Source organism: Seriola dumerili, unplaced genomic scaffold, assembly GCF_002260705.1.
Source record: "Seriola dumerili isolate Sdu_G_001 unplaced genomic scaffold, Sdu_1.0 BDQW01000822.1, whole genome shotgun sequence".
Taxonomy (NCBI): Eukaryota; Metazoa; Chordata; class Actinopteri; order Carangiformes; family Carangidae; genus Seriola; species Seriola dumerili.
Window position 1 is genome coordinate 1426428 of NW_019175077.1, and position 144179 is coordinate 1570606.

Genomic DNA, 144179 nt, shown 5'->3' on the forward strand with positions numbered 1-144179 from the left:
CAAAACAACTTTCTCTTGTTTACCAGAAAAACTATCTGAAAGTGTAACATCATGTTCTGAGCTGATCAAATATCTCAGAGCAGAACTGAGCAACGCATTCAAAGAGGAAGAAACAAGAGTGCAATGGGTTCTCACATCAACCACAACAATGACATAATAGAAATGATTTTTCAAAGGAAGAATAAGGATGTAGGAGGTTTCTAGGACAAATGTATATCACCCACCATGCTGTTAGGTTGCCAGGAGATTTGACCTGGTAGCAACAGTGTAATCTCTTGACAGTTACAGTTTCTGGAGACTAGAGAAAAGAGGAGCTATTTGTGGCATTTGTTGGGAGCAGAGCAATGGCCAATCTGTTTACATAACCTTGACAAAGCAAGTTGAAGAGACACTTTAACAGGTATGAGGCTGGCATAACAGTGATGTGGTAAATGGATAAACAGTGTGTTCACGTAAAAATGCTCATATTCTTTTAATCTCTTACCTACGTATCAATGACATATGTGTATCTGTAAGTTAGGAAGAAAAGTACACAACATGCACCATACAGTAGTGTGGTAACACAAAGTTACATTGTGAACGAGGTGTACACATTTTATCTCACTAAAACCCCATCAAATGGAGTGCAAAATCAATACCTATGCTGATGATCTCATGAAGTCAACAAGGCAAAGGAGAAAAAAGGAGCATCAAGTATTCTCAACATAAGTGGCTATGACTTGCAAAATGTGTTTGAATAACATGAGCTTTAGTTAATGTCATAAATGGCTTTAAATGCTGTAAGGTGCATTAAAAAATATGCCCAGTCATCTCTTTTACCTACACCTTGATGCAAACATTTTGAATTAATCCAGTTTTCACTGGTCAAGCAATTCCATTTTGATATTCAAATTTGGTGTGTATGTGTGTATGCATGCCAGTGCACGATCGTGCAAGACTGATCTAATCAGTCTTAAATCAGTTAATAAGCCAAGGACACAGAGGAGATGACTCAGCTGATGTGAGCATGAGCTAATATTAGCATCTCACTCATTCAAGACCTGCACTGCATAGAGTAGCATCCAGTCTTCCCATTACAAAAGTGCAGGCTTTGGACATTAAGCCCCACAGATTAGCTCAACACAGTGAATTCCATTAGCACATTAGCAAAGGTGTCATGACCTAATGCTAATGTTGGGTGCAGCATTTTATACCTTATTCATTTTTTTGTCAATTTGAGGGTTAGCACTTCAAATTGTTCTAAATAAAAAAAACAAAGAAGATCAATGGCAGGTGATGGTTTACCTTGAGATGAGAAAAACATCTGAGTTGCCGCTTTTTAAGGACTCGTGTCTGAGCTCTAACATACAATGTAACTCTTATCATCATGTCAAATCATTGTAACATTGTGTTTTAACTGAAGCTCACCCACTGTCAGCCAGGCAGACCAATCCAGAGGAGCAGATGAGTACTCTATGTCAAAACTAATTCTCATCTACAAACTCCACATGATAAACTGCATGTCTAAATGTTGCAAACACAGGCACACAGGATCATGCCACAGAGGCAAACAGATACACAAATTAATGAATACTCAATACATACAAATATACACTCAAGCACGCACACAGAAACTTAAACAGGCTGTTAATTAAAAGCCAGAGCATGCAGCAACACCACAACTCTGGAAGACTTCCTGTAAGACATAAATCTGTTGTGTTCTCTCTCTCTCTCTCGCTCTCTCCCTCTCTCTCTCTCTCTCTCTGTTGCAAAGGCTCAACAAAGACAGTCTTGTCTGGATGTCTCCCTCCCTCCTCTCCTCACCATTCATTAGAAGCACAAGCAGCTGTGGTCAGGTTCAAAGACAATCTACATTCTCTCTCTTTCAGTCACTCATTCATTCCCACTGTCTTTTACTTTCTGGTTTGCTCTCACTTTTACTCCCCCACCCTCCCGTGTCCCTCAAAGTCTCTCTCTTTCTCTCTCTTCTCTAAACACTGTCTCTTCCACATGGCCCGGATAATGAGTGGTGAAGCTAAATGAGAGGAAACACGGCTCACTATTAGGAGGGGAACGCTGACTGAAGGCTTTAAATAAACGGAGAGAACTTTAGGCCAAATTGTATTTCCAAGGACATAAACTAATGGAACAGGCAGACATTCTCTGAACAAATACACACTCTGTTTAAACTACTATAATAGTTGTAAAAATATACATGTCCATGTGGATCTAACTGAGACACAGACTAGATGAAGGCAGACAGAAATACGTGTAAATGTATGTATCCTCACATATGCAAGTAACACTGTTTACATGAATTCAATACCCCTTATTCCCTTTGCTGTGGAAAGCCTATTACCTTGCATTCAAAAGTAGAACAAAAAGGACATGAAAAAACATAAATGCTTGTCTATGTCATTGGAAACTAATTAGGCAAATGTGTTTTCTTAAGTGTCTCTGATATGCTCTCAGGCATAAAAATCCACACCCACATATAAACACACAGAGGAAGCCCCCCCCCCCCCCCCCCGCCTCTCTCAATGAGGTTAATTGGGTTATCTAGGCTGATTAGCATAACTAATTAGGATGCTTGTTAACGGATAAGTATTATTTATGCAATTAGCACTCCGTGTGTACATATGAAGCTGTGCATGTGTATAGATCCCCTTCATCATTGGCACAAGTTCAAATGAAAATGTAGCAAAGCTAAGTAGGCATGAAGTGAGACCTGTGGGGGTCTGTGTGTGTGTTCACTTCATCATTTATCTGTTCTACACACACACAGATGTTCACCATCAGGTGCCAGACACCCCACCCCTCATCAACACACACACACACACACACACAGAGATCCACACGCGCACAAATACGCACACACAAGCTTGCTATGCTGTAGCTCTTAAATCCCTCACCATCATCATTAGGCTTCTCATTAGCATAATTAGCATTGTTAACCAGATGAGCTAAGCCGAGCCAGCCTGTGCCAGTCACAACAGCTGACATATGTCATCCTCCCGGCACCTTTCCAAGCTGTTGAAGAGGACACTTGTTCCCATCAGGTGGGTTTATGGCACATTTGCATGTTTTCACTGATTGCTGACTGATAATGTAGTAGCTAATGTTCACAGTGCATTCTGATGCATTATGTGCAAAAATGTCCAAAAGGTGATTTTCTTTTTTTTGAAGGCAGACAGTTTGTAAAGTGACACAGCTCCTACAGTTATATCAGTTAATAGAACAATACTGAGCTCATTTTACCAATTTATTCTTTCATGTTTGCAAATGCAGATCGCTGCCTTTTGTTTGTGATGCTTAACATGCGCTTCAAGCTGACAGTAAACACGAAAAAAGCAAATCAACAAAACTCCTCTGGTCTTCAACTCACAAGTGAAAACTCACAAACACACTCCAACACTCACAAATAACCAGAGAGGGAAAATGAAAGAGAGAGAAAGAGAGAGGGAGCGCTACATTTACTGAAATTAAACATTTTCTCATCAGCCTGAGGGTGCAGCAGGCCCACTAATGTATTATTCATCCCCACTTCACAAAGGAACATTAATCAATTATGAAGATATGAGGATCTTAAAGTATAGAGGAGAGACGAAGAGCGGCCCGTTCGTATTAATATGCGGCCGCAATCGTGTGCCCCCACCCCCCACCCCCTTGCTCCTCAAATCAATATTTTGCAGATTAATTTGGAGCGGTTGTGGTGAGATGACAGGATGGAAGGAAGGGGGAGGAGGGGTGGGGGGTGGGGGGTATCTGAGGTCTGAATTAAGGTGAAGTGTTTTGTTGGGGTTTTTTTTTTACAAGTCTGTGTAAGTGCATGTACATGCATGCATGTAAATATGTCGTACTCTGCACTGCTGGAAGTAAACATACTAAAACTGTTCGAAACTTTATAAATTAAAAAAATATGATTGAAAGTTGAGTTGGGGCCTAAAAAAAAAAGGTATTCAAAGAATAAAGTAGAAAAGAAGAATGATTATTTCATTGGTGTCCCATTTTCACCCATTACTATTATTATGTTTGTATACTTGTATTCTATTCCTTATTTCTGATGTGTGTGAAATAAATGAAATGAATGGATGAATGAATGAACATGTGACCTGTAAGAATAATTAATGAAGGTGTTATTGTGTGTGATATTTGATGATGAGTTCCCATGGTTTTACAAATCTTTTCTGTTTGTTTTTTAATTGGATGAAATTAGCTATGTCTCCTTCAGTTTCTATTGCAGTTACTTATTTTACTTATTTTTACAATTTTCAAAAGAAGCATAATTTCATACAAGATAATTAAAATGAGGGAATATAATGAAGATAATGAATTTTCTTATTAGCAGCCAAGTATACATATAATCACCCATTGTTGAGTCATCTGGTTAGATACAATAGACCTCCTTAGTACATTAATACACTCACCTCAGAATCCATCCACTTTTTAATAGCTTGACCATGGTCCTTTCTCTCCTCCTCAATCCCCCTCTTCCACTCTTCATCCTTCCTCTTCTCCTCTTCCACTTTCTTCACTCACTCCTCCTCTCTCTCCTGTTGCACCTGCCCTCTCCTCTCCTCTGCTTTTTGATGCGCCTTTTCGTATTTCAGTTTCCGTTTCTCTTCTTTGCCCAAATTCTTTCTCTTTTCTCTTCAACTCCTCCTGTACTCCCTCACTCTCACATTGAACTTGGAGGGCTTAAGTCAGACAGAAGAAGGGAGACACGTGAAAGTGGCCACATCTCTGCACTCTATGAAACAAATGACATAACAGTCACCTAATCTAAAAGCTAATGTGAAACAGCAAGAGGCCCAGTGCATCCTGTAAGACAGCTGAGGAGAAAATAGGTTATGGAAAAGATGTTTGAAATGACTGACAGTAAGTGAATGAATTCATGCCTACATTATCAGTTATTTCGCATGTGCCATATCTACTGTATCTATGTGTGAATTCAGTTCTCTGCACACCTGAGCATTTGTGTCTTTCCCCTCTTGTTGCAGCAGCTGAACATCAGCTTGGTGATGCAGATGTCTTTCTCAGCATTACCATGTTTCATATCATATCATGTTGTCTTTGTGGATCTGCTGCAGACAAGTCAGCTCACTCTGCAGGTGCAACAGCCTCTCACTATTTCACAGCGACTGAGTTACAGTCTGGGCCATGGAGGAGATAAAATGTGAAAGATTCTATTAAAGAAAAAAAGTTATTTTCAGTGAATGTGATTAATTATTAATTATATGTTATACAGTATATATGCTGTGTTTCAGAAATGTTGTTGATTACTTCTTCACAAATATGCAATAATCTTAAGCTATTTTAAGCATTTCATATACATTTTTATGTTGATTGTTAATACCTAATTTTAATAAAATTAAACTCTGTAATTATGGAAGACTGCCATCTATCATAAGTATAATTCATTAAAATGTTTATATTTGGTCCCTCTCAAGTAAAACACCAGTTTATGTCTTATATTTGAATGTTTTATAATTGATGTCAAACTGTACAGAGGAGGGTCAAGCAGAAGAATGCGAAGCATAAACCACGACAAATGAATCTGTGATATATGGATTATGTAAATTTAACACTGCAACCATGTTAGTAATTCACATATTATTACAGATGAAACCTTCTACACTAACAAATTCAAAATGAATTAAATGTATACATGAGTATTTCATTGTTAAGGATATACAGTTGTTTTAATGGTCATATTCTGGGAACTTGTTCAGTTTGTACAGAAACTGTCTTATTGCTACCAAACAATCGTAAGGCAATCACCTTTCTACACGTGTATATGAGTTTGTGTCCTCAGATCTATCCCTGCATCTGCGTTGTAGACATACCAGTTCAACAGGAACGCAAGAAGAATGAAAAAATATATCAACATTTGTTCAAAATATGATTAACAGAACAAGCTCTGTTACTCTACTTGTTTCTCTAAGGCTCTGTAATCACACAAACCACTAATTAGTGGCAGTGCAAATGAGTCAACTCACAGGCAGCATAAACAAACAGTAACCAGCCAACACACACATAAACAACCAACAAGCCTGGGTTTACCACAAGCACAAATGTATGTGTGTGTGTGTGTGTGTGTGTGTGTGTGTGTGTGTGTGTGTGTGTGTGTGTGTGTGTGTGTGTGTGTGTGTGTGTGTGTGTGTGTGATTTTCTGCTAGCCTGTGTGTGTTTACGTGTCTCTTAACCATAAGCCACAGAAGACAGTAAAACAGCAGTGGGTATAATTTAGTGACACCCTGTAAGGAGGTGTGGGAAGACCGTAAAAAACTCTCCCTTTTAATCCCGGCCGGCATCGCCATGTTTGTTACCCAGGGCTCTGAGATATGCTGGTAATTCATCACACACGCCTCGGCTTCCTGTTAAACCTGGCTGCACATGGAGAGCTTCTAGCACAGCTGCCAAAGCAATATCGTAAAAAAAAAAAAGATTTCTCCACCTCTCAGACAGGCTTCTAAACAATAACAAGCACGCTGCAAAAAATCACCTTAACAAGACATTTAATTATGTAGGTAGTCTTAGAGCTGTTGTGAAAACATAACATTCAGTTTCTTTTTTCACATTGCAGGTTCATTTATTTTAGGAATTACGTTGACAGCACCTTAAAAATAATACATGTCAATCTAAATATATGTTGATTGTATTCAATATACTGCATTCAATTAAATGTGGGAAACAGAGTTAGATGAAACTATTGCAGATGTGCTCACAAATAAGTTTTGACTGGGTATAATATCTAGACATTTGGCATGACTCTGTATTTTATCCTTTTGTAATACTGTCAAATCAAGACAACATGAATGATCAGATGAACACGTCTTTGGCTTGCAACTGGATTTTCAGGCCTTCTAACTCAGCTGTAATCTGGACCAGGGAACCAGAGCTACAACGGAATGACAGTGAGCAAAGGAAAAGGAGCCAGATGACATGGAGTTTCAAGAAAAACAGTGAAGCGAAAACTGCTGAGAGTAAAACAAGCTTGTTGAATGAAAGTGTACAACAGGTCAGGTTTAATGTTGTATGTCCTGTTGTTTCAGGTGTTGTAATATGATACTACAGAATTTGTTTATATATTCACTTGTATAAATTATGAGTGTTGAATATGTTAAAATGTGATCTGAATCACAGATGATCATCATATGATCTAAACACAGCAAATGTGCATGGACAAATAACATGAAAGCTCTAAACACTGTATATCACTGTTTTTAAGGTAAGTGTTTACACTGGTTACTGTATTAAAAATGATCAGAATCATTAACCTTGATGGTTAATTAAAATGGTTAATTAACTTATATAATACTTTTTAATGTAAAATATGAAATGGATAAATAAGCAATTTGTGAACATTATGCAGTGTGTGTATAAAGTGTAATACGTGATTCATAAAAAGCAGCAAAGAGTTGCTGAGCCTGGTGAAATTTGAGTTAGGTGACAGCAGCTGGAGCTGATATGTGTCTGTGTGTGTGTGTTTGTTTCCCAGCGGTGAAAATACGTTAACTCTGCCCAGACACCTTTCTGAGTCACCAGTGACAGCTGTCACACACCCAAGATGGAAGGAGAGAGAAAAAAAAATTAGATCACACGGTATTGTGCGGTACTGTTCACAAACACATAGGTACGTTCTAACACACACACACACACACACACACACACAATTTCATATTTACCATCCTCATGAGATGAGTTATTCTGATGAAACTTTGCGCAGATTAAAAATGTTAAACTCACATTTGATCAAGCATGTCTACACATTCACACCAAGCAAGGGAGGAAAGGCAAGATTTGACAAAAGTGACATGTGAGTGGATAGAGAATGCTGAGAGTTAAATCTTTCACTTCACAAAAAACAAAAAAAACAACAACTTTTCAGTCAAGTGGAGTAAAAGCCACAGAGGAGTGAGGAAAAACTGACTTTAAATTACAGTCTGTTTCTGTCTCTAGAAGAAAATGGGAAAATGTGTGAGCTGCTGTTCTATTAATTCACTTGATTCTTTTATTCCACCCTAACCACAGTGTTCCTTTGGTGTGAATTATCACTTTGCTGAGCATTTCCCAACTAATATTTGTTTAAAAAAATAATTTACAAAAACTGTGTGTACTCCTAACCATACACTGATGGCTATGTGTATATATGTATGGACAAAGACAAGTCTTTCCCTAAAGATATGCACACATTTCAATCCTCAACTTTTACAAAGGACAAAACCTTCTACAGCTGCATTATAACATGATTTTTCCAGTTATTTTAGGACCTTTTAGATGGAGGGCAAGAGCTTGGTCTAAATATTAGCAATTTCTAAACTTATTTCCCTATCAGTTTGGTGGAAAAATACTTAAATAACCCCAAATTTAGGAGAGACACTTTAGAGACGAATGGCCTGAAATGGGAACAAGTTGAAAATCGAAAGAGGGTTTTGAATGAAAAGTAACTGCAGCCAATTTCATTCCTATTTTCACCTGCACAGTGGGGTGGTGGGCTTAGAGTGCTCTCTGTGTTCACGTGTGTGTGTACATGTATCTGTGTACAATAGAAAACACTCACTAGTTTAGACCAGGAATATCATTTTGTCTATCCAAGGATTCCTTTTAGTTCTAACCAAATGCACACACACACACACACACACACACACACTAAGCTGTGTACTCAACAAAGACCACAAAATAAAATAAGCATAGTTTGTATTAATGGTACATAAGGTTTTATTTTCTGCACTATTAATGGATGAAACCAAATTTAATACAGTAGATATTAGTACTTTTTTTCTTCTTTTTATTACAATAAATATGAAAATATTCAACACGTTCTGATCTGCAACAAGTCGAGCAGATTTATTCATGTCATTCATGGTGTGTGTATGCGTGCATATGTAGGTGTAGGTGTGTTATTATAGGTCATGATTATGCATATATAACAAATGAGGCTATATGATTTACTCTATTGTTATATACAATAAAATAATTGTGCTAAACAAATGATAGAATGTCAAACCAACAGATGAACAAGGAATTCCTATTTAGAGCCCTAAGTGTTGTTATGATTATGTCTGGACAGAGAGAGCAGGGTGAATGAATTTGACTGAAGTGGGTGTGTGTGTGTGTGTGTGTGTGTGTGTGTGTGTGTGTATCACCGTGAACACAGGCTCTCGATTTCTCAAGCTGTCACTCAGGCCTATTAGGCAAGGCTAACAAAATTAGTCATGAATATGCAGTAATAACATGCAAATTGCCACCCCTTCCCCCTGCCCCGTGTGCATGTCCCTGTGTGCATGCATGTGTTTGTGTGTGTGCGTGCGTGTGTGTATGTGTGTGTATGTGTGTGTGTGTGTGTGTGTGTGTGTGTGTGTGTGTGTGTGTGTGTTTGCCCTCAGGACTATAGACATTGGTTCTGTAAACCTAATTCTTTCTACATCATTACAGAAACAAGGCATAACTCATAAGAATAATATAAACATGCATGTAGTGTGGCATACATGCACAAGCACACACACACATGCATGCAAACACAAGACACAGGCCCCCTACACTGCCCTCTTTACATACCAGGGACAATTTTTAGGCATTTTTATGGCTAAAAAAGTTTTCTTGTTTGCACTGCCACATTTTATGCTTAAACACACAAACATACACATTTGTGCATGTGCATACACAAACATGTAGATCGTCTGTTGCCTCCGTGTCCCCAGGGTGATGTTTGACACAGCCTGGGTGCTGCCACAGCAATTAACCTCCCTGTTAATGAGAAGAGCTCTGTCAAGCAGCCAGATGGCACCGCCTGGCATGATGCCATTCACACACACATGCATGTATGCACATATGTAGTACATTCATAGATACACACACTCACACCTAAACACGCACAAATACACATTTATGTACACGCACGCACTCATGCCGTACACCTAACTGTTGCTGGTTGACAGCGCCCCTCACCCCTCCCTTGGACAACTCCCTCCCTTGTCACTTCTGTCCTGTATTGTCCTCTATGGCTCTCTATCCTTTCTCTCTTCCCTCCCTCCCTCCATCTCTGGCAGCTGCTTATCCATGTCGCAGTACTGCAGATGTCACAACTCACCAGCTGGGAAAACAGCAGGGGAGGAGAAGATTGGAGAAGATTGGAGAGGAGAGGTGGAGTTTGTTGCATCTCTGTATTTGACAGCAAAGCAGCCAAGTGGATAAAGATTTATAGATCCATGCATGATTGATTGATTGACTAATTAATTGACAATTGACATATTAGATTAGTTGTTTATGATTTGTGACTGTTTATTACATATTGTAGGAATGTTAGAAATTGTTTCTACAGTCAGTTGCATATATTTTATATATACAGTATACATTAATGAGCATGTGTGACTGGATAGATAGGTGTACTGTATATGTATTGCTCTTTGTGTGTGTGTTTGTGTGTGTGTGTGTGTGTGTGTGTGGCACTTGGCCGTGGCATGGCCCGCTGCGTGTGCCTGTCTGCATGTTCACACAGCAGCCCACCAGACCTGTGTATTGATCAGTTAGCTTGGCCTAATAGGAGAAGAGGAGCCTGACCTGGAAAGTCAATATGGAGAAAAAGAGACATATCCTCCTCCGGTCCTGAGAGAGAGGTGGGAGAGAGAGGGAGGGAGAAAAAGAAAGAGAGAGGGGAGGGATAGAGAGAGAGAGATAGAAAGTAATGTGCATCTACTACTGTCCTTGCACAGACGGAAATGGTAAGGGAAAAGTCAGGAGACTGTCAGGAAAACAGCTGGACAATAGAAAAACAAGCAAAGCCATGAGGAAAATAACAATGTAAGAATAATGAAGCTCCAGTTTCCTAAGCCTAAATGTCTTATCACTTCTGTTAACAAAGAAAAGTTTGGAGTTTTGAATTAGAACACTTACACTGAGGGGTAGTGGCAGAGTGTGAAATAAGTTAAGTTCCTACCTTTCCCAAATGAGAATCAGGATATTCTGTCAAAGCTTTTTTTTACCTAACTAACTTTCAGCATTTGACTGCTTTTGGCAAAGAAAAACAGCACTCAAACTTACTGTAACTCAAGTGTAAAAAACTCTGCAGGAGATTATACCATGGGAAAATAATTAAAAAATTGGAAGGAGATGGAAAATAGAAAAAACTGACACCCTCTCACACATCAATACATCGATAGATCAATGTGTGTGTGTGTTCTGTACACCATTTCAGCAGAAATATATAAATAAATCTGTAGATAAACAAAAAACCAGAGGAAATGGAAAAGTAGATAAAAGACTTAGGTTTCACCATGCACATGCACATGCACACACACACACACACACACACACACACACACACACACACACACACACACACACACCTGGCTGAGTGATGCTACCCTGGAGGGTGGCTTCAATCTGATGTGTTTAATGTTGACGCTGGTGGCAAGAAACACACACACTCACCCGCTGTTTCAACCTGCCTGTCATTTCATTTCATGAGACCTGATTTACTCATTTCATTTATTTCATTTTTTTATTATCATATGTGCAGCCATTTAAAATGCTCAAGGTGTGATGCAAATCCCCGCATCTCTGACAGCCAGCAGATCGCTGTGACTGAGGATCCATCACACCCCTCTGTGTGTTTCGCAGGAATGGCAAAGAAACCCTGTATAGCCACAAACTCAATTGTGCCACAATGTGCCAGACCACCGATTCCTGCTTGGCTGGCTACTTTAATTGGCTGCACTGCAGGCTGTCAAACTACTGACTGTTTACTTCCAACCATATTTGGATGTGTTCTTAGTTTTCATATGACAACTTCTGGAAAAAACAAATATTGACTGAATATTATCCCTGTGTTTGGAAATCAGTTTGTTTAATGAAATCACAGTAAACATTACAATGTCAAGTTCTATAAAGTATTTGACAGATTTGTGTCTCTTGTCAGCACAAGTAGACATTTGAAAAGTGATGTGAAGGAGCAGTATTACACTGCATGGTAGTTTAAATAGGCCAATTTATTTTAAACATTTATTTGCAAGACATTTTTTACTGAAAAAGACACAGGATGTGCCTGATCCTTTGCCTGAGCTACTAAACGCACTGACTATACAGCCAAAGCTAAATATATTGAAAACTGTCACTAGGTGACTTTGGCTTCAGCACGTGATGGATATTACTGAAACTCAACTCACTTTGATGTAAAAATCTCTCCCTGGTCTGATGAGTCCAGGTGTCTTGCTAGCAATAGAAAAATCTGGAATAGGCGCATATGTATGAGCATGAAGATGTTATGTTAAAATGATACTTTCATTAGTTTTTGTCAAAAAGTGTGAAACTTGAAATAAAAAAACCTGTCTTTACAGAACGGGCTTCAGTAGAAACAGAACAAGTCTTTAGGGGCCTTGGAGCACTGCATGGTGGGAAATATCATATAGGGATTTACATATTGCCATGGGGACAATGGTGTTGCAACGACTCCCTAAGGAGTGCAACCTCCCTAAGGAGAGACAGAGTCCCTGAGGCCAATTCTGTTACCTTTCCCTACACTGGAGGACCTGTGAGTGAGTGTGGTCGATTCATTATTACAAAGAAATTATTAGGTATCTCAGTCAAGAGTAAACTTTTCTTGAGATAAAATTGCCTTGTTTATAAAGATGAAAGCTGAGTAACTAATAATCAATATACGTTAGCCATACAGCATGTATGCATACATATACCTGTCTGGCCAACAAGCTCAGACACCAAATGACATCTTGATTATTTTGTCACAATGAGAAGTACAATTTAGCAGTGATTAATAATTTGTTATGGACATTAGGAGATTGTGTAATGTACAGCTAGGAGTGAATGAATATTAATCTACACTGTACATTGCATAATTATATGGTGTTTAAAGGGATAAAAATATTACTATACTTGCTTTTCTTAAACAACAAATAATCATAAATAACTGACTGACATATTCAAAGAGAGTTACATTTTCACGTAATACAACTTTGACTTCTATTTATTAATGAAACACAGCTCAAAAATGGAAAAAGGAAAATTTGATGAAAGTTCTGATGCTGTAAACTGTGATGAAGTTTGACAGAACACAGGAAGAGACATGTGAAGTCTGTCACCTCAGAATTTGCATCTTGATGACCATTGCAGCATGACGATAGTGTCATGGGAAAAAGGGAGAAAAAATTAGATGAATTGTAACTGTATAAGCGATTCAAGAAAAAAAATCTCCTCTTTTCTGATTTGCTCATTTCAAAACAAGGCCAACTACACACAAATCACCAAAATTAAATCACAAAAGCTGACAAAATCAAATATAGAGGGAAGAATTGAAGCTGAAATGTGAAATATGATTACTCTAATACCTTCATAATTTGGCTTTGGGAGTTTAAGAAAAAAAAATGTATTTGACGCAATAGTAGCACAGGAAGTCACTTGCTCTAAAAAGAAGACATTGAGATGAAGAAACAGTACATTCATAGATAAAAGTGTGCACAAAGACACAAACAGACACAGTCCTCTGTTCATTCTTAGATACAGTACAACTCCTTGGACTCAAATAACCCCAACCATTAGGGGGGTCTGTCTGCCTGCCTCTGCCTGTCTCCTTTTCTAACTGAACACTGGTCTGTGTGAGGACGGGTGGGAAATAAGGGTCAGCATTGTTATTGTGAGGTCAATTCACACTGCATGCACAAAAAGAGAACATAAAGAAAAATACAAATGAACTGAGCTCAAAAGCGAAGTAACACTTAACTAACAGTGGCTCAGCTTTTTTCTTACACATAACTATTAAAAAGAGAAAATTAACAGACTGGGACAAAAGAAAAAAGGGATGTAGGAGCTGAAAAGTGAAAGAGATGTATTAAAGAGAGAGAGAGAAAGGACAAGATTTACAGAAAGAGAAGGAGAGAAGGACAGGGGGCTGGCTGGAGACCCAGCAGTACTGGTGAAATATCGGCCACTCTATCGCTGTGGTGACAGGGGTCACTCTGGGAAAAGGAAATCAATGATGACAGCAATGACTCACAGGTCAACACATAGCCCTGTGTGTGACCGTATGTGCATCAGTTTGTGTGCGTGTGCTTTAAGTATAAGCTTGTGTGTGTGTGTGTGTGTGTGTGTGTGTGTTTCAATTATGCATATGCTCATGTATGCATATGTATGCAACTGTGTGTTTGTGCCTATGCAGGATAGGATAGTGAAATACGAACCAAAATATACTCACACGGACACTTGAAAGCATCCAAAAGAGGGAGTGGTGTGGATGGAAAGATGAAATTCAAACCATTAAATGTGAAGTTAATATTTGATGCACAGGCGGAGCAGCTACGTTTATGTCTGCTAAATGAACATGTTGCCTTTTTAAGACACTTTAAAATACAGTCAACAACAAATAACAAACACAGACAGACTTACTACCTAACTTGTGACTGTACAATTAACTTGATGAAAACTAATCTACTTTATATTTAAGCACCTTATAGCTTTAATAATAAGAGAAAAGTGTTTAATCATTTGTTATATCAGTAAATCACAAATTGAGTTATTTACTAACTCAATTAAATAAATTGTGTAAATGTATTGTATACTTTCAGTGGACCATTACTGGTCTATATGAAAAAAATATAAAAAGCCAAAGAGTGGGCATGGACTAGTCGTGTGTCCTCTACATATCACTCTGGTCACCAGGCAAAAGACACACAATGACATACACAAAAGACAAACAAAGCTTTTTCCCCCAATCATAAAGCATTCGTCTAACAATGCAACTGCAATGTGACAATGAGAAGACCTGGCACACGTAGAGGTCAGTAGCTAATATAGGTAGGCTCTGTGTGTTTGAGCATATGAGTGTGTGTGTGTGTGTGTGTGGGTGTGTGTGTGTCTGTGTATGCCTTATATACCCTTGGGTTAGCAGGAGCTACGACCTGCTTACATTATTAAGGTGAGTAGTAGGCCGTGTTATGTATGCCTAAACAGCCAGTCAATTCATTACAGATGCAATCCCCTAAGTACATGAATAAGCACACGGCTTCCTCTCATTCTCTGCCTCTCTGAACTGTAAAGGAGAGAAAATACTGGTGTGCTGCAGAGCGCTTTAGATAAATCAGAAACAGGAGCAAATTAATAATAAGGAATAAAACAACATTAGCTGATTAAGTATGTATGGCAGAGTGGCAGCTGTAATTTACAGGCAGCTAGGTTGGGTGTCCGGAATAAGGTCTCATTACGGACCACAATGTGTGTGTACGTATGTGGATATGTGCATGTGTCCAACCTGTTAGTAATTCGTCACCAGTGGTCTCAGCTTTATGAAAAGACCTGCAATCTATGATAATGAGCCCTGTGAAGGTTATGACCACGGTAAACTCATTTGTTAGAAGGAGGGCTTACGTGTGTATGTGTCTGTCTGTCTGTATGTGTGTTATGTGTAATACAATTATACCATTAAAGTGTGGTGAGGAAATATAGTATTAAGTAAGTAATGGTCAAAATCAGCAGAGTACATGAGTGAGAGGAAAAGAAGCAAGAGAGTGAGAGAAACAGAGAGCACATTACATGGATATTGCATCACATGAGTTTTCTCACACAGTTTTAGGACAAACAGAACAGGCATATGCAGTACACTCTTATAGAATGTGCTCTGTCTATAACAAGCAGTACTGATACTTCCAAAGTGATCACATCTCTATCTCCAGTGGAGATGGCAAGGATGTGGAAAACAGTCAAACAAATCCTGTCACTAGGACTCTGTTCACTATTAGACACTGGAGAGAAGACAGCAGTAATAGGACATATACTGTAGCGGCAGCCATATCAGTAGATGTACTTGTAGACATAGCAGGACTGGTAATATTAAAAGTAGAAATAGTATAAGAACCTCCACTGTAAGAAAGAAAAAAAACTTATTAAAGCAAAAGTCATTCACAGAATTGGTTCACTTTCCCCCCTCCTCTGTCCCTGCTCCTCTCTCTCTCTCTTTGCTTTCCCCTCTATTTCTTTTCCTTTGTTTCCAGCCTCCAACCTCATCACATTCTCTTGTCTCCTTCTGTCTCATTCATTTGCCCCTCACCCACGTCTCCTCTTCCCTGCTCTTTTTTTCTTTCCCACTCACTTTCCCTTTTCTTGTTTCTTTTCTATCTGAAAATAGCCATCCATTTACGCAATCATTACATTTTTCCACTACCCTCCATTCCTTTTGTCTGGAGCTAGGTCAACTGAAAGCAACAGAGGAGAAAAAACAAAAGCAGGAATGTGTGTGCGTGAGTCACCAGATCACAACAGTAAGCGAGGGATGAAAAAAATAGGATAATGCAACTCATGGAGATGGTGACTGGAAGGGACATGACAGTGTCTTGTTCTACTATGTCAAGGCCTACATGTTTAGAGTGAATGTGTACTAAAAAGTGGGCTTTAATTTTGTCCAGAGTGAGCTTGATGTAAGTGTAAAGTGATGCAACTATGATGATAGCCTACAGGAAAAAAACAAACTGCTGCCATACGTTCAGGGCTTTTTTCTGCGCCTCATTGAAAGAATACTATATGGCATCAAATGTTCAGGATTAACCTATGTACAAATATACAGTAGATACTCACACAAGTTCATTTCATTTTTAATTTTGCAATCTAATAGTTTCTTTTGACATCTTCTGAGAATACATTTTTCCTGTCTGAGCAGTCTACAAAACGAGTGTCATATTTACAACAGTAATGCAAGACTTGATTATACAGGGACATAAGTGGTCATTGTGTTTCAAATTCTATTGGCAGCAACTTCTAAAATATAAAATTTACTACTACTCCAATTCATCGTAGAATGATTGTGAGGATGTATATAAAACGTACTTATAACCCAGTGGGGAGATACCATACCCACAGTTGCATATGTTGCTTGGTTTAGAGATTATGCAAAACATTTGCACAATGATCTGTTTTTTAATTAACTTTATATGAGCTCTATGTCTATTGGCAATTGGTGTGTTACATTGTTTTTATATTGCCCCACAGCTACCAGGTTCAGTCCACAAGATAGTGCACAAAATGCTTAAAACACTCGCATGGACTAGCAAATAACTTTATAATTTCCATTGTTGATTATTGAGTGACTGTTTCATTTTACATCAGAAAATAGTGAAAATACTCATCACAATTTCACAGCTCCCAAGGTGATATCTTGTTTTGTCTAATCAACAGTCTACATCCAATATTCATTTTACACTAATATAAAACATAAAAATGCTGAAAATCCTCACGAGAATCTGGAACCGGCACATTTTTTAAAATAAGTGACTTAAAAGAATAATCGGTTAATTGTAGATTAATTTTCAGTCATTTTGCTAAACTATTAATTGCTTAATCGACTTATTGTTTCAACACTACACTGTAGCAAATCATATTCAAACCAAACACAGTTCGTGCATTTGATTTTTCCTGTAAAAGTTCTGTCCACTTCACCTTTGTGTTCTTAAAATAAAACTGAAACAAACTAATTACCATACAGGTTTGTGAGCCTCGGTAATCCCAGCATATCAGATGGACTGGTTACAGTTCCATCCTGTGGCTGATATATTAACAAAGGTTTACAAGGGCAGAGCACTACATATGTAAGTTTGGCCTTATGGCTGACCTTACAATGCACTTAGTATCCTGCACAGGGAGTAATGCTGCAGCCACTCCTACAAGCCATTTATTCCAGCTAACGACCGTCAAGCACTCATAAATCAGCATTAGGAACCTCTTTGGCCCTCTCTCTCTCGTTTAGTTTCTTTGGCTCCCTCCTTTCCTTATATTTTTTCTCTCTTTGTTTCATGCCTTCTTGTCTTTGCCCTTGTCCACCCATTTTTATATTTTACCTCTGACATTTTACAATCTTTAAACCTACAACTCTTCCTATCCCAACTTTCTCCCTCTTTGTCTGTTTGTACGAACGTATCTCACTCTATTTCTGTTGATCCGTCTTTTTTTTTTTAAAGTTTCCTCTTTTTCTGTCTCTCTTTTCTTTCCTTGTTTACTCTTCACTCTTTTTTTCCACCCTTCCTGTTGTTTATGTATCTCTCCTCTAACCCCCTGCCATCCATCCTCTCTTACCCTCTCCTGAAAATTCCCTTCCCTGCAGATAGAGACGTGTCCCTGAAATGTCTAACCTGGTATTGGCACCTCTATTGATTTTAATTAAGCTAATTAGTTCATTATTCCAAGGATCAAACGGGGGCATCCATTACTGCATAGAAGGAGACTGGGGGTTGGTGGGGATATGGGAAGGGTGGGGGCAGTGGAGTTAATATGGTAATGAAGACGATCAATTATCACTCACAGCAAAGTCATTAACAACAGCATTAGCATAGTCAACCATCGCAACCCTCTGACCTCCCTGCTCTCTCTTTCTCACACTCCCGCTCTCCCTCCAAGCAGCTGCTACATAAGCAAATGTGAGTGTGAGCAAGAGAAGGAGAGAGAGAGAGAGAGAGAGAAAGAGAGAATGGGAAAGGTCATAAAGTTCAGAGATGGTTTTTAATGCAGACCTGAAGTGAGTTTACACATTCTCTCGCTGACTCAAACAGAGCAGTCACTACAGAGGGTCAGCGAGGTTTGCAGCAACTATTTTTCTATGTCCAAAACATTAATTGTATACAGTATAGGCTTAATCAGTTATAGCAAACAAAATATATCAATATTGCGTTAAAACTAATTTCACTGAATTACTGCCAAAATTGATACAAATATATTTTAGGGCTGTCAACAAATCAAATTGTACCAAAAAAACAAAAAAAATGACATTTGATTCTGAAAATGAATATTCAATTGTGAAAAAAAAGCATAATAACTGCAGCCTGGCACACTGAACTAAATACACTGCTTGACAGTCAATGTCACTTTCATTGATTGAAAATGAAATGTAGATCAAGGTAGAACAGGCAAATAATTCAACTACATCTGTGTGGTAATAATGACAGAGAGTTCACAACCCAACTCGGCCACAGAGAGAGTGATTTGGACTTGTGAGGGAACAAGTAGTTACATCTCTCGTTGTATTGGTTGACCTCTTATGGACATAATGCGCATAAATAGATATTTGAATTGTTCGAAACCTGTGTTTTTTTTAGAAGGAATTATTTTTGGCTTATTTTGACAGCAATGATTTGTGTCACTATTGTCACACGGAAACAAATCAAATCTGCTCTTAATGCATGTGTAAGTGTGGCTGTGAAACTAATTAGCTGTATGAATAAAAAAAATTGCAGTCATTCTGAAGGGGGATATTTTATCAATTCCAGAAAATTTAGTCTTTTGGAGATGGAAAGGTTTCTATCCAACAGCTACAGCATGACTTACAGACTGCTTCTTTTATGTACTGTTTTGCTACAGTCAGGGAAGCAAAATGGGTCTTAAGAGTGCTACTACAGAGGGTGCTCCACATGACAGAAAGAAATTATGTTCTTATTAGCATGAATTAAGTCATGAGACCAATTTTCTCATTTGGTTCTGAGATTTTAATAGCCCCTGCTCTGTGGTTTATGGGGAATGTCATAAATAGTCACTGGAATCATACACAGAAATGGAGACACTCATCACAGCTGGAGTCCTCCCAGCATTCAGTTAGCAAATTTGTAGTTGACACTTGTTTTAACTTATTTGTTCTTTTCTCAGATATGAATAAGACAAAAATAAATTAGGTCTTATTCATTAACCCAGTCGTTTCTAAACAAGGACAGCTAACAAGCATGGCAAATGGGAAACTTCCACTTAAAGGTGCAGCAGAACAGAATAACACATCTCCAGTGCAGACGAAGAATCTGAAAAATATGTTTACAAATGTGCGGGTGTTTTGACTATGCCTGTTAGGGTAATAATTTGAAAACTGTGTGGGAATGGTGAGATGACAGGTTGAGTGGATCAAAGAGAGGGTCAGTGATCCCAAATGATCCCTACTGATCTGTTCTGATCTACACTGATCCCCCTCAGGCCTTCACAGTCCCCTGTACTGCCCTGCAGGCCAGGGGCTAAACTCTGGGAATTAAACCATGTACCACAAAGACAAACATACACTGCGATTTACACAGTATGCACATAATGTATGAACAAAGTGTACCAAATTGCTCATTTAAGACAGATCAACCGAAGAAAGAAAAAGTTGAGACAGCAGAAAAAATGGAATAAGACTCACTTCAAGGCTGTGCATGTGTCCAGTTTTCTGGATGAATTGTGTAATGGAGCTCATGTCTGATCTCAGATGTTGAAGATGATGTCTAAGCTCTAGGGTTGTCCTCTGTTGATTCAGGTCCTGAAGAAGTCATTGAGAGATAATAAATTAGAACCACAGGACTGACAATGAGGAAACAATGAGAAAAAAAGATAATATCCATGAAACCTTTTGACCCTCCACTCAGCCTTCATAATGCTAAAAGACTTAAGGCTGGTTTATGCTAGAAAAGAACTAATTCATATGACATATTTTCAGAACATGTTTTCCAGCACTGTCAGATGTGTTTCCCAACCATGTCGGATTAAAGAAATCTTGATCTGTGATCTTTTGATCTGATAGACAAAAGATCAGATAGTGACCAAAATAGGAATTTACACCAGGGGGCCAAAATAATGCGCAGCAAATTCTCTAGTTGAGAAATCATGGAGAGACCCTGGACAAATTCTAATTTGTGCAGCTACTGACCAATCTATCTATACCATCTGCAGCCTACTATAAGTGGGGCAAAATATGGTGAGATAAACTAACAATGGTTTGACCCTGGTCATTTAAGTTGTCCTAATTACATATCTAAAATTAAGGGTGAGTCCTATATCCATCCTCCAACTGTCATTGAAACCTAAAATTGGCAACCATCTACCTAATAAAAGCGTTTTTAAGCAAGATACTGAATTCCTGCCAGCTGGAGATGTTGCTCTATAGCTGCCCTTGTGCCTTTGACCTGCCTGGAATAAAGCTAGAGGAAAAAACATTTCTACAGGGATCAATAAAGTGCCAGTTTTATTGCATTATATGATTACTAATCCTTATGCTGCCAAAAGCTGCCAAAACGACTGTCCAACAAGCGTATCACCCAGAAGATTGAAGGAAATGACTAAATAGGAAGTTTCCCCATAAGTTTTCCAAACACTCCTCAGCCCTAATAATAATGCTTTTTATTATAACTGAATGACACAAAGAAAGGTCAGCATTTTCCGTACATTTTTTCCCTCACTGGAAATCTAGCTAACCATAGAAACTCATACTGGCAATAGCATCACAAGGACTGGGAGTCTACATGTAAATACAGATTCTCAATACTGCCAGCCTCCACTGCGACAACTAAATATACATCTATGTACTTCAATATCCATAATAATCTGTGTCAGTGGACACTACACTATTAGAGAGGAAGAAATAGAGCTTGATGCTGCACCTTATTGAAGGTCAATATAAAGACTTTGGTCATGAAGAAGGTACACACAATTATTTGTGTAAGTTTTAACCTGGCTGGAGTGGCTGGAGCATCAATTCAGTAAGGTTGACCAAGTAAGGACAATGATGTCACATGGGTTATTAATAGTGCAGAAGGTAAATGGATTTATAAATTTTTCTCATATATGTGTCTAAACCATCACATGCTAAAGGACTTGTCCTATAACTGACTTATAGGGTACTACAGGTTAAGACAGATGTTCAGTCTTATTCACAGAGTACTGTTTGATGATATGACATCTGGATGACAAATAGACAACAGACTAATTGCAGCAGTCTACAACAGAGAAAACAAGCCTTGGATTTCATGACATTATGACCACAAAACTAACTCTGTTTAGTGTCCATTACAGTTCAACCCTATTGTGCATCAACAAGGCCATACACTACGATTCAATCAGACGTTAGCCAAGCTCCCATTACAGAGCTCACTGCATCGTTTACATGGTGGAACGGTCCATAAGTAGCTCTAAATGCTCTTCATTTGATTGGATTTCACATTATGGACATCAGAGCAGAAACACACTATTGTCCCCTGACTACCCTAATAGACTGTTGAGTGAGGCAGTCCATTTGTTTGTATTTGTTTACCAATCTAGACCTTGAAAACATACAAAGTAACATAAACAGATATTGAGAGCATCATTCAAGAAGGGTGAAAATGGAGATTCAAAAGCTCGGTAGATGGGTCAATAGCACAGCAACAAACTATTATGTTCCCTCAAGTTGTGTCTCTTTGGCTGCCAAGAGAAGCTGTTGCTGTCAGGAACAATCAGTTCAAATTCTTCCTCAACAAATTCTTCTTCACCTATTTCCCTTAAGTTGTCATTTTTTTAGTCTACAAGAAAGAGCAAAATAAATTGATCCAGAGTCTAAAATCCTCTACTTATAATAATACATCTGAAAACTAATACAGGTCTTAGCCATTTTCACCATTCTGTGAACATATATTATGCTATAGTTTGCAAAAAAAACATAATGCACAGCCTAGTCAATAAAGGAATCTGAGAGAGCCCTGTGGAAGACAAGCTACAGAGATGCTGGTATTTTTTTGTTCCTAAGGCAATGCCACAATATGAGATAAGATAATATAATATAATATAAGATAAGATAAGATAAGATAAGATAAGATAAGATAAAATAAGATAAGATAAGATAAGATAAGATAAGATAAGATAAGATAAGATAAGATAAGATAAGATAAGATAAGATAAGATAAGATAAGATATTCCTTTATTAGTCCCACAGTGGAGAAATTTGCAGCATCACAGCAGCAAAGTGTACAGAAAGGAAAAAAAGATTGCCAAATGATAAGAACCAAACACTTGAGAGATGATAAATAACATAATAAAATCTAATATAAAATTGACAATTAAATACTAAATATACAAGATAAAAAATACAAAACGTAGCAGCAGATAACTTGTATTGCGCATGGTGGATTGTCAGTCTTTGGTGTGTGAGGTCACTGAGGGCAGTGTTTGTTGTAAAGTCTGACAGCAGCAGGAAGGAAAGACCTGCAGTAACTCTCCTCTCCACACACCATGGGTGCAGCAGCATGTCACTGAAGGAGCTGCTCAGTGCTGTCAGTGTCTTGCATGGGGTGGGAGATGTTGTCCAACAGGGATGATAGCTAAGCCATCATCCTCCTGTCACCCACTACCTTCACTGGGTAGAGAGGGCATCCCAGAACCGAGCTGGCCTTCTTGATCAGTCTGGTGAGCCTTTTCCTGTCAGCAGGGGAGATGCTGCTGCCCCAGCAGACCACACCATAGAAGATGGCTGATGCCACCACAGAGTCATAGAAGGTCCTCAGGAGTGCCCCCTGCACTCCAACAGACCAGGGTCTCTGTAGCAGATACAGCCTGCTCTGTTCTTTTTTGTACAATGCATAAGTGTTGTCAGTCCAGTCCAGTCCAGTTTATCGTTCAGATGAACACCCAGTTCAGAGTCCACTATCTCAATGTCCATTCCCTGGATGTTCACCAGTGTGGGAGGAGCGTGTTTCTGTCTGCGGAAGTCCACCACCAGCTCTTTGGTCTTCCCAGCGTTGTTCTGGAGGGGGTTCCGCTGGCACAAGTCCACAAAGTCCTGGGTCAGTTCTCTGTACTCCCTGTCATCCCCATCAGGTATGAGGCTGAAAATGGAGGAGTCATCAGAGAACTTTTGCAGGTGGCAGTAAGTGGAGTTGTGAGAGTCTGAAGTCTGAAGTATAGAGGGTGAAGAGGAACGGAGCCAGAACTGTTCACTGTGGGGCTCCTGTACTCCAGATGACTCCGTCAAACACACAGTCCTGAGTCCTCACATTCTGCGGTTGGTTGGTGAAGTAGTCAAGGATCCATGTGGTGAGGTGACGGTCCACTCCCGTGCAAAGTATTGTATTGACCAGTGTAGAGAGCACACAAAACTAGCCCTCTGACCTTCTCCATAATAGCAGATAAGTACTTTGATGTATAATTTGCCATAATTACTTTTCTGTGTTAAAAATCTACTCAGAAGAGAGCATATTGATAGAAGCCTGGCTGGAACTGAAATTGAACAATACCTTAAGGTCACTGCATCAAGTGGTGATGATGTCTTTATTACCCTGCCTTGCACATACAAACTTGGGAAAAAAAAGGAAAAAAAACTTTTTTTGCACACAGCTTTCCACCTCCAGTCCACTATGAATGAATCCTAATTTGTAGTTTCCTCTAGAAAATGGTTGGTGCCACAAACTTAAAAGATAATTATAGAGGACCTTCCCTGCCCTACTTCTTTTCAGTTTACTATCCTGAAGAGTTCACTGTATCTTTAACACCAGATCTCACGAAAGAAACTGTTCTATAAAGTGATATTATTCTGTCTAAACAAAGAATTATTTTTCATTGTATAACTGTTAACCGCATTCAGTGTGATCTCAACTGATTGGATTTTATAAAGTTGACAAGACCTTGGACTCGAGTAGTGTTCACAAATGAAGGTTCCTGGAGACAATGGTACTGCAGAATAGAAAAAAGCCAAGAGCTGTTATTCTCTGTCTTTTTCTCTCTCTCCTGTTCTCACTTTTGAAAAACTGATTACCACTTGTGTTCATGGTTAACTAACCCTAACCCTGGTTATACAGCAAGGTTATATGAAGGTATGTACATTTATTTGTATGTATTCAAAAGGAAATAAGTTGGGTTTGCAGCCAACATTTATGTTGCAAATCTTTGAAAAGCCTCACCTGTATAGTACAGCTTGGTTTTTCTTTTACTTTTTCTTATGTTCTTTATGTTGTGCACACACAAGGGGCCATGGTGTGAGCCCCAAAATATTCTGTAAGTATAAAATCTAAATTTCCAAACTTGTCTTTTATACACCAGTCAGATGTTCTCATGTATTTCAAGTTGATGTGGGTATACTGGGAAATATGTCTCTAAAAATATTCTACATTTCTTTTAGAAATGTATTTATTCTACATGTATTGAAACCCTTTGTCGCATTACTATTTACTGACTATGTCATTACAACAAAATGGTATAAAAGCACTTAGAAAACCTTACATCCAAGATACAATCAGAGGTGTGTAGCTTCATTCCCATCTTATTGGAAGCTTCCATCTGAAGATCCTCAATGGTCTGAACCAGCACCTGGGTCTGGTCTGTGAGGTCATTCACATAAGATCGCAGGAAATCCTCTTTCTTCTGAAAGAATAACAGGACAGCAGGATCAAACTGTGGTTTATTTGCTGTGTAACAAGACGACAGTAGAACCATGCAGTGTTTTTCTATGATACAAATTGTTTTACTTTGTTAAATCAGTCAAATAAATGAAAAACAAAATCCATGTTTAAAGCAAAAGAGCAGTAAACACATAATTTGTGCACCACAAATTATGTTCAATCATATGGGCCACTGACTGACAAAAAACAGTTGTTTTCCTTAATGATTACATTTATATACAACTGTTTTGCATTAGTTTGATATGCTTTGGGGGAAACATAATTGCATTCTCTATTAACGTATCAACAGAATATTAATAGGAAACATATCTGCAAAATGCTCGCTGACAAAGTTTTTCCATTTGTTTTTCATGGCAACTAGATCATGATCATCAATTTATAGTTATGTTTAGGCAACTAAAATATATGGTCATGGTGTAATATTAAATAGTCAAAAAGCTAATGCTGAATTACAGCATGGGTAGGGACACCAACCTACAGTCTACAGTGTTGAAGTCAAGCAATACACCCTCCCATTGCCCCCTAACTGCCCCCTCCTTGCAACTTGTTACAATGCAATAACAATATCACACACTTTCCTGTATCAGGACAAAAGGTTGCTAGGGATAACAGGTCACTATTGCAAATTAACTTAATGTAGTTCTCCTACTGGCAAAATCAGTGAATTAATAAACAGAAAAACAGGGACTTAAATGCTTCCAATGATAGCCTCACAAGAGAAATGTGACAGATCCCCAGATAACCAGGACAACACAATATGATAGTTTATGTTTTATTTAAAAGGAAGCTACACTGGGTGGAGAGTCAATAGTCTCATAGGGCAGGTTGTGATTCTTTTATTTTGGGTCAAAAATACACATCTGAAGCCAACTGACCTGTAACTGTGGTGGTGGTGGTGAAATCCTGAAATCCACTGCTGATCTATAAAGATACCATCTAACAGCCGTCTGTCACTCGCTCTACCACCATTTAGTCAATTACATATTGAATTATAACCATGGGTTTATTCTTGACTTCAATTTCTTGTGTTAATCATTGAGGAGTAATGCAATGGTTTTGATATTGAAAACATTGTTTTACTTCCGAAAACCGCTATACAAGACTAGTCCTGCCAGACAAGGAGATCAGATACTCTTGGCTTTCACGTAGCAATGCACATGGGATTTACAACAAATGACCTCTGAACTGTATTATTAGAAAGGAACACTTCATGAGTAGGCAAGAGGAGGTAGTTTGTCAGGGATTAGGACAGGCTCAGAAATATGCTATTCACTGTTGCTGCTTTGTGACTGAAAGAATGCACATATTTCTAAGTTCAAGTGTATTTACATATATATATATATATATATATATATATATATTACATCTGCGCAATTCTTCAGTACAGCCTCTCAGATCATTCTTTTATCTCAATTAGAAGACTTGCATGTGCCCCTATCCCTTAAAGGGATTGTACAGTTAGCCAGATACCCAACACATACAATGATTGCAGAGCCACTGAAATTCAGAATCATTTTGTCCTGGAGGAGCACCTGTACATCTGTTTGCATAAACAGTTGTCCCCTACAGCCAAAAAAGTCAACAGGCAGTTTATACCATCCCCTGACACAAAATATAACAGGGTTGTATAGCTTCAGGGAGAGTAACTTTACAAAGATGGTAGATGTGACAGTATCTAAGATAACATTTCCAAGTTAACATTTTTTTAACATATTTTAAAATGTGAAACTGAAAATGTTGCCATTATATAAAACTCAATGGCATGTTGGTTTCATGTTTTGCAGCTTTGGAACAAAGAGGAATTCCTATTAATGGTGACTGCACCCAGGCAGAAGAAAAAAAATGTTTATATGAATTCTTTAATTGGGAGGTTGTTCAAGTGTTTTAACATGGAAACATCATAAACGTAGAGTGGGTTCATGGATGAATGGGCATTGTGTTTTCAATGGACAAGCTTTATGATTAACTGCCCACATCAACCTTCGGACTTGGGAGCTCCTGGGTTCTAAACACATAACCTTGTTAAGCAGGCCCTCAACTGGGGCCGGCTAACTGAAACCCATCTCTGAAACCTTGTTACACTTGCTTTGATGCAAAGCTCAGCTCACACAGGCTACATTCTGTACCTAAATGATGTCACATCACAATCCTGATGATTAGAAACCTCTCTTTTTTAAATATGAGTGTGGATCTATGTTCCTGATCTCTGCCGCTTAGATGGAAACATAATGCAATTTGCCACCTGTTACAAGTGCTGCGGCTTTATGAAAGCACCCCTGTGCTTCCTACTGTCATTTGTCTGACAGGACAGAGGTCATCTTCTGATGCCGGAGTCACAGTGGACAGGATGCTCTTTGATTTGTATTGGATGGATGTTAACCTAATGACAATAGATGTCGGCAGAAGACTACACATCCTGTAAAGACTTTGGTTCTAAATGCTGTCCTCAATAACGCTTTTTTTAAAAAACCCGACTGGACCCATGAATACAATCCAGGGTCCAGGGTCCTCCTGAGTAGGCTGATGTTTCCCCAGTAAAATGAGCAACGGTGTGATTTACAAGATACAGTATCTTTATTTGATCATGTCTGATCAGACACTGTCCTTTCAGTGACCTGAATTAGCTGAAGCAGACCCAACAAAAGTGCAATGTTTCTGACAGGATGAGAATTTTCTTGTCCTGGTGGGTAGCGCAGCACATGGCCAATATGGATTCAGAGACCATAGACTGTATGCAAAGATGGGAGTAGCTTCTGTGACATCACCTATAGGTTTCTGAAGAGCAGTTTTGAAGCTTAGATTGAGCTGCTCCCCTGTCACCATCTTAGCAGTGCCTGACTCCGAGACTTCGGTGCATGCTAGTTTAATAACTGTGGCAAGCATATGCTCCCATTAGCATCATTAGCACAGCTGGGCGTTTTGCTCAAAGGCTAACCCAAGGCTAATTAATTTGCTTGCTAATTAGCTACTTAACAAGCTACAGTAACGAGCCAAGCATGGTGAGCGTAGACACCAACACATGCTAATTAGAGCAAACATATAAATCAAATATCACTAGAATTTCACTCACCTCAAAAAACAGGAGCACAGACTTCCTCACGTTAGCTAGTCAATTAACCACACAATAAGCCATATTATTTGTCCGATGTTTGCATGAAAAATCCTCCAAAAGGCTCCAACACCTCATACATAGCCGAGATGTCACGTTAAGTGACTTGAATTAGCTGAGGTAATGGCTAGACACCGAGTAACTAGCCAAATGTGACAGCATCCACTGGTCACCCAAGCAACCACATCCTCAATTATGCTTAACTTTAAGCCTTAACAAAATTTAAACAGGTGACTTGTATAAAAATTCACCCCATGTGCCTTGGTCATGAAGGGGGAAATTAGCTAGAGACCCAAACCGTTCTTTGTTCTAGGCTGTAAACATGCTGTAAAGTTGGACATTTTAGTGTGAGTGTATGGGGATTTACTCACTTTTGGGGCCGCCTCAAGTGGCCATTCGAGGAACTGTTTTTGGCACTTCCATGTTGGCTTAATTTTTCAGCCCTGGAAGTTGCAGGGGGAGGGGAGGGAGTACAACACAGGCTATTTATTCTGTTCTCTGAACGCCTCACGTGGCTGCATGAAGAGAAGCCTCTTGTCCAAAGTCAAACAGGTGTGTGGCCAAAAATTTGTTCCTTTGAAAAGAGTAAAATAAGGCGCTCTAATGTAAAACTTACCTATGGTGAAAGCAAGTGATTTTACCTGCCCTGGCCCAAGCAAAGCATATGTAAGGGAAACACTGATGTGAACATACATCAGGAGAAGCGTCCCGGGATGCTTCATGGTTACAATGAACTAACAAACATGTGACACAGGGTTAAGCTGATGTTTCACCCTGCCTGAGGTAACTTATCACACTTTCAAGTCATAATTAGCTATAATGGCAGCGGTGGGATTCGAACCCACGCCTCCAGAGAGACTGGAGCCTAAATCCAGCGCCTTAGACCGCTCGGCCACGCTACCGTGTTAATGTGTTATGTAAAGAATCTTTCCTCACCTGAAGCAGCTCCTCCCGGGTCACAGTGGGGTCTAGTTCCAGCCATCTCAACCTCTGTTCGTAAAGTCCTATGAATTCGTTTAGAAGCTGTTTCACGTTGGTTGTCTCAGTTTCAGGACTTTGGATGGCAACTTTCAGCTGTACTTCTCCTGAGGGAGATGGTAGGTTCAAAGTATCCCTTCCCTGTCCCGACAGCTTCGAGTTTTTCCCTGGCTCTGGTGTTGTTGTCTTTTGGCTCATTCTTAAGCAAGTTTTCACCATTACCCGTGTTGTTTATGAAACAAACCGCTGAATTTGAGAAAGCTAACAAACGCTAAGTAACACTCATTATCACGGTTCTCCACTGTGGTTAAACTTTTGAACAGCCCTGTAGTTTACATGATTAGACCACTGAAGACCAACCCGCAGAAAGTCAATGCCTGGCATTTTGAGTGCATGTAAGACGTTATCTGTGTTACTTCATGTGAATTACCGTGGCTTCACCGATAACTCGGTCGCTATGTGTTGTTACTACAACGGAGGTTGTGAATACATTACTTCCAGACGCTTACCCCTGCAGTTTGCCGCTGCTTTGGCGCTGGAAGATCCGATTGGCTAATTTTGACCACGGGATTTGTAATCGTGACGTATCTGCACACCATTGGTGAGTTTTCTTTAAGAGGCGGGATGAATTTTTGCAACCCGGAAATACTGTTTGTTTTCGTATCAGGGAAGACTGGGTTGCACTGACTTCACCCCTCACCTGAAAAGAAATGGGTAAATATATATTCGTTATGTTGCTTAAAAAACATTAATGTCTACACTATTTTCTTGAATACCCTCGTGTTTCCACTGGAAGCTCAAATGCGGCATGTCTGCTTCGTTTAAACGGTGTAAAGTCTTTGTGGTCCTTCCTTATCACCTCCGTGTTTCTGAGTACTGTCAGTGTTGTGTTTTTAAAGCGCTATATGCTCCTTTTTTCCTTGTGTTTGCATTTAAAATCAACTCCATTACTGATGTATATCGATGTGTATTGTGCATATGGTTCAAACGACCAACAACTGTGAATTAGTATTCAATGTGAGTTTGTCCAGATATATTTGCCAACTGCAACTTTGGATGGTAACCTTGTGGCTGTGTATTCCTTCAAGAGTATGTATCCACTGCTCTGCACATAATTCCATTATTCCCCTAAATAATCAGTGCCAGAGATCAAAACTTTCCACACTGAGATTCAAGGCAAAGTTGATCTTATTGATTTTCAAGTGAGAACTCACTTCATTTCTCTCATCCCAATCATCACTCCTGTACTCTTATCTGCCTCTTGGTTATATCTCTCTTTTCCAGTGGCTTTGACTTCACTGCTTTCACACACTCTGCCAAAACCTAATCCCCACTATGATTATCTCATAATGCTCTTGCCTTATTATCAAAATGGAGCAGATTTGGGTTTTGTTTTTGTTAAAGACTGATGGGCACAAGCTAAAAAATTAAGAGACAATGCATTATGAAGAGAATGTAGACCATCTGATTGCATGAGAGTGAAGTGTAGTCATGTGTCTCTGGAACGAAACACTTAGTGTAATGAGTGTGTTTTTAAGGGAGTCACTGAAGTTAGATTGGGCTGTGATGTCACTCTGGGGTCATAAGGTCATTTTATACAGTTTCCAGATGAAGACAAGTGATAAAGGCAGTGGGGTTATCTGCAAACTTGGAAAGAATTCCACCCCAGGGTACAATTAAGGGTTCTATTTTTCATACCAACAATGCCAAAGGTATTCAATTTAAAATGATAAGAAACAGAAAAGCAATCTAATCTTCACATTTTAGAAGCTGTAATCAGCAATTATAATGCATTTTAATGGATAATGTGTCATCAAATCGTAATTTTTCTCTTCTTTTTGTCTATTTTGTTGTTTTTTTTGTTGTTGTTTTCTTTTTTCTTTTTTGTTTTTTACTTGCCAGTTTTACATATGGTAATATACTGATAGGAACTGGCAGATATAAAACTGTTATTACGAAGAAGCAATGTATGATATTTTCTTAGCATCCAGTATGCAAAATTAATTTTGATAAAGTCTACATCATATTCAGTTATCTCTTAAGCATCACAGTATTTTTTCCATATTTGCATTGCACTAGCTGTACATTGCCAGAAGGCACATTATTTTCTTATTTTTGCAGGAAATCAATGCATTAAACTTCCAAATTGAGATGAAAGTATAACATGTCAAAATGTCATTAGGGCTATAATTTTGCAGCAGTCCAATTCTCCAAATTGATTCACAGATACATATCAAAGAGGAATTCCTAAAACTAGTATCAGCAGGTTTTATCTGTTCTAGCAGCTGCTTGAATCTCTCATCCTGCATATTCTCATAGATTTTATAGGGGACAAAGAAACAGCTCCCACTCAGTTTAGAATTTTCCACTTCTACACACAATTTAATTGCTACACAGATTAAAAAAGCAGGCAAAATGTTTCCTCTTTTATTAACACTATGTTATTCATGCATAAAGAGAAGCGAAGAAATGTGCTGATCAAATATTCCTCAGGATAACACATTTTATTTGCATGAGGTGAGGCCCCAGTACTTTCTCATTGACTCCTAAGAAAGACACAACTTCAGTTCTCTCATTTATTAGTTCCGCTTTTTCTTCCACGTTCATTGTGCCTCTCTGGCCTCTAAATGTTTCATGACTTTTTAAGTTGTTTTTTGCAAACCCCTGTACTTATTACTCATACAGCCTTAGCATACTCAACCTTCGTACTCACGAAATCAATTAATTCTCTTAAATAATTTACCTTCTGAGCAAACCAGATTAAGCAGAGCAGATTTTTGTGTGTCAGATGTGGTGTTCTAACTGATGTGTATTTTTTTTTTTTTTTGTTCAGGCATTAACTTGGCCCTTACCCCATGGCTCGGAGGAGTCTTGGGTGATTAGAGAGAGAAGAGAGCCTTGATAAAGCATTAGTGTGTGACACACATACACACACACAGCCTGAAGACCCCTCTGTGCATTTGCACACATTCATTTTTCATGAAACAGACTCATAACAATTAGTCTGGTTACCGCCTGGGTAATCTTAGCGTCCCTGTAATGCCTGTGGTCTGCTGTATGACATCACTGTCTTAAAAGTTCTAAATCTGACATTCTCATCCGTTTTCATGGTGAGGACATTAGCAGGCCTTGGCTAATAGGCTCGCGCTCGTTCCAGGCGAAAGAAGGGCAATAAAGTGAGGGGGCGGGAGAGAGAAAAAAATGAGACTGGACTGCTCTGAGAAATAGGTTTTATCCACCGCAGCTTTTACACAAATTAATTTACATGAGCAAGAGAAGAAAATGTAAAGTTGTAATCCAGCATGCTTTGCCAGTACATCGCCTATTTCTCACTACAAGCATCATAGAAACCCAAGTGAACGTTTATGCATTATTTCAGCGAATATATCATGCTAACAACCATAGATAAGTGCTTAGGAATTTGAGCACTACACCATGCCAGGAGCTAAATCGAGACTTTTGGCCACACAGTTTCCAACTGCCAACTTTCAGTAGCTTTGTGAGTGGCTTCAGAGCATTTGTCTGTTGCAGAAAAAGCAAAATGCAATCCCCTAGAGACACTCCACCTTCCTAGAATCCCCCAGTCTTTAGTCCCCTGCCCTAAACACCCTCATACCATCCCTAGATACCAAAGCCAAGGTCAAGAAGAAAGTGCAGCCTTCCTCTGTCTATAGGCTATTCCCTGGATGCCCGCACCTCAGTATAGCTGAGACATGTATGCTTCGGGAATGTTCCCTCCTCCTTTATTGTGACCGTCAGTATGAAGGTCAGCTCCTAGGGAGAGGTTTGTGCTTATCTGTTTTTTCCCTTCCCGCATTTTTTCTCCTCAGCTATCTTTGCCCCCAGTTTCTTTTCTTCACTGTATCAGTAGACAGTAGCTCAGAGCTCCCAGCTGGGGGTTTCATGACGTGTTGTCTGACGTGTTGGTCTTCTTTTTCCGTCTCTTTGTCGATCTGTCTTTCTGTTGAGTAGTTGTCATTACAGTCCGTTTTCTAGTTTTCAGAGGACCCGGTACAGCTGCAAGGCTTCAGTCTGATGCTCTGTAGACTTTTGTTGCCTCGTCTCTCCTTCCTCACACTGGTCATGGCACCCATTTGCCTTGAAGCGATGTAACTGTGTGTTTCCAGTTAGAATGGATGTTGTTGTTGTTGTTGTTGTTGTTGTTGTTGTTGTTGTTGTTGTTGTTGTAGTCTGTAAGCTATGGCAGTCAGCCTTGAGTCAGAGTATTATCTTTGTCTGAACAAGATGCACAGGCTAAAGGAACAAGGGGAGGAAAAAAACTCTCATCTTGCCTGAATCAAAATACCCTTTAATATTCCAAGGAAAATGTTTTTAAACTATTTTATACAGCTCCGATAGAAACGCAAGACCCCAGACTTTTCAGGTGATTTTTCTGTTGATTTTCAGTGAACTCCTCTAACCTGCTTTTAGTTTTCAGTTGCCAATTCGGCAAGAGAGGACATTTTGTCTGTGGGTCAGTTTGTTGTCTGACCCGGGAGAGAATTATCAATATATCAAGTGGGTGTGTGTGTGAGTGTGTGTGTGTGTGTGTGTGTGTGTGTGTGTGTGTGTGTGTGTGTATACATCAGAGAAGGCGTCTGTCAGTTTGTATCTCTGTATCTGTATACGTTTTGTGTGCAAATGCTGTACTGTCTGTCCTCTAACACACACCATGTCAGTACTCTGTAAACACTTGCACTGACTGTGACTTTTGACTATTACATAAGAAACATGGATTTCCAGCTGTCCGCGGTAAAAGCCCTGTAAATTCAAATGCTTAATTTTTATAGGCAGCCCAGCATTGACTGAAGTGTCTGCTTGTTATATATTTGCCAAGTGCTGCAAGTCTGAAGGGAAGCTGTCAATAGCAATCCCAGCTATTGATATGGCAGTGGGCAGGAGATGTTACTTGGCCCCCGACTCCGGCATCCCTCTGATCCCTCTACATCATAATTACATTAATATTGACAGACCCTTGACAATAGTCACATTACTATTGATAGGTGGCTGTCAATACCGTGTTTGCCCAAATAAAACATATTCATTCATAACTTGTAAACTGCTCGATAAAAGGCTTTGAAAAGAATATTGGACCCGGCCGGGTTTACTTTCCCGAGAGGGCTGCTGCTGTGACAGGGATTTCCACCACCTGGCTGTGTGTGTGTGCGATGTTTGTGTGTAACTATGGACTGATAGATTAATTTAGCTCTGTATTAGAGCTCTGCATAGATCAAGGCTACCCTTGACATACATATAGTCACACACACATGCACTCATAAACACATACACACACAGGCACATACACACACAAAGGCACATAATCTGCACATTTTCTCCCATCAAGTAAAAACTTTCAGATTAAGCTAAACAAATGGAGCCTGTTTATTGGTTAGCATACACATTCAGACTACCTCTCTTTTTTTTTATTAATCCAAACTCTACTTCCATCACAGGCGAGGTTCTAGTCACTAAACATGGCAGCATTTCAAATGCAGCTCAATGAATTTGTCACACCTGCTTACTTCAGCGTGAATTCACTCTTTTTTCATTCATTTGCTAATTCTAACTTAGTTGGACGGTGTACCCTGGCTCTATTGAAACATCATGAATACACAGATGGTCCTGTGCACCACAATAAGCCCAAGCACTGCCATCATATATTAGAATGTTTTTTTTACCTCCTCGAGAAACGTCTAAAGTGACCATCATCTTTCTCTCTTTATGTCAAAACTGCCATATTTACCAAGCTGAAATCTCTTTTAAAGCCTTGTGACAAATCCTGTTCAGCGAGACACTCAAGCCACTGTCAAAATAGGGCCTCTCTGTGGCCCTCTTGCTCTGTCTCTCCTTGCGTTAGTTAGTCTTCCACTTCTTAAGCGTTTCATTTGAGGAAAGGGCAGATAAAACTGGGGGAACTGTGAGCAGTTTGGAAACGTATGCAGCACAAAATAGTCCAGGCGTCGCAATGGTGAGATCCCATATGGAGTCAACTCTAGGGGGGAAGAAAATTGTTCCACATTTGGCAGATGTTTACGGTGTACCAGAGACTGTGCCGTTAGCCTAATCCCTAGTGATGTGATTTGTACACACACCCCTATCTCCAGAGGGAGCAGGCACCAAGAGCCCCTGGGCTTTGCCTCCTCTGTGTGTGTGTGTGTGTGTGTGTGTGTGTGTGTGTGTGTGTGTGTGTGTGTGTGTGTGTGCGTGTGCGTGTGTGTGTGTGTGTGTGTGTGTGTGTGTGTGTGTGTGTGTGTGTGTGTGTGTGTTGGGTTGTGTGTGTTTATACACTGGAGAGAGCAGTCTAAGACCCCCTGCTCCTCTGCATTGCGCAGCTCAAAGGTTGCATTAAGGACGGGTTTTACATGTGAAAAGTGATTTCCGTTCCTATGTATAAAGAAAAAATAACCTTCCTAACAGGATGGGCTTCACCTCCGGGGCCTCATTCCTCCAGCAACCGAGCTGTCCTTTTAATATATGATCCTCTGTCCATATTTTGTTCATGTTCATAACTTCTATAGATCAAGTATGGTGTTGCCCATATTTTAATTTAACATTCCTAGTATTCATTTGTCTCTTTTGCGCACGTATACACTTCAGCAGAAAGAGGTTTTTTTTCTTATTTTATCAGCATCTAGAAAAATAAAATAAAAATTCAGCCTGTAACAAACTAATAATCTCAATGTTGTTGAATGTTTTTGTGCATGATATACAAACCGCAAAATTTGAGTCACTTGAAAAGTATGATTAACTCATATATCCCTATATATTTTTCCAGCAGGTTTGGTAAGCGAGGAAAACCAAAAAGGGACAGCCGGACGCTCTGGTCCAGAAACTGGCGATGAGCTGCAGACCCCGGTGTTGCGCATCAGCCAGCTGGATGCCCTCGAGCTAGACTCAGCCCTTGAGCAGCTGGTATGGACCCAGTTCTCCCAGTGTTTCCAGAACTGCCGCCCTGGCCTTCTCACTCCTCTGGAGCCTGAGCTGAGGGCTTTGCTCCAGCTGCTCCTGTGGAGGTTCACACTGTTTTCTAGCAGCGCCACAGTGGGCCAGTCTTTACTGAGCCTGCACTACAACAACACTTTTTCCTCCTCTCCCCGTTACAGACCTCTGTCCCGCAGGCAGAAGTTGGGTCTGGCCCTGCTCACCGCAGGCCCCTGCTGGCTCAAAGAGCGTTCCCATAGCCTGCTGCTGTGCTTGGGTTTGAATACAGGAGGACCCGTGTCTGAAAGAGACAGTGGTTTGCTCCAAAAGGGTCTCCGTAGTTGCCTGAATCTTATTTCTTGTATTGCCCAGCTCGCAAGTCTCATCAACTTCCTTGTGTTCCTAAGGAAAGGTTGCCATCCTGTCCTGGCTGAAAGGATTGTGGGAGCTCAGGCAGTTTTCACCAAGCCAAATGTTGTCCGGGACATAACCTACCAGTACATGAACCGGGAGCTGCTGTGGCATGGCTTTGCTGAGTTCCTCATCTTCCTGTTACCACTGATCAATACAAGGAAACTGAAGGCGACAGTGTATTCGATTGTTTTTGGGGGAGGAAGTGCTGATGGAGAGGGAGGTAGAGACGTGCACGGGGTGTGGAAAGAGTGCGGGCTGTGCGGAGAGTGGCCGACCATGCCTCATACAGTGGGTTGCCAACATGTTTTCTGCTACTACTGCATCAAAAGCCACATCATTGCAGACGCTTGCCTCACCTGTCCCAAATGTGGTGCAGAAGCAGGACAACCTGAGCCAGTCAAGATCGAGGTGGAGATGACTGGCAGGCAATGATATGAAGAAGCAGCTACGACTGTATTTATTTTGAAATTACATGGACTTTTTGAAATTAAAATGTGTTATAATTTTATAGCTGTACAGATTGAATACACATAGAGTGAACAGGCTCATGACTAACCACTCATGTTATTATGCTAATTTATCATAAAGTTTACCATATTTTGATATGAAAACATGAAGAAAAGGGTTTAACAGTCCCTGTGTTGTCAACAGCCCTCCTTTTTGAGGGTAGTCGTGTGTGAGTTTATGACTGGACTTCAGTCTTTATGATGTCTGTCTTTTCTGAACACACATCGACCTGCTATGTTTAATGTATGTGTGCATATATTGACAATCCTCTGCCCCTTCTGTTTCTCCAGCTGGACTTTGGACAGAACTATTTGTCTTTGGTGCACTGGACAGACTACCGAGAACCACACAGAGCATATATTTGATGAGTGAACGTGTTGATTTATGCTCCAAATTGGGTGTGTGTGTGTGTGTGTGTGTGTGTGTGTGTGTGTGTGTGTGTGTGTGTGTGTGTGTGTGTGTGTCTGTCTGTGTGGACCAGCAGCAGCAGTCATTACGTCTCTCAGAGCTGCATCGGAAGTCGCAGCTGTGGCGAGGGATCGTCAGCATCGCGCTGATCGAAGGTCGGAACCTGATCCCCATGGACCCCAACGGCCTGAGTGACCCCTACGCCAAGTTCAGACTGGGACACCAGAAGTACAGGAGCAAGGTTTGTCCGCCCTGACCTCTGACCTCTGACCCCTGACCCCTGACCTCTGACCTCTGACCTCTCTGATGGTGGGCAGTGATATCATTGTTATTATTTCTTCAAATAACATTTAACCTTTGTGTGTGTGTGTGTGTGTGTGTGTGTGTGTGTGTGTGTGTGTGTGTGTGTGTGTGTGTGTGTGTGTTTGTTGAAATGGGAATATTTGTTCTGATGAAAAATGCAGAAAGTCAGCTGAATAAATAATGGGAGGAATTTCTGATGCCTCTCATCATTGCCAAATTAGCATTTGTTGTGTATTTTGTGCCTAAATTGTATTTCAACATCATTAAAATTGATAGAGTGCTACCTCTTGGGTGTTTATTTAGTTAAGTGGAGGAGAGAGAGATGAGGGAAAGTTATAACAATCAGCACACTTCTCTCTAGACAGGCCTGGTCGTTCTAACTCCCATTATCCATTTTCACAGCACCCCAACATGCTCAAGATCAAGGGGGCAGCCGGGGGCTTGGATTGACTCACACACACACGCACAGACTTGACAGCCAGCCTCTCTTTTCCCTTGGCCTTTCTCTCTTTTGCTGCCTTTCCATCTCTCTCCCTCTGTAATCTCTAGGGCCCTCGCCCCTATAAGACTGTAGTAAACTGTACCAAAACCCTGGCAGTCGTCTCCTTCCTCGCAGGCGAATTACTCTCTAATCCCTGTAATGAGTCCAAAGATGCTTATTTATGCTGGAGTTAACCTCCACCAGTGAGCCCAGCCCCAGGCCAAACACACCCCAGCTGAGTGAAGCCTTTCCTGGGCTGACGAGAGGAGTGGGGTAGGGTGGGGGGGGTGGGCTACCTCCCACCTCTCCTTCCCTCCCCCTTCCTCCCCTCTCCCGCTCTCATCACTAGGGTTTAATTGCTGATTGCTGAGACGATCAATCGGAACTGCAGGCGTGATAGAAAGCCTATTGCGGAGAGCTGGTCTCAGATCTACTGGCTCAGAAAGACATACACACGTTTTCACTCAGACGGGGTTAATGTTTCCGTTGAGCAGAGAGGATAAAGCATGAAATATTTGTCCTCATTAGGTGCATGAATGCCCTGAAGAATACTGTGTGGTTGGAGTGGCAGGGCTGACCGTTGCTATCTTTATTTCTTTTACAACTTCCGCAGTTCTGCAGAGTGTATGTGATAGAATATATGTCCTTGGAGGTAATGCAAGTCCAAGATTGATGAATTGTATGGTTTAAAGCACATATAGAAATATTGAAACAACCCCTCTTTGGATTTTAACAAAATGCGCACCTTGAGGTGGAGTTTTCAAGATGATGATTGGTTTGACATTATGTAAAAAACACAGCTCATCACGTGGATACTCGAAGCTCCTCTCTCACATCAAGGACATTTTGACTAATGAATCCTGGAGCAATGCATATAAAGGCTGAGACGGGAAAGACTGGTTGTCAATATTTTATGCACTACATTACATTAATGTACGGTGAGTCTCATAAAGCGAGATTAAGGAGATGTTTGAGATTAAGGATGCATATATGATCAACCCTAATGCCACTGGGACATGTCATTGTCTTAACATTCAGACAGACTTACAATCCAAACCTTTTTGCAGATATTACTCGACAACTCCCGTCCCCAATCCCCAGGAAAGAGAATAGATAAAGAAGAAACAGTGCATTAAAGTCTATTAATTGAGTTAGGCCATGGATTGAATTAGTTGGTAGTTGGAACAGGGCTCTGGACTTAAGGAAGGTAGCTAGGGCTCCGTTAAGCCTATCTGTCTTTGGATCTTTTCTAATTCACTGGCTCCGTGTGGAGAAGAAAAAGAGGAAGAAGCCCAGATTCCCAGCGGCTATGCAAAGCAATCTGCACATTCACACGCAGCCATTTAGGGAGCAAATTGGCCCTGTGCCCCCTCTGACGAAGGTTTTAAGAGAAAGGGAATTAGGGCGTTGAATCCCTAACTAGATCTCCTTCTTTGATGAGCCTCTTTATCCGCCTGTCCCTCATCTCCATTTCTTTGATGTGAGGCATTGATTTTCCTGATTAAATAGTTTTTAAAGTAAAAAGCTCTTCTCTGGGCTCTGTAATACTGGGTACTTTACTGTACCTATTGTAGGTTCGTTTGTGTGCATGCTTGTTGAATAGTCCATCTGTAGTATTCTTTAATTGGAACAGAGCCCTTGGCTTGCAGATACTAATAAGGATAGTACAATAGCTTTGATTCGTATATGCATATTTTTCTCTGAGAAAGAATGTTATCATTTAAGCTTATGCCTGGCTTTTACCTCTTCATTTGAAATGGCTAGAAGGACACAGGAAGCCCTGTGCATCTCTAATGAAATTAAAGAGTAAAAACACCCTTTTTCACTTCAACAAAATTCCATCTCTGGTACTTCTGCTGTTGGTGTCAGCTTTTACCTACTTTTCAACAGGTAAGGGAATTGCCTCCCTCTTGTAATGGGAGATATTTCCAACAACTGACATCACTTTCAAAGAGTGAATGACATTATTTTCATGCCAAGAAAACATGAAACAAAAAATGCACCAGTTATTTGTTGACACCTCAGAGGATTTTTGACACCTGTACATGTTTTTCTTGTGGCATGTCCAATATGTCAATAGGAGTTACAAGTATCTCTCATATTTCATCTATTCAATAAAAGATGTGCCAAACACAAAACACCAAAATTCCTCCAAGGTAGTGAAATCCTAGGTGTGCTCAAGTTCAGGGCTGCAGCCTCTGCAGGTATCTGTGTTATGAGAGTTCTTTCAACACCTGCCGGGCTTTGGATACCACCGGGCCCAATTATCTTAGTCTGCCTCCTCTTTTTAACCACCTCTTCAGTCTAACAGGTCAGGGGGACAATCAATCACACCTAAAATAAGGAAGTAATTTCCTGAGATTTTATCATGGTGTTGAGGTTTTGTCTGGTTGCATTTCACAATTTGAGAAAGATGAAGCGACACTGGTTTGGGAATATTTGGCCTTTTCCTTTTTGTTCTCAAGACCCAGAATAATTTGAGATCTATGTGATCTATATGTGTATCTCAATATGTGTAGTTCGGAAGAGCAAAGACAAAGATCAAGGCAATGCACTAAAAAGTCCTATATCCTATAATTAATGTAGATAAAGGTTATTGTACTGTATAACCTAAAAACATTTCAGTGTAGGCTGTATCCTCCTCAACCACATCAAAAACAAAGATACCCCTGATAAACCCTTGTATAAAACCAGAAATGTGGAGGTTAGATTCACAACACTCAATATTAGATACCTCGTTATACTGCATATCTGTTTATTTATATTTATCCACCTTTAAGCCAGTTTCAAAATTTGCTGGATTTTTTTTTTCATGAAGTGGTGGACATACTGTAGTTAATCCAGTTTTTCAGTATTTCACATACAGATTTTTCTGTAGCATACATATAAATCCATCTGGTCTGAACAGTTTTTTTCCCTTGAAGCCCCATGGAACACAGTTTTTCTAGATTCTAAAATCCCCAAAAAATGTCCCCTGACTGAACAATAAATTGTGTTGTTGTTTTTGATTTTGTGTTTTTTCGGCATATTTTGTATTTCACATTCTCTCACTCTAACACAGGGCTAAAGAGTTGGAAACAAACTTTACCTGACCTGTCCTCTGATTGGATGAGCCAGGACAGGAGTAGCGAGGGCATGATAGGGGATTATAGACAGGTGTGTTTGGTGTGCCTGGGGTAAGATCTACCAAAGCCAAGCCTGTTTGTGTGTGCGCATCTTCCAGTCTGTGCGTGTGTTTAGCAATCTCAGTCCTCTTCGTACCGATGTCTAGAACAGACTAAATGAGCAATAATCTGCACACATCCCTCCAGATGTCCCAGTGAATTTCCTGTGGCTTAAGGCACCAGCTGAGCTCTTTGAAAGTTTTGATAACTTCTGCAAATGTGATTGAACCTCTGCTTGTTCAGGAATGTCGTGCAGGACACAATGCGCTTATTCCTATTTCCCCTCAAAGAGATGAAAAAGGAGGCATGCGCTTTCTCTGGTACTAGTGCACCTATTGGCACAATACAGTCATATGCACTTTTTAAGACGATTGTGAGAGAAATATGTTTGATGTGTGGTTTAAAAGCTGAGAAATTAAAATTTAAATAACATTATTCTGATAGACTTTTTTTTTAAGTTGCACCACCATTTTCTACTTTGGTCATTGTGTATTCAAGGTTACTAAAAGATGAATGTTCCAATGTGGTTTCTATCCAGTTTTATATAACACAAATTAGATGTGTCATTCAAAAAAATTGAAAATCTATCTCTTTTTGGTTAACTCTTTTTTTTTTACCAACAAGTGCATAGATATTTAGTTCTATATTGTTGCAGTTGAGGCCACAGACTCATTTCTGTAAATATGGTTCTGATCATTGTGCAATCAAGCAAAAGTTGTCAGCAACAACAGAGGAAGACAGTGGAATAGAACAGAGCTTTATTCCTCATCATCTGTCAATCAATGCTACTACAAGGCCCTCAATCCACACAAGCAACCAAATACAAGCAGGAGCACATGTAAAGTGTCATGAATATTTGATAACGTCCTGCCAATCTGGCCGCCATTACTTCCATTCATTGACAAAATCTAATATTACAAATCTCAGATCCAAGTTGAGAACAAAAATATGTAAGAATGTAAAACAGAAATGTAATAATGGCCATGGATGGAATTTTCAATAAAGCAGCCTCTCATGGGCATAGACAGAAGCATCAAGCCTGTATGTAAGGATAATATAGTTTCTGTCTGGAAAATGTAACAAGAGGAATTTCTAAATTACATGTGTAGGCAACACACTGAACAATGAGAACAGCAGGCGGAAAAAGCCTAACCCTGTTAAGTATGAGGCTGCCGGGTAATGACAATGTATTTGTGCATTTCAGCATCTTGGAATCTACGGCTTGCCGGGGAAGGAATAAACATATTTTTTGTGGTTGCCATGGATACCTGTCTGTGAAGGTTTTGCTGTGAGTCTCGACTCCTCCAGGAGATCAGTGAACCGCATGTGTCAACCAACATTAACCTGCTCAGTCCAACAGATGCGCTGAGACACACATGCACAAGAAAGAATAATAAACACACACAAACATACACATTAACCTCCTCGTGTCAACATAGAGTACAGTGCAAACTGAACTGCAGCTTCTAAACACACAAATGCATAGTTGTGAATAGAGCTACGCATCGTCAGAGCTGATATACTCTTGAGTAAACGTGGAGCTGTAACCTGAGAAAAAACTTTGATTATGATGTTGTTCTTGTTCATGAGGTTTAGTCCTCCCTCTTATACTATACCGTACAACACTGTATATTTACTCTAAATGTTGTAGTTTGTTTTTTCTGGTGTGGTGGCTCAAGTTCCCTAATTTTCCCTCAGATCTATTTTTTTTGTTCTTACTTACTCTCAGACAATTCATGTGTGGTGCTTTAGCTTAACATGTAAAGCATTCAGCCAGGGTTATAGGATTGTTCCAGCTGGGACCATGTCAACTACATTATGCATTTATATTCCTGCAGCACCCACCAAATTAATATATATGCATACTATAACTGACCCTGTTAGAGCAGGGTCAAGTATAGTGTGGCATAATATAGAAAATACAGCCTGTGCCTGTGACTGTCTCACATTATTATAGACTATAGTTTTTTTTTTCGTTACATAGCTTCAATCAAATCCTAGAAATAAAACCAATTTTTGTAAAGATCAGTTTTCCAAGATTAAAACTTTTGTGGTTTGGCCACAGTGCAACGCCCTCCTCTGGGAAGTAATGGTAGACTCTTTAATAACTGGAGAAATTTAAGAAAAAAGGACATAAATTGGGGCCCCAGATTTTCTGAAATTCCAATTTAGAATCAGCTCTCTGGCATTTTCAGTGTCTTTGTTTCCATCCTCTTCACAAACATGCCAGACTTTTCTCTGTAGGGCCCCTAACTGACACTCTGGGCTCGCTGTCAAGTATTATGTTCTCAAGTGTTTGTGCTTGTCTTCTGCGCCAAGCTGCTGGAGTCCTCTCTGCCCCATCCACAAAGGCTTACACAACATTCAGCAGTCATATCTGTGATTGTCTATCTAGGAGCCCAGCGTGTTTTCTCTCAAAGTCAAATTAAAAAGGTATGCCAGAAAAGAGACTGTATCTGCAATTCAGAACACATTTTTCTATCAGACAGGAGATATATTGCCGACTAAGTATTGTCAGATGTTGGCAAATTCCACATATTTTTCATATCCGGCCCCCTGAAACTTGGGGCCGCTTCAAGACTCAAGGCACATCATCGACAAAGACTCTGTTTGACCTTAGGAGCACAGGCAGAAATGAACCAAATATCCATTCTGTTTTCTACGAAAATATTTTCTCTGATATAAATGCAATATCACTGGCCATAAATCATTTAGTAAATCATTTGGAAATCATTTGAAAAAACACATTTATTTGGTGGGTGTTCATCAATAAATGTGGCTCCTGTGGAAGGTTTTATTTATATATTCATGCATTCAATAGATTCAGTTATTCATGTATTCACTCATTCACAAGGCCTAGTCAGTGGCTATGCGTCAGGCCCCCGTGTGTGTGTGTATATGTGTGTGTGTGTGTGTGTGTGTGACCTGCGGCGTAGCCCTGCTATGCTGCGGGCTAGTGCTGTTCCCCAGGGGGCTCTCATCTTTTACTGAGCCCTGACAGAAGATGGAGGCTGGGAGAGGGGTCCGCTGCATTAAAAAGCCTTTACCTAGCTCTGATTTATCACCCTGCCTCACACATACACACCCACACTCACACACGCAGACACACACAAACCTGCCTGCCAACTCTGCGCCATCTCACCATTCCTCGCCGCAGCTAGACTCTACACTCTATCAAACACACAGACATATAGATGCATGCATGCACACACACACACACACACACACACACAGAATCAAATGGACACACATTCACACACCATCAAACACATACTCGTTCCATCATAAGATGGCTGCCTCAGAGAAAGAGTGAGGGAGCGAGGCGCCACACTCTGCACCACAGTGGTGATTTTGCATTTTAATGGTACCGTTCCTCTCCTTCCCTTTACTCTTCTTTCCCCTCAGTTGGTAATTCTGGTGAGTCGCAGGAAGGTAGCAAGTCACCAGCTACCTCACCACAGAAGACAGAGCAACACAATTGCTGGACACCGTTTCCTGGGTAGGTCAACTGCAAATGGCTGCATTTGAATTTGCCAGCCACTGTGGAGGTGAGGGAGGAGAGTGTGTTCGCACTGTGGAGGAAGTAGATTGTCATTAAGCCACAACAAGCAGCATGGTGTGCTAGAGGACAGCCTCTGCACACACTCCATATGAACCTCTTAATTGCACACGAAGACACCCACACACACACACAAATAGACAAGGAAAAGAAGAATAATGCTCACAAAATTCAAATTCCAAGCAGCATGCATTCAGCCTAAACTGAGACATGGACAAAGGTGAACATTGGTTTTAAAATGCACTACAACAAACACAAAGATACACACATACAAACACACACACGCTCACAGGACTTTGTCCTTGAGAGGGTCCAAGACTTAGTAATCGTATTCATTCATTCATTCATACATATGGGTGGAATACATTTGCTCCATCTCCGCTCGACTTATTGCATGAGCGCTGATAAAAACTGGGAACAAAAAAAAAAGAAAAAGAAAAAAGAAAAAAAGAAACAGAGGGAGGGAATTTAATCTCTGAATAAAAACTCTTTTCCCCCAACACACATTAATACAAGTTGACTGCACAAGTTGTATGTTTAGCATTACAAATATTTGTGATTTTTATTCAACCTTTGTTCAGTCACGTTACACCTGGTGAAATCAAAGATCTCTTTTATGACTCCTGTACAGTAGTAGTGACCAAGAACAAGACAAAACACAACTTTTCCGGTCACACCACAAAGACATTTCTAAACAAACAAAATTAAACTCTGAATACAGAACTGCCTTCACTGAAACACCCAAACTGGTTTATAGCAGTTTTTCTTTACTATTTAAGCTTTGTTGTGTACACTTTATTACCCCTATGTATATCATTATTACAGGCATTTATATGGCATTTGTAAAAAAAAAATCAATGATTTTGTGCTTTTGATGTGTGTATCAGTGCTGAAGGGCATCAATTTTCTTTGGAGAGCAATAACCAGAGCAGTACATAAAACATTTTGGGAATTGCAAAGCAGTCACAGGGTCAGGGAAGAGCATTGGAACATAAAAGAAAATGGTAAAAATGAAATCTTCTCTGTCTTCTAGCAAGTTTTGTCTTGTAGATGCTTGTAAATTAGTCTAGAGCATGTCTTACAGCTTGTGTGCATGTGTATGTGATCCAAGCAAGAAGCTGATGCTCTGTAGTGTGAAATTCAAACCTTTTGTGTGTGCGTGTTAGCCAGTGGTACCTTATATGTTGGAAAGAATAATAAGAAAGCTCCTCCATCATTCACAGAGTGTGTGTGTAGTACTGAATGTGTGTGTTTGTGAAAGAGGAGGAGGAGGAGGAGGAGGAGGAGAGATCGCTGGTAATGGAATAATTTCTCGTTTGTTGTAAAGAAGATTGCTAGTGTTAAAGAAATGGTGATAATAACACTGTTCAGGCTGAAAATGGGAATAAATCCTTTATTTAACTTCTAATTCTATGAATTTTGGAAATAGTGCATTTTCAAAATAGGTGAACACAAACACACAAAATGGGAAGCTAAAATTCTAAATCCTTTTTCTTTTGCCCTAAAGATTACTATTTACACCCATAAAATCCATGATGAAATGATACAAGCGTTTTAACAATTGTTTTGTGTGTGTGTGTGTGTGTGTGTGGTGTGTGTGGTGTGTGTGTGTGAGAGAGAGAGAGAGAGATTTTGTACTTGTCCATGTGTGTATTACAGCAGGACAATTCACAGTTGCAGATCAGCTGCATGTCCTCACCACTTGCTAGTTTACTGTTTGATGTTCATGATCTGTGTGTGTGTGTGTGTGTGTGTATATGTCTGTGCCTGATTTGTCGGGCATAAGTCATTTGTCCTTAAAAGCAGTAACATTTTGCTGCTAATCTATGTGTTTGTGTGTGTGTGTGCTGTGGAAATGGAGGGTGAGAGGAAGGATGCTACAGCTGTTGCCTCCAAATCCATAATTTATTGTTGGGAATGCTACAATCTAGATTACATATCTCGCATCTTAAAAGTGTATTTTCCCATATACAGCAATCTACAGCTCATCAAAATTCATTCCGCTTCAGCATAAACAATCCCCTTGTCCTCTCACCCCTGAATATGTGTATGCATGTGTGTGTGTGTGTGTGTGTGTGTGTGTGTGTGTGTGTGTGTGTGCGTATACATGTATTTGTCCGTATGGCATAAACAATCCCCTACTCCTGTCAGGAACACAGAGTGATCCATCAGTTTCTCCACAGAAAACCAATTTCACTGGAGATGTTCAGTTTTTCACAGACACAAACCACCTATCCTTGCAGAGAGAGTAAAAGGGGGAAAAGAGAGAAAGACACACATATACACAGAACAGAGGGAGATAAAGAAAGAGGGAAAAGAATGGCAAAGAAATAGAACAGGGAAGAGAAGGAGACGTGAAGTAAAATTGAAAGAGAAGGATAGGAAGAATAAGGGAAAATAAAAAAGACCAATCTTGCTATGTTTAATAGGACGCACTGTTATTTGCTATCTCATCAGTTCAATATAGTACGTAAAAACCGTTCATCTGTTGCCCTATACTCATATGCACTGGGAGTTGACACATAGCGCCTGTCAAGTAGGCTTTATGTGACTGCTCCAAAAAAAAGCTACAGTTTCAGTCTCTACACAGTGGTGTTTGTGATAAAAAAAAAAGGAATAAAGATGAAAGACTGAAAGAAAAAAAAGAGAATTTCTTGCTTTTGACCGTTAAAGCTTGAAGTGTGGAATTATGAGCGAGGAGCAAAGCATGCTGTGGCGGCCCAGTTTTGCTGTGTTGAAGCGGGCAGATGACAACATAATTACCGAGTCATCTTATAACACGTGATTAAACAAACAATGCATGTCGTCTCCTCCTAAGGTCCCCATTTCCAGCATCTTTTATTTTCATGCATGTGTTTGCTGAATAGTGGTGTTCTATGTGTACGCTCATAGGAAGGAAAAAGGAGGTGAATCCATGCATATTTGTGAACATATGTGGGAACCCCCAGACATAGCCAGACGGAAATATTGTATGCAGACAAACAGGCAATGGACAGCAGGCTAATGTATCTTTGTTGTAATGGGCTTAAGTTAAAACAAGATGAGAAAGGCCTTCATTTTAGAGGAGCTGCGTTGCTACTAATGACTAGAGGGCCCCCAACTGCCATCTCAGCCTATTATAACTTTGAGATAGCTCTTCTGTGTTTTTAAAGATGAATGCAAATTAAAAAGCATTAGGCTACATTCATTTGCAGTCTTTGGCATATAGGCCACTTTTGGTCTGAGGGCCACTTAAGGCTGCCTTATTTCTTCAAATGACCTTGAAATCAAAGAAAGAGCAAGTTTTAATGATTTAGAGGGCTCTTAAAGACTCGAAAGGAAAAGCAACACAGGGCCTCATTAAAATTTTCATTTAAACATTAAAAAAGCTTTTTGTTACAAATGTTCCTGCCAGGATGCTGAGTTGATATACAAAGAAAACCATAAGAAGGCCCAGCATCTGAGCCAATTTGATGCCAATGCATCTCCTCATGCCTTCATCAGTGATTCTATAAATTACAAGGCATGCTTATTTGGCTACTTTATAATTTTCTTTGTGAGACTTGGGTTTGTGTGTGTGATAAACGACAAGCTGTGGAGCGTTGTGATTTGGTGCAGGGCCTGTGAATGACCTAGGGAATGCATTGTGTCACTTTATATTTAGCTTCTATTTCCTCACTGCCTGCTCTTCTGCTGCACATGGTATGATTTCAGTTTGTGAGTGTATGTGTGTGTGTACGTGAACAAAGAGTGAGACATATCCCATCACCCCCTAAAATTCCTTCATTCCCTCCTCCATTGCTCCTTTATTTCCCCAACGACTCAACTTGCCTTGTAAAAACCTTAGCCTGGCTGCTCAGCGCCCTTTAAAATGTAAAGCAATATTAGTGTCTGACACGTTGATCTCTGTTACTATGGTATTGTTTCAGAGGTCCAATGAATGTAAAGAAAGCTGCGACTGTCCAGACTTAAGTGGGTGGGTGCGAAAATGTTCACTTTACATGCTGTTTTCACACTGGAGTAAAATATGTAAGGATCTAATGAAAGAACTGTAATACTGTGTGTTTGTTACAGGTGGTAAGGTATTAGAAATGCCAAAAAAGAGAAAATGTGCCAAATATTTTTCAGTTTTTGGCATGTGGATCCAGCCTCTCCATAACTTCACCTCTCGTGCGTTTAGTTATTTACAGCCCTGACAACAAAAAAAGCCTTGAACTGTTCCGCAAACTACACAGCACCCTTTGTGTCACAGGCAAAACAGGAAATCAGGCTTTTGTCCGCTCGAGATGGCATCAAAAAACATCGTGTTTCATCTGTCTTAAGCAATCCCATCTTGACGACTTCACACGTCCCCATGTGGGGCTGTGCTGTTCCTCAGAACAGATTGGGAAACAGCACAAACGATCTGCCGGGGAAGTCCCAGCGGGCTGCCATAACATGCTCGTTTGCCGACGTACCTCTGTTGCACAGAGCCCATGTTTGATTCCTCTCAGGTTGCCCCTCCCTTTCTTTCTCACTCTCACTTCACTTCTATCACTTGCTCATTTCGCTGTCTATATCACCTACTTCCTTTCTTTCTCTCTTTCGCTCTGTCCCTGACACTCAGTCTCTGTCAGCCTGTTGGTCTGTCTGTCTCTTTTTCTTTTTCTCTCGGGCCTGCCTCCCTTTCTCCCTCACACCTCCTCCTCTTTCTCTTTTGCTTTAAAATACGTGTTAGTTGGCTGTGTGTCTTGTAGAAATGCCAGCAGTAATTGTATCCTTCATCCACAATGCAATAGTAAGGCAGGTGTACCCCCCCACCCCTCCATTTTCCTCACCTTCTTTCTTTCTTTTTGTACCTCAGACATGAAACGTATTGCAGCAGTAAACACTCAAAGCAGGAAGGCCAAAAGATATACAGAAAAAAAGATTAGATCTCCTTTTTCATATGTTAGTTTGTGTGCGGCCTTTGTTGACACCTGAGTTAATCCAGAGAAAAGGCTGTTAATGTTTATTTTCCATCTGAAAGGATGACTCACTACAAGAATTGTGCTTTTTGTTGCCTATGTGTCCTCATCCCCACCGATGCAGCGCTCCGAACTGTACAAACAATATTTATCTCCTCATTTACTAAAAAAGCACACTGAATTTACTCCTGAGGATAAAAGTTGCAAAGTTTTACAGAATCAGTTGTTGGATGAGTCTAAAAGTTGCATTACACCTGTTAACAGAAAAACAACAGGTTCTGTTTTGGTGCATACCCCCAAATACAGCCAGCAATAAATAATAAGATTTCATGTTGAGTATTTGTTCACGGGGGACAATGGTTTCCTGATTTCTCAGGTGTAATGCTTTGGTGGATGAAACACAGGTGTAGGAGATATCGTGTGGTGGATGGAACCCAGGTGCCGGAGTTATTTCCGGTCTGTGCCGTTAATCACCAAGCTGACGCTGAAATATGGCTTGCAATTTAGCAGTTTTAAAATAGAGTTCCCTTGACTGCATATACTTAGGTTGGGAAATAATAACAAGGGCAAGATAAAGTCAAGAGACTGTGAGAATGTTTCATATGAATGTGTGCTGCAAAATGTGTTGTGTTTTATCAGCGAATGTGGGCACAAAGTCTGAAGGATAATAGAAACTAGAAAGGATCTGATGCTGTCTGCCTGATAACAATAATTTGACAGTTTCAATTCCTATGGAGCAATCACGTCTTTGATGTAAGGAGCTGATTAATAAGTAACTTCACCAATCCCTGTTAAAGGATTTTATGTGCAAATGCAGCCTTCTAAGTAAGAACAAATGAGCAAGAACAAGCAAAGTCCCTGTTTTTTCACAAAACACGTTAACTCTTTTTGTAGGGCCACAAAAAAACAACAACATAGAGGCATGGAAAGTGTGTTTTTGCGCAGGCACTATTGATTTGAATTCCATAGATGAACCCACACATGAATGTATTGTCAATAAACACAAACATGAGACTATGGTTGTGTTTGTTTTAAAACAAGCTCTCTCTTCCTTTTTTCCTGTTCCTGTTTTCATTCAGTTCTCTCCTGGCTTCTGGAAGAGTCAGAATGTGACAAAGGTTTACATCAGAGACAGACTGTCTAAATATCTGATTATAAGCTGTTTATCCTCGTTAAATGATGACAACATAGTAACGCCAATACGCAAGAGGCCTCAGATGTGAAGCTGGTCAATATCTATTGACAGACAAATCATTGTTGTTGTTCTTTCGTTTTGTCATTGTCCAGGCCCAATGCATGCGGGGCTAAACTGGGAGTGAATGTGATTGGATTTTCAGTCTCCGTCATTAAATTCCCATGCGGGGAATACTAATTCCAGTATTTAGTGCGGTGATGCTAGGGCTTGCTTTCATCTTAAACTGATTCCAGTCTAATTAGATTGGGCATGTGGGGGGTGGTGGATGTACGTCTGGACTAATCCCTGCCTCTCTCTCCCAAACATTGTATTATCCAGAGAAAATCCATTGGCTGCAGGCTATTCAAAGCCAGATCTGCCTCCACTGCAGCCTCTGTACTGTATCATCTGGAAAGCTGTGGCTAGAAGGGTGCACGGTGCAGTGAGGGTGGAACCTAATGGTCATGAGTGATGTATGGGTTGCAGAAAACGCCATTTAGAATTTACAGTAAACCTTTTATCGTGTATTCAGGGCAAGACCGCTCACTGCTGTGGCCTCTTTAGCAAAGCTGTGTCTGAACTACTATGAACTACTCTTCTCTTCAGAGGGCCTTTATATTCTAGGACAGTGCAGTTAAGCAGTGGAATTGCGTGGCCACCAAAATACAGTCACATCAAAATGGTTCTTTTTTAAGGTTTTATATTTTGTTAGACCCCTAAACAGTAATTTCAGAAGATATGAGTCAGAATTTGCAAACAATACACTTGCACACGCATTTTCTGTGCACAGATCAGCCTGTCACCCTGCTTGTGAATTACTGATAGACTACAGTAAAAACACAGTGTAAAGAGGTCCTTCTTCTAAGCGCTGAGAAGGCCAGAAAAATGAAAGGCCTTCAGCCATTATTCTCCACAAAGGTCAAACGCAATTCAATCCCATAGTATGGGGGAGGGACTACCTCGGTAACCGCCTACACTTTAAGGGTGAGCAACAGGAAAGGACAATTCAGCAGCACATTCGTCAAGGGCGAGGGGTGAAGTCAGAAGGGGGGAGAAAAAAGCTGTTTTTGAGGCTTTTACATGTCGCGGCTGTTTCACTCCACACTGAAGTGTTTGAACAAAACAATAAAGGTGACAACCGATTCTGACAGAGTGAAAAGATCCTCATCTTTCCCTTCATTTTTGATGTCCTTGTGAAATTTCATTAGGTGGATTTAACGACTTGTGAATGTTGGCTTTCTCCATGACCCTGACACTGGTGGCGGACATGTCTCGCTGGCAGGGTGATGTATTGTGTTGAGTTCTTCCTGAGGTGCAATTTTTAATCTGACAGCATCTGTTGACCTCAGATCTTAAAAGTCACCCTCCTGTCTCACATTGGCATTAAATTTGCCTCTATCTATCTATCTATCTATCTATCTATCTATCTATCTATCTATCTATCTATCTATCTATCTATCATCTATCTATCTATCTATCTAAATGTTATGTGCTTCAGTTGCCAGCAGTATGCACTCTGTTCAACACATCAGCATGGGCCTTACACACCAGTAACGAAAGGATCAACCTTTGCAGTTTTAGAAAATAACAAATGTTCTATGTTCTCTGTTGTGGTTATATATATCCATGGTTGTGATTTATTACTGTTTGTGGGCTTTTCTGTTATAATGGGACAGGTCTAGAGTGGCACCTGATCAGATCCAGATTAGCAGACACTTCCAAACATAATCCCAGCATCAGTTTAGAGTCAGATTACCACAAATAGCATAATGACGGGAAATACCCATTATATGATTTAGAATTTTAGTCTGTCAGTGAAGGGCAGGTCAATTATTAGAAGGATGTTGACACAATACATATCATGTTAACAGTGTGACATAGGTATACCTGAAAATCTTGAAAAATTATGCGTCTTAATTTAAGTGTAATAATGGAAACCATATGAAAAAAATAATTTTTTCAAAATGTGTGGTATAGTCTGCTTCAGTCTAACATGCTACAGTCATCTACAGCTCAGTGACACTAAAAATGTTTTATTTACAGTGTACTGGATTACGCTTTTTAAATTTAAAATTACTGAACAATTGCAAGTCAAACCACAATATACTGTAGCTTTGTAATATAATATGACAATATACATATTACACTATAATATAATGAGATAAAGAGAACATTTATGGATATGACAATTTAAAGTGTGCAAGTAATTGACAGTCAAATGTGTTATATATTTTGTGTATACCTTTACATGAGTTAACTGCAGATTATTATGAATGACATGTGTGAAAGATGAGGTAATGAAACTTCTTCCCATTAATATAATAAGACAGAAGATGAAATAAAGAATATTTGATGCGACCAAACTGGTTTGCAGATACAGTTTTTAATGTATCACAACAATGAGCAACAAACATACTTGATGAACTATTTCCAGAAGTTGTTCAAATACCATCTACAATAAACGTCATTTCAACTATGACAACAGGTCTGTGACAAAATAAAAAAACGGTTTCAAAACCATGTTATTACCGTGATACGGTACAGTTGAGACCTCAAACAGTACAGTAACAAAAACTAATGCGACTACTCTCTATATATAAAACATCAATAACATTTTTGGTTTAGTTTATTTAAAGTTTTAGCCATAGGGGCTTCTTCTTATTAAAACCTCAGGGTGCATTTCCTATGTAACCCAGATGTTGAAGAGTACATATTGTGTAGGATATGATTGCGCCATGAAAATCCCTTTGACATCCAGAAGAACAATTCCAATTTCAACCTTTTGAAGGCTGTCCCCATAAACATGACACAATCCATCCATTTGTTTTTAAAAAGTTCTTTTTTTTTTCTTTTTGGCTGCTGTGCAGTTGCAATATCTATGTACAGTTATATTGTTGGACCATCCTTTTTGTTGGTTTGTTAGCTTTTACCAGTCCTTGGTGTGGAAAGCGTCCTGTCTGATGCTAACATCTTAGCACATGATGCTAGCTGACAGTTCAGTCTTATAATGCTGAGCCACAGAGTGGGGAAAGGCAAAAAGCCAGAGTTGTGAAAGCCTTTGGAATCAGGACAGTCGCTCATGTTTGTACAATGGCAGAATTGCACCTTGGGAGGCCAGGATGTCTCTTATGAAACACAATCGAAAAGTGTCTTCAGGATTAAAGTAAATGTTGAAATACTAAAAATCCAAAAAATGACATTTAAAAAGCTCACGCAGAAAATTAAAAACTGACATTGCTTTAGAACTTTGAGAAAAAAAAAACACCTTTACAATAAGAAAAACATAAAAGGAAATGTTACTTGATTTCATTGTTTGAAACAATAACTAAGCATGATTTGATTTAACCTGTCAAACAGTTGCATTACATGCTACTTGCTCATCTCAGAATAGGAAATACCAAAAGCAATACATTTTTGCATTTCTTCATATTAATAAATTTGTACCATGCACAGCCAACTACGAATATGTACAACAGCTTAGCTTTCTTTGTTCACAAGCCTTTTCTTTCATACAAATAGCCTTCTGTTACTTTGGAATGAATCACATTGGTTTCAATTACCAAACTAGAAAGTGATTCGTAAAAAATTGAACACCCTTTGACAGCTTTCACATTCTTAGTTCCACAGCAAAATAACAAAATAACATAAAATAAAAAGTAGCAAAGCAAAGCAATTAATGGATCAGTATTTTGTCTGGTAGAAAGTTGAGAGAATTTATGGCAAGCAAAATAACATTACACAGTAGCAGCAAACTTTGTAAGGTAATACTTTGCAATGTTGAAATCACTAAATGTGGAAAAATCAAAATGTTTGACTTTAACTGTAGATCATCAGAAGTGCCCAGAGAATTGATGGGAGGACGTCAACCTATGCAATAAATGGCTGCGTATACGTGTAACACTGTTTTAAGTCCTACAAGTACATGAAAATGTTTTAATATACAACACAAATGCTGTTGTCCCCCTTTTAAAGCAGCATATTTGCAAACGTATAGCAAATGATCATACCTTTTTTAACAATGTGACCAACTTGTACCTTAACAGTTTCAAGTATACAGTACTGCTTTCATGGATGCACCAATTCTTAAATAGGTCTCTAGATTGTTAGGCATCAATCCTGTAACAAATATGGACCAATATGCTGCTGCAATAGACACAAATAATAATTAAAATACAAACATACATACATACAAACAGAAAAAATTCTATTAAATTAACAAATGGGCTACTCAAATAATAAAAAGACAACAAAAACAAAATAAGTGCACTATAGTCCAGACACAAGCAGGTACCGTAACAGTACAGCAATTCACAAATGAAAAATGTTATATTCACATAATCCGAGAGAGTCTATCAAAACTAGAGTTATTACCTCTTCAGAAAAGGGTGTGAGCAGAGGTAAAAGTGAGAAGGTAAGAGTTGGCACAGATTAGTATATACTACAAGAAAAAAAGGAAAAAAGGGGGTGGGAAATAGATACAGCTTGTTGTAATACAAACTGGCAAACACAGGGGCATCATACACATTTATTTCACCATTCTAAATTCCCTCAGTGGCAAAACCATACTGTCTTTGTAGGGCAAAACTAAAAGGATATGCACATCGTCCATTGTAACAGTAATATTGTCTCTTGGTACTCTATACACATCAAGGAAATGCGTCCGATAAAGCTTGACATGTTTTGGTTATAAGCCAAGTGTACCCAGGCTTGTTGCTGCTTTAACAAATGAGAAATGTTATGTTCTGACCTGAGAATTTAAAGCTACTGAATTACACCTATCTAAACTAAGAGAGATTCTCTTTGAGGGTTCTGGATCGTCATCCCATACAGTACATGCTAGCATTTGGAAAACAATCCAGCTGAGGTGCAATTTGCTATCGTGAGAGTTTTTGGCTTGAAACAAGCCCCCCCAAGGGAGCCTGTGGGATTTTTTCCTACTCCATGTTTTTGTATACAATATAAGCTCAGTCAAGCATCTGCAACAGTTCTGTCCATAACAAAAATCAATCAATATCTTGCCAGCATATCAATATGGGAAAAACAATCCTGAGTCAATCATTTGGTACTGTAATTTTTTGGGTTAAGAGAGACTTTGGAACTGCAGTTTAAAAAGTCTTATTTTTTTCTTTAAGCAAGGGATCCTTTTGTCACTCCTACACACTGAACATATCCATTCTGATACTACTGAAGCTTGCGTCTAGGCCAGAGGCCGGCTTAGCCTTGACTTCCAACGCGTTTTCTAAATCATCCAGCTTCTGGCTTAGCTCATTGTCAGACTCATCTGAACAACTCTCGGTGGGTAGTGAGGTTGGAACCCCTGAGGTGCTGCAGGAAGTTGAGGTAACCGTTGAAGGTGAGGAGAGGGGGGGGGGAGGAGAGGCAGACGGGGAGGAGGAAGCAGCTTTCCGGGCTGTGGTGGCCTGGAACAGGACATTTGGCCAGGACTTCATGGACAAGCGAGAGAGATGAGGAAAGGTGTTATTAGAAGAAGCTGCAGACTGCGAGGTAGATGTGGTGTTAGGAGTAGGGGAGCAGACAGAGTGAGGTAATAATCTAGTATGCTCTTTGGCATTTCTCATTGCTTGTTTGATTGTTTTCTCTTTGTGCAAGCTCGACTGAAGGTGTTGGCCAAGTGCTTCATTCCCATTAACAACCACATTGCAGACAACACAAGTGTAGTTGCTGACTGCCTTTCGAAGCACTGTCTCTTGCGGGTCAGTAAAAGGATGTCCGAAGTAACAGAAGGACTTCTGATGACGCACCACTGAATCTTCGTCAGCAAAAATCATCTGGCACTTCCTGCATATAAACTCATGCTTGACGGACGGTACAATAAAAGCGTCTGGAAAATCCATGGTACTTTTGGTATCTGTTTTGGGTTCTTCTTTTGTGCTTTCTGTTGAAGAGCCTTTGTTGGTGTCATCCTTAGCATCAATAGCATCTTTTGGTTTAAACGAGTTGGTAGTCGTGCTCTGTATGCTCTGGGGTGTCTTCACAGGGGTTGGTTTCAGTTGCTGCTGTAGTTGTTTCTGCTGTTGCTCAAGTTGTTTCTGCTGCTGTTGTTGTTGCTTCTGCAGTGAATCCTGGAGGGACTGCTGGTACTGCTGGTACTGCTGCAGGAGAGCGGTAGGGGAGAGACCAGTTGCCATGGCAGCTTGTGGGACTGCTGCTGGGCCATATGGAAACAGATTTTCCATCCCGCACAGTGGTGGAAAGTAGCCCCCTGTTTGGACGCCTCTCGGAAGCTGTGGAGAGAAGCAGTTGGGAAATCCAGGAAGGAAGTAGGGCAGGAACTGCCCCCCCAAGAAAGAGGTGGGATCACTTGCTGCAAGAGCATTCTGGAGTGCCTGAAGCTGTGTGGCGTCCAGTGGAGTCTCATTTCCTGGTTTCCCTGGAGCTGGACATGGTTTCTCCCTTTTCTTGGCCATACTGGGGGTTTCAGGGCGTGAACCGCTCTCGTTCTCTCGTTCCTTCACCTTCATCTGAGGTGGCTTGTCTCCTGGTTTCTTGCTGCTGTCTCTCTCTGAGTCTTTGCCTTGCTGCTCTGTATGATTTACTGCTGCCAAAGGTGTGGAGGGAACAGGAGGAGGAGGAGGAGGTGGAGGAGGAGGAGGAGGAGTCTGCAGAAGAGTCTTGGTTGGGGTAGTGTTGAGAGACATGGCAGGAGAGGGGGTGGCTGGTGTAGGGAACCCAAGCATGCCAGCACCGGGAGACGCTAAAGCTGAAATACAGTGGTATATAAATATGGAAATATTCAATATTTATATATTCAATCCCAAATCACTATGGAAATTGTTTGACAAGATAAAGATGCTTAATTTGTCACTGGCTGACTTTTTATCTCTTTCATTAAGATTTTGTTATGGATCAAAACTGTCACATGCGCTTTATGATAATTTCAACCTGCCAATATATTACAATATAAATATACCAAACCTACAATAAGGGGAAAAACAAACACAAACAAAAACCATGAAATAGATACATTTGTTGTAAAAAATCTCTGAATTATCAATTAGCAGGTCAACTCTGATGCTGACATTATGCATGCACTAACTCCCACAATTTTTTATTTTAAAATAGTTTTAAAAAATAAGACTTTTTGACAAACACCACTGTGATACAGAATAACCAGTAGTATAGTAGAATAAAATAGTGCATGATAAAGCTCAGTTCATAAAGCCTCTAGTCTATTTAATTTTTTTTCACTGTTCGTCATACTAACTCACCAGGTGTGTTGGGTGGGAAAACAGGAAGTGATGATGGCCCATTGACCCCAGGAAGTAGCACCGGCGGAAGGCCAGATAACCCTGGGTAGCCTGAGGGTAGGCTGAGACCATGAAGTGCATTATTGTTGTCCACTGCAGTCTGTTGCTGCTGGCCAGGCAGGCTGAGTCCCTCACCAGCTTTCTTCATACGATCCAGCTCTTGCTGGGCCATCAGCTGACGGACAGTGGTCGGTGCTAGGTAGTCCTTTTCTCTATCCACCTGGTTACCCAGGGTTTCTTGCACTTTGGTGATGTGCTGTCTGGAGAAAATGTGGTCTCGGACGGACATCCGGGCAGTGTACTTTACACCACACAAAGTACACTCAGGCCTGGGCCCCTCTGGTGAGCCTTGACTTATCATGAATGGCTTTCCAATGTTAATCTTGAACTTCTTTTCTTTAGCTCGGGCATTCTGGAACCAAACCTGGACAACACGCTTGGGGAGTCCAATCTCATTGCCCAGCATCTCACACTCTTGCATTGTAGGAGTGCGGTAGTCACTAAAACAGGCTTTGAGGACTTTAAGTTGCAGGTTACTCATCTGAGTCCTGAATCGCTTGTGGCCTGGCCTGTCCCCAGAATTGCTACCTTTCCCAGACTTGCTGAAAGGGTTACCTGTCCCAAAGGGACTAGGGGAACTGGGATCAGCTAGGCTTGATGATTCACTCCTGTCATTGTTTTCATCCATTTCATCATCTCTGGAACTAAAATAAGAGTCACAGTCTTTTCCAGAGAAGCTGAGAGAAGGGCTCACCATGCTGAATTGGAACCTTTCATTGCCACCATCAGAATTTGGCACAAGGCCACTCTTGTTGTCACTCATCTTGTCGCCTCCATTGGCGGTGAGGCTCTCAACCTCATTGTTATTACCCTCATCTCCAGTTGTAGCATCACTAATGGCTGTATTAATTGATGATGTCTCATCAAAGTCCATTTTAGTGAGATCATAAGATGAAGCTTCTGCTGAATTAATATTGGGCCCTTCAGTTTCATCACAGTTTTCAGCTTTTAAGGATGAAGGGCTTAAGAAGTTTTTTACTTGTGCCTCAGATGGTTTGAGTGGAGTTGAGGATGCAGCAGGCAGCTCATACTCATTTGGCTCAGTCTTGGTAGGCAGCTGTGGGTAGTCAAAGAAATTATACTTATTTGGGCTTTCTCCTCTTTCATTGTCTTGATTCATCATTGGGCTTGGTGGCAAGCTAAAGCCTGCCTGCTTAGCCTCATGCCAATGTCTGGATCGTATGTGGCTATCTAAAGCAGATTTAGCCTTGAACAGTGCTCTGCAAAAGGGACATTTCTTGTGGGACTGGGAGGGCCCTATAGCCCTAAACTGCCCCTTTCTCTCTCTTGCACGAGTGTTTTGGAACCAAACTTGCACAACTCTCTTTTTCAAGCCAACTTCTCGTGCAATGTGGTCCAACATCTTCCTTGTTGGGTTAGAGTCAAGTAGGTATTTGTCATAGAGAATCTCCAGTTGTTCTGGCGTAATGGTGGTTCTCAAACGTTTATCTCTGTGTTGCTCTTCACTACTGTTTCCACCATCTTTATCGTTAGCACTTTCATCCTTGTCATCAAGTTTCCTTTTCATTGCTCCAGAGCCTGCTGCAGAGGCCAAACCAGAGCTACCCTGAGAGGGGATTTGAGAAAGGCCTCCAGATAACAGCTGGCTAGCCATTAGAGGGTTGTTGGGGTCGAATATCATGTAGGGCATATCAATGGGTCTTTCAAGAAACTGAGAGTGAAGGAACTGGTTTTGGGCAGCCAAGAAATGCATGTGCTGGTGCTCCTGCCATAGCTCCACAGTGGGGAATGCAATCTTACACTGGTCACACTGGTACTGAAGCATCTGGTGGGGAAGGTTGTTTGTGAGTGAGGAAAGGGCCAAAGAGAGTGGACTTGATGGCACTGTGGCTGCCTGTGGCTGGGAATGGGGTCTTGACATTTGTGGCTGGGGAGCTTTCTGAGGAGGTGGCTGAGGTGTGCAAGCCTTAGATGGTCTGGGTTCTGGTAGTGACTTGATCACTGGTGAGGGGGCAGCCTCAGTGTGTTTAACTTCAGTTTCAGGGCCAGTGTCTGGCTTGGGGGAGGTTTTCCCCATGCTGGTACGAGGAGAGGCCATCACAGGGGAGCTTGAGCCAGAACTGGTGGCAGTTCCTGTTTGGGACTGTTTAGGTGGCTCTAAAGGTAGCTGGATAGTCTTAGCCGGACCTTGCTCAACAGAATCTGTGTATTCCTCACAGATGTTGTCCTCATTACCTTCCTCATCTTCATCCTTATAACACAGCTTTTTCTGGTGAGTGATAAGATCAAAGATGCGTGGGAACACAATGTTGCACTTTTTACACTGGTACTGCATGTTGCTGGTTCTGATGTATCGTTCATTGGTTAGTTCTTTTTTCTCATTGTCTTTAGAATCTGCCTGGTTCTCATAGGTCTTGCGAGCTTTCTGGCGGGCATTCTGGAACCACACAACTATGACTCGGGTTGGTAGGTTGAGCACGGTGGAGAGCTGCTCAATCTCATCATCCTTTGGATAGGCATTAGTGTCAAAGAAATCTTGAAGTACCCTCAATTGGTAATCAGTGAATCTGGTCCTGGAGGACCTCTTGTTGATGGCTGACTCAGTTCTGTAGTATTCATGTGCACTGAGCTGGGGCTCCATTCGAATATCTTCCAATGTAGTAATGGGAGGAATATTAAAGTTGTAGGGAGAGTCTTTACTCCGTTGCCTCTCTTTGAAGAGGGTGTTACGGAACCAGTGCTTTATGACTTTTTGGGGCAAACCAGACTTCTCTGACATCTCCTGGATTTGCTCTTCATTGGGGGAGTTGTTGATGTCAAAGTTGGCACGGAGGATCTTAAGCTGGTCATCAGTGATACGAGTGCGAGGTCGCTTAAACTGAGACTGGCGGAGGAAGTTTGGATCAAGACCCAATTGTTGCTGACAGAGCTGTGTAAGGTCTGTGGAAATAGAGTCCATAGTGGGCAGCTGGAGGGCCAGTTGAGGGGGCAAGCCTGGGTGCTGGACAGACTGCATCATTAGTGGTGGGAAAATGGGCAGATCCAAGGGAACAGGGAGCTGCACTTGGGGAGGTGCAGGAGGGGCAGAAGGTGGTGGAGGAGGGGGCGGTGGCTGGGGTGGTGGTGCCTGGTGAGAGGGTTGGTGTGGGGCCTGATGGGGAACAGGAACTGGGGAGGGTACTGGGGTTTGGGGCTTGGTCATTGATGTAGAAGGCGGCTGAGGAGCTGTCACTGGGGCTGGAGCAGGAGGTGGCGGAGGAGGAGGAGGTGGTGGTGGTGGTGGTGGTGGTGGAGTCTCAGGTGAAGCAGGGTTTATTGGATAGAGTTTGTCATAGGCCTCTCTGTATTGCTGGGCAAACTTTTCAAGCTCCACATATGGGAAAAAGTGGCTGTGCACATGCTCCTGGTGGCTCTTGAGAATAAGCATATTGGAGAAAAGCTTTCCACACATCCCACACTCAAGCTTGTCCGTGTTCATTTCCACTTGTTCAACTCCGTCTTTGTTTTTCTTTTGGTTTTTCTGTCTGTTTTCATTGTACTGGATGACTAATTCAAATCCAAAGTTCTCTAGCAGTGCTTTGGCTGCATTGCCCCTTGCTCCTGACACAATACGTGGAGGGGGAATCAATGGCTCTGGGAACTTTGACTTTTTAGAGTCCTTGTTGTCCTTTCCTCCATCACTTAATGCATCACCTCCATTTTCAATCTTTGCTCTGTTTTCTTGTTTTTCTAAGTGGTCCTCTGCCTCTCTTGACATCTGAATTTCTGAAACTGACACAGTGCTGGACTCCATTTTGGATTTGTGATTCTGCAGTTGCTGGTTTTTCTGTTGCTGAATTTGTGACTGTGTCTGAGAGGCTTGCTGCTGCTGCTGTTGTTGCTGAGCCTGTTGCTGTGCCTGAGCCTGCTGCAGCTGGTGCTGCTGTTGCATCTGCTGCTTCAGGTCCTCTAGGAATGATCCAGTAAGGCCAGGCATTCCAAAAGCTGCTGCTGAGTGCAGCGCAAGTTCTGGGCTGAGGCTGAACTCAGCTCCTGGGATATAGAAGGGGAAGAGGAACTGTGGTTGTTGAAACTGCAGCAGTGCTTCTGGGGTCATTGGAAAATGGGGGAAAAAAGCTGGATTAAGGAACTGAGGCTGGAAGAAGGCGGCTTGTTGCTGGAGTTCATGTTGAAGCTGCAGTTGCAATTGGGCTGAGGACTGCGCTGACTGGTGGCTGCTTGCCTGTGCTGAAACATGGTCAGTAGTTGTTTGTTTTGTATTGTTGCCGCTGTTAGCTTCTTTGGGTTCCACAGTGTTTTCTTTGTTAGCAGAGGGTGTTCCACTTCTAGCAGTGTCTGGGTTACTGTTGTTCCCTTGTGTGCTTGGTGCTGGACTTTTTGCAGGTACTGGACCACTCGTGCCAGAGACACTGCTGCTGCTGCTCATTTCAGTTTTGGCTGTTCTTGCTTTGGTCTGGTGGAGTACTGACCTCATGTGAATTTCAAGTGTTGAGCTTTGGCTGTAGGCAACATTGCAAATATTGCATTTGAATGGTTTGTTGTCAGTGCTGTTGCTTGCCTCTTGTGGGACTGGGCTTGATGCTTCTTGAAGGACCTTCTTCAACTTATGCAGGTGGGAAACTGAATTATAGTGGACTAGTAAGATGTTCTTCTGGGTGAAGGACTCCTTACATACTGTGCACTTGTAAGGCCGAGAAGGGTCCAAAAATTTCTCCATTGTAAAGTTGGGCCCTTTTCTAAATGGTAGGGTCCGTTTTGGTTCTGCTCCCATGTCATCGAGCAGAGAGCTGCTGTCACTTCCCGTAGGACTGGGTCTCTCTTCCTGGTCAATTTCATCATCTTTGTCCAAGTCATGTTCGAAGGCCTGAGCTTCCTCCAAGGCCCTGGCCTCACTCTCAGTGATATCTCCATTCATTGGAAGATTTCCTATGAGTTGCTGCACTTCAGCTTCAGTAAGTTCAGGGTGTCCATTTTCCAAATGCTTCCTGAGGGCCAGGAATGTCCTGAAGCTGCGCTGGCAAAGGCTGCACATTGTGGCTGCTCTGATGGCATGGTACTGGGAATGTATCTGAAGCTTCTGCATTGTCTTGAAGGCCAGGCTGCAGTGGTTGCAACGATACTTGTAGACATGACGATCAGATACTGAGAGCTGCTGTTGCTGCTGCTGGAGCCTTTGGAGCTCACTGAGATGGTCCTGTAGGGTGTCAGGGGACTTGCTATCATGTCCTAACCCACTGGCTCTCTTCCAGTCAGGGGCCTCTGAGGCCTCCTTTGGGGGCTTGAGTTCCTCACCCTGTGGATCCAATTCAATCTTTTCTTGACTGGTCAGCTCATCCTTTGAGATGTTTCCTAAAAGTAGAAATACAATTTGAAGTACAATGCACTGCATCATTTATTATTTTCTGATACATGACAAACAATAATTAATGATACATAAATCTAAGAATTATGAATGTATATACTGTATCCATGTATAAATTAAGTAAATTAAGTCCCATATTCTGCTCACCTTGAGATTTTCCAGACCCATCAGAAAGAGAGGTAGTGGAATCCATTAGAGATAGACCTTTGTCTTGTCCAGTTTGGGGATGCATTATATTATTTGGTGTTGCTGTGTCAGGTCCAACAACCTATCAAGACCAAAATAATTTCTTCATTAGTATATCAATTTAAAATAATGATTGTTGAAAATGTTGAGGACGTGTTTAAAGAATATTCTACAGCTTATTCTATTTTCTCCTCTCAATAGACAACAACAGTCAAGTTTATGACAGTATATCAAGGGAGCACAATGAAGTATGTAGCAAGAAATGTGGAAAGCCATTGCCCTAACTACATGGGAGACCAGAGGGAGAACTGGACAGTCCTGACAAATGATTCCCATTTTTATGTTCACATCTCAAAATGATTATTAAAAAAATAAAAACACCTTTTCTAGGTGACTTAAAATGATGACTTGTCACACATTTTAAGTGACAAAACATTGTTTGAATGAATGAAAGATTTGTGTGTATGAATCATGTCAAGTAAAAGTTATCATTCACGCACACAAATCTAATTTATAATCATTACTTCTACATACAGTCAGAATCAGCTTTTCCACGCAGTCAGGAGCCACACTGTGAAGGTGTGTGAGATGCAGCTGCAGGTGAATCTTGTTGCTCAGGACATCCTGGCATAGAGGGCAGCGGATCACTGGCTGCATGGAATGCTGGGACATCACATGGAGCTGCATACGGTTGGCATCTTTACTGCTGTAGTTGCAATATGGACACTGCTGAACCTAAAAAAAAAACAAAAAAACAAAATGGTATAATAACAATCTGGCTGTAAGTGGAGAAATAATGAAATAATATTCAATAAGAGGGGCATCCTTTGCAATGTAAAAATTAATTCAGAAGCAGGAATTCTTTTTTTTTTTCTTCCACAAGATGTACTCCTTAGTGGGTATCATTCTTGTGCTACACAGTCATTAGCATAGCCTGCTGTTCATTGTCTGCCTCACTTAAGATATGGCCAGACTGCACTTTATAAAAACAAACAAGGGTTTGATGAAGATGTGCAACAATCATCTCTCCTGCACCGTTAGGGGTGAAATAACTGCATATCTGCAAAATCAAATTGAATCTTTACAGGGCTTTTCCATTCTTCACTGCCCACTCACCTCATCTTACCACATTCACCTCTCCCCACCTACCCCCATGCCCACCTTAAAACAGAAAATGTAAATCAACCATGTTTCGTGTAATTCACTTAAGTCTCTCAACTCATGCAATTTTATTAGCAGAAAACATGATTGGCCAGAATTTCTAATCAGGAGATTACAGATGACAAAGGTGTGTACTCTCCCAAGCTACGCCTTGCCCTCATTATAGGGAGTACTCTGAACATAGCTGCCTCCCCACCACCTGTCTTAATAGAATCCATTTCTGAAATGACTAAGTCCTCCCTCCTTGCAGGGCCCAGAACCAGACAAGCTAATACTTCATAATCTAATTTAAAAACACATATAATTTAAAGAGATGCAAAAGGGGGAAAAAAAGCAAGGGAGGGAGGCCTAAGGCTAGTGCAGGTATTCCACTTAAGAACACAAAGACTGGCCTACTGTGCTTGATGCTAAAAAGCTCTGTCAGGAAGGGAATGGTGGGCTGCATTTAACCCTTTGATAGAAAGCTGGCGCCAGCGATTGCTTAATGCTTAGCTTAGCATTTCTGCTTCTTACAGTTCATAAGTATCTTCCCATTAGGTCATCCCACAGTGACAGTGAAGGTTAGATTTCATTAATGCTTATGAAGGAGAACATGCCTCATTAGCTATTAGCCTTCTGTACATTCCGTACACAAATTCCAACATGTATTTGGAATATAAATTGCCAGATGTACACTGTAAATACATGCAAACTAAGTTTCAAAACCTTTAAATGGATTTTCTTTGGCAAGGTAAAAACAGTTGGTCACCCTCAGTGACACTTTCAGGGTCAGCTAGAACACTTTGAGTTGCTAGGACCTACACCAGTAACACTTTCAGGATTGTTGCTAACACAGTACAATTGGCGGTTTCCTTATGATATACTACAAACCTTTACCTGATCATTGGCAGAGGTCTTCCCCTCAGCAGACTTTGGCCTTTTGGGTGGGCTTTCTATTTGTCGATCTGGCAGGAGGGAATGTTTAACCATAGCATTCAGTCCGGTAACCTCTTTGGATATGGCATTCACTCCTGGCAGGCAGTGGAGAGAGAGAGAGAAAAAAGAAGACAGAGAATGTAAACCATTGATCATTCATCAATTAATCAGTCATTACTTCTATTTACAGCTTGTGTTTATACAATGTAAGCTTAGATATATTTATAATACATCTCTTTTAAGAACAAAATGCTTCACATTAAGAGTTTAAAAATATAAGAATGCTGCAAAATTACAAAATGACTGATGGCTAAACAATAGATTTATCTTTTTTAATGAAAGCAGAGCACAGAAGCAGAATGACATTTTAAACACAACAGTGAAAAGAGATTAAGAGGGGCCCATGTCATATTGATATATATCAACCCATATATCACACATTCATGCTGTATGAGCAATTGGAATCTTAATATAGAAATATGAAGTATACAGAATCGTCACATTTGAATGAATAAACTGAAATGTATGACATCTGGTGGCTGTGTGATCAAATGACATACTGTATATCATGAGTGATTAACACGTGTAACTAATTAATATTCAGTAGGTCATAGGTAATGATTTAAAAAATGATTATACAACAGGACAACATGAGCATGGATACAAGCGTGGACTGTATTATTCACATTCATATACACTGATGTGTTTCTGCCCTGAGGACATTTGAAATGGAGAAAACTCAGGCAGGCTCATTATCACAGCACGACATACATTAAATGTTATGGTAATATTATACACTTCATTAGTTCATATACATTTCCCCAGCTGCCTCAACAACTCCTCTGTCTGTACAAGATGCTAAATTTTCAGGGCTTGGTCACGGCTGGTGGTACAGTAGCAGCACTACTTGTGTGTGTCTATTTGTATGTATGCGTGTAAGTGTGTGTGACGTTAACAGCAGGGCTCAATGTGGAGAGATCAGCCTCTGGTTGTATAAATGCTGCAGCCGCTGATAAATCTTTCATTAGCTTCATCCTAAGATACAGGCCGTGCAGGCCCTGCTATACTCTGCCACTGCAATTTACCCACAAAACACAAAGACACAGCAACAGCAACTCTCCCTCCCTCCTTCCCTCCTGCGCCCTTGCTCTCTTCCTCCCTCTCTCCCTAAGCCATCACCCCCCGCCCCCCCTTGCCTCCCCTCCCTTGTCTGGTCACTCAAGGCAATATGTGAGCCTCACTCTTGCGAATCAACGCTTCACGCTAGATGCACAAATGGAAAAAAAGGGAAATCAAAGCACTGATACATGGAGAGGGGGTTGAAAAAAACATTTTGTATTTCATATTATTCCGTGGCTCGTGTTTGTATTGGGTGCATATCAATTCCTCCGGCCCGTTCATGCATTTTAATTCTGTTGCATTAAGTAGGCGTTCCACTTATTTTATTTGTAATCCCCTATATCTGGAGCCTGAAATATTGGCCTGTCAAGGAAAGTGACAAGAGAGAGGGAGGGAGGGAAGAAAGGAAGAAAGAGAGTGAGGGAGGGGAGGGGGGGCGACACACGGGCACAATGTGAATTTCCAAGAACATCCGAGAATTGCTCTGCAGCTCAGAATAGCGAGGTAATCTCGTCTTCCACTGCCTGTGATGGCCCCTGCAGGGCTTGTGTGTGTGTCTATGTGCATATATATATGTGTGTGTATCATGTGCTTCATGACAGGTCTCTGACACTCCATTGGTCAGATTGGTCCAGGATGGTAGCACCCGTCATATCACCTGACCTTTCCAAAGCCTACGCCCCGCCTCCCGTATTTATTATGACCATTTCTAATTTCAACTTTCAATTTTTGCCTCCGTCTTCCAGTCAATTTGCAACTAAATTACATCCCTGCAAAAAGAGATGAGGCGATTGTCAGACAAGAGGCTGCAAATACATTTACAATGCGGCGGGGGAAAGAGCCCACACATCACCATTGATTACTGTCATATTGAGTGTAAATGTATGTTTGTGTAGTGTGTGTGTGTGTGTGTGTGTGTGTGTGTGTGTGTGTGTGTGTTTGAGTGTGTGCACATGCAACATGAAGATCTGTCCTTTCGGTGTGGATTCGTATTCGACCTAGTGCTTTCATCAACACTTATGACACATGAAGAAAAACAGTTGGTTAACCTTGAATGTTGAGAGAACAGTTCTCTCTATGGCCACTCAGGAGCTTTAAATGGCAAGTCCTGTGAGTGAATAATAAAGTTGTTTTGAGGCATGGAATTGCATTCAAAATTGTAGAGTGTCCTCCAAGGATATAATCACCTGTAACACAAATAAATACAATGGCCAGCACAATCTAAACACAACCTATAAATTTATGAGAGAAAAATAAAAATATCCTGCTGCCTGTAGTTTCTAATCAAATTCATAATCTTGCCATCAATAGTGCGTGGATAGCTAAAATAATTAAGGAGAAATAATGGGAGAGGGCAGGAGTGAGAACAAGACAGGAACAGGAGACTATCCTCTCATTTTCCTTTGTCTCTGAGTCTGCACCCCACACTTAATGACTGTGTCCTTTTTTCTCCTCCTCCCTGTTCTTTCCCCTCCCTTTCCACCTTCCCCCCATCCCTTCATCCTTATGTGGGCTCCACCAGCTGCAGCCCAGTGAAGCAGAGTGGCAGAATAAACCTGACACCACCAACCGACCACCAATGACAAATGTCTGCATGCAGCAGGACCTTGCTTGATTAGATAAATCAAAAGGTGATTTATGACACTCAACCCCTTTTGCATTGCAGGGGGAGAGAGCAGCGCACTCACCACCCATCTTTATTTGCAACTGTCAATGGTGTTTAGGGAGCCGCATATACACGCACTTATATACATGCAAGTGGGCGCTCAGATGAAGAGAAGTACAGCACAATGTAGGGAGAGGTGGAGAGATGGAGAGAAACAGAGGGAAGAAGAAGAAAAAAATGATAGAGAAGGACAGAGAAGCCCATAACTCTGAACACCTCAGGATATTTCTGTCCCAAATAGTTCCTCAAAAGGCAGGAGGACCGACAGTATCATTGTAGCTAATGCTTTTTGCGTGGATCTATTTTAGAATCTGCCCTTTTGTGTTGGAAAGGGTAAGACATTTTGTGCAAACTGAAGCAAGCAAATGAGATTTTCACACAAACAAGCATACCATTGAATCTCTCCGACTATGACTTTATATGAAATCAACTACATCATCAGGATCAAGTCTTGGAGCGGGCTGTCCAAACAATCAAACTGTAACTACTGCAATCTTTTTCCTCTTTTTTCCTTTCTTTTACAAGCTGCAAAACAATTAAATTCCATTCCTGACATTTCATTTCATGAAAATAAAAAAGCCCACAAACACAGAGCAGAGAGTGGGGGAAAAGGCTGTCAATTAAGAAGGAGCAGGCTGGGTGGCGGCAGCTTGGATTTAGTATTCAATTTAGCTGTCCTGAGCCCTGGCAGACTGGCTAAGGTTACGGAGCAGTAAATCTAGGAGGGAGAGATGGCCAAAACGGGCCAGGGTGGGCCGGCCAGCATGATTTACTGGCCTAGTGCTCTGAGGTTACGCATTAGGCTGACCCCTGGTCACCCGATAACATTACAGCAACACACTCTGAACCCCAAACTCCCACTGAAGCACTCAGCAGGTCCAGATCTAGCCAGAGGGAGGCAAAGAGAGAGAGAGAGAGAGAGTGGAAAGAAATGAGATGGAGAGAGGTAGAGACATAGTCAGATGGAGAGGGAGTGAGAGGAAGAGAAGGCTGTTAAACAACAGCTGTCTTGTAGTTTGTGATTTTTAATGACTAGCCTTCATTTCTCTTCCATCTCCAGCTTGTATTCTAATGAGAGATAAATATGAGCATGGCCTTGTCACATTTGACAAATCGTCTGAGACATTCAACAAGCCGTCATTACACAGAAAACACACATACATGCACAAAGGAATTGCTGCAGGCTTGTAATTAAACATGCTAATATGTTAAATATATTTTAATCTCAATTTAGAGAGACAGAAAAAGAGCAAAGCTCTCATGTCAAATTGTACAAATTTGCAAGATGCCCTACCCCCCACCAAAAAAAAAAAATATATTTTCAAGTAGATATAGAATATTTAACATCTGATCTTGTTTGCATGTGATTCAATTTCACCCCCCCCCCAACCCTTATCTGCACAATTTAAAATTGTTAATTGTAAAAAAAATTGATAAATAACATTTGTCTGTGGGAATAATGAGTCATTTCTTTGCTAATTTGAAGCAGGTAGAGATCTGTAATTTCCTTAGGCTGCCTCACAGGCTCATTTCCATGTCAGATCCTTTGTTTAGTTGGTTATTTATATGAATTGGGCCCCTGAGCCATGGTGGCGACATGCGACATCTACAGTACACACACAGCACAAAGCTATCTGGAAGTAATCCACATAGGGGACATTTGCATGGAGAATGTAACATGGATTATAATTAATCTGAAGTGACATGGGATTAAAAAAGACAATGTAAATGAAGCAAGGGAAAAAGCTTTCTCTGTCTTTCCTTGCCCCCCCCCATCTCTCTCTCTCTCTCCTTCTCTCTGTCTCTCTCTTCCCCTCTCTATCTATCTGCCCCTCTTTGTTTAAAGGATCTTGGTCTTGGAGATGAAGTGCGCAAACACACTGCTCACTGCTCACTTGGTCACACTGTAATCCCTTCCCTGGAGATCTCCATGCAGACACACACACACGCAATCACGCACGCACACACACACACACACACACACACACACACACACACACACACACACAGATCGGAACATTTCAAGCTTGCCAGAGATTTGGGGCTGAGGAAGGAGATGCAAAATCTTACTACATTAAGCTGGAAAAAGAGAAAAACAAGGCCCTGTCTCTGATGATAACCCTAGTATAACAACACACTGACACACCAGGCTCCCTTTTGCATTTTCTGGCATTTGACTTTCTGAAACCTCTTTTAATCCAAATGCAAAATAAAACACCAAAAACCCACAAGCAATATTATATCTGTATTCCTAGCAACTGACCACACAGTGATTCTTAGAAAAATTATTCATTAAAATAAAAAAGGCATACAATTGTGCTTTCTTAAATAGATTTCTGACATCTGATAAATTACACTGGAAAAAAAAGTCTCCAGGTTCCTCCTACTTTAAAATGTGGTATGTATGTAGACACTCAGGCCTACATACGTAAAGTAGGAGGGACCCGGAGACTTTTTTGCATGTGTGCGGTGGTGTTAAATGACGCTGGTGGTAATATGTGGCAGTAAATGCATGGATGGTGGTTCCCCGCCAGTCCGTCAGACAGGCCTGTCAGAGAGATAGAGCTGAAAGATAGATGACTAGCCAAACTAATAGGCCCCAGCCTCACTCAGCTCTCCTTCTGCCTCATTGAGCCTCACATTATGGAGCTAGGTATGGCATGGTAGGAAGAGGAGGTGGGGAGGGAGCTTGAGATGGATAGAGGGTGGGAGTTGGAAGGTGTGTGTGTGAAAGAGAGAGAGGGAGAAAGAATGAGAGTAAGAGAGAGAGAGAGAGAGAGAGAGAGAGAGTACCCCATGCAATGACAGAGAAAAAAAGAGGAGAGAGACCCCATGCAATATTCATCCCCAGCCATGGATTTCCATCTCATACATAAAAAGATCATATGAATTCTTATTTGGGTAAATCAAATCTAACAAAGCCGGGGCTATCCCGACCACAGCCTGGCAGCAGAGGCATTATGTGCTCCTACGTCGCCCAAAATAACAAAAAAAAAAAAAAAAAGAAAAAGAAAAAGCTGTCTTGTACAGATTGTTGCCCCTCCCCACTCACAACACTGCCATTCTTACAAACGAATAAACTGTTTCTTCTTCCCCCTTTCTCTGTTGTGCTCTTTTTCTATTCGAGGTAATGCCTGGTGATAGGGTCACAGATTGGACAACAATTAAGGGATAGACTGAGCTGGAGAAAAATAGGAGAGAAAGAAAAATGAAGGGAGGGTGCAGGGAAAAAAAACTAATTTAAGGGTTGCGGGGATGTGGTGCAATATTAGAAAAACATATACACAGGCCCCCCCATCTAATCCTGCGCTTATGAAAAATTAATATGTCATCGGAGAGGGCACAAGAACGAGAAAAGATTAATGCAAGGCGCTTATAAATTACAAGCACGCAAACTGATTTGATTAAAAAATAATCTGGGGCCTGGACATTGCCTGTAATATCCACAACACTCAACTTATCCCTCTCTCTTCCTCTGTTTTTTTTTCTCTCTCCTTCTTTCCCACTCTCTCTTCCCCTGTCTCTCTCTCATTCTCTTTTTCTCTTTCTGTCAGATGGAAACGATTAAAGCGGGTCACATGGAGGCTAGTCAGCAGCATTCACATGTTACACACACATGTTAGAACCTTATCTGAGGGAGAGAGAGGGAGATGAACGATAACTCAGAGGAGAAGGGAAGCTTACGGTTCATATGTGTTTTGTACGTGTGTGTGGACTTACGGTCACTTCTCCTGCTGTCAGTCAAGTCTCGGTCAGTGAGGTTGAGTCCATGCCTGGAGGAAGAGCGAGGAGGTCGCTCACCATCCTCTGCAGTCTCTTCTGAAAATGCACAGAGAAAACGACTACATTACCCATGATGCTCTCTTAAAAAACAGTATTTGCTGGCTGGGGCACTGAAAAATAAACCTCCCATGGTGCTTGACTTGACAAATAGAGCAGATGTTCAGATATTGCTGTATCATATTAGAGTCTTTTGAAAATATTCCTGTTTGTACATGTTCAGTTAATCCTCATAAACCTCTTTTTTTTTCTCCACAAATGTCAAGTTTACCCTACTGTGTATCTGACCCACAAATAATGCTTCCAGTGACTTGAACACATGTTCTGTTGAAAATAGCCCTGCCATGCCTCTTCTAGAGGGTGAAACATAATACATGCATGGTATGAAAGCAGGGCAGTTGTGTGAAAACAAAATATGCCCTACCGGGAAACTATTTTAGTCAATTTGGTCGCCTCTTCAGAAGGCACTATTCAAACCATTTTTTGAAGACAAGGTATAATAATGTTTGCATGTCCATATATTTTCTTTAAAAAAATGTTAAATATTTTTCCTGTTTCCATTTTAATTATTATATTAGGCTAGTTTCAAATGTTTATGTTACAACATAGAGGAAACAGAAATCATATGGTTTTAATGTAAAAACATAATTACTTGAAAAAGTTATTGATTCTACTTATTCTATTTAGCAATCTAAAATTATATACAGCCTACAACACCGATTCTACTCTATAAATATATAAATAGTATTATATATATAATATAATATATAAGTATAATATGTAAATCTATATAGATGTCATGCCTATGTATTTCGGTATATTTCCGTAAAAAATGTGCGTGCATGCACACACACATGCACAGACACACAAACCAACACACATGTGCAGCTCTGTACTATTAGCAGATTAGCCTGCCCATCTCTGAGAGTTCAGCCCCTTGTTTGATAATTCTGTGTATCTGCAGTGTTCTGCCAGTGGATTAAAGTGTGTGTATGTATGTGTGAGTGTGTGTGCTTTGTGAGCGTGTGAGTGTGTGTGTGTGTGTGTGTGTGTGTACAAGTGTGTGTACAAGTGTGTATATGTGTCGCCAGCACAAGCTAACACTAATCCTAGCCGAGCCCCAGCGATCCCTTTCATCCAGCCATCATTTGTCTCCGGCTGGGCTGATGTCACTTTGTAATGAATTTTGAGCAGTCTGAGAGAGGCCAGATAACCAGGCATGCACACACACAGCACACACATACAAACATATATACACACATATATATACACACATATGCGACCCTCCTCCATCTCACGGCTGGCACACACAAATGCAAAATCAAACAGAAACATTTGCACATAGGTGTCAAATCATACACACACAGTATCATATTCACACACACACACAGACAGAGAGAGAGAGAGCGAGAGAGAGAGAGAGCAAAACCGTTAAAAATTTCATGTCTTCTAAATGGGGGGAGGGGGGGGGTCTCTTTCACCACAAACCCCTCACCCTGCCAGAGAATGAAACCGGTGTATGTGTCTGTGTGCATGTGTGTTTGTGTGAGTGTGTGTAAAAGAGCTGCGCTCATCAATCCTGCACTGCCTTAATAACCATATTTTACAACACACACACACACACACACACACACACACATGCACTCACATAGAGTCATATTCATAGAAATCAGGCAAAGGGTGCATTGAGGTCAGCCTGCATTTGCATACAATCACATTGGCCATTGTATGACGAGCACAAGCAGACTGCAAAACCCCCCTTGGAAACATGATATGATTAACCCTTTCACATACAGTGGGGCACACACACACACATACACACACACACACACACACACATACACACACACGCACACACACACACACACACACACTCACACACACTCACACACACATACAACCAAAGACAAACACACAAAGGCACAGACAGACACATAGACTAAGCACTGGCGCCGTTGCTTTAAGCGCCAACACATTAAGTGGACATTATATACAGCATGAAATTTTCATGGCAGATGCTGGCATGTGATTGAGGTGGAAAACTGCAGTTGTGTGTGTGTGTGTGTGTGTGTGTGTGTGTGTGTGTATGTTCATATTAATGAACACTTTTATATTTTTGAATTAGCACGTGTGTGAGGGCTGTATGCATTTTTCACACATGTATACACAGTCTATGTCAAGGTGTATGTATCCATCCTTGTATGTGTGTCTGTGTGTGTGTGTGTGTGTGTGTGTGTGTGTGTGTGTGTGTGAAATAGGGAGAGACTGGGGCTGCACTCTGCTCCTGATGTTTTATTAATATGTCGGTGACAACGGGGATGAAATATCTCCTGTCAGCCAAGAGAGCCCGGACTGCAGAAATTGCAGTTTTCACTGCTGGTGCTGCGGCGTCCATCTTTGTATTTTAATTCACCCCCACCTTCATATAGAAGGAAAGAGGAAGGATAGATTGTGTGTACATGGGTGTAAATGTGGTGTGTGTAGTGGGTTTGAAAGTCCTTGATGATTTAAATTTTTTGTATATACTTGACTTTTGTTCGATGCCAACAAAAAGCAAATGGCACAATTCGAACAGCGTGTTTCATGGAAGAGTGAGAAAAGAAGGGGAGGGAGAAGGGTCAAAACAGATATACAGAGAAAAAAATAGCATCTGACATGCTGCAAGGTCAGGACAATGTCTCAAAAGAAAGAATAAAAAAATCTTAAAAAACAGGAGGAGAAAAATTTTTTTTTCATCTACTTTGTCATTGTTTGTCTTCATTCCTTCATTGCACCCCGCTGTACATATATGTAAAATCTTATACCAGTGCTTCAATTGAAAACCTGGTTTCCGATAACATGCTACAAATCATTAACAGTAGGCTACATTTTTTTTCTTCATCATCTTCTTCTTCTATTATCATTATTATTATTAATAAATATTATCACAGGAACAATATGCACAAAATCATTTAATTTCCTATTATATACCCTGTGACTTTAAATAAAAATGTAAGCTATGACAAGTTAGTGATCATTATCATGTATACAGCCACTGCAAATCAGTATTTTCGATTTTGAGAATAATCAGTGTAATCTTTTGTACTTAAAAAAAGCTTATATTTTTACTCTCTTTAACCTTAATTTGTTTGGCACTATTTGATATAATGTTTACACAAAATGATTCAACATTTTTATGATAGCCTAATAAATTGGGTAAACTGCAAATTAAACACTCAATTTTTCTCAAGGAGGACAGTACGGAAAGAAGGATATGGGTCTATGAAAGTAGTCATATTTGCAGCCAGTGCTTGATGATAATGTGACTAAACCACCATCTTAACTAACCTCTAGGGGGCACTCTACCTGTAGCTAGATAGGACACATGAAAAATGAGAGACAATGAACAGAGAGAAGGAAAGAGAGGAAGGAATGAGGGTGAAGAGTGGGCGAAGAAAGAGAAAAAGACCGAGAAGAGGAGGGGTGATCATCTGGGCCTCATCAGTGTTTTTTTTTCACTCCTTTCCCCTTCTAGCTGGTTAGATCTGTGGTGAGTGTGTGTGTGCGTGCGTGCATACGGGGAATGTGTTTCCACACTGAGGACATTCCCAGACGAGCTCTCTCAATACATCAGCACAGCGTCTGCCCTCTGACTGACCCTGACAGTTACACACCACATGAGTGTGTATGTGAGTGCGCGTGCGACGATTGTCTGTGCACATGTTTGAGTGTGTTTGTGTGGATGTGTGCCATTGATCAAGTGAGTGAGACAGTGACTCCATGTGTTTGCATGTGAGTTGTCATGTGCAAGTGTGTGTGTGTGTGTGAGAGAGAGAGAGAGAGAGAGAGAGAGAGAGAGAGAGAGAGAGAGAGAGAGAGGGTTCTGTGGCAGGGACTCTTAACCATCAACTTAATCGCTACCAGAGGACGCACAGAGCAAAACTTTCTCAGTCACCTTCCACTGCCTCTGTGCATACACTGCATACACACACATGCACACACACACGCGCGCACACACATGCACACACACACACACACACACACATACACACAGAGGGAGTGGGTCAGGCTGTGGAGGGTGTGTGATTTTGGCAGCCTGGTGGGACTCTCTTTGATGTGGGTTGGTCGGAACATTAAAGCTGGCCGGTGAGCTTGAGCTCACCACAGACCATGGGTCCGATTACCGTGTAACCAACACCAGCCTATATTTAACTGTTAAAAAGAAAGAATAATTAAGTGACTCTTGATCAGGGATAGAGGAAAATCAATCTGGTTTTATATTTAACTATTAATTGGAAGCAAGTATAACCAGTTAGTTTCCTGGATGAATAATCTCTTGTTTATCCAATAAAAAACACCTGAAATCTCCAAACACAATGTATGATCTTGGAGAAAAATAAGATGTTCCGATTTATTTCTGTATAAATTTTAGGAGAAAAAGATTTCACAGTTACTTGCAATAATTACTTTAAATCATCACAATCAAGAATACAGAGAAAGAAAACTCAGATAGATGCAGGAGAACAGAGATAATATAGAAAGAGATGTTTGGAAAGAAAAAGTGGGGGAATAGACATATGGGAGATGGAGGCAATGGAGGATGTATTGAAAGTGTCAGCGCAGTGTGTTTGTGTATGTGCGTGCGTTTGCGCGCGCATGTGTGTGTGTGTGTGTGCCCTCTAGCTGTATAATGACCTGCTCTGAGATCACTCTCTCCCCCTCCCATCTCCCCCTAAGGGCCCATAACCACCATGCCGGGTCATTATGTGCCCGGTGGAGGACTCAGTTGTACAGCACACAACCGTAGAGCAATGCCATGCCGGGAAACTGGACACGGAGGCTCCAAAATGGCTGAATTCATTAGCTCGGCTGAGCTGCCTCTAATTTGCTTCCTTAGGGCTAGGATGGTGCTCATTAAAGAGGTAAAGGAGTAAAAAAAAATCTTTTTTCTTACATTATTGTTTATCTTAAATCATGGACACAATGAAAGGGGAACATCGACTGAAAGCATAATTGCTGCCAAAGAAAACATCATAAGAAATATATGAGAAATACTCTAACAACTAGACTGAGAAACTGTTACTATATAGCTGTTATGACTCTGTATGCTATTATCAGTACTGTTGTGTCATATGAAATAGAAACAATAATAAAGACTAGATATGCTCTATGTCTGGTATCTCTGTGGTAGTAATGCAGCCTTAATGTTTTGCGTAACACCCATGACTGCCATGTCTCCACCACTTAGCCATGATGTTGATGATGATTTCTTCTTACAACTCTGGTCATGTCCCCTGTGAGACCATGTTTGCATGTGTGCAAGTGTATATGAGCAATAGGGGCCCTGTGATGTCACATTCCTGCGCCGCGCGCGTGGCTCTAGTTTGGCCTGTAGGTTTTAAAGGGGAAAGCTTTGAAACATTACACCATCCCACACAGTCACAGCCATGTGCACACACGCACACACACACAGTCAAGGGCCAGTGGTAATACTGCCAGAGTAATAACCTTACAGACTTACTGATCTCCCTCCCTCCTGTTCTCTCACCCTCAAATCTTTATTTACCCTAGTCTCCCTCTTTATCCCCCCTCTCTCCCCTCGTTCTCCCTGTACCTTTCCCCCCGAATTTCAGTGCGTTTAACAAGCATTTAGATCTTAACCAGATGTTGTTAATGTAGCATGTCTAAAATACTAAACATCAACCCAGCGGAGAGGGGCTACAGCTCCTGCACAGGGCCTGGGAATAACTGACACACACGCACACACACACCCGCACATGCTCACACACACCTACACATGAAACCCTCTGCACATAACACACATTTACTCCCACACAGCGTTCAATGTATTTCATGCACAGAGGTCCACAGCCCACATGCTAACATGTAAATACACACACCAGCACAAGCAAACACACGTGTTTCCATCCACACGCTCCAATCCACCCACACCCACCCATTTATTGCTTAAAACACATGAGAACTTATTACACCAGCAAAAAATATCTATTGTTTCAGGTTGACTCTGAAAGCCAGACAATAGGATTGTCACATTTAATACGCTCCTGGTGTGAATGTCAATAAGTTGAACTGACAGAATAAGCTGAAAAAATGACTTTTGTATAAAAATGCTTGTATCAGCAGCTCCAAATTTGCTTTGTTGTTGTCAATTACGACTTCCTGAGACACTTCATTGTATTTTCTTTCGCTCAAATTGCCCGCTTCGCTGTCTTGCAGGCGACCAACAAAACACCTATTACTCTTTTGAAAAAAAAAAAAAATCATATGAATAAACATAGCCAAGATTAAAGGCTTGCGTGTCTTGCTTGCTGCGCAGACAGAAACTGTTGTTTTGTGTTAAGAGGGGTTTCATTTTCGGTGCTGTGAACACTTGGGGGGATGATGCTAATGATTCTTTAATAGCAAATACAAAAGGTTTTCACAGGACAAAAGTATGGCTTCAAAAGGTTCAGTAGTGGAAAAAAAAAATTGCTGCAACACCTGGCCTCATACAATGGGCTAGCACACCTACTGTACACCTCCACAAGTGTGCATACACACACACACCCACACACACACACACACACACACACAAACACACACACGCACTCACAAACACCTGCATCTTACACAACAGCCATATTGCATTTCGGCTGTTTGAATCACCTTAGGCTGAGTAGGTGAATTGAGGAGGCGGCACGGCAAGCTTACTGAGGGATTTAGGAATAATTTGAAAAGAAGATTCCTCTCCTCTGTTTCATCTCCCCCCATCTCTTTCTCTATTTTCTGTTTTTCCTGGTCTTTTATGATTCCTCGGTCCAATATTTATCTAGCCCCTGATTATAAACATCTGGCCGATGGGGCAGTCCGCACAGCGGCAGCCGCAAAACACACACACACATACACACACGCACACAAACACGCACACCCTCTTGGAGAGTCACACACATAGTGGAAATATCACACACACTCGCAAACGTGACCCTGTCAGGTCCAGAATGAAGGAGGTGGGAGGGAGAAACAGAAAGAGAGAAAGAGAGAGAGAGTCTACCAGACACAGACACAGAGAGAACTAGAAGCTGAGGGTTAATGGCCTTCCCATCTCTGTGATAAGAATTCATTCTGTTCTATTACCAGCACTTATCTACAGAGGCTGCTGTCTTTCCCCTCTCTCTCCCTCAAAAAACACACACACACACACACACACACACACACACACACACACACACACACACACACACACACACACACACACACACAGCAAGGGTCTGAGATCGATAGATGAACCTAATGAAGAAAGCAGCTGTTTCTCGGCATACCTGCTCAACTCTATCAGCCCAACAAGATCTCACAGACGCATTCATCTGTCTATCTAGCTATCCATTTGTCTATCCACCTATCTATCCATCTGTCCATTTATTTTTATATCTTTTCACACAGCTATCCATCCATATACCTATCCTATCTGTTCCTCTTTGCCTTCATTTATCCCTATCTGTCCATCCATCACTACACTGGTAAACAAAGATACCAGCAGGGTAGATATAGTTTCCAATTGACCAGACTGGTCCTTGTCATGTATTCAAGGGTTATTTATTTTTCGGGAACTAATACAAGGCCTGAAAACAGGGAATCTAATAAAATGGCTGCCATGGTTTAAGAGAATGGCTGTGTCTGTGTGTGTGTGTGTGTGTGTGTGTGTGTGTGTGTGTGTGTGTAGTGTGTGTGCGCACGTCTATGCTTAAAATAGGCCTGTGACGGGCAGTGGCCAAATGGATAATGCTTAAACAGATCTTTATCCTATTGGGCTACTGTCCCGTTTTTAGCTGCATAAAAACCATCTGCTTTCAGCGCCACCAAAAACAAGACTGTAATCCTGGATGGAAATCAAAGGAAAAGATCTGAGCAGATAGAAAGGACAGATAACAATACAGTTAGAAGATCAGAAAAAGTCATGTCGTAGTTTTCACCAATTTATTTACTAAAAATAAAATTTAGCACAACAGACAGAAGCTTGAATAATCCTCATTTTAAAGAATTATGTTTACTAGTTTTCATTTTTAATATGATTTGTATGCATGCTGCATTCAATGTCTTACTCTCAGATAGGATAATAGCATGTTTGTTTGAATTACGCATAAAGAAACATGGCAAAAAATTACTCCAGGTTTCCATTCATTCTATTCATTTCCTATGCTTTTCTATGACTACATTCCTTATTGATTGGGGGCTTCAGTTGAGTCTGTAGCACCTCATAGCTGCCATTAGCACATAACAATTTCATATAATGACAATAAGTCCATGTAATATGTCTTTTGCCATAGAAGAGTGTGCAAAACAAAAATGTGTGCATCATCAGGGCCTTATTATGTGTTGAGGTTAGGGAGGACGGCAAGACTCTTCAACATAAGAAGAATAGAGTCACGGAAGAAAAAGAGAAATATCTTCAAACCCAAATATTCATTAGGTTGCTCAGAATCATCTACAAAATGACCACATGGAACCTGTAATACATGGGCACATATGTTCACATGCAACAGACAAACACACACACACACACACACACACACACACACACACACACACACACACACACACACACACACACACACACACACACACCCATATGAATACACAGACCTGGGGCAACTGCCCTGGAGATGGTATTCACAGACGGTTACAAATAAGGAGTGTTGGCTTTCCTCTGACTTTCTCAAAAACATGCAAAAAATGTCCATTTCATTACTGGCTAAACAATGTCATATGGGCCCCCACTGGCCCTAATAGAAGCAGACAAAGACAGAGCAGCACACATATGCTTCGAATAAATCAGATTACTGAGGGAGAGTGGGGGAGAGAACGAGTGAGAGAAAGAGGGAAAGAAAGAGAGACACCGCCAGACACTTAGAGGATTGACAATATTCCCTTTTCTTGCTACCTCCACCCCTCCCTTTTCCCCCCATCTCCTTTCCTTCACTTTCTTAACTCCCCCAACCCTCCCAGCGGGATCTGTTTTAGATTTGAGCCAGTGCTAGAGCCATATCTCTACCTTATCTCTGCTAGCCGTCAGAAAACAGAAAGCTCCATGTTTCCATGCATTAGACTCCCGGCCCCTGACACGCCACTTGAAAATCTCACAGCCCCTCAAAATGGCTGAGCTGGAAAATAAAACAGCAAAGATATCATTTAATCAAATGAAATGCAGGTTACCGGGTTGCTTTGATATCATTTTTTGGAGTGCGCTGTGATACAGTGTCATATCAAAGGAAATGTCAGCCGTGAAAATTATGGAAATGCATTTTGGGATTGTGACAACAAATGTCACCCAAAAACCCCCAAAATGAGATCAGTGTTTGAGAGCCACAAAGCATCATTAAGTGCATTTGAAAAGCTATCAGAATTTTAGGGGCTGCGACATTTTTTACCCCCTGATCACATCTGGGTATCGACCCTCATCAAGATATCCCTTTGTGTTTTTGGCTCCAATTACGCCAAAGTACTTCTCTGATGACTGTAAAGGGAAGGATTGATTCTTTTTAAAGTTGTAACAAAAAAAGGAGAAAAGTGTAGACAGGGTGGGGAATATGTTAACAATTTGAAGAAAAAAGAAAAATCAATATTCAAATGACTCCCTATATTGATTTATAATTAAGTTTTAATTGCGGCTAGGTTTGGACTTTCAAACCGCCCTGTGACAATACCCGGGAAAGAAGATAGGGGAACATTATTGATACACTTTAACAGTGGTGGTCGCCCAGACATTGATTCAGCCGTTTTGCGGTGCCTTTGGCATGCTCTGAGGATCTAAATGCACATGCATTTGAGGTAACGCACACACCACTGAGAAAGGATGCACATAAACCTGCACGCACAAACAAATACACACACCTAAGTGAACTAACACAGGATAATTAACCTTCATTCAGGAAAAGTCAGGGCTGCCTTATCTGAAAACTTGACTCTGCATATGTGTGTGTGTGTGTGTGTGTGTGTGTGTGTGTGTGTGTGTGTGTGTGTGTGTGTGTGTGTATGAGTGTGTGTGTATGCATCTGTTGTAATTACACCATTAGGTGTGGAACTGATTGAGTTCAGAATGGTTGGTGGAGGTGTTATTGTAGACAAAATATTCTGTGTGTATGTGTGTGTGTGTGTGTGTGTGTGTGTGTAATGTATGCTTATTTAGAATTAAATACAGATCTTTATTATCCCACTGCATTTATTTCTGATCTGAGTGTGTGTTTTTCATCTCTTCATGTGCTTCAACTCATGTGGCAATATGTGAGTGTGTGTTCATGTTCAAATATATGTGTGCGTGTGCATGTGTGTGTGTGTGTGTGTGTGGGTCCCCACGGGCCTAATCAAGTATCAGATACCTTTTGTTTTGGGAGCTCATTGATGGATGAAATCTTTATCTGTGCTATTGATCAGGAGGACGCAGGTCCTAAACTGTCTGTCTAGCTGCCTGCCTGCTCCAGCTCTAACAAGATTGCCAGGGCTGAGTATATCAGTTAACATTTAATCAATGGCAGCTTAAGACACTGGGGCTAAGGGAAAGAAGCCCCCCGCTTCAGCCCCCTGCCCCAAACCATTACCCGGGATTGAAGGGGAACTATGTGTGTGTGTGTGGGTTCCAGATGATTACAAGGGATTGGGTCTGGTTGATCACATGTCTTCAGGGGACAAAGGTGTGTGCATGTGTGCGTCAGTGTTTACAGGCATGAGAGTGCTGGCTTGTCGATACATGTTAATATGTCAAAAATGCCAGAGGGGGTGATATGTGCTAGGCTGCTTGTGCTGCTCTGAAGAAAAAAGGAAGACTGAATGAAGTGAGTGATGTGTTGAAAAAAAAAAAATCGCCATTCAAATCATGTGAAGGCTTCAAATTGAACACGCCTGTGTGAGAAAAACACACACTGCAGTGGAAAGATATGACATATCAGGCAATGTGTGATTTTTTTTTCCGCCTCGCTTGCAAAAAGCCCCCTGATGGTAAAATGCAAAAAAAGGAGAGTCAGCAAAAAAGAAACATGATCAGTTAGACTTTTTTTTCTTGCTTTTAATTTTACCATCAGCTCATCTTCCTGTAAATGAAACCCCATCAGATCTAAGAGGCAGATCCTGCGTCTCCCATCTCCAATTTTTTTCTTTCATTTTCTTATTCATGCCTTCGCCTGACCTCAGCATCATCATTTCTCATTTTGAGAGAATTAAAGATGTGCTTCCAGTATCGGCCTATGCACTGTGTGTGTGTGTGTGTGTGTGTGTGTGTGTGTGTGTGTGTGTGTAAGGTTCAGAAAGAGTGTGCTGATGTGTATGTGTGCATCTGTCAGGGGGTTGCTCTGACAGGGGAAACCCCTCTCACGTCGCTGCCTTTCGTCCAAAGCCTGGGAGATTCCCACCACCAAAAATCAATGTGTGTGAGAGCATATGTGCGCCTGTGTGTGTGTCAAGGTTTTGTAAGACAAATCTCTCCAGCATGTGCCGCTTTAGTGCTATTGAACCAGGCTTCGATCACTCGGCCACTGTGAATAATGCAAGGGAGGCTACTGCTCACTTACAGCACAGGATGCTTGCATGTGTGTGTGTGTGTGTGTGTGTGTGTGTGTGTGTGCACATGCGTGTGTGACAGGATGGTCCTTTTCCCCTCTTGCAAATGTAACAGGGCAGTTCTTCGACGTTCCTCCACTTGGCCCTCTTAATCTCGTGTCAGATACAGGAACTCCCACATTGATACTGTCTCTTCGAGTGTGTGCGCCACATGTACGTGTGCAAGTGTGTACGCTGGAGGCTTCTACAGTAGACGGGAAGAGCTTAACTCAAGCAGACAGCTCAGGCCTGCACTTTGACACACCCTGACTCATTACATACAGCCAGCACACAGTGGAGTATTGTCATTAAAAAAGACAATTAGATATGAAGTCAAGGAGCATCACTTACACACACATGGACACACACGCCTGCAAACACACAGGAAATATAGGTGAACACGCTCTCGTCTTCATATCCCCAGGTATATGAAGCGGAGATATTAATAATAAGGATGTTACAGAGTAATTAAAATGATTCCAAATGATGAATGTGTGTGTGTGTATCTGTGTGAGTGTGTGTGCTTTGTGAGCGCATGTGTGTGTGTATGTGTGTGTGTGTTTTTGCGTGTTTTTCTGTAATTAAGCTGAATGATTTGATATGACACAAACCGTAAGGCTTTAATGGTGTCCTATAGTTGATGTGGCTGGAGGGGACAGTTGATGGGGCTATAGGGAGAGACAGGGCGACACACACACATACACACGCACAAAAACAGATACAGCTGCTCATTGGCCCTGCCTGAGAGGAACATCTCTTTTTTCGACATAATTATCTGTGTCATCACTTATGAGGCAATTAAACAAACATCAGTTCCTATTTCCTCTCCCTCTGTCTCGTCTCTCTTCTTATTCCACTTCCTCATCCTCTTCTCTCCTGCCATCTGTGCTCCCATCGCTGCTCCTCTGCTCATTTTATTTAATCTTCTCCTTGCTCCTCTCCTCTCCAAACCCCACAACCCCCCACCTCCCCCAACCCCAACCCCAGCTCCGCTCCTCTTCCTCCCCTCCTGTGTGACTCCAGACAAGGTTTCAATTTCAGCATGCTGATTGTCTCATTGCCGACTCTATGCATGTCTAACACTTACTGGCACTCTGGGGACCGGCAATACACACCATAGAATGCCTATTACACTCCCACCCGTTTCTGGTGAGTGTGTGTTCATGTTTGCGTGTGTGTGTGTTTGTGTGCAAGGGGTGATGAGGGTGTAAAATGCCTATTACGCTGAGAGTCTGGTCTCTCTTACACTGGAGAGAATTCTCTGGCGCCTAAAGAGCAGAAAATTGCAACGCTCCTCTTCCTCACTCTCCATTAACCTGCTTTGGAAACAAAGGCCTGGCCAAGGTGTGTGTGTGTGTGTGTGTGTGTGTGTGTGTGTGTGTGTGTGTGTGTGTGTGTGTGTGTATGTATCCTTGCCCATTAGCCCTGTGCGCAATCGTGGGTAAAGCATCTTGTGGACCCAACCAAGCAGAAACACCAGTGTCTTTTCTGCATATACCTTAAATTCTCTTTGTTTTCTTTTTTATTTAACTATGCTATGTTTTGCAAAGTGCACTTTAACAAAACAACACCTTCTGTTCACCATCTTTTTGCCTCTTCTTTCAGTCACCTAAATTTTATAAAATGCATATTTTTATTGCCCCTAAATGAACTTGTCAGTCGTCCTTCTTACCTTCTATCCTTCAAAAAAAAATGGCAAAGGGAGATGGCATCTTATGAAGAGCTTCACGATAACTAAAGCAGTGGGCATATTTGTATAATTTGCACAAAGACATCCACATCAAAGCACAAATCGAGACCCAAGCTCATTCAATGGATTTTTATAAGTCTATCCATTTCTTGTTCTTTTTTTCCCAGCATCCTTTTTCCTCTCTGTCACATTCCTCTTTCTCTCTCAATTTTCAGAACGTTATTAGGACATGATAAAAGCAAAAGGGATGTCATGACACGGGACCCCCTGTTAGCATTAGGAGGTGGGAGAGAAAACGAACGAGGGAACGAGGGAGGGGGGAGAGAAAAGATGAAAGAGATTTGTCTGGAAATGATTGCTCACAAGGCATTGATTCTCTGCTTTAATCTCACACAGTGTGCTCAAATTTCCTATTAGGGAGATGAAGAAAGGCAGAGAAAGGGAGATGGGTTTTATTCACATAGGTGGGGAGGTGAAAGTTAGCATGTTTCTCAGTGTTTCCCTGGGCAGACAAAACATACATTTCAGTTATTCTGGAAAGAGACGAAACGTCCAGAGTTTTTTTTTTTTTTTTTTTTTTTTTTCTTCACATGTGCTGTTTTGGTTTTAGGCAATTTGTCTTCTGTAAGAAAACATTGGAGAGGAACAGCTATTGGCACTGAACTGCTGGAGGCTCACGCACACACATACGACAAGCCACTGACAGCTGCTATAGCTGCACAGCTTCCTCCAGGTAGTGACGATTAGCCTTGGCTATAGGTAATCAATAGCTGCTATCAGTTCCATACCTCTCATTGATGGATGAAGTAGCTGCTGCAGGGAATGGCAAAAATTCTACCTGACAATACTATCTCCTAACGTAATGTTTCTGCTTTTTTCCTTTGTGTGAGTTTGTGTGCATAAAGGCTGCCTTAAATGTCCATCTGTGAATTGTATCAATGCAGTCTGAGATTAGTGGCTGCCTGGACCCAGCGAGCATATTGCCTGGTTACCGCGGCTCTGGCTCCACACAACCCTCCTCCCATCACCGGATTGTTTGTCTTAATGCTGTGTGACATGGCCCATTGTTTTGTCCATCTGTGGTTAAGAGTCAATGGACAGAGGGTGTATGAGGGTATCGAGGAGAGAAAAGAATGGAGGTGAGGGAGAAGAAAAATAAAGAAGAGCAGGGGTGGGGGTGTGGGGGGCAGTGAAGGCAGAAAAAAGGGAAGACGAGAAGGGGACAAGAGCTGAGAAGTGAAAAAATATGGAAAGAGAAACAGTGAGGTAAAACATGCAATAATCCTGTGATTTCAATATGGACTTTACATCCACCACTTCCTTTTCCAGGAGCTTGCAGTGGCTTTCAGCTCCATATGGAGCGGGGCCTGAAGCTCTTTGTGATATCACAGACGTGAAAGACGTCCTGGCCCTGTGACGCCAGGCCCCTCTTCAAAGGGTTAAGTCATATTTACTATGCGTCCTCAGAGCCCCACGGCTTTGTATTGTAAATAAGACTAATGTGGCATTGGTCAGGTATGCTAATTCAGATAATCAGTGCAATTTCTGTAAATTATAACTGTCAGTGTGGTGGGCACAGAACCTTGGCGGAAAACATGAGGGAACAATTTAGCTCGGGTAATACCCCTCCACCAAAGAGCTGCTCAACTCAAAGAAAAACAATCGGCCTGAGCCCATACCGCCCCGACACACCATTTCAAAAATAGTTTATGGTGAACGAAGCTCATTTTTTTTTCAGAGGCACAAGTCAGCCTGCTACCCTTTTTTTCTATGTGCACACACAGACCGCAAAGTAATTATAATTTGCTTGGATGGAATTATTCAAAAAATGACCACATCTTTTACTCGCTCAGCCATAGAGAATATGGTTTTGGGAAATTTGGGGTAAATTGCTACTTGCCGAAAATATAATAATATACATATATGAATGTGTCTTATTTTGATTTGACAAATGATTTAAAATCGAGTGTATTGTCTCCAACTAATTGCACAGCAATAAAAAAAACTACATACTTCACAAAACTCCTCTTGGGTAAAATCACATCACTCTCATCAGAATAGTTCTCCTCAAGAACTGCATGTTGGGCACATAAAATAACATTCCAAGATTTTATTATGCGAGGAATGGATCCCGCCTGACTGAAATCCATGGACTTTACCTTTTATGTAAGTAACTTCCTGTTTCACAACAAGAAAGAAAAGGTCACAAATAATTTCTTAACCGTAGGTAATTAGCCGTACGTAAGTAAATCAATATGCAATATAATCGGTTGCTATAACCTATTAAGGCCACTTCTAAACATAGATATCTAATGGATAAATGCATCAGAAGGATGGCACGTGCAAGAGAAGCACAAACACAGTAACTAAAAATGGACAAAACTGTCCTTTGTTGAGCCAGTCAGCTGGTCTCACCTATTGCGGATATACTGACTTGAAAATGAAAATGGCCACCACTGTGCTAACTCTGGTGGTTAGCTAGATCTGGGTGTGTGTTGCATCCTTTCCCTCACTCCTCCGGCCATCCATGAATGTTTATGTAATGGCCACAAATTACTGAGACAAACCCTTGAAATAGACTTCTGTCTGAGGAGAGACCTTCTTGAAAAAAGTAGAGAACCGCTGGAATGGCAAAACCACCGCCACCACCCAGAGGAAAAAAAGGACAAGATGAAGGAGTGAAAGTGAGGGAGGAGGGAAAACCTAATACCTCAAAAGATGCCTTGGTGTCATCACATCGAAATGCTCCTCAGGAAAAGGCAAAGCCCTTTCCCACATTGAAAAGTGAATGATTGTTTTCTGTGTTTTTGGTTCTTTGACTCCGTTCAGACACAGTTTGGGTTTAGTAAATTTGGAAACAGGGAATGTCAGCGGGCTTGGAAACAAGCAAGATGGCACACTTGCTCCCTGCCCATATTCCATCACTTCCTGTTGGACGTGCGCACACACACACACACACACACACACACACAAACACGCACACATACATCCATATACAAGCACATATAGGGATGATAAGTGTCCATTAGGCTAAGTTTTTAGCCTACAGCTGCTATGTAAAAGGGTTGCACAGCTACACTAATTTGGCTAGGATCAAAAATGTCCCAGAGCCTTATCACTCAGAGAAAACAAATGGCTTTGGATACACACATGCACACACTCACATATACATACACATACACCCATATGCACATGATAAAAGTGTTATTGGTCTCTCTAAGTCTAAGTCTAAGAGGTCTTTTGTTTAAAAGGGGGACTCAGACAAAGAGGGTCTTCTCCCTCCCTCTTTAATGCATGTTGGGTGGTGGCGGTGGGGGTGTTTAGAGGGATGGAGATGTGTGGGTGGTGGGGTGGTGCAGGGATGGATGACAGGCTGGGCTCTCAGAAATAATTACCTCCATAAGATCCCATCTCCCTTTCCTTTTTGTGAGGGACAGAGGGAATGAAAGGGGAAAAATGACAGAAAGTAAAGTATGCAGAAAAGGCCCTAGTGTTTCTGCTTCGTCTGGCATACAAGGAGCTTTACACATGATGGAGCACAGGGCTAATGGGCAAGGATACACACATAGAGAAACACACACGCGCACACACACACACACACACACACACACACACACACACACACACACACACACACACACACACACACACACACTCACACACACTCACACAAACACACACACACTCACACACACACCTCCCCACAGTGCTCTTCATGGCTAAACAAATGGTCAAATGCTTGAGACAGAGATGGCAACAGAGAAACAATCAGAGGGAGAAAAATCATGATAACGACTAAACTTCAGAGACCGTTAATGTCTCCAAAAATCCAGCTAAACAAATTGTTCAAATTATAAAATCGATGATGGAATACCCATGACTCGCAAACTGTCATATTTTTCTTTTTCTTCCCGAATTTTACTAAGCAGCTCTATTCAGGGTGTAACTTCATTATAGAACAGAGAAGGGCACAAAAAATCTAATTTCTCTAACAACTTTTGGACGACCCTCAAAGCAAAATGGCCTCCGAGTCCTCCATGTTGAGAGGCAATTCATTTATGCTTGCTCTTCTGATGCAAACTCAAAAACTCAACTCAATTTTCTTTAACACTTCTAATTGTACACAGGGAGAGACAATTTATCTCAGCAATGTGGGCACAGTGGGCTTTTTGTTTCTGAAGGACACAGCTGAAAGATCAGGGTAAAAAGTTTGTGCTGTACAGTCAGTGAGAGTTACTGCCTAGCAGAGAAGCAACACGCACACACACACACACACACACACACACACACACACACACACTTCATTTTCACTTCACAATGGCATTTACATGGTGTAAAAGATGAGACGCTTGGGCCCAGGTTCGGGGAATTACAGACTCAGATGGATAACAAAGAGTGAAAGTTTCTCAAATAAACATGCACCAGCAAACACATGCATCAACATGCACATAATGCAGTCCAGCAGAGGTGTTGTTTGAACACTCCTGTCTTTGTTCAAAACACCTATACCCTTATGGTGCGTCTCTGCAATACTGTATCCTTAATTAGGCCATAAAATCAGCATCAAAATTGTTTAATGAAAGCCATTCACATGTACATAAAGTCCAGAGCATTAGAACTCTTATTCCCAAATGGGCCTATAATTATCTGGCTCTGTGCCAGGTCCCAGGCTTTAAGAGAAAGATACCGGTCAGCACTTAAATTAATCTTTTTCATACCAGTCTCTAATGAACAGAAAGTGCTCGAGTCAGGAGTTGTAGCCCCAGAAAACTAACAGCATGCATACATGCACGTACACACAAAGCGAGGGTCCTTAAACTGAACACTGGCTGGAAATGTTGCCTACTATAGAGCCTTTTCTATCGGTGAAAGCATTCACATCATCTATCACTAAAGGAGCCTGCAGCGGCTATATATGTATAGAAAATAAATTTTCTTCCTTATAACATAACCTAGCATGTGCTGTTGAGTAATCCAAAACGTGGAGGGGTCAGCTGAAAAAAATACCACAAAAAAGAAAAACACAACAGATCTATCGTCTTCAAACCTGTAGAACAAGACTACAACCTCTATTTATTACATTAACTTTCAGAGTTTGATCCGGAGTTGACACACTCTTTCTCGACTCTCTGCCTACACCTGCCAAATGTGTACAGTCTACAAGAAACTCCTTTGAAACATTTACCATGTACCCTGTGAAAGAATACTGTTGTTCACTAAAAATTATATAGAGTGGGCAAAAGGAGGGCATCCAAAAAAGTGGCTTAACATTTTGGACTTTGCCAGCGTCCGCTTAAGCTTTGCACTAGCTTCCTCATGGAAATTCACCATGTGGCATCAAAGCCAAGGTATAAAATGTGCCTGAGCAACAAATATGGTGTGTTTTAAGAGTGGAACATTTGAAATAGGTGCAGTGGGTGAATATTGCTTTTGACAGTTTTAAAACCTGGTTGTGCTCACTGGTTTGAGATGTAAAAAGGACAGGAAGGAAAAAAAAAAAGGCTTGAAGCCGTGCTTGTGTTTTTGATGAAAAAACGGACAGGAGCAGGAGAGAGTGGGAGATGGAATCAGCGGGACAAAAAAGGAGAGAGAGAGAGAGAAAGATACAAAAAGAGCAGGAGAGGAGAAAGACAGAAGTGTGTGTTTGTGTGTGTGTGTGTGTGTGTGTGTGGGGTGGGGGTGGGTTGGGGTGGGAGGTGGTGGTAATGATTTATCTAAGCATGCTTTTCTTCTGCTGCACCCCAAATCTCACCGAAACTTTGATCCATGTGTAATTAAAACCAAACGTACACCGGCAACAGTCTCCATTTCAGTATTGGGAGCTCTTCTCCTGGTCATGCATGTGTGTATATGAGTGTGTGTGTATGTGTGTGTGTGTGTTCAGATTCACATATGTTTCTAAGCGCTGGGCCCCCATCTCTTCTGGGAGTACATGTACAGTATAAACAGGACACTTTGGAGAGCATGGATTCATGTAGAAATGCAAACACAAACACACTACACGCACACACACACACACAGATGGATGCATGGACTAATGCTATGCTGGAATGCTAATCAAAATGTGTTACCCCCCCTCCACCCCACCCGCTCCTTCAGGTCAAGCAAAGCAAAAACAAGTTAAGCACTCATTTTCTCCCAGCAGCATTAACATAGGGATGACTAAATAATGGACCCTGACTCTCCGTCTTCTGGTTTAAATTACAGCGCAGCCCCCTCCCCTTACACCCTGCAACCCCTCACCAACCATCCAACCCCCGCTCAAAGAAAAACGATTAATCTTTTCTTTTTTTTCTTTTTTTTTTTTTTTTTTTTTTTTTTGTCTCTCTGAATGTTTTACAGTTCTGTTACACTTATTAGCTGCTGGCAGGACGGAGACTCTTAAATGAAAGCCAAATTGCTTTGGTCATGAGAAAGGAAATGAAAGCTCACTCCAGGGAGAGACTGTGTAGCCGTAGCATACGTGTGTGTGTGTGTGTGTGTGTGTGTGTGTGTGTGTGTGTGTGTGAATAACATATGTGTGTACAGGCCTTTTCACTATGAGATCCTCCCAAGGTGAAATTTCATAAGCTGACTGCTCGCCTGCCTGGGATGTCCCTGTGCACGGGACAGAGTGTGTGTGTTGGTGCGTGTGTGTGTGTGTTGAAGATATAAGCGCGGCAGCCTAATAGGAACAGTATGCTCATTTTGGAGAGATTAGGAGGAATGGACGGGTCTGTATCGAAAGACGTGATCTGGATATGAAGGCCGAAGGAAGGAGGGAGTGAAGTTTGACAGAAGAAAGAGGGGGTGGTGCAAGAAAAAAATAAAAAGCGATGGGAGGAGTAAAGAAAGATGGATCTGACTTCAAATGAAGAAAAGTGACCACTGCACAGCTGACGTCAGCATTTAGCTAAAACCAGAAATAAAAAAAATAAAAAAAACACAAGCAAATAGGTAATAAAAAACGTCAGGGGATTTGTGTATAGCACCAAGAAAAAGAGACAGGAAATAATGTGAAACATGAACAACACCCCAAAATAGCCTTAAAAATAACAACAACAAAAAAAAACTCAAATCAACAACTTAAGCAAACAGACAGAGCGGGTTAAAGAAACACAGACCTTGGCTGGAGAGGCACTCCTTGACGTTGAACAGCTCGTGCAGGCTCAGGCCATCCTCGTCTCCTCCCAGGCCTTGCTGGTGCAGCTGGAGTTTCCTCAGTCCTTCATTCTGCTGGTGGCGAGCTGAGCGAGCGTGCTGCACCAGGTTGAGGCGGGCCTTAGTGGAGTAGTCGCACAGTGTGCAGTAGTAGACACACGACTCCGGGCTGTACGCACTGTCCAGCTTCTGCAAGTGCTGTGGAACAGAGAAGAGTGCAGATGTTAGATGGTGTTCATGTACAGGGCATCCCATGGCCAAGTCAGGATAAAGCTGTAACAGACACTTCAATTTCTCCTAAGCATTTCCATTATGGCAATTATAGTGTTTTCAATAATTGTTATATTACAAATATAGATGAATTTCAATGCAACAAGTAAGGCTTGTCTGCAAAATTAGTCTTAGTCTTTTGCACTTTATGGCTATAAAATCCTTCCTTCCACTCTGCTTCCAGTTTGGTTCCAAAAATCCAACATCCAGAAATCCCATTTCTCTGGCTTCAAACAAGCCAGCAGAATGTCAGTGGGCAACATCTCAATCACTTGGCCCATTATTTTCCACAATATGTTTGCTAGAGAGCAAGGTTCCTGAAAATCTAACTTCTACACAAATCTACTGCAACCACAAAAACTATGGCACTTCAAATACCGAAACTATAAACAGAGAAATAAAAGTAAGATCGTGAACAGTTAAATACTATAGACAAACTTTATCTTATTTGTTAATTCCAAACAGAGGAAACTATTAATACAGTAACAAATGAAGTTTTAAGTAGTTGTGTTTAGTTTAGACACTACACACCACTTCAAATTAACTGGATATGTTTTAGGTGACGTAAACAGAGAAAGTCAGATAAGGGGTTGAGTTCAGAACACTGTTTTTGTCTTTAACATGCACATTGTCCAGCTCCCCTCATTGTTGGCAGCTGCAGGGGTTTCTCATTCAAAGTCTGCTGTCAGTTGCAAGCCCTTAATTTCCAGTTGCCTCTTTAATGGCATTGCAGCCATGCAAAGCTACCCCCTACCTCTTGCCCTGTCCCAGTGTGAAAAATCACACAAACACACACACACACACACACACACACCCACACACCCACACACACACACACTAGCACACCCCCCTCATCCCACCTTGCCCTACTCCCATACACCCAGTCAAACCAAGCATATCAAGTGTGCCTCTGTTGTTGCTGCCGGGCTAATGAACAATGCACAAAAACAAAAGACCAGGCCAAGCTTTTATTATCTGATCCTCTGTGAAGGGAGGGGAGGGAGAGAGAGAGAAAGACACAGAGAGGAAAAGAGAGCAAGGCAAAGAGACAGAGACACAGAGGTAGTTCACGAAGGTTAGTTTATGCTTTGTTAAGATTTATTCATACAGCTATGTGAGAAACAGGTGCAGAGTTCTAAGCATGAATTAATACATATAATGGCGTGTGTGTGTGTGTACTAACCCTACATTGTCTCTCATAGCTCCTATAGGTAGATGTTTCACTCCTGAAGCACATGTAAAGTTAGCAAGGTAATCTTTTCTCCTGAGCACTGTTACATCAAGTTATATGGAGCAGGAAGAGAGAGATTGGAAAAATGTATGTGTGGGAGGTGTGTGTGTGTGTGCGCGTGTGTGTGTGTGTGTGTGTGTGTGTGTGTGTGTCTGTGTGTTCTGGGGGTGGGGGCACAGTTAGCTGCAGGTGTGTGAGTTCTTATCCCCCCCCCCCTCCTCTTTTGACAAACAGGGATTAGCAACATAGCTACAGCCGCTAACACATCTTTTCTCTCTGTCTCTCCCTCTTTCTTTCTTTTGTAGGAAATCTTACGAGGTTTTTCTCACAAGACGGTGGGACGTCCCCTCGCAGTCAGAGGCCCTTTCAGAAGTCTTAAGTTTTAATTAAGTCAGAGTTGTCAGAAGAAAGCTCCTCTAGTCCAGGGCTCAGGGCCATTAATTACAGCTATCTTTGTTTCTCTGTGAAAGGAGGCCTCCCTTGCTCCTTCTCTCTCTCTCTCTCTCTCTCTCTTTCTCTTTCTTTGGTTCTTTTCTTTCTTCCTCTCCCTCCCTTGCAGGAGAACTGAGCTGCTGAGCCTTACCGTGGAAACCACACACACACACACACACACACACACAGACACAGACACAGACACACACACACACACACACACACACACACGTGTGCTCATGGAAGCAAACATGCATTCAGTGCACACAAATATGCAGACAGAAGAAGGTTTTAGTTCATGTCTTTTCATTAAAAATATATAAACTTGTCTATTGAAATGTTACCAATCATCTTGTTTTTCTATACACCATACATAAAAGCCCCTATATTTACATACGTCCTCGATATCATTCATTCTGTAATCAATATTACAACATAAAAATAAGGATACTTGATAGCTGTGTGATATTTGTTCTTTTTCAATTCAGTCGTGTCTAGATAGAAACGGGGGCTTCTCAGAACTGAATGGAAACTAAAAAGAAATGATTTAGAATTGAATGAAAAACTAAGGCCCTTCTTTCCTTCTGTGACAAGCTTCAGTACTACATCAACAACAGAAGAAAAGCTTATTGGAAATAAGGCAAATTTTGTGTTTTGTAAGAAAACATGTTCTATGGAGTCAAGACAGACAAGATAGTTGAGAGTCTTATCAGGAGAGAGGGGTTTCACTAGAATCATACTAAATAGTTTCCTGTAGCTCCTAATGGTAATTTTGGTAAATGTACTGGGTTGAAATTAAAATTTTAATTTAAATCAGCGGTGCCCTAAAATGCTGCACATCCTTCAATCTCTCAACTTCTGAGATTCTATTTGTTTTTAGGATATGAGGCTTCAGCTAAGAGTAGCTGAATGATATACTTGGGGTTGAACTGGGCTGCCAGATAGGTTTAGACCTAATATTAATTCTCTCCCCATCAGCACATTCCAGAGGGTTTGTTTAAGACCTAAACTAGAGGCTGTCTGTCGCTCTCTGGCACTCTGCAGGCCTGAAATGCAGGCGGTCTGGTGATCACAGGCCAGAACATCCATGATTTATGAACTTTTAAAGGAGCACTTTGACTCCTGCCAGGCGTGGGCTGTGTAATGCATATTCAAACACACAAACACACTGTTCCTGCTCCTGGGTTTGCGCCTGTGTGTGTCTGCTTGAAACGTGTATGTAATTTATGCTGCAGCTGATTTGTGTGTGTGTATATGTGCTGTACATACATTTCTGTTATATGAGTGTCTCTCTGTGTGTGTGTTGTGTGTGCGGAACAGGAGGAAGGCACATCCCTGTCAATATGGCACCTCTCCAGAGTGCCTGGTGGTTAATTGTTGGGGATTAGTGTTTGGCAAACAACAAAATAAGCTAACACTCCCTGTGGGCCAATCAAAATCAGCTAAACAGCACTCCCTGGGTGGACCTAAACATGGCACAGACATCTCTGGATGGCGGAGGAGGTGCACACACACCCCCATACACACAAAATGGAAATTATGACAGCGAGGACTTCCTGTTTACCTGTCAAAAACACAAGATTGTCAGCCCTGTCGATGACATAAACACACACACACTGGGACTTGTATTGAGGATAGGGGAGGAGAGTCAATTTGACAGGTAAGGGGAGCTCCCTTGTGTAGCGGTTTGCTGCTGCTGCTGCTGCTGCTGTGTGTGTGTGTGTGTGTGTGTGTGTGTGTGTGGGTGAGGATGACAGAGGACTGCATTCATTATGCAGAATGAGATGTTTACAAAACACCTTTCTCACACACACACATAAACACAAACGCACACACCTCCCCTTCCCTCGCTCCCTGGATTTGAGGAGAATATAGCAGCACTGCTGTCTCATATTCATTTGTTCTATCTGTGGTGACAAAGCTGCCTCATTAACTGAATTCTTAATAAGGCAAGGCAAAAGACATCTTCTCACAACTTCTTTTATCTTTTTGGTGCATGTACATGTACGTGAGTAAGTGTGTGTGTGCACGGGTGGGTGTGGGTATAATATCAGTGCTTCACGTTTTTTTCCTTCTTACTGTATGTGTGTTTGGTGTGTTCATGCATCAGTAATTTTGACTACACATTTTTTCTTATTTTACCTCACAAGTGTGCTTTTGTGTCTTTCAATAATTTCAATCATGCATTATTTTTGTCTTTGCCTGACTGTGATTGTGTGTGTACACTTGTAACATGACAAAAATATTTTGAAAGCAGCGCAAAAGGAGTAGGGTTGTGTTTTCCTCCATAAACCAAATGACAAATTAGGGTATTCAGTACAAACATGTCTCTTTCCTGTCATTAAGTCTAGAACCAGGCAGCTAATGAACACATACTGAAAATAAGAACCCTCTGCCACTGCAGCTATTCCTTAATAACCACTATGTGTGTGTCAGGGCATGTGTGTACGTGTTTTATATACGTAAAGAATTGGTCTGTTCCTGTTTGTGTCCACTGAGAGTATGTGCATACATACAAATGTATGACCCACACCTCGTGAAAATGAAAACCTCTTTATCTCCTTTCATCAGTGTTTTTAGGGGAAGCGGGGAGCTTGTTGTTGGGTATACCTTCTTTGTGGAACGTCACCAGCTTCCGGTGCTATCCCCATGGGCCCCTGGGGGCCATCGGAGACAAAAACAGCCCCACTTGGCCCAGCAAACAACAAAAGCGTGTTTTGTTCCTTGAAAGTATTTTAAACACATACCAGTGCTGCCTGGAAGGCTGCCAAGTGTAGAATTCCATCAGTGCTACCACCTCCCTAACACATGTTACTGCTAACCGACGCTCAGCCCCCAAGACATAGATGTAACGCAAGATCACTGCCAATGGATTTGCTGGCAGACTGCACTGCTGAAAAGAGATGCTGAGGGCCCAGGTATGTGCCACCTCGCTTCCACAGATAAAGAGAGCAGCAAATGTAGTGTATAGGGAGACAGATTCAGTGCTGCACACGCACAAAAACAAATATGCAAATAGATCCACATACAAAAACTGCTGAGTGCACATTGCAAATACACAAATATACACACACACACACACAATGCACGTCTGCCGCTTTTCTCTTTCCCTCTCTCACTCCTACAGGCCACTGTGTGTGATCTAAAGATGCTGGAGACACAAAACAACCCCAGAAAAAAAAATCCCCCCAATCCATCTGACCTTCTTTTCTTTCCTGATGGTTGTCTTCCCTTTCTTTACTACCAAGGCTCTCACTTTCATAAATGCAAAGAAAAATATTTCCTTGAGATAAATTGCCTCTCCTGTTTCTCGCGGCTCTGCCTGCTGGCAGTCACATAAGATCACAGCTCTGAGGCCTGTCCATGAGGTGCAGGGCCTGTGGGTGAGCTTAGCTTAGGTCACCCAATAATAATAAGTATCCATCGCATAATGGCCGCCAAGCAAAATAAATGAATTATCACAATGAGTCTTTCATACTAGCTTTCTGCTGCTTTCTCCACTTCTGTGCTGTCTCTCTCTCTTTTCTCTCCATCCCTTCAACTTGTTCTTTCTCTCTTTTTTCACTCCATTTCTTTCTTTATTCCTCTTTGCTGTTTGTCAGCAGAAAAAAAATGAGGACGTAATAGTGATAGGGCTTTGTGAGAGCTTGGAAAATAATGTAACTCTAAAGTCCAGTTAATAGTCCTGCCTTTCATTTTCCTGACTCCCACACATGGACACACACACACACACACACACACACACACACGCACACGTTTGCACAGCTATCCTTGTTAGGACATTGCATCGACTTCCATTTATTCCATAACCTTAACCTTAATACCTTACCCCTAACCTTAAGCTTTTGGTCCCCATGAGGACTGCTGGTCCAGACATCGTTGTTGTTTGGATCGGAAAAGGTCCCAGAAAAGATAACAAAAACACATTAACACACACACACACACACACACACACACACACACACACACACACACACACACACACACACACACACACAAACACTTGTACATTTGAAGCAGTGACGTAAATGTGTCTGACGTATGGGGCAAAGGTCAATCTGAAGTTCACAGCTTCCTGACCTCTGGCCCCTCTCTTGGAAAAAATCAGTTCTGTCTCTCTATCTCTCTTTTGCCCAGGCATACACACACCCACGCACGCACGCACACATACACACACACACACACACACACACACACACACACACACACACACACACACATACACATACACGGACAAGTTATGCATACCAGAGCAAAGAAACAAGGAAAAAACAACCCTGCTGATTTACAACATGATCCATTTCTTCTTGTCCTAGTCAATGAATGTGTAGGAAATACCTTTCTTGCCTTTCCAAACACAGTGGCCACATATTTTATTTACTGACCCAGCAGCTGGGAATAACAGATTCAAGGAGACAGAGACACCAGAACAAATCGTACTTACTTATCGGTGCATGTGTGTATGTGTGTTAGGTGTCTTGAAAGCTAACTCACCTCCACCCCCCATGAAAATGGATCAGTATTTACATTAGCATTAGATTTAGACAGCATGGCTCAGCCACTTACTCCCTATTAGCCATCCTGACCTTAGCCCATTAGGGTCTAAAAGCCCCCGCTTGTCTCCATCGCCACCAGGTGAGACTGACCAGACCTCTCCATTTCCCTAAACCATCTTGCCGCTGAGGTTATCTTTTCCATCGACTCACAATGAGACAGAGATCATAAAATGCTGAGCTCAAGATCATCGAAATGCTAACATACTTGTGGGATTCATCTTTTTCCAATGCTTTGCAGGGGGAGGGATATTTCTGAAATGCTAACATGCTTTTGGGTAGGGTTCATCATTTTCCATTTTTCCCAACATGCAAAGATGCTTTTGGGAAATCAAGGCAAGGCCTAATCGACAGGATCTATGAAAGACAGGGAGAAAAACAAAAAATAAAGGGGTTGAAAATCTGGGGCTTGAGCTTATTGGCCAGTAACATCAAAGAGGTTTGCACTACACTGAGGTTGTTATATTTAACTAAAACTGAAAGGGAAGAGAAGGGAAAATAATTTTGGTGCCGAGAGGAGTAGTGATTTTTGCCAAGTTTGTTTTTCTGCCCTCTCTTCGTAATGGAGACTTGCTGAAAAACGTCTATTAGCGAAAGTTAGACAAAAGGACAGAAACTTACAGTAAAAGAGACTAACCAATAGCTTGAGAGGCAAAGAGACTGAGAATCTATGACAGAGGGAACAAAAGAACAAGAGATGGAAAGAGAGAGAGAGAATGATAGGGAAGAATCTAGACAAGTATAGTCGGGTTCAAATCACTAATTACACATTCCTGAGCCTGTGAAGGGGAGTATTGTTTTCCAGTTAGCCCCTACCCTGTCGCATGGTTTCACTTAGCACAAAACAAAAGGTACAGGGAACAAAACACAAGCCTAATACCAGGCCCTGCTAATGACAGCGAAATGGGAGAAATTATCCCTGGGGTGGATCCTCGTGAGAAAATGGCTGGTGATTACTGGACAAAGGGAGTTCATTTTGAAACTGTCACAAAATGGCAGACTGCTTCTTTCTCTTAAGAGCTGTATTTATGAGTGCGCTATCATACTGCTTTTTTGACAGATACATCAGTGCATACATGACAACCTTTAATCTATACCTTACTTTGAATACTATATATAAACACTGTAATAGTAGACAACATTACAGAATCCACTTGCCAAGACTAAAATGTAATATTGCAACACACTTCATGGAACAAAAGGAGATGCTGAGGTCTTATTACCAGGAAGCAATGTGACACTGTGGCTTGTTGTGTGTAGAAAGTGTGTTGTAAGGTTGTGTGTGTATTTGTGTGTATGTGAGGGCACGTTGGAGTGGTACCTCTGCCAGAGAGAGCACAATGAAAGCGCCTCTTCAGTTGCACCGTTTTGCATATTGCCACAGGAAATCAAATGCCTTGCAGTTGACCTACAAGTCGGCACACTTAATCCCTCCCCACTGTCTTTATAGAGGGGCCCAAGTTTTTAGTCTGCACCTCTCCCTTTTTGTCTGCTTTGTCCGTCTGTATCAAAACTCAAACAGTTAAATAGTAACTGTGTATCACAAAGCACACACGGACAACAATTTCTGACACATAAAATAAACTTAGTGACTCATGTTGGACACCCTGGGATGTTCTGTCTACGCCCATAAACCCATAATGATGAGCTCTGTGCTGTTCCGGCAACACACAGGATCCCACCATTTTCTGCATGAGCCAGGGGAATAGGGGTGAGGGGTGGGGGTTAGCTGATAGCGGTGGCAGCACCGGGCAGAGTCGCCTGGCTGGTAGTGTTTGCCCAGGCCCCGGCTGTCTAAAGGAAGGACATTGTTTTCCTCTGAAAAAGCCTCAGCCGCAGTCCGCATACCAGCGTCCACTCAACATACCAATGAGCTCTTTGAAGATTACTCAAATGTTTGCCTTTGTTCCCCCCCACCCCCCCACCCCCATCTGCCCCTATCCCTAGTCCTAACCTACACTCCTGCCAGAAAAAGGAAAAGAGGAAAAAAAAACAGAGTGAAAAAAATTAGACTTATATCTTCAGAAAACAGTTGGAAAGCAATACCACCCCCCAGCTGCACTAAGATTCAAAATGGCCTCTGTAGAGGATGGGCTACCACTGAAAGGAATAACCGCGCTCTGGCCACCAGCATAGTAAATCTAAACATAAGCAATAGAGAAGACTGGCGTATTAATGCATGGCAGCAGTTATTATACAAGGATGTTGAATGCAGATCTCCCTTCTATCTGCTGATAAAGTGAAACATGCGTTAAAGACAGTCCACTCTTGATTCCAGTGCAAGTTTAAGTCCACAATTAGAGTTGAATATGATAATTCCAGTGGGTTAATTTAACTAAATGTGCTGAAAACCCAGAACCCCCACCACCCCCCACCCAACCCACATTAATCCTGAACAAGTAAGTGGGCTTTCTATCAGGTCTATTTCAAAGCATTAGGGATTACCTCACAGAAACTAAGCTGCTTGAACTCACAGGAGGTCAGCAGTATTGTGCTGCTGCAAGGTTGGAAGGCCAGTAGTAGAGAGGGATAGACAGCAGGACAGGTCAGTTCCTCTTTCTCCAGCTCTCTAACAACATCCCTCAATCCTTCTCCTTCCCTCTTTCTCTCTCTTTATTCATCCACCGTCTCTCTCTTTCACCGTATAATCGAATATCTCCCTCTACTTATCTATTCACTGAGCACCTAATGGTTAAAATCAATTACAGCTGGAATGCTGAAATGCCGAATACTGAGCCACATGCTGATAATGACAGAGAGAGTGTGAGGTAGAGAGAGAAAGTGAGAGAGAGAGAGGGACTTGGGACTCTTCCAAGGGAGGCACAATTACCTCCAATCGATTGATTATTGATTTGGAAAGGCGTTGAGGAGTATTTCAGTTCAACTTTGTCCATATCAATATCCTGATAGCTTCATGAGAGGGGAAAAGCGTGATTGTGCTATCTAAATACCATTCTAAAGCTGATGTAACGTTTTTAGACTATTTCAAGAATAGCACACCTTCTTATAACATTGTCCCTAATTGACACATACAGTATAAAGAGACTAAGATTTTTGACAACTTTCATACAAATTAGGCATTAGGCATGTCAGGTGATTTCAAAAGTAAAGCTAATGAACTTACACAAAAATATTTATCTGATCTCGCTGCCATGTGATCTGTCTGCGGCGGCTCTGATCAAATCAAGGCATCAAAAGTGAAGGCAATGTACCCCGAGAGATCATATTTGAGATCATGCGCCTTCTTTGATTATTGCTTTTTTTTTTTTGTTTAAACACTTGTGTTATCTTTGTCTCAACAGGATGATCAAGACCCAACAGAAAATAAGGGACAGGGAGTAGTTGAAGGTGGAAAAAAGAAGGAGGAGGAGAAGGAAGACAAGTGTGCGTGAGTGGGGGGCATAAGGATGGGGGGAGGAGGGGGGAAGCACGTATTTGGGTGGGTGTTGGGGATATAGTGAAGGTGGGAGGGTTGACAAGAACCAAGGGGAAAAAAGACAAACTCCTGCCTATTCCTTTGTTCCCACATCCCAAAGATGTTCCCTTCCTTGTGGTGGTCTGGAAGACACTGACCCCCCCCCCCCTTCCACACAATCCAGTCCAAACTCTCCCGCCCACCCCCCTTCTGCTATCGTTCCCATACCTGTCAGCCCCGATCTGCTTCACAGTCCCCTGCACATGGACAAATGGCTTGGCCCCAGCCCGGCCAAATAACCCACAGCCCAGAAAGGGGTGGGAATTATTATGAAGAGGATCACATCTGGCTATTAATATGAGAAAAACAGCACTGTCTGTTTCTTTGTCTTACACACAGAAAAACACACCTTGCTAAAGGGAAAAAAGGTATCCACCTTCACAGTTAACTAATTCACTGGAGAGTCAAGAAGTAGAGAAGTGGGGAGGGGGAAACTGGCTAGGGTGATTAAACATTACATATGAGTGTCAGTCAGGAGTTGGACCAGAGCTGGACATTGTGCGCACATACACACACATGCTGATGCTGTGCAGACCATCTGGTTAAGGCGTTGGAGGAAGAATGGGCGAAACTCTTATTAATATCTATGAGGATTATTAGGAAGAAAGGGGAGGGTGGGGAAGTCTATCTATTCAAACCTCTCTGTCAAACATACAAAGCAACAGCAACACACAAACACACACACATGCACACACTTGCTTTTATGCTTTAATTAGCCGCCACCCTCCGTCCCCCACTTCACCACCCCCAGACCTCTGAAAGATTTCCATTGTAATCTCCATGCAGGTGAAAGAGGAGACGATTTGAATAATCTACTAACTGGCGTCTCTTTGCCTCGTAGAGTGAGAGAGTGAGTGAGAGAGAGAGAGAGAGAGAGGGAGAAAGGGAGAGAGAACAAAATAACTTGTAGAGACAGACAGACAGGCAGGCAGACAGACAACCTTCTCTGGCAAAAAACACTGAAGTGAACTCACGGCGGCAGGCTGCATCATTCGTTTCCATGACAGAACATGAAAATCTATATCTTGCAGTCAAGTAGCATCTAGTGTGAAGTGTCTCCGAACATTCCTCTTTGAAGAGAATAGCAACTCTTTAAGTCTGTGTGCGAGTGTGAGACAAGGACGCAGTGATGAAGAGCCTGTGTCTGGAACAAGCGGACTTGGGCTCAAGTGGAAAATGGTAACTTGATAAGCAAGAATTGTGTGTGTGTATGCAGTTACTGTACATGTAAGTGTGCCTCTGTGAATGCATGTAATGTCATACCTCTATGTGCACATATGCATTTATGTGAGCACATGTGCATGTCGTACTGTAAATGGTGCCGTGCATTTGAAAAAGATCCAGTCTCTCTCTACTCCAGGGACTAGCACAATGGCTTTTTATGCAAATCTATGGGAGTCAATCTCCTGTCCATTTTCCCATCACACAAGTCCAAATGACAGTCCAATAATTTGGGCTGCATATATATAGGGCCATTTGATTTTCAAATGAGAGTGGGCAGGGTTGACCCTTGCTAATAGCCAAGGCACAGCGGTAGACTTAATATCACAGATGCATAAGCATACCCATCTCCATCAGAGGGATATGGAGGAGAATAAAATGTGAGTGAGGGGGGCAGAGCTGGAAGATTGAAATAAAAAAAAGGTCCATTGGTTGATGAAAAAAAACAAAAAAAAAAACAAAGAGATGATGAAAATGAGAGAAGGGAAGACTCCTTTTGATGCATCTACAAATCTAGTCTCCTTTCCTCCTCTTCTTATTTTCCCTCCATCCCTCCCTCCTTCCATCCCTCCCCTCATTTAATTACCCCCACCCCTCAATTCTCAGCAATGGTGTTGCCAAGAAGATCATGGGTAATGAGATGGCCTATCTGTGGCTCCCCAGGGGAGAGACAGAGCGGTAGAGAGAGAATAAAAAAAGTCAGAGACAAAACAAAGAGAGTAAGGACAGACAGAGGGAGAGAGAGTGTGAGACAGCATCAGGAGACAGAAGGAAGGAAACACACTGTCTCTGTTCTTATTCTCTGTATGTTCCATCTAAATGTCCTCTCTCTCCTCCCTCTCTCCCTCCATCTCTATCATAAAAAGTTGAGCGTTTTATTAGCCTAAGATTCTGAGTTCAAAGGAGAGCGAGAAGGAAGGAAAGAAGGGGGAAAAATAATGAAAAGAAAAACAGAGATATGGAAATGTCCAGTAGACCCCGGACGTCCATTTCTGCTTGAATTATGATGGAAAGCTGAACAGACACCCAGGGGTGGGGTGGTTGTGGTTGAGGACAGTTTAAGATTTATTCGGACAGCCATCTGAGAAACAGGTGCCATGGCCTATGAGACACAGAGTGTGTATATGTGTGTGTGTGGTCCTTGACCATGCCACATTGACCATGAACATTCTCAATTCCTAATGACCCGGGGGCAAGCACAGTCCAGATCTCAACCTCAAAGCTCTGTGGGGACACACACGCACAAACACACATGCTCACTACGAAATAAACCCCCTACTTAGCCCTGCAGCACTTGTGAATGGCACTGACAGATTTACTCCTGTCTCCATGTGTATTAAAGCCAGTGTTTGTTATTAAAAATCATAACGAAGCCATACATCATCATATTCAATGCTAAGCTAAACACGGGCCAGGCCAGCTATGGACACGCTATGCTACGACACCATTTAATGCAGAGCTTACCTCACAGGCTGCTAGCATACAAACGCTACATTAAAATATATTCCATTTTGTCATTTACAATGATTCTGAGGGATAAAGATTTGCACTTCCTGTAATAATACTAAATTTAGGTTCAATACATACATTTCATTTGCAACTAAATTCTGTATAATTAGAGACAATATGAAAAAAAACCCATGTGGAAGTACTATCATGAAAGACAAAAAGGAACCAATCAGATTTCCTCCATTTCCTCTCCAGTAAGCAGCAAAGCATAGATCTCCGCTTTTTCCATATAAGGCCTATGACTTCCTGCGCCACCTGCTGTGCCCTGGACACCATATGACTTGATGTGCATGTGCTGCTAATGTCATTTAGCCCTTGCTGTTTCAAAGTCTGGAAAAAAACACTTTCAAACTCTCAATTCCCTTTAGAAGTACTCCACTGCTGCTACAAAGGAGCCATAAAATCTCCTGAATATGCTTTTTGTTTGTATCTTCAAATGGTTTCCCATGCCATAAAGATATTCTGTGTTTCCAAAAAGCCAGATGGTAAAGTCGTCAACACTTGGATCTTTTATGCGCCCGGCCAAGCTACCTCCATCCCCATGTGCTTTTCACCTCTGCCAATACATAAAAGGAGAGGTGTTTTTCTGGTCAAATAAAGAAATGATTTTTTTTTCCTCTGCTCTTGCTCTGCTGCTCTACGCTTTCTCTCCCCCTCTCTCTGCTTTACTACCGCATGTCCAAGGGTAAAATAGTGGGATTTCTGCCAGAGGCATTAAAATCGTCATCTGTGGAACAGATTTGTTGAAGCCTGTGGGGTAGGTGGGTGGGTAGATGACGTACAGGGGTGTATGGGTGCATGGAGGGGGCACTGGGATGACCCTCACTTGCCTTGGCTAAACTGGCGCTTGTGGAGGACACTCCCTTGCTCTACTTAACTTTCTTGGAAAGCGAACGAAAAACTAAATCAGGAATATGTTCGAAACAAACCAATTTCTTTCATTTCTGTGCTGTTGATTGTGTTTCTTGGCTTTGTAATTTTTAATCACAACTGATATAAAAAGCTTTGTTAGCATGAGTAAATGGTTGCCAATGTTCAGTAACGTATCTGGCTATTGCCTCATATTAAATCAGCTTAAACAGCTGCCAAAAATCACTCAACAGTCTAAAATACACAAGTACACAAAGACAGACACACCTATGCTTAAGTCTTCCTCTGACAGTAAAAAGGTTGTGATTAGTGTAGCCTAATCAAGCTAATCCTATAGTTTAGGGCCTAAGCTAATGTAGGCCAACTCAGAGGCTGTATTTCTGTTAAGAATTTAGAAATTTACAATATTTCAATGCAATTAGTGAACAATCCCGGAGGATAGACATCTCCAACTCATCCCATGCCAAGTTCAGCCTTTGCCAGACTGTCGGCCAATCCTGTGTCAATATGTACATCCTGTTTAAGTCAACTACGACTGTTTTAAATAACCCTAAGAATGCCAATGTTCTTAATCCACTCAAGCCTTGGAACTGTAAGAATCAGACGCAGATTTTCAAATAAATTCAATTCCTTAAATGTTACTGTGCAACACAGGCACCACATTCACAAAAAAATGACTGAAAGTAGTGACTAGTCTGGTGGAACAGTACAGTAAGACCCCTTTTATAAATGCAATGTTGCAGGCACAAATTTTAATCAAAATCTTTGTTGTATCTCATTTTGCCTCGTGCTGTATCAACCCTTTGTCAAATACAGCTCAAATAATAATTATTTAAAAAATAAAAATCCCACTTTCGGAAAATAAGAGCAAATACTTGTTACAAGGTCTTCTTATTATATTACAATATTGGGTAAATTGAGAAAGAAATAAAATAAAGAATAAAAAAAGAAAAACCATGAATAGAACTTATTTTATCTTCTCTTACCACTGCCTCTACATCTCTACAGTAAAGACACACACACACACACACGCACACACACACACAAAACACCTACCACTGCCAAATGTTGCATACAGTAGTAAAGAAATCCTCATTAATGTAATGCACTTGATCCTGTTCTGTAGGTCAAGGCCTCGGAAATGTAACAGCATCCTATTAAGCTGAAGGAGACGTCTGACAAACTAAATCACCTTAAATATATTAGAGGAAAGAGAGATGCAGAATATTGGCTGTGTTGGAATTTCTTTGCAAAAATTGTCTATTTCTCAGAGTGTGAAGAGTTTAATTAGTTAAGTAAGCAACTCGTGTTAGGTCACTGCTCTGATGGGCAACTAGTGTGGTCACCTTCTGACAAGTCACTACCAAACAATCCCAAGCAATTAATGATTCACCTATTGGGCTAAACAAAAAAGGAGAGTTTGTCCGCTGATCTGTGTGTATGTGCACATAAATGATAGGAAACAGTGTGTGTTTCTGGAATCAGTTATGAAATGTATTGCATAAAATGCATGTGTGTAATTTCATTTAAAAAATCTAAAGCACTTTTTACAATAAATAGAAAATACAAATTTTACATAAAAATATTTTTAAAAGTTTTTACTGTGTGTCCGTGCTTCATGCGGGGATCAAATATCAAAAGTTACATATAAAGAGTTGCACTTTCATTGTGTCATTGTCAAATGCAAAACTAAGTTCTTAATATGCATCTACAGCCTCATCCTGAAAACAAATTCTTGAATTATTCCAGAATTTTCTACAGCTTGTTTTTCAACCTGAAAAAAAACAGCTGAGGATAATCAAACCTCTAAAACATGTGAAACTCGCTGACAGTACGTGACTTGTGTATAATTAATGGTGACAGTAGTGCCAGCTGGTCACAAGCAGATAACATACCCAACATACCCGTATCTGATGAAAATCATCCTGGGTATTCTAACTGACCTTTTCCATTTCTGTCATTCCATTCTCATGGGAACTTTTTATCCGTGTGACACTGCACTTAAGAGGATGGGCCAAATTCTTTATTAAGAAAAACAGCTATGCTTTTCCTGACTCTGAACTTAAAATTAGTAGTGTTCCCCTCACATGTATACCAATAAGAATGATGCTGTATTGTGCTGTGTACAATAAAATATCAGTGTCCTGCAAAAACAATGAATCTCCAAATATTTTTATTTTCTCTTAATAAAATATCTCTAAATAATTGTTTTCATCCTCACATGTAGTCAGTGTTTTTGTATTGCTGAGATTTTTATTTCAGCAAGAAGTTGGGGTCAGATAAGTGATGTTTCTGCAGGACACTCACAACAAGGGTAAATGTATTTATTGTATTTACCTTGTAGAGGCGAATGGCAGCCTCATGCCTCTGGTTGGTGGCATGTAGCCTCAATTTATCCACGCTGTTGCTGTAGTAGTCACAGGCGTTGCACTTGAGGTGCACCGGGTTGCCAATGGCCACACACTTTAATCTCCACTGGTTGGCCTTGCCTCCCTCCTTGATGTGGGCCACCAGCTGGTGCTTCTGCATGTGCTTGTCTGTCTTGCAGTGCAGCTGAAAGTTGGCCTTAAGTTGCGTGTTATAGCTGCAGAGCTTGCACTGGTAGACGTCACCCACTACGCAACGCCACTCTTCTTCGGGCAAAGAGCGCTCGGCATTGACGTGGGCGTTGAGAGCTTCCAGGCTGTCCGCAGAGTAGCAGTTGCACACGGCGCACTGGTAGAGGCGCAGTGAGGGGTCGTTGATGGGTGGCGACAAGGAGGACAGTGAGGGGTCTGACGAGGACATGCCCCCCATTCCAGCCGAGGACACCAGGGATAGGTCGTCTGCCATCAGTTGACCACTGGCAAGACGCAACTCAGCTGATAGGTCACTATTCACTATGGAGAAAATGAGTGAAAAAACAGGTTAGACAGTGAAAGAAAAAGAGAGATGGAGAGGAGTTTAAATGGTAGGGCCTCAAGAAGAATTACATACATGGAAGCACAAAGGGATAACATGTCAGATAGAAGGCACAGCAGGAAGAGTGGTACATAAAAACAAAGAGGTATGACAGAAAGACAAAGCTCTGGTGAAAATGAAAGGCTCACATGCATAGGGAGGGATAAAGGATAGAGAGAAAGAGAAAAGGCTCTTTTTATTAAATGAAATTAAGTGTGGAGAGAAAAGTGAGTCCTCTACGCAGGCCTCTCTCACACAAAAGGATTTGATAAAATAAAGCCTCACAGAGGACTAGGGCTCCTTACAAAGTCTCGTCTATAAAAAACCCTAATAGGATTGAATCAGGATCAATTACAATCATCCTTTTCAACTTGCTAACTCGCTCATCAGGTAGCTTTAATTACTGCTCTCAGCAATGGTGGGACAACGGTTTGAGGGCTCCAGGCTTTTCTCACATCGACACACAGATTTGAAAAGCTGATCAATGCATTACACACGTTTTCTCTTTCTTCTGCCCACCCACCCACCCCAGGACAAAAAAAACAGATCTGCTATTCATACAAATGTAATTAACTCTTTCGTTTGATCCCCGCATTGTCTCTCTACGCATGCTACCAAAGCTCATCATGTGTTTTTTCCAGATAATATTTTGTTGTTTGGAGCACAGAGGATTTAACAGTTACATCTTATTATTTTTTTTTTTTCAGTTAGTAAGTATAATTCCCCTAATTAGTGGATAACAAAATGTGTGTTTGTGTGTGAATATGTGTGCTGGTTTTAAAATGTGAATGTTGATGCCAAATATAAGCAGATACCATTGTGCATCTGCATGTAAGCATCCATTATCTATGCATGCATTTAGTGTGTATATGTGTGAGTATTTGAATATATTAATACCCTGCTCACACCATCTAAACCTATGTACAGCTGCACTCACTATGGGGAGCAGTGTGTTATGAGTGTAATTCACTGAGAGTACATCTGCTGGCTGGGCTGTGACCTCCACACTAGATGAGGGAGTGGGTGTGTAACACTGCAGGGTCATTGTTAAATCTCTCTCACTCCTACGGGAATCCGCTTCCTGCTGTGTGAGAGTGTGTGTACGTGCGTGTATATGTGTGTACATGTGTGTGTTCTCTCCAGGGTGAGCGAAGGTGGGGTGGGGTGTGTATGGGGGGGATTAAGCTGACTTAAGAAAATTACAAATGAAAGATTAAGAATAATTCTCATGTGGCGTCTCATAATCATTTTTTAATCAGTGAGAGGGGTCAAAGAAAGGAGACAATGACAGAGGGACAATATGAGAGCAGAGATAAGAGGGAAAGAGAGAGAAGAGGGTGCAGCGGGGGGGGGGGCAAGGTAAAAAGGATGGGAGCAGAAAAAGGGAAGGTGAGTGGGCAGGAAGAAAAATGAAGAGCAATGAAGAAAAGGCAAAGATAAAAACAATACCGAGATATATGTGATAAAACAGATAAAACTGACCAAGTGAAAGATGAGCAGAGGAAAACCAAATAAAAAGCTTGAGGGCAAAAATATTTAAAGGGAAAATACTTAGTACTTTGTCACACCCTCAGCAGAGATGCCTTTTTTTGCATTTTAATTGCCTAATGCATAAAACTTATCAGATATATATATTCCAGTGTTTCATTTCAGTTCTAGTATCACTTACCTAGACCAGATCCAAGAGCAGCCGCGGTAGCCGGATCTAGCTGGAATGGATTAATCATCATCTGGGCATCTGGGCCGCTGCTGCCGGCGGGGTTCTCCAGTTTTACACCTGCCAGGCCCATGTTTTGAGCCAGGTAGTACTGGTAAAGCTCTGCCTCAGCTGGGGCCAGGCCCAGGTGGAGGCTGTGCTGGATCTGCTTCATGTTCTGCTGCAGCAGCATCATGTTGTGCATGTGTTTCTCACTGGTCATATGGATTCGCAAGTTCCGCGCCACGTTGGTCTCATAGTCACATACCTATGGGGAACGAGAAGGGATAAATTCAATGACTCTGGTAGTTTTTCACTTAAAATTAAATAATAATTTATTATTATAATTATTTTTATTAAAACATATTGTTAATTAACCATTTACATTTATATAAAGTTAAAAATGGGAATTGACAATAATACAACAAAAAAAGCTGAATACCTTATCCATAAAATAACACATGATGCAAGCATTTTAGTAATACATTCATGTTGATGAATTTCTTATGGTTTCTGAAATACTTGGAGATTATGCTAGAATGTTTGAGAAAATTCTGTTTTTTAATGACCAGGGGTCAGATGATGTGGCCAAGAAAAATAATAGACACAGTGACGCAGAGGGAAATAATTGGCTCATTGTGTAGATAGTGCAACAAGCAAATTGGTATGTTGCTACCACAGCCCGACAATGATGCTCTGTTTGTTTCATTACCTCACAGCGCCAAGTTGGCTTCTGTTTGGGTTTGGATGGCGAGGGTGCACCGCAGCCTCCACCAAGGCTGGCACTGGGCACAGGGTTGGTATGGTTGTGGTTGTATTGTGCCTCACTGCCACCGTTCTGGAGTGTTTGTACGTTGTTCAGATGCTTGTCTGACTGCATGTGGATGCTAAGGTTGCCTTTGGTGGTGGTTGAGTAGTTGCATACCTAAAGTGAAATAATTAATAAAATTATGCATGATAAAAAAATATGTGCATTTTTAACAAAAACTAGCTGATATCTGATGATTTAGTATTAAAATTCTGACTTTCTGTCATTGAGATAATTACATTAACCTTTGAAGATGTGATAGATACAAAGAGGAAGACAAACATATTTAATTGCGTCTTTATGCTTTCTGACACTGAATTTCCAATTGAGTAAAGATGTCCTGCTGTAGAGGTTGCCAGATTATACTATATATTTTATTAGCATGTCTAGCAAACCCAGTAATCAGTTTTAGTTAAATCAAATAAAAATAATTAATAAATAAATAGATAATTAAAAAACAAGAACATCGTCTTGATTCGGAAATATCATAAAGATGAAAATACAGGGGAAACAAAAAATCCATAGAGGTGAAAAATTAGATGGACAGACCTCACAGCGGAAAGGCTTGTATCCACAGGTATAGCTTTCGCCTCTGGCTAAACGAGGGTGAGGCTGTCCTGTGCGGCAGTACACACATGATCCACCAGACTCTGGATGTTTCTCCTTCATGTGGGCGTCCAGCGTCTGCTGGTACTTGTAGTGCCAGTTACACTTGGGACATTTCAGCGTCTTGCAGGAGTTGCGTGAATGCATCATCGTCATATGCCCTCCCAGAGACCGTGATGATCCCAAGACCGTGTCACACTTGGGGCACTCCACCCCACTACCTGGGGACCCTTCACCTGGACCAGGCGTACCAGGTGTCCCTGGAGTTCCAGGCGTACTCGGATTTCCTGTGTGTTGATGCAGAGGCCCAGGACTCTCATCATCTCTGCGCAACATCATCATGTCAAGGGGGTGGGTGGATGGCGATGACCCATCCCGTCCTGCCAGGGCTTCACTGGTTGAGTCGTTGCTGCTCTCCCGCTCTCTGGCAGTGGACAGGCGGCTCTTCTCCATTTCCAGCTTGTCAAACACAGGCAGGGAGGAAGAGGAGGTGGATGCAGGGCCTTTGCTGTCACTGTTAAACTTTAGCACACTGTTGGAAAGGGGGGAAATACTTTGGTTTAAGAGAGGGAAATCTTTGCTACTGGTGCCGTCAGCCCGCTGGCCTGTCATCGCCATGGTCATGGCCTGATCCTCCTCCTCATCTGCCTCCATTTCTACTCCACCACCATTGGAGTAGGTATCCTCATCCTGCTCTGGACTTTCTCCTCCCACTGCACCGGGCTCCCGCTTGATGGGCGGGTACTGGCTCAGGTCTGGCCCATTGGGTTGCAAAGTGCATGTGTCCCTAACCTGGCCTTTGCAGTCACTATCAGAGTTCCGGCCTTCCAGGTTACCACCAGTGGCAGCAGCAGCAGAACTCCCGCTGGGGGTTCTGTGGGCACCAGCCCCTCCCCCGAGGTTTGGGTTGGTCTCAGCCTTTGGCATGTTTTGGGTTCTGGGGGTTTGGTCATTGGAGGAGCTGCTGGCACTGCCCTTCAGGAAGGCAAATCCTGCCTGAAGGGAATCTGCATTCTCCCCACTACTGTGGAAAGCATTCCACAATCCGCGGAGCCCTGTGTCTGGCCCTAGGAAATTGGCAGGTGTGGGAAAGTGGGGTAGCACAGAGTTGGGGGATTTTTTTGGTTCCAGAAAGCTTATAAGAGGTTCTTTGTCCTTGCCGATGCCCTGGATGATGGCAGAGACATGCTTGTTGCTCAATAGCTTCTGCTCCTGCTCATTCAGGGTCATACGGTGGTCATGGACAGCATGTGTCACGAAGGAACGGCTGTAGCCAAAAGACAGCTTGCACAGGAAACACATCAGCACAGGCTTCCGCCGCCCATCGGCCACGCAGCCCTCAAACTTGGACAAGTCCACATTGTTGGGGACATCTTTGGACACACAGGAGTTTTTGGCTGCACCATCCGCTGTCAGATAGTCTTTGTCATTCTTGTGGCGGAGGTCATAGACACGGAAACTGTGCAACACGGGACCAGCGCCCACCAGCCCTCCAGCTGAGGTATTTGGGAAGGAGGGGTGGTCAGCCGCTAGGGATGTACTCCCCAGGGATGAGGCGATGTGGAAGGTGTTGATGATCTGGGGGTAGAAGGACATGGGTGCAGCGGGCTGCTCCAACCGCTCCCCCCCTGGGCTCAGGCCACTCTGGCCACTGCTGGCCTGGACACTGGGGAAGGTCTGGGGGGACAGCAGGCCCCTGAATTGGAGAGCCCCAGAGAGCCCCCCCTGGTTGCCACGCTGCTCTTTGGAGTCCTCCAGGATGAAGGCAGAGCCATCGGGCTGGTAGATGATCTCACCACACAGGTTCTCCACATCACTATCGTCTTCCATCTCCACCTCACTGTTCATTTCCCCCACTTCTACAGCACCCACCTCACGCTCTCCTTCATCTTCACTCTCCTCACCTACCATCCCTTCAACCTCCTCACCATCCTCATGACCTCCGGTGGTAGGCAGACGAGCATTGGGGCAGTGGTGCTCCATGTATTTTTGTAAACTGGAGAAGGAACTAGAACATTCGTTGCAGGGGATCTCCTTTGCCGGCACCACGGGAGATGTGGCTGGGGCAGAACAGTCCGAACCCAAAACTGCTCCTCCTCCTACTCCTGGTAAAGTCCCGGTAACACTCCCTTTGTTACCAGTAGTAAAGCTTTCTCGCCGACTCTGCTCAGTTAGAGGGTCGGTAGTTGCACTGACAATGGCGGGGGTAGCAGTGGACCTCAGCGGGCTCACAGCAGGCTGTCCAAGGCCATTCTCCGGCTCTCCAATGGCGGAAGGTGACGATTGGTTGTTGTTGTTGGCGTTGTTGCTGTTGGCGACACTGGTCTCCATGGTGACGACAGAGTTGTCCTCAGCAGCAGCGTCCAGCCTCTGGCCACCATGTTCCTGCTGCCGTGACGACACCATAGGGGGAGAGTCACAAGTTGCCATAACGACCACTACATAGGGATCTCATCTCATCCAGCCTAACAGGGACCTTGGGAAAACACAGAAATAAAGAATGAACAACAGAGATTTAGTAAATGTGGTTTAACAACAGATATTGTAGGCAACTTCTGAACTACCACATACTTTATTGTAATTTATTCAACTTACTCTCACTCATCCTTCACTCTCAGTACTTTCTCAGTAAGACTGGATTCTATAGATGAGGTTGGTAAATTCAATACTGGAAGCTCTTATTTGACCCAGTCCAGGGAGAATATGTTTGTGATTTCTTTAATTGTCACATTATGTCACATCAATGTCTTAAATGCCAAAAGTTCCTAAATTATAGCTTAGATGAAACAAAGCTAAACAACAATCTACCTCTGTATTGCTTACCTGAGAGATTAAAAACAGTGTTAAGAAGCTGGCACCATGACAACGTTTGAAAAGTGGAGAAATCCAAAATTAACTGCTCTCACTTGTAACTATGTCTTAGAAAAGACAGACTGAGATTGCTTGCCATGACCACAGAAAAAAATCCATCCTTAAACAAAGGTTTTGACTCCTATTGACCCCAGGGACCAGAGCTTGGAAACAGGGGAAATGAGGTATAAATGAATGAAGCAGCTCCCATGGCAGCCGGCAGTAGGGAAGTTTATAGGAATAACCCAATTGTCTGGTAAATAGACTCTTTGATCGACATACCACTGTGCAACACTGGAAGCTGGAAGCAGTTTTGCCTCTATTGTGTCCTGTATGTGCTAATGCTGTGTTAAAAGATTATGATTTCAGGCTATTACAAACTAGCTTTGCATACCCTCAAAAGTACAGTTGTGAAAAAAATGTCCAACACACAGAGGTAACATTAGTCAGTCAAGTTTGTCAAACTTAATGTAGAAAGGCTAGTTTTCCTTTAAGAGGAAAAGTGGACTGGAGTCTTCAATCAGTGGCTAAATTGGTCTTGGCATGTTCTCACCAGTTAGGAGTTGTTAATTAGGCAGCATCTATTAACCGATTAATGTCCAGACGGTATGAGTTAAACTCTGTGTGAACAAGAAAAATAAGACACTGTTTACTGTCATTCTGCTAAGTGTGCAACTATACTTGAGCAAGTAGAAAAGCAGCAAAGCCTGTTGGCAAATTTTCTAGAGGGTCACATACAACAGGAAATTAAAGAATATTTACATCCATAATGTAATGTTTTTTTCATGCAATACAGGAAAGAAAGAGAGAAAGAAACACAAAGACAAAGAGAGAGAGAGAGAGAGAGAGAGAGAGAGAGAGAGAGAGAGAGCTTCCATGAGGAATGATGTTTGGAATACCAGTGAGATGTTATCAATCCTGGGCGGCTTCCCATCTCTCAACCCTTCACTACTTCAATCTCTTGGTTTTTCACAACAAGGCACAAATGTAAAGGCACACACAAACACACATGCACACAATGCTGAATAAATGCCTCCTAAACCCACAAACGCACACACACAAAGCACCCCAAAATATAATTTTGTAATCACAGGCATAATTTCTCATCACCTGAAGAGAACAACTGAGACAAAGCCATAGGAGGAGATAAAGAAAATAAGAAGCATGAGAAGTGAACCTTCACTGCTACTTAGAAGAAAATGTTTTCTTACTCAGCTTAATGCAACACATGATAGCTAGTTTTGCATGCCAGTGTCTTTTCACTTGATACAGTACCAGCGCCTTTCAGATGCTTGCGTGTAAATGAGCTGGCATTAAAAGAAAGCTTTAAAGAGCCATGTTAACCTTTAACCCAATCCACCTGCTGCTTAATTCTCTCTCTCTTTTTCTACACTCCCTCTCCATCACAACAAAGCTACAAAGCAATTAGAGGATTAATCCGCAACAATCCAGGGCTAAACAAAGCCAGTGGGAGGGACAGTAAAAGCGTGAGGAATGAAATCAAACATGTGCGTGAGTATGTTTGTGGGTGCATGTGTGTGCACGCGCTATAATCAGGTCTAATCTGACATATCCAAGAGATGATTCCATGGAGACTAGTGACAGATTAAAAGAGAGAAATTACGTTTTTTCTCTTTGTGTCTCATTCAGTTTCTGTCTCTCTATTCGTGAGATTAAAGAAAAATTCACAAGGAGCAGAAAATGAATTTTAATGCTGATCTGTTCAGCATGGGCATATCAGAAGGTGGTAGGTGGATGGGTGTTATGCACATGACAAAACTGTCTTCTAAGCATAACTTTGTACAGTCAGGCAGCCAAAGTGTAAGCATAATTCTAGTGCAAACATTTTTAATTTCAGTATTTTAACTACTAAATCAGTGGTATTTAACATATGGATTAAACAATATGCTGTACATTTTTGTGTGACCTATCTGTACTGTCTTGATGCAGTAAACTCAACCCGCCTGTTAGAGCGAGACGGTTCAAGACAAGCGTTACAGTTTATCTGATTTTTTTTTTAGCCAATGACTTTTAGCCCATATCACAGATCCTACAGAAAACAAGTATGGTTTCCACACACACAGACACCTATCTACTAAAAACACAAACATACCTCTCTACATATTAACTCACACTTATAATTGTAAAGAAATTAGCAGCAACAACAAGGAGTTAAAACAAGTCAAATATGCTACATGAATGCTACAAGAACGCATGAAACTAACACAGTGTTTTTCCTTTAAGGTAATTCTTCTTTTGAACATAGCCGCACTACCTGCATGGGTTTTATACATCCACTCAAATTACAGCTCACTCAGCTTTTTACTATTAATCAATCACTACACTCAGCTAGCACCTAAAACAACACACTAGGCTGGCTCCTGCAGTCAAACATATACATTTTTCAGTGTCCCTCTCACTAAGGCTTACGCTGAATGTGATTGAGGGTAAAACTGTTCAGAAGCAGTGGGTTTGAGAGGTAATGCGACACATAGGACAGGATTTACTACTTGTCAGTGGTGTCACTTGACTGCTTATTTCATTTGGGAGCAACCCCCTTTAAATTGTAGCTCGGACATAAAACACTGAGGTTTATGAATTATGCATCTCCTAACACTTTAAGTATGGAATTATGCCTTATGGATAAGCCAATGTGTTAAGCACTTGGCACTGACATATCACCCATAATGCTAACAGGTTAGCGGCTGTTTACGTGTGCTGCCTGCCAACAATAACATAATTGTCCATTATTTTGTAACCTCTGGTTCTAATTGAATCCAATAATGTTGTCACCAACAGAACACTGAACAGCTGAACACTTACTAACAAAGTAAGCCTACAGTGTGTGACTAATGCTTAATGTTGCATTTTTTTCTAAATTATTTACATTTGCAGTGCAGCCTGTTGTAAACATTTGAAGTCATCCAGTTGTCCATTCTGTATATCTTAAAACGTTATGTCTTACTATCAATTGAATTCAGCATTTGCTTCTCTACCTTTCTGAGCTGAAAGTAACATTTTAGATACTGAAACCTTAGGCTTGCATAGAGATATATGATGACCTATATAATCATCTCTATGAAAGCTGATTATCTAGCACTTTGTCTCAAGAATAAATAGGTGGAAATGTTATTTGACTTGCTTCTTTTTGTTTTGCTCCATTCCCCAGGCTTCACACCTTTCACAGCAGTAGTGCCCACTACTGCTTCTTTTAAGGCAGATCATGTTCGCTAAGAAACCTTCCTCTCTCTCTCCCCCACTGCTTTCCTTTGCTCTGCTAACCAACCAGACTACTTTCATTTGAGAGAGAGAGCGATAGATAGACAGATACATAAAGGAGGAGAGAGAAACTAACAATGAAGCCCAGGTTTTTCCACACTGCAGAAACAGTTCCTTTCTTATAGCAGAAGAACAAAAGAGATGGCCAGAGCCGCTCCCACCTCTGTTTTTTAATTAAGCATGTCCCCTTGCTTTCACACGCATGCACATGGACACAGACTCTCTCTCTCTCTGTCTCTCTCTCTCCCTCACACACACACAAACACACACACACAAACACACACACACACACACACACACACACACACACACTAAGGTAATTAAAGTGGCAGATCAGATCCAGTGAGAGGCAAATAATAGCCCAGGAATGCCTGCTTTGGACACTGCAAGTTCTGATGGGAGAAAGGGGCTAAGAGACTCCTTGGCCTATTGTTTTNTCCCCCCCCCACACACACACACACACACACACACACACACACACACACACACACACACACACACACACACACACACACACACACACACACACACTAAGGTAATTAAAGTGGCAGATCAGATCCAGTGAGAGGCAAATAATAGCCCAGGAATGCCTGCTTTGGACACTGCAAGTTCTGATGGGAGAAAGGGGCTAAGAGACTCCTTGGCCTATTGTTTTTCTCCCTCCTCCCCTCTACTCTCTCTCCCATATCCCTCCATCTGCTTTTCAGTAGCTCCCTTAGAGACAGAGAGGTACTCTAAAGCAGGGGATTTCTCCACTTTTTTCAGACTTTTCTGCTCTCTCTGACTCAGGTTATTCTTAAAGCACTTCCAGTTTAGACAGAAGTTGAATCCTGTATACTATAAAATTCAGAAAGTGGACATCTTCAGAGGTTAGACTACAAATACAAACTGCATTTGTTAGGGGCTTATGTCAATTTTTAAGGTCATTTAGTTGTTATAAATGTGCTAATAACACATGTGTTGCAAAAATGTGTCCACAGTGCAAACCTGAGGTACTGAGCTCCTGGTGATATCAGTCTCCCTCCTGCTTTTGTCCTCCTGTCAAGACCATCACACATTAGCCAGAGTCGCAGCCTGTTAAATGCCAAACCTGTAATTGCAATGTCGCCACACTGCTGTCTTTGTTTACATGGGGATCTGTTGGGTTCAAATTCTTCATCACTAACTGCCCGACATTTTAATGCAAGGGTAGACAGTGCTGTTAATACTGCTGTGAATATTTATGACATCTGTAAACAGTGGAATTAGGCAGAACTGAGCTTTGGGATATGGTCATCTGAGTTCTAAAATGGTTATTTTCCCTCCACTTGTCAAACTGTTTAGGGACATATGTGAGCACAGGTAATAACTAGTGAAATTAAATCCAGACTGAATCTTAAGGTGACCCATGAAGCCTAGCAAAGTCAAACAACAAAGTCAGAAGACAGCGTGAGACTATGGCTTTATGTCCATTCCTTGAGGTCTCTTAGAAGGTCATACCTCTCTCAGCATGTGGCCCCTCAGTCTAACACCAAATCTTCTATCAAAATGTCACCAAGCGTTAGCCAAAGACAAAGGCGAAGGGCACTGTGAAAGCCTGTGCATCCATCTCCCACTGTCAGTGCCATGAATAGGCCTACTCTGGTCTAATTAGACCTGTTTATTTGTTGCCATGCAGAAACGGAGGGATGAAAAACGAAGTGGATGAAGGAGGAGGAGAATTATCTCCTTCTTCACAATGCAAGAGGAGCTTCAGCCACCATCAAAGAGTGCTGATGCATACATGCACGAACGCATACTCACATGCACAGAATCACTGAAGAAGGCCTAACGCTCTCTGTTTAAAGTCTCAAAAGAAAGGACGGGAGGAGAAAACTGCGTGACCAACGGTTTTTTGTCTTCTTTACTTCTAAACCTCACAAAGAGTTTTCACGTAGCTCTTGTTTGTTGCCTGGAGGTGTAATATTAGACGTTAGATGCCGTGGATCTCCCCAGTCTCCCCACACCCTTTTCTGTCTGGCTGTCCTCTTGCCTGTCTCTCCCCTGTGAGCAAAGGCCTTCATTACCAAAAGACACCTTATCATTATTGCAAGGTACGGCTCAGACACCTAAAGCAAGCACTACTCCATTTAGCACAGGAATCTTGTTCGACAAATTACCTACTCCGCAAAAATGCCTTTTAGCAAATCAAAATCAAAATTACGCCTACATGAGCAATGATCTTGGTTTGTAGAAGGAAGCGAAAGAATGGAGAGAAAGGTTTAGAGGAGGAGGGGAACAAGGATAATGAGGAGAAATGCAGAGGATGGAAGTGGCCTGTTTTTTCTTTTACTAGAGCAGGTATGCAGGTTCTATCCCTCAGGTTGATGACAAGTTAATTGGTCTCATTGGTTGCTCAGGTAACATTACACCCAACTGCCCTCAGGTCCGTACCTGATATTCCATTGTTAGAGAAAAAAAAGATAGATCTGGCTAACATAAAAAATAACCAGCAACATGTGAGATGAGAGTGTCATAAGAAATGAAAGTAGTCAAGTATGCAAAAACAAACTTGTTAACCTGATGAGTGAACTGTGAAGCCAGAGGCTGTGTTTGCCTTTTTTCTCTCTCTCAGAGCACAGGAGAATTATATCACTCAAGCCACAGATGGGTCCTAAAATCTGATTTAGGATCAGATTACACCGGCCCCTATCCTGACTTCATTCAGGTTGAGGTGAAAACATCTCTCATGTCCTCCAGTCGCTACTTAGAGCCAACCGCCCTAAAGACAAAAAAATATCCTATTGAGTGTAGAGCGAAGTTACATTTATTTCCATTAAGTAGGTTTTCATTATGATAATTTGGACGTGGGTCCTGGGCTTGTATGGCTTCATAGAGACAAAGTTTAATGGATTAAAGACAATTTTGACTGGATTTAACATTTTTACAAATGGACTTTGGGCTTACACAGTCCAGTCTAAATATATGCACAAGTCTCACGCCTTTGAAGAGGCAATATTTCAAACTAAACTCAAACTGAAACATGAAAATAAACAGTCAGACACTGCTGGGTCGCAGTCACCACTTACTGCCCTTGCTAAAGATTTTTCCAGCATCAAAGGCAAAGCCAATCTACATAGCTAATGCCTCCAGTTTTTTTCCTCCTCTTCCTTGAACTCAAAACAGCAGAGACCAATGGGAGTGAAAAAAAGTGGGGATTTTTCTTTTGCCAGCAATCTGGAAACACTCTCTAGTTAATTAGGGTTGATTGGAAATGAACCGCACAAACAAAGGGCAGCCTATGCCCTGACTATTATGACCGTGCACGCGTGCGTACACGTGCACAGGGGGGTACTATAACCACCTTAGAAGCACACGCTGGTAAAAAAGCTCCACTCTCTAGACTCTTCTCCTCTGTCTCTTTACCCCCTCCACCTCCACCCTCCAGATTAAGGGAATGCACCGCCAAAGAATGTGTGACGACCTCCACTGCCACGGAGCAAAACTTCCAGCCCCTGACGCCACAAAAGGCAAGAAGGTAATTAAGTTTGAAAGAATAGAAGCACTGCCACAAACAATGCGCCAGTGTCCATGGGGAGGGATTGGAGGGTGTGTGTGTGTGTGTTGGTGTGTGTATATGTGTGTGCATGTGGGGGGGGTGAGGCAGAAAGGCTATTAACATTCAGTGGCCGGGTGAGAGAGAGGAAGGAGGGCAAAGGGGAACTGAGGATGGCATTCTCTCTCTCTGTGCTTCTCCCTGTCTTTCTCCATCGCAGCATGACTTGTCTGTTCATTCTTTTTATTTATCTCTCTTTTTATTCTCTCTCAATCACCCTCACATCTGGTTTGAACCCCCCCCCTTCCTTCCCATATCGCCCCCTACTATACTGCAACAGCTCTCCAATGCTCTTTTTTGGCCCCTTTGCTGTTTCTTGTTGTTGCTCCCTATGTGAGGGGTGCCCTCACATAGGGAGCAACACACACTCAGACAAATGCAGTCACACACACACACACACACACACACACACACACACATACACACACACACACACACACACACACACACACACACACACACACGCACACAAACACACACACGCACACACACACCCTACCTTTTCTTTAAATTCAAACTCTAGCTGTTTGTTCGAGTAAGTTTGACACTTTGCATATGCTGAAGCTTATACCTTACTACAGTAATACAGCAATACACCAGTCTGTGGTTACCACCTTAAAGTGCTAAGAGCTAACTGGATTACCACCCTACACGCTCAAATTCTCACACACACACACACACACACACACACACACTCACATACACACGCAAACATCGACTCACAACATACAAACACAAAACATACACAGGGAGCTTTCATCTTTTTTGCCACATCTCCAGCAAAGCAGTTTAACTCAATTAGCAAAGAATGTAATTTTATTTGCAGACTCCCAAGTAACTCAAAACACACACATACACACACACACACACACACATACACACATACACACACACACACACACACACATTCATACAGTATAAGCAAACTGTCCCTCTCCCACGTGGTTGGAGCTAAGAAAGAAGTATTCATTGCTCATGCATGTGTGTCAGTCTGTGTGTGTGTGTGTGTGTGTGTGTGTGTGTGTGTGTGTGCGTGCGCTCGGACAGTGGAAAGATCATGAGACACTTTTACGTCAGATGAGTGAATCAGACAAACCGCTAATTTCAAAGAGGGATTCTTTTGTAGAAAGGAGGAGGGTGAGAATGAGAAGTTAAAAAGTCAGGGAGAGGCAAACAAACAGAGACAACAATAGGTGAAGAGAGGAAGAGATGGTGAAGTAAAACACAACTTTGTGTGTGTGTGTGTTTGTTTGTGCACATGTTTGCAGACCTACTGGCCACCTCTTTTTCTACACAGTTGAGGAAAGCAAGTCTCCAACTAATTGTGGTTTTGCGGTGTTATGTGTTTAGTAATCTGCCTCTCTTTGTCTCTGCATCTCACCAGAGACATGGATTAGTGCTAAAATGATGACTGCTTAATCCTTGATTTGCCTGTGCTAAATAAATATTAATCTAGCCTGCTCATCATGCTCTTGTAAGGTACAACATACACAATATGAAAGGGCTTAGCTGTTACATAAATCACAGCCTTATCTTTTGGATGAGGCAAAAGCATGAGACCATAGACACACACACACACACACACACACACACACACATACACACACTCTCACACACAACACAACACACACACACACCTCATCTCTGCAATAACATAGCAAATTGAAGGGGGTGGCAGGGTTGGATTATTTGCCAAGTGAAATAAATAATCCTGCTAAATACAAAGCATTAAAAAAATCTCTAAAATGCATGTTTTCTCTTGGGGTGTGTAGATGCAAATTATTATATACCAGTCCAGAAAAAAGATAGGCTAACAAATATCACTCATTTGTGTTGATTCAGACCCTTTTCTATCTCTCACTCTGCCTCTCAGCAGGTTTGTTTAGAAAAAAATACTGCTGGGGACATGAAAAATGAAAGCTACCATTGCTGGACTCTCTCCCTCACTCACACACACACACACACACACACACACACACACACACACACACACACACACACACACACAAACACACACACACACACACACTTAAATTGACAAGGCTGTGGTAGTGCTACGCAGAAGAGGTTAAGCAAACATTGTCCACGTCAGTCAAGGATAGCAGAGGCTCACAGACAGACACAGAGAGCAGTCTCTGACGCAGGCATTTCACATCCACCTGGCAAATATAAACGGCTGGTTATGCTGTATCAACCACCATGAGCCTCAGATTCTCTGTTTATTTTATGCTATGATAACTCAGACACTTGTGAAACAACTTGTAGGAGTAACTTATTTTAAGACTCAAAAATAGTATATTCTCTCAAAATACTTTCCTCATCACAGGCCTCAGCAGTTTGAAATTAAAAAACAAGCACTGAAATCAGTTTTGTAAGAGCAGTAAGTCCTGCTGATATTTTGGAACCTATTATTAAGCATTACAAACTAATGTAGCAACTCCGGCTACTTGTTGCCAAACGTTCATTCCTTTTTAGGAAAGGAAAAAAAATGTCACAAATGTTGCCCTATTTGGTGAAAAGATGTCTATCAGTATCAAGTGACCAAGAAAACAAGCTGGTGCTACAGCTAATGAATAGTAGCCTACATACAGTATAAGTCATTGCATTGTTACATAGCAGTGTGGTTGCTGGCTGTCTAAAACGCTAGTTATCACTCTAATGTAGCCTGAACAAGAGGGGAAGAAGAGAAGAGAAGAGAAGAGAAGAGAAGAGAAGAGAAGAGAAGAGAAGAGAAGAGAAGAGAAGACCATATGCTTTTACAGTCAGTGTAGTAAGGATACAGAGAGACACCTTGCTAATTGTACAGATATTTCTTGGACATGCCGACCAAAACCTTCCAGTTCTTTTCCAGGGGTAACAATAAAGTTTAAAGTTCAAACCCCAACTGTTTTCTAAAGACGGTACTCGGCAGGACCCTAGCCCTGTCATTATCTTCATAAACATAATCATAGGGCAGGTATCCTGACTGACGCCACAAGCTATGTGCCCCTCACTTAAACATCTCCCGAGCACTTCTGTGACACGCCACAAACACACCATTAATGTCTTGAGCATTTCAAGGGGAAAAATGTGAGGGCCCTGCATAAGAAAAAGTACAGATGAACACACTGGAGATGGGAGCAGGGCATAAGGGATTTGTGGAAAAACACACAAAACACAAATGCACACATACCTTTTGGTTTTCCAAGAGCTCGAATACTCGTGACAGGTCTAATTTCTGGACCGAGGGAATTACTAATTAACTTAAGCTTTTGGCTCTCTATTTAATTAGAGAGGTCTCCAAATGAACTTTAGACCAAAGCCATTTGCTTTTTAAACAAACCCCCTTTTTCTGACAGCTGTTGTGAGTTTGCCCTCTTCTCACAAAAACCACAAGGAAAGCACAGTTGTTATTTATGCCATCATAGACTCTTTTTCTGGTTACCGTGGGAGGGAAAAAAGAGAATGGGGGGAGGAGAGGGAGAAAAAAAAATGAGCAATGGAGTTGAAAAGTGTACATTTTAATTGGATTTCACTACAAACAAACAACTGTCACATGTAATTAGTGTGGTTTTAGATTAGCACTGCAATATTCCTTTATCAAAAAAACAACATGTCACGCAGATCCAGGGCGAGCCCACTGAGAGGGAACCGGGATGAAATGGACCCATTACCTTACTGTTTGCTGTAGGAAATAACTGCTATTAGATATAAATGACACAATAACATATTGAAATCTAAAACTGTTCATTGTTCTTACTGTTCAATTATCAACATGAAAGTAAGGCTTCTTAAGGCTATGTATGTGTGTATGTGTGTTACACTGCCCTTACTGTGACAAAGAAGGGGTCAAAGACAAGGCAACAGATGAGCAATGTCCCTCTTTTCTTTTGCTCTCTCTCAGACAAACACATGCACACATGGTCCTTATATTTAAAATTACATGCAATATGTATCGTGAAAAGGATAAGCAAACATTCTACGTGCTATTCTTAAAATAAAAAAAATCTTTGCCTTTACTTTTACAATATTACAAAACGGTATAAGGTAGAGTGTGTGCAACAAGCCAAAAAGGCCAGCAAATCATCTATCACCATATCATGACACTTGTTTAGGGATTGTGTTAAGGAAGAGGTCTATTCCTCAGCCATACTTTGCTTTTTTAACAATTCCTCCAAAGCCCTCCTATATCTGCTCATCTCAGCTGGGATGAAACAACGCAAAACTCCCTTCTTTATTTAGTCTAGCGGCAGAGAGCTGATACATCAGCGAAACCACTGACAAAACCAGCCCTGTTAATACCTACAATTTCATATACAAGAACATTCCTGTGCCTGCTCTGCTCTTCTTCTTTACTGTCACAAAAAAGGAGTCTTATTTTTTTTTCTTTTAAAAGCAAATAATTAAAGATTATTCCATGGCTGGTGCCAGGCCAGAAAAAAGAAGCAGGGTTTGAGAGGGATAGTGTTGGCTGGAGTCTCCTCAAGGGAGTTGAGGAGACATATACTTGCTTGCCTATATTAGATCAGACTGAGACCTACATTGGAAAAGGAAAAATTTTGTTTTTTAATGCTGTACAAATATCCCTGTAGTTACAAAATTGTACAAAGAAATATTCATATTTAGGCTGACTGCATGGGTGACCGGTCCAGCACCTGCAGATCATATGTAACATCTGTCTTCTACTGGAGGCGTACGGGACTCATGTTGTTCATCAAGTCAAAGGAATTTCAGTTGTAATAATAATAATAATAATAATAATAATAATAATAATAATAGAATCATTGAAAAGGTCTCCATGCAACTCGAGTCAAATTTCTTTGGTAAATGCGTCTCATCTCTTATTACACTGTTTGTTTAAGCCCACAAGTCATGCATAATTAATTAGCCATTTATTCCCCGAGGAGCCCTGCCAATGGCCTTGATATCCACAAGCTATTGCCTTCAGGAATACCACGTGCCAATCACATCGCATACATGCAATATACATGCATACAGAGGTACGAGCAGATGTTGACACGTACAAATAATACACATGAGCCGAGGAGAAAGTAAAGGTGATTTGATGCAGATGTTCTGGTGGAAAAAAAAATTGTATAATTGTTCTCTAATCTGCTACGGAACATTTTATTAAATTATTTCTACAGATATACAGAATCACTCACTTCTCCATTTTTCATTAAGGTCTATTAATGTGCATGTGTCATGTGACTGGGCTCTCTGCTTTTTCAATCCCTGCCTTTGTCTTTGGCCAGCACAGAAGAGAATGTATCATTTGTCATGAGACGTCTTGTGCTATTGTGGTGTATCTTTTCTCAAACCTGGAAAAACTTAGTTGGTCATTAACTTTTTTTTCCTCTTAACTCAGAGCTTGTCTTTTTAACTTCTGTTTGGATGAGGTAGTTGTGCATATTTTTTGCTGGTTTTGTTTTTAACCTTGCCAGCTTTTATAGCTATGAAAATACTTCTAAGAGCAATCGATAAAATGTGGCATATAACCTTCTATACTGTGCATTATTTTGTTGGTAAGTACAAGAGGGACAAACCTTTCTAAAGGCTGCTGAATGCTTTGTTGAATATGTAAGATGAGGACTTGGAGGCACTCACATGGACCTGAAGGGCTGAGAAAGTGTCCTTCACAGTGACTGCATCAAGGAGTGTAGAGGACAAACAAATGTCACAGTCTAAATGGTCACTGCAGCATCCAGTCAGCACCGACTTACAGAAATGAAATGAACATCAACAGAAATGTACAGCACTAAAGCAAAAGTGTAGAGATAGGGAGTACATAGGGAGGGAGAGAAGGGAGTTTCTCTTTGCATTCAAATTGCCCAATGACTGTTTGCTATTAACTCCCCTCCCTACCTGACTGCCATGCCTGTCAAAAGACAAAAACAATCTACAGACGCAAATGAAAGACGAGACAGACAGCAACAGAGAACATGAGATAGAGACACCAGCAGAGACACACAGAGAAAGCAAATCTGTGAGACAATATGCGAGAAAGAGAGGGGCCTCATTTTTTCACCGGCCCATTTTATTTGACCTAAACCTGAGAATCTCAGCCACCCCCAGGGCCCACAGGACCTCAGATCAAACAGAAAGAGTCCTCTAACACACGGCCCCGATTGTTCTTTCCCCACCCTGCGGAATCCCCCCACTTCCACTTTGAAATAAAAAGAATAAACATATTATTCTAAATGAAATACCCAGACCCATGTTTTTCTGTGGCTAATATCCTGTACGAGATGGCTGATGCAAAATAGGCAGGAGAGCCTGAGAACGGGACAGAGCACAGAGGGAAGAGAAAAATCCCCCTCTTTCTATTTTCCCTTAAGAGACTGATGAAGGTCTGGCAAGATGAGAGAGCGAGAGAGACAGACATAGAGACATGAGAGAGAGAGAGTGAGAGAGGGTAACGCAATCCTAACTGGCGCTGGACCAACAGCAACAAAAACATTTAGATAACCGCGCTCAATAATGAACGATTTCAATGAGGACAAAAATTACATTTCCTACAGATAACATGCCCCCTTCCCATAAGAGAGCCAAAAGAGCCTCGAAACCACGTCATGCTCTACAGTGGTGCACTGGAGCATTATGTTAGGGGAGAGTTGTAGTAACTATATTAGTATCCTTTTACCTCACCAGAGACAGTACTTTACTGGTTGTAAGAAGATAGAGTTGGCAGAGCCGAGAGACGGGGAAAAATATAGACCCTGTATGACAACTCGACTAGCTTCACTGGAAAAGCAACAAATCACTCCTCTAGCGACTCAGCCTGAGCTATAACAGTATCGGCGGCACGGCTCAAACGATTACCGATCTGCAATACCCACTACAAGGGCCACTCAAAATAACAGTCCACATACACATAACCAAGGATCGCTGCAGCGCACTTGATCCTCACAGGTGGTGTGGGTCACAGCAACAACGCCATCCCCACCTTTCCTATCCACTAAGCACTCACTTCCTTTCATGCCAAAGTCTGTCAAGTTGCTTGAGAGGGGAAGAGGCAAGAAAAGAGAAGATATAGCGTGGAAAGGAGGCAGAGAAAGAGAGAGGAGTCTTTGTCCTCCTCCACTCAGCTCCAGCACGTTTCCTCCTCGGGTCTGGCCACCATTAGCATATGAAAGGCAAGGGAAGGCGTGCAAAAGGTCAAAGAAAGAGGATCCTGTCCAATGAGAGACAACAAAAACAGGCCACACCAGCTTTTGTGGCGTTCATGTTCTCCACCACCCAATCTCACGCCCCTCCCTCAACTCTGGATCATTTCCATACACCAGATGCAATAGCAATAATGACGGTTGATCATAAATTACTCACAAAGTCGAGTTGGGTCATATGGAAGTCACCGTGGCAATTTTAAGCTGCGTCACCACCCTTGTGCCCCCTCCTACTACTACCAGCAGAGCTCACACAACACACAGGCATTCACATAAAACACACCTGCCTCGCAGTTCCACAGTTCACTCTACCTAGATGATATCCGTCCAAATCCTTAGTAAACATCTCAATAAAGGAAAATGTAAGAACAGTGTAGTTTGATTTGATCCATGAAAGCCGCTCCCTTCCTTCCATGTAAATGCTACCTGAGCCACATCCATCCACTACATAATTGCACACTCCAGTGCTTTAGGGATGTAGTTTAGTATATACATGGAGGCTTAGTGAGCCTGGAGTTTACCAGTCTCCACAGTTACTCTATTATCATACATATTGCTTCACATGACAGCTTCCATCTGCTGGCATCCGAACAAACAGCCAGAAACGCTGGCCTGGTGTTTCCGGGGTCCTCTCCAGCAAACACAGTCCTCTACCAGCAACAGCGGCCAGAGACAGACGGACTGGAGGGGAGAGATGGCAGAGAGGGAGGGAGAGAAAGAAGAGGGGTAGAGCATTTCATCTCTCTTTCATCTCTGTCACCCAGTCAAGCGTTCAATGCCCCATTCAGTGCCTGCCCAGCATTATGCAAAATAATGCTAATCCCCTTTCCCGTGCTTTCACACTTGTATAAACCGCCGTTCCTGCCTCTGAAAAGCAATTATATCAGTTTACGTTCCTGTCAAAAAACAGGATTAGCATGCAAGTACTAGTAGCACCAACTAGGTCCAATCTCTATCCACCTTTGGCTAGCGGGAAGCACAGAACATTAAATGTTTGTCCACCCCCCCACCCCTAAAAAATAATGTCCTACAGCTCGGTTGGGGGTGGCTATAAAGATGTGTTGAAATTAGATATTTGGATGGAATGAAAAGAAGGGCTGAAGGTAGAACTCTTTGTCCCTGTTCTTTAGGCCCAAGCTTTTCTTTGCCAGAATCCCAGTCTTGTACAATAATCAAAAACAAATTCAGCTATGTCGCTACACTGGGCCGTATTGGCCTCACAGTCTAAGTCTCGCTTCACTGACAGCAGCGTGTTATACATGTGACACACACAGACTGACACACACAACACAAAACTGAACTGTTGTCTTCCCCACCAACACATTGCCAATACATGCTCACAGCCCTGCCAGTGCAGGTGTGCACATGCAAACACACACACTGAGCAGACCCGGAAAGATGGCAGAGTATTTTTGAATATGCAAATACTTGTACAAGCGGAACGTGTGCAAATAAGAGTCATTGAGAGCTGGTTTATCTGGCCAGTCGGGCCTCTCTCTCTCTCTCTCTGCCCCTCTCATGTTTTGGGGGCACAAGGACGCACACCCATCTCGAGTGACGACAGATCAGGGGAGATTAGTCAGCACAATTAGCCAAGTCGTCATGGCGACTAATGAAATTTGGCAAAGCGGCCAGCCAGAGACTTAAATGAGCTAGCTGGTTATGTGCTACCATGGGGGGCTGACTGGCTGGCTGCTGGCTGGTTGCCTTACACACACCCATTATTCTCTTTTCTGCCGTGGCGGTACAATAGAGTCACTTGTATCTCAGCCGATACCCACCGGCGGTACAAGCTCTCCGCCTGACAATTTGCATATGTTAATATAATTAAGTGCTAATTACACTAAAACTCGCATATTCACAAGCTCTCTCCCCGGGAGCTACGGAGGGGCTTGATCTCGGTCCAAGTCTTTAACCCTCCTCTGCCTCTCACTCAGTGTGTGTGATAGAGAGAAAGTGTGTGTTAGCCGTGGTGCCCCAGGGCTGACACAGGAAGCCCCCCCTCTTTGAGACATAATGCTGAGCTGCTGTGGACTTCTTAGCTTCTCCTCCTACAGGCCTCCCTGAGCCTGGAGACCCTGACACTACTACTGCAGACCGTCACCCCCTCCTCACCTCTGTCTCTCTCACACATACACACACTGCATAACCAGGAGAATATGGAACCTTGATCTCAAGAAAAGAAAATTCAGCTGTTAGAAAAATCTTTGAATCAAAAACGTCATGCTTCAAACTGTTGCATAATACACATTGCATAAAACACCATCTATGAAAAACCTAAAGAATAAGCGTGAAGGAGAGACTCTGAAAAAGACAACTTGGTCCGTCAGAGTCAAATACTGTTGGTGCAACACTGATTGAGTTTATATGTCTTTGGTTGGAATTATGGCTACACTGCCACAGCTTGGAAACCTTAAATTGAAGAATCCACTTTTACTTTGTAAATTCAACCACCAATCATCTGTGTAAGGAGAATGCTGGATTGGTTCAATATTGAATCTCCTGAAAGCTGGTCACCAAAATGACAACAGTTATTTGAGCCATAGATAAGAAAAAAAATATCTACATGATTCCCCCTCTGTGAGTATGCGTGTATGGATGTGAGAGTGTGTGTTGGCCTGCCGTTTTAATAATGGAGGACAGGCGGTTGTGCTTTTCACATCGTAATGGCCGTGAATCAGGGAGGAAGCCAAGCGGTCGTGCTACAATTAGAGATCTTTTGTGCCTCTTCCTCTGTCTCTTTCTCCCTCTCTTTTCTTGTTTTCACTCGCTGACACTCTCCCTATCAAGACTATGTTAAAACAGTCTACTCTGTTCTGCTGCTAAGGCTGAATGGGGGGGGGGGGGGGGCGGGGGGGGGGGGGGGGGGGGACTGAGTGTGTGTGTGAGTGTGCGCGCGCACTGTGTGTGTGTTGGGGGGGTAAACACTGTGCTGCTGCTGGACACGCATATACACACGCATGCACACACACACCAACTGGTGCGGGAAGGAGGATTAAATAAACACACATGCACAGACACACACCTATTGGCCGACAGACGCCTGTGTGTGCACTGTCCCTTAATGAATGTCTATGGGGAGTCAAAGGGTCCAAGCTCATTTAGTTGACTTTCAATGAGATGCAGCATTATGACTATGGTAATACGCGCCTCCCTTCCCCAATAATCATACATGGGTCATTGTGTCAGAGTGATTCATTTCTATCACACACATACGCCAGATGTTATTACACAGGAGAGTAAATCTCTCCAACGGATGTCAGTGGGCTTCTATGCAAAAAAGGCGAAAAGTGGAGGAGAAAAAGAAGAAGAAAAATATATATTGTTATAGCAGTCCAGAGTGTAGTAAGCTATACTGTTCGCTGAAGCATGACGGCTGGTAATGCAGGTTTGGATGTAGCTCTCTGTGTGTGTGTGTGTGTGTGTGTGTGTGTGTGTGTGTGTGTGTGTGTGTGTGTGTCTTTGAGGGGGGAGCTCCTGCTCGCTAATACCTGCTACTCGGATTACCACAGCGTCTTAAGTATTCAACCGGACTCATATTTTCCCTTTCTGCCTTTTTAGCCAAATTGGCTGTCTTTACACTGTAAAGCAGCGATATAGCCCTCCTTACTAAGGGCCTATGGGGGATCCACGAAGAAGAACATTAAAATGCAGCGATAGTCTTGTTGCAAAGCTCCTCTCTATTTCTTTCTCTCTCCCTCTCTCTTTCTGCAGCAAAGGCTTCTAAATCATCCAGCCTCCTCTATTAGACGGGAGACTTATTGAGGTAGAAACCATAAAAAATGAAGAAGGGAAATTTAATCCTTGAAATATTGATTTGCACATTAATATCAGATAGGCAGAGGGCAATCTAGCCGGGTGGAAATGACACATTGTCGACCCCTAGGAGAGGCCCGAGCCAATCTTCTAGCTGCATGTGTCTTGGGCCCAGGAGTTATAGGACAGACTCAGCCCCTGTCTCCCTCTCTCTCTCCCTCTCCCATCCTCTCCTCCTCCCAGTACCCTCTCATCCCTCTTGCCCCCCCACCCCCCACCCCCACCCTCACCCCCTCCATCCGCACCCTTAATGAAGGCTGCAATGCTGAAAATGCATTAGCTTTTAATAATCAAGAAGCATTTTCAAGCCAACAGCTATTGTCCTCCCAGGGCTATCTGCCCATCTCTCACACTATATGTTTTTTTTATTCCTCCCCTCCACCGCTAGATAAAATGAATCTTACAAGCTGCTTAACTAACATGCAGAGATATACACACCCAGCCTTTGATAGTGCTAAGACACAATGAAGAGAAAAACAAAAACAAGGGGCCTGTGCTTCTGCAAACATAAAGCTCAAAAATTCTCTCATTTGCAAGACAAGAAAAATAACATGGAGATTCTGTTATTATAGAGTGAGACAATACCATCGTTAACTGATGAAATACACTGCAATTAGACACAATCATCTCCTCTCATAAATTCACTTTTTGGATTTTTTCAAATTATTATTACTATTAGGCCTAAGCTGTATTTTTGTAATGAAATGTAGGATTTTATGCAGATGCAATTAAATTGTCTGACTAGAAAGAAGATCCATCCAGTCAAAAAAACACCAGTGTTGAGTGTTTATCAATCTATTAAACTGATGTGATTTAAGGTAACATTTAATTTTAAGAAAAATAGTAATGTCTTTATTAAATGTTGATTTTTAAATTTAAATATCAGTCTACGTGTACACATAATAACAACAACAACAATAATAATAATAATAATAATAATAATAATAATTGGTTAATTCTGATTATTAAAGCAATAATAACGTTCCTTATTGGCTCTATGAGATTCTACAGAAAATCCCGTATTTTTTTTATTAAAAATGAGTTAACATTCTGTATATAAAACCCTGTAAGCATTCACTAATTCAAACAAATTTATAAGTATGACACTTTTGGAAAAACTGCTTGAAAAGCCTCCTCTTCGCTCTGTTATCCATATAAAAAGCCATGAAAGCCGTGTAGAAATAGAGACAGCCCTATAAAAAGGTCGTCTATCCTATATTGGCGCACCGTTCATTTGGATCCTATACAGTTTCTCTAGGTACACACACTCACACACTCACTACACCGTTAGCCTACATACCCGGGTTGGAGACAGACTGGCCCCTTGGCCCTGATGTTTTTTTTTTTTTTCCTCCCGTGCGATCGATGTCCCCCCTGTCACTGTCGCGTCCCAATCCAAGCCAAGTCTATCTACCTCGAAAAAACAGCCAACAGGGCGTAAAAATACTTGAGAACATCTACCTCTGCACTCTGTCCTCTCTAAATGAATACAAAACAACACTAATCGACAACTTAAAGAAGATGTTGCGACCAGCATCTCCGGGATTTGAGAAAAGGACAGTTTATAGAAGGAAATTAGAGCGAAACCTACTGACGCGGATGGGGACCGAGGGTGGAAATGGAACTTATAGACTATGGATGAAAGGGATTTAAAATGTGTTAATATCAATAAACATCATTAGAGTATGAGTTGGATACAGTCTGATCTTTCAAATGCCGGTGCTAAAGAAAAACCATCTCCCCAGGAGTTGGCTGGCTCTAAAGGGACTCGCCATGCTATCAGTAGCCCAACGATCGGTCTCCCTTCCGGACACCGCAGCCACCCACGCCTCGGTAAAGTGAGACTACTTTTAAAGCGCAGCAGGTAAAGATGAAAGATGTGATCGGCAAATGCACGTTTCTTTTGTGAAGATTCTTTAATAAACGTGTCAATGCGACTAATTTGAAGATATACACTTATTCAGACGAAAGGGGATCGTGTCGGGAGACTGATCGTGTCACTTTGGTCGTGAATGCCTGGAAGGTGCATGAAACCCGATGTGTTAAAAAAAATGGCTTTGAGCGCTGCGGTAGAGCCATATGATCTCTTCAAACCAAATATTTGGTGGTTTGGGGCTGAAATAAGGAGTCGAGAAGTCAGGGAAAACATCAAGCCGGACCCCTCGCCTGGAAACAAGCTCAAAGCGGACATGTCCGAGGGATCGGGCTCCTGGAAAGGCAACACCATACCCGCACCGCAAAGCCACTAACGGGGAGAAACGCTCGTCTCGTCTCGTTATATCTAACGTAGAGTAGTCGGTCTACCTGTCCACTACACAATCTCAATAACAATCGTATAAACTTTGCAAAAGGCAGGTCTGGACATGATATCCCACTGTTAACACCACGGACACATGCGTAAGAACGCCTCCGATCTTGTCAGTCGCTTGTTTTATTGTAGCCGAAGCGCCGGAGTTGCACTAACATCACGATATCCGCCTTTATTCTGGACTAAAAACACCCAGCACCTGTTATCCAAAGAGCCCCGATGTCAAAGATCCGCCAGCGAGATAGATAATCGATACCCGACCCCTAAATTTAACACACACACCCCAAACTACTCAATAAAAGTTAAAGGAAAGGAAAAAAACTTACTTTCTTCCCCCTCCAAAGCCGTCACCTCCGCTTCTGTCTTTGCTCTTGGGTTTACAAAACAGTCACATCCAGTGGCTTGCGTAATAGGACAATCAAAACGTGGAAAACAGGTAAAATTACAATAATCCTCCAACTTTATATTGGGAAGAAGGGGTAAAATCACAAATGTCAAGCGTTTTGAGAGCTATCCCTTATTTTGGTTCCGGTGGCGGTGAAACGACGTGTCGACGGGCTGCCTCGCAGTTTCTCTTGTGGACGGGGGTCGGGAAACGGAGGAAAGGAAATGAAAATCCGATATGTCTTTATTCTGCTAATTATTATCGTTTTAGCCCTGTTTAAAAAAATGGCTGATTAAGTTGAGTGCGCATGTCTTTGTGTGTCTATTTCCCGATATGCACTCTGGGAATGGGTAGAGAGACAGAGAGAGAGAGGGCGAATGAGAGAGAGAGAGAGAGAGAGGGAGGGAGGGAGCAAAAGAGAGACGGAGAGGGAGGGAGAGAGAGGAGAGAAGTGTAATTAGTGAGTTGATCAACAGTCTCCACATTGCAAATGACGCGCACACGGAGGCCTGGCGGCCGCATAGGTCTGTGCGCGCAGAAAAATCCTTTTGTACGGTCTCTCTCCGAGGGCCAAATCACATGTAGAACAATGGACAACCGCTTCCTGCACACCAAACAGGCAGGACATAGAATTACTTACAAGTGCTTAGAAGTCATCTTTTCTATAAAAACAAGTTTTTCAGATGAATATTTCTGAACTGTAGCGCAGAATGCTCCAATGCAGTTTTCTTTTAATTCGGATTTAACAAATACAAAATTACCAGGCTATTTTATTCTACCCATGCAGCTTATTCTTGTTTTACATCTGCTTGATTTCACTGGTTATGACACTACAGGTGAATTACTGTGTCTTGATGCGCAGAATTTTCGAGAAATGTTACAATATAAAAATATGTGTGTGACTTTCTATGAGCTTTAACAATTTATCAAAATGAATGAAAGGGGTGGACTTTAAATATCACTTTTTTAAATCAATAATGTGCATAGAAACAGAAAGAAAAAATACATGAGGGGGTGAATCAAAATCACAAAAACGTCTGTGCCGTATAAAACGGGCTTGCACATAGTGTGGAAAATATTTTATAGAAAACATAATTTATGTTCAAAAGCACAAAACACAATCACACACGTGAGTAATTTGCGTTACACACGTTTTGCTGCTTTTATATTGCATTCTCTAATAATATACTCGATTTTATGCAGGTGAGGAGATGTGTTGCATATCTGCTACACGTAAACATCCAAGCTTCAAAATGACAGCCACAAAACATCAGAGTAATCCACCACATGTTGGAAAGTCATCACTGCCCTTTCGGGACCGCTGAGGCCCCGTGTGGGTTCAATAGAGCCAAACTGCAAAATCCAATACAAGGTCACATAAAAATCCCCCTCTCTATTCAAAGCTCCATTCACTGGCGTTTACATTTAGTGTCCTTACAAAGTGCATCGGTCTGTTGGCCCTATATCCTTTCAATGCAAACCGTTTACTGTGTGTTTCCCCCCGGTTTTTTAATGGTGGCTTTTGGACAAGAGGAAGACTTTACACAGTCTCAGTCGGGGAGAAAATCAAGAGATCTTGTTCGCCTTCATGGAAAAAATCGAAGCTGGGGGTGAATTGAACTGCATGAGCCGGGGCTTGGGATGTGATTATAAGGCTGCTGCTGGCAAGTGAACTACTAGGTCTACTTTGCAGCCACATTGACTGGACTGCACCCATACCAACTGGATCCTTAAGAAGCCAAGAGATCCGAGCCCGACCCGACCCGAGGCTGTTTATTCTGGGTTTAGAGAGGTCTCTGACAAAGGGGGTGGGTGGGTCGAGGTGAGGAACAGAGGCGTCACTTTTCACCCGGATCCAAGGCTCCTGCTGCTGCCGCTACTGCTGCAGCTGCCTCCCTGTCCTCCAGGGGGGTTTTCTAGCCTGTCAGCCTTGGGAGGCGTCGCTCACAGACGGCTTGGAGAGTTTATTCTACCCGCTGCAGCAGCGGACGCGCGAAAAGTCCACCGGGGCGTGCGTTGATCTTCCCTAAACTGCATGGAGTGGACTTATGTCTCGTTTTTGACTTTAAACATCCAACCGGAGGACTTTTGTAGACACAAACCACCGTGACATTTCCTTTTTCTTATACGCGCATCTCCATTTCTCTGAAAGGATGTACTAATTTTCCACTTTCTACTGATTAAATGTGAGCGCGCTGGTGACATTTTCAGTCAAGTTTCGTCTTTTATTTTATTTGTTTTCAATGAAAAACGATAAAGTACACAGCGGATTTAGAGAAGTGATATAAGGCTACCTCTTATCTTAACCTCCTGCGTTTTGTAAATCCCCCCGCTCTGCACCCTCCCTCTCTCCCTGCAGACGATGCTCTTTCTCCGGAGAACCGCTTGACAATAGACCGTGTTAACTAATATTTCGTCCCATTTCCATATCAGCGGCATCGCCAATTAATTATAGATTTTTATCTGTAAACTCTGCTCTGGTGTCTGTGTACGTGCTTGTGTGTGTGTGTGTGTGTGTGTGTGTGCGTGTGCATGTGCGCGCGAGTGTGCGAGTTTTTGTGTGTTCTACAGAAAATAGGAAATATCTTAGTGGCATCACCAGGAACGCAGACCAGGATGAGTGAAATCAAACTCTTTTAAGTAGGGAGTAATTATCAGATATTAAATGTATTGTGTTTGTTTTATTTATTTTCTAGTTAATCTACTGACATATGAAAGGTAGCACTGGACACTCATAGTGATTGTATGCCACTTCAGTAGATCAATAACTTTCAATCGTCCGGAGATATTACCATATAGGCTTGACACACCAGGAGATGCATGGGAAGGCACCATTGTTGGTCCATCAGTATATTTGATGAAGTCGAACTGAAACCTAAATTGATGATCTGTTTGATTTTTGTCTTATATTTTTTTTTAATTTAGCCTAATAATTTTGTCAGCTCTCTAGCCCGTCCTGGTGTTCACCACAAACAGTCACCTGGTCAGTGTTTTCTGGATGTGCATACAGACTTCCACCTTGTTTGTCCTATGCGTCGGCGCCCTCATGGGGTTGCATGGCTGACCCCTCTGCCTCATCAGGACACACACAAAAACACGCAAAAGCCCAGAGCTCTGACCCGCAACCTGCCACAGTGACCCACTGGCCAACTCTCCTCCAGCAAACATATCCACAAACAAGCTCTATAAAGGCCCATAAAACAGACAATAACAAGTTCAGTGTAACTCTCTCAACGCATCTTACCAATAAAAGATTTTCACACTCTTTGCAGAATAATTAAGACCAATTAAAATGCACTTTATAATCTTGCTTCCCAAATATGTCCAATAATTAAAACTGTATTCTGATCACAATAAAAGAAAATTCTGAAACAGAAACCCTCTAAATGTAAAGTCACGTGCAAGTTGTCACCTCTGTTAAATTAAAGGTGCGGAATAAAAAAAATCTATCAAATATATTTAAAACAGAAAGAGAGAATTATTTGTGTGATTTCAGCGAAATTAATGTCCAAAAATTGTTCCTTCAATTTATATAAGCTGCTGACAAAACGCTCCACAGAGAAGTGGGCAAAAACAATTTACTCTAAAACAATAATAGAGGAAAAATGAGGGAAAAAGCAGGGGAACAAAATGAAGTTTTTGCATATGGATGCTCAACATAAACTCTCTCGACGTTCTCACACTTAGTCCTAAAGCAAATCCAGCAACGGTCCATAAATATGCAATCGTTATAAAAACTTCAAATATACCCCATCTTACCTCTTTTAAATCCCCACAAAAAGCATAAAGTATAATAAGCCAGTGAAAGAAGAGATAAATAAAAACGTAGACTCGGTACCTTTGGTATAAAGCATTCCGTTTTCTTCTTTTCTGTCTTTCTCTTGCTCAGTAGCGATCCGATAATAGCATATGGAAAGTGTTTTCAAAATGCCCAGATTTGGCACATTGTCATTGAAAAGAGAGGAGCGCAGTGATGCGGTGCTACAACAGGGGAAATGAGTTGCGGATTGGACGCAGCCCGCCTCGGTGCGGACTTATCCCACTTTAATTTAATATTCCGCAATCACACACACTAGTGATGGCATATAATTCAAGGAGAAATTCAGAGGGAAGGAAATGTTTTGTGTGTGTGTGTGTTTTTTACACCACTTTATTTGATTAAGGAGGGAGGCAGCACAATATTGTGTCTTTTTCACCCTCTTTCCCTTCTTCTTTGCCTTCCCCCCTCCCAAGTCAGTTTTTATATTTCTTTTATACATGAAACAATAGATATTTATTTGTTTGTGTTTAGATCATTTATTTAAAAATCAACAACTCTGACTTCTTTGCGCATCGATGTCACACTGGAATCATCCCTAACATAAAATCGAGACCTATAAACGCTTGTCTGTAAAACACTGAACCCAAAATCAATGTATTGGGACATTTCAATCGATTATATAAACGAAAATCCATAAGCAACATGAGACCGGTATCAGCCCACTCTTCCGCTCCCTTTTAAAGAGAGAGAGAGAGAGAGCGAGAGAGAGAGAGAGAGAGAGAGAGAGAGAGGCAGAGAAGAGAAAAAAAGGGAGTGCTTGTAGTGCCTCGGCTAAAAACAAAGACTGTCAATGCAGCCCTTTGCCTCAGTCACTTAGATCAGGGCTTCTCCAGCATTTTCATATCAAGGAGCCCCAAACGGACACACCTTATGCCCAGGGTCCCCATTTTATTGGATTTTGTCCCTGGGACTCCATATGTTTTGTTTTTTTTTGTTGTTGTTAATGATTTATAATCGCACTGTTAACCTGCTGTGAGAGTGGCGCTAAAGGTGAGCCAGGTGAAACCTTTGATGAGACATATATTCTCTAATTGGAATAATTTCAGGTTAAGGAAATCACAGTGAAATTAAACAATTCTTCGTTTTGCCGGGGGACCCCCTGCATGGCCTTCGCGGACCTTTGAGGTCTCTTGAACCCCACTTTTGTGAACCACTGACTTAGATGTCAAAGTGCTTCCAGATGCACAGTGATAGTGCAACTCCTGATGACAACAATTAGACAGAAAAATGCCCTAATCAAACGGGGCCACACGGGATTACGTTGCTTTTCAAGGGTCAAGGGGAACCGTTACAGCACCCCCACTCCCCCCCCCACACACACACACACATACACACACACACACACAGCCCCCCCCCCTCACTCTCCGCCTGCACACCAAATATCACATTTCAGCATCACATAACCTTCCCCAGCAACAATCAAGCACTTCAGGCACTATAATCAGGTATGCAAATTCCCAGGGAAAAGCATGGACATGATAGCCAGTGCGCACCGTCAGATGAGCAACTGCATATACACTCTGCGTTAATATGCAACATGATATTGAGGGGGGTATACGAAACAGTGGAATGGGGGGAGACGGAGAGGTAGGGGATAAAATAAGGAGGTGCCAATCATGTAAAATTTACATGGGACCACAGCTGCTAGGGCTCTCGAGCAGGGGAAGAGGTGGGGGGTGGAATGGGGGGAGGGGGGGGGGGATTTGAGATTAGGACACAAGGAGGGAGGGAGGGACGGAGGTGCAGGGTGGTGGGTCCGTGCAGCCGCCGGTGCCACTCTGTTTATTTGATAAGAGCAATCGATGGCCCCTGACTGTAAAGTCTTTACCCAGATGCAGGTGGGGCAAGGACTGCTCCCGAAGAACAAGTGTTGTGGCAAAGCAAGGAAAAGTAGAGGAAGAATAGAAACAAGGGAAGGGGATGCAGGAGGAGAAGGTTGATTTAGCTAATGTCGTCGCCTGTATTTCGGGTCGGTCATGAGATTAAATCAACACTATAAGTGCATGCGCATACTAAGACACACACACACACACACACACACACACACACACACACACCCTCTTCACTCCCCATGTACATCCCTCTCACACAACACACACCGCCCAACACCACTGCTGTTTCCATTCAGCCTCACCTCGCCCTGCTGCCCTCCTCCCATTTGGCCCCGTGGTCCTCCGATCTTTTTCATTGTTGATCCCTTTTTAATAGACACGCGTCCAAGTGTCCCCCGCATATGGGCAGGGGAATGAAAAAAGCCCCCCAAAACGACCTCATCGTGATGCCCCAACACACAACTACCCGCCTTCAGCCCCTTTAAACGCCAAATTCTATTGATTATCACTCAGATATACATGCACTTATAGACCTGTAAAGCTGCTGTGAAAGGGAACAATAGCACCTGTATGTTCCGTTTCAAAGAAAAGGAAGTTGATTGACAACAGTCACAATGCTGATCGAGATAAATTGAATGATTCACACTTTACAATTTACCTACATTTGCATATTTAAATATTGAGAACTGCTGAAGGAATGAATTAAAAGCAAATGCTACTTTGATAAAATCTTGTATTATAATATAATATATTATTTAAAATGCTAAATTGTATAATGATAAGAATAATAAGAATGTATGATTTCACAGTGGTATAGACATTATTACAATAAAATGTAAGTTAAATTAAAGCAATAAAAATGTAATTTGAAATCTAACAGAAGGCCTGCTATTTAATGGCCTAATGGAAGTAAGACTGCTATACTGTATGTTGTCACATGGCTTATTTAAGTGCTTTCCTCATGACAAACCAGGAGCTTGAACATGTCAATTTAGTGGTCCGAGAGGTCCTTTTAGATCTCCAGGAGCCCCCACTCTTCCTCTCTCTGGGGGACTGTCATCCCTCCACCTTCCCACCCCATCATCCATCCATCCATACCCCAGCAACCCCCCACCCCACCACCCTTCCTTTTCCTTTCCTCTGACACTCAGTGGGCCATCCCAACACGGCAAATAACCCGGTCAGTACCGAGAAGTCAGTTCTATGGCAACAGATTGACATCTCGACATCAAGGGGAAAAATGTCAGGAGCGTCTCATAGCCAGTGCTGGGCTTGTAACTCAGAAAGTACCGCTATCCATTAAGTAATGTTACTGTGGTACACTACTCGTTCACAGAAGGCCTATATTTGTGACGCTGCTGCTAAATTATCTTCTTGTATAGAAGAGTTTTTGTTTTTTTTCTTGGCAAAATTAGGACACTTTAATAATTCCCACTTATTTTGATCCATATTAGTGATAAATGTTCTTCTTAAAATTAGGGTATGACATCATTTTGAATAATTTAACTCCATTAGCCTGTTAAAAAATTAATGGCTTATTGTTTTAATAAGTAATTGTCATATTTTGACAAAAACTGATATGGAAATTCTTTTCACCAGGCTACATGTTATTTGTGTTGCAACTGTTTACCACCCAACGCTGTTGTCAGCTGTGAGCTTGTACAGTCAGTCAGTCTCCTGCCTGGATGCCATCATCTATCAAGCCAAGCAAGTCAACTGGAGGCGCACTGACCAATGCGCACGGATTAGCCAATGCAGCTCAGACAAATTGGCAACGCTTGGAGCGAAAGAGAGAATAAAGAAAGAGAAAGATAAAGAGGGAGGGAGAGAGGGAAAGGCGTCAGTTTTCGAGGTGTGCAGTGACCCTGAAAGATGCTTGTTGGCTTCATCACTGCATTAGAAGAGTCCTTATGAGGGCTCTTCAACCCCCTTTCCTAGTGACCATCATTACACCGAGTGACCTGAGTTCAAGCAGCTATTTCTGCAAGCATCTACTGTGCCGAAGTGTCATTGAGCAAAATGCTGAATCTCTCACAGCTCCAGACGTACGTTTTGTGGGAGAGTCTGACCTCTGACCTGACTGAGTCGGGGCAAAAGAAAAAAAATTTTCCCTTTGGAGATCAACACAGTTTAAGAATATAATTTATCACTGCAGAAAAGAAAGAAATATAATATAAATTATTTAAAAGCTTATGGAAGTTCAGTTGCTGACTAAAATAATTTAATCCTTTCTATTATTGGACATTACAAATTAACTGAATTAATTTCTAATTTCCATCATTAACCACACATTAGGTTTAGTTAAAAAAAAAAAAAATTAATACAAAATCAAATGATTAAAAATTAACCAGTACAGTGAATATGTGAAGTGAGAACTTTACTCATCCTCATAAACATGAAAATTTTATACCTGCAAATTTAGTCCAATCACACATGACAGATATAAAGATTTCAGAGAGCAAAAGGGAAATTACTTTGTATTATAATGCAAAGTCAATATTGTTTTTATGGACTAAACCCCATAACTTGAACTAATTCACTATCAAAGCAGCAAGCAAACTGTGGATAACAGTGAAATGGTGCAAGCAACCCCTCAACACATACACACAGACACACACA

General features: G+C 41.7%; 2 protein-coding genes and 1 non-coding gene across 3 annotated transcripts; 1 reads left to right on the forward strand and 2 right to left on the reverse strand.

The window, feature by feature from the left end:
- Positions 1 to 29053: 29053 nt before the first annotated feature.
- On the reverse strand, positions 29054 to 29135 carry trnal-uag. Its single transcript has one exon. It is a non-coding gene; the product is annotated as a tRNA-Leu (tRNA).
- Positions 29136 to 29864: 729 nt separating this feature from the next.
- Positions 29865 to 37486, forward strand: pex2 (peroxisomal biogenesis factor 2). The gene is made up of 2 exons (XM_022766270.1): positions 29865 to 29925; positions 35987 to 37486. The coding sequence occupies exons 1-2, from the start codon at positions 29922 to 29924 to the stop codon at positions 36976 to 36978; spliced, it is 996 nt and encodes a 331-aa protein (XP_022621991.1). The 5' UTR covers positions 29865 to 29921; the 3' UTR covers positions 36979 to 37486.
- Positions 37487 to 55496: 18010 nt separating this feature from the next.
- On the reverse strand, positions 55497 to 114981 carry zfhx4 (zinc finger homeobox 4). The gene is made up of 11 exons (XM_022766269.1): positions 112495 to 114981; positions 111850 to 112062; positions 111111 to 111405; positions 108839 to 109380; positions 92904 to 93138; positions 72486 to 72581; positions 65942 to 66075; positions 64439 to 64639; positions 63866 to 63986; positions 58297 to 63705; positions 55497 to 57788 (listed from the first exon to the last, which is right to left on the reverse strand). Exons 1-11 carry the CDS (start codon positions 114979 to 114981, stop codon positions 56221 to 56223), a joined length of 11301 nt encoding a protein of 3766 aa, XP_022621990.1. The 3' UTR covers positions 55497 to 56220.
- Between the last annotated feature and the right edge of the window lie 29198 nt (positions 114982 to 144179).

What these genes read in the sequence shown, in the direction of transcription:
- zfhx4 (XM_022766269.1), bottom strand. Translation starts at nt 114,981, where the DNA reads ATGGCAACTTGTGACTCTCCCCCTATGGTGTCGTCACGGCAGCAGGAA. An exon ending in AGCCAACTTGGCGCTGTGAG is followed by an intron (nt 111,406 to 111,849) that starts GTAATGAAACAA and finishes CGTTCCCCATAG; the next exon opens with GTATGTGACTATGAGACCAA. An exon ending in TTTCCCACCCAACACACCTG is followed by an intron (nt 57,789 to 58,296) that starts GTGAGTTAGTAT and finishes ACTGTATTTCAG; the next exon opens with CTTTAGCGTCTCCCGGTGCT.